The 144,179-nt window shown below is 38.9% G+C and overlaps 2 protein-coding genes and 1 long non-coding RNA gene across 5 annotated transcripts; 2 read left to right on the top strand and 1 right to left on the bottom strand.

The window, feature by feature from the left end:
• Positions 1–23,651: 23,651 nt before the first annotated feature.
• ETFBKMT (electron transfer flavoprotein subunit beta lysine methyltransferase) lies at positions 23,652–30,216 on the top strand. Of its 3 annotated transcripts, none has more exons than XM_047067052.1 (6): positions 23,652–23,721; positions 23,993–24,151; positions 24,762–24,912; positions 25,234–25,676; positions 27,979–28,109; positions 28,915–30,216. In XM_047067052.1, exons 4-6 carry the CDS (start codon positions 25,351–25,353, stop codon positions 29,256–29,258), a joined length of 801 nt encoding a protein of 266 aa, XP_046923008.1. In that variant the 5' UTR covers positions 23,652–23,721; positions 23,993–24,151; positions 24,762–24,912; positions 25,234–25,350; the 3' UTR covers positions 29,259–30,216. The 3 variants fall into 3 exon arrangements, with proteins under 3 accessions (XP_046923008.1, XP_046923007.1, XP_046923009.1); XM_047067051.1 differs by lacking the exon at positions 23,652–23,721 and adding an exon at positions 23,758–23,869; XM_047067053.1 differs by lacking the exon at positions 23,652–23,721 and adding an exon at positions 23,758–23,851.
• Positions 30,217–32,517: 2,301 nt separating this feature from the next.
• AMN1 (antagonist of mitotic exit network 1 homolog) lies at positions 32,518–85,861 on the bottom strand. Its single transcript, XM_047066025.1, has 7 exons — positions 85,706–85,861; positions 62,850–62,982; positions 59,186–59,330; positions 56,801–57,018; positions 56,423–56,479; positions 49,134–49,245; positions 32,518–34,478 (listed from the first exon to the last, which is right to left on the bottom strand). The coding sequence occupies exons 1-7, from the start codon at positions 85,741–85,743 to the stop codon at positions 34,405–34,407; spliced, it is 777 nt and encodes a 258-aa protein (XP_046921981.1). The 5' UTR covers positions 85,744–85,861; the 3' UTR covers positions 32,518–34,404.
• Positions 85,862–85,868: 7 nt separating this feature from the next.
• LOC124501656 (uncharacterized) lies at positions 85,869–97,798 on the top strand. Its single transcript, XR_006959793.1, has 4 exons — positions 85,869–85,955; positions 87,995–88,078; positions 89,549–89,699; positions 97,549–97,798. It is a non-coding gene; the product is annotated as an uncharacterized LOC124501656 (long non-coding RNA).
• The last annotated feature ends 46,381 nt before the right edge of the window (positions 97,799–144,179 follow it).

The raw sequence follows: 144,179 nt of genomic DNA on the forward strand, positions 1-144,179 counted from the left end.
GACACAAAACAAATGAGCAAAAGGGGAAAAAAATGAAACAAACCAAAAACTAGACTTTAACTTTAGAGCCAACAGAGGGTTACTGGAGGGGAGATGGGTAGGGTGGATGAGAGAAATAGGGGTTGGGGATTGGGAGAATACTTGTTTTGATGGGCTCTGAGGAATATATGGAATTGTTGAATCACTATATTGTACACCTGAAACTAATGTAACACTGTTCACTATACTGGAATTTAAAAAAAATAATAAAGTGCTGCTAGCTTGAAGCTACAAATGCAGCCAATCTAAGCCTGTATGTGTTATCAAAAACTTGGTGACTTTCTGAATGAAACTGCAAGATTTATTTAACTGTCACAATTTGTCGGTCGGGTAAAATTAAATTTGGGAATAGTTCATCACAACCACTTTCTTGCCGCATTCCTGACACCCAACTGGGTTCTTCAGATACTGTTCCAATTCATCAAGAGTGAAAGAGTAGATTTGTCTTTGAATCCTTTTAGCAGCCACATCCCGGTTTCATCTATGTGGTGAGAATAATCCTGGCCCTGTTCCTTCAGAAAATTGTGAAGATGATATTAGAGGACATTTAATTGAAGGCACTTTATCAACTGGGAAGAACTCCAAGCCACTATCTCTGACTTGTGCCCCCATGAATTCCTCTCGGGCTGTGAAGATGGATGAATTAGCTCTGTGCTTCAATTATTATGAAATAATGAATGAAAGTGATCAGAGATGATTAGTGCTTTCTACGGAACATTCAAACATCACAGACTCTACCTCTGTAACCTCTTGTTATGAATATCTGGCTGAAATACTGTAATGGTAGAATGCTATGCTTCTCTGCTACTCAGTGCATTCCCTTCTAAGGAGAGCAGAGCAGTAAAGTAAAAGCTGCATTAGGTGCCTGCCACACAGTAGGCATTCAAATACCTATTCAAAGAATAAAAAGGAAACATTAGTCCCAGTCCAGCTCTGTTACACGTTGAGACATTTATTTAAACTTATCACACTTCCCGTATGCGTGTTTTTCTCATCTTGAGAGAGAATAACGTCCCCCCTCTTTTCAGCTTCTCGGAGATGTCATGAGACTAAGATCATATATTAGGTATTTTATCTCAATGTATAGATTTAAGACACTAAAAAAATTTTTTTTAACATTTATTCATTTTTGAGAGACAGAGTGTGAGTGGAGGAGGGGCAGAGACAGAGGGAGACACAGAATCCGAAGCAGGCTCCGGGCCCCAAGCTGTCAGCACAGACCTTGACGCGGGGCTCAAACTCACTGACCACGAGAGCGTAACCTGAGATGAAGTCGGCTTAACCTACTGAGCCACCCAGGTGCTCCGGATTTAAGACATTTTTAATTTTTATTTATTTATTTTTAAAGATTGTAATTTTAAGTAATCCCTACACCCAATGTGGAGCTCAAACTCACAACCCCAAGATCAAGAGTCTCATGCTCTACTGACTGAGCCAGCCAAGGGCCCCTAAGATATTTTTATATATGTATTTTCCATTAAGGGCCACACAAGTAAGGTGAATTGTCAACATGAGTGTGTCGATGGGAGCTGGCAGTCCTCAGGTCTGGGAGGTAGGTGGGGGGGAACCAAGGCTCCTTATGTAGGGCAGGGTGAAGTGTGTATGAAGCGTGAGAAGGAACAAGTAGAGAACCTGACTTGGAAGAGCATTCGGAGCTGGAAGACTCAGAAAGTGAATAGGAACTACTTAATAAATACCGGGAAGAGGATGAGAGGCAAAGAACTCTTCAAAAGATCAGCCTCAGTGCAGGAGCCTGGCAGTCAACGGGAGTGAACTGGCAACCGGGTTACCATTGCTAGTCCTGGTGCAGGTGTTAGCTGCACTTGCCCCGATTTACTGTGTCTGAGTCAGAATTCCTTTCCAGCTTTGCTTCGGAAGGTTTTGCTGACACATGGAGCCAACGGTTGACGTCAGCACTTAAAGGTGGTCTCCATGTAACCACTCAGTGTTGCTTGTAGCTCTTGCCATGTTATTGTGCATATTCATGGCCCTATCTGCTGCTAACAGGAAGTCATCCTTGCATATAAAGTAAATATTAACATGTTTATGTGCATGGTATACCTTACGCAAATCCTATGAGTGGTGTCACAGAAATAACACATTTAGGAAGCAAAATAAATGTTTAAGTTGACAATTTCCACATGTGATTTGGGTAGTGCTATTAGATTTTATTTTTCGGTAATTTCTACACCAAATGTGGGGCACGGACTCACAACCCTGAGATGAAGAGTCACATGCTTTACCGACTGAGCCAGCCAGGTGCCCTGGGTACTGCTATTACAGGTCTTGATGTCACATTATGCAAATACTAATGTTCGCTCATCGTTCTTCAGTGTTTGACTCTTTGCTATAGGCTGCAATTCTTCGTAATATCACTAAACTTATTGTCTATTAATTATTAAATTTTGTCAGATATCCATAACAATGCATAAAGAATAGGAAGAATGTTGGCAGTACTTTACGAAGAACTTAAGGTTTCTGGAATTCCTGGGAACTCTGATTTCTCATGCCTGAATCCCAAAGACAGTATCTGTCAGGAATTTGGAGACATAACTCTAATTTAACGTTCTTAGCTATGTGTAGGAGGGTTAAGGCTTTACAACTGCAGAGAAGCAAGAACTTACCAGTGATTTCTAGGTTCTAACTATAACATGGCCTGAAGCCTAAAGGTAAGAATGGTGGGGGGAGGGTTCTTCTGTCTATGGAGAGTGGTTTATAATTAAAATGTTCCTCCAGGTTAAGTATGTAGGTTAACATGTCTTTGATAATGTCACAAGAACATGAAAGTTTTATTTAACTTCTCTCTGTTAATTAGAAATTTTACAGAATCCAAGGGGGTGCCTGGTTGGCTCAGTCAGAATAGTGAGAGACTCTTGATCTTGGGGAGGTGAGTTTGAGCTCCACATTGGGTACAGAGATTACTTAAAAATACAATCTGGGGCGCCTGGGTGGCGCAGTCAGTTAAGCGTCCGACTTCAGCCAGGTCACGATCTCGCGATCCGTGAGTTCGAGCCCCGCGTCAGGCTCTGGGCTGATGGCTCAGAGCCTGGAGCCTGTTTCCGATTCTGTGTCTCCCTCTCTCTCTGCCCCTCCCCCGTTCATGCTCTGTCTCTCTCTGTCCCAAAAATAAATAAACGTTGAAAAGAAAAATACAATCTGTAAAAAGATAAAAATTAAAAATGTCTTAAATCTTAAATCTTAAAAAAAAAAAAAAAGAAGGAATTAAAAAACAGTCACTAGAAATTTTGCAGAATCCGGAAGGTGGAATTGACACAGAAAGATGAAATCGATGTTTATAGGAAGTTCCTTTGTTAAAAAATAATGATTAACAATTGTGGCAAAGGCAGTTCCATGTGTTCATGGAACCATTTCATCGTCCTTTTGAGCTCTGAGGAAGACTACATTTCCCAGCACCACTTGCATAAAACACTTCTCAATCTTTCAGGCTGGCTTTCTTTCCTTGTGCATGGCTGGAAGTGAAGGCTCCAGGATGGCAGAGGCACATGATAGAGAAGCATCAATCCCTTAATTTGCTGCTTAGAGAACAGCTGCCTGGTGAACCCTCTGACCCAGAGGGTCACCCAGAACACCAACATGCGTGAGCAATAAACCTTTATGGTGTTAAGATCCTGAAAGTTCAGGGATATACAGTGTGGTAAGTGACTATAAAATAAGACACATTCATATTGTAGTATATATGGGATATTACAGGTAAATGTATTCCCCATACTTGTAAATAATGTACCTACTGGGAAATCAACCAACAAAACTCACATTTAGTAGATTAGGCTGCCATCTGTTAAAGTAACTTCAGCAACCCAACTTTAATAACCCAAGAGCTCTTTCCATTAAACTGTGTGCCTCCGTCATTATTCCTATGCCCTAGTTGTTCATTATGAGTTAATAAATTGCAACTTATTGTTTTTTGTGTAACAATCTCTTGAGAATGTGGTAGTATAAGACTCAACCATCATGCCCTGTCTAAGTTGATTTTTAGACTGTGTGTCAAGGAGGGCCAGACCCTGGAATGTGAGGTCCCCACCATTTCTGCTTTTGAGCACGTCCTACGTTAGCAGCCAGCGAGGCTTACCAGCTACAATTTCTCATGCAGCCCAGTTGTCTTTTAAGTGATTTAAAGGAACTTAGGCCTTAAAAAAGCAGATCATCAGCAAGAGGAAACAGCTGAAAGGCAAAAGCAAACTACTGAACAGCATTAATGCAAGAAAAGGGGTCCCCATACCTATTGTGCAGTAACAGTACGTATCTTCATGAGGAGCAGAGCCATGGAAACGGAGTGGGGCTGGATGGCTGCCATTTTCTTGACTGGGGGTTTGGTTTGGTCTAGAATCTAACTCCCTTCTTGACATAAATAGTACTTATGCACCTAATTTATCTAATTTAAAGACATAAAAATCTAAGGTCAGATTCTTACTTAGATTTGGTGTTTCAGAGTTCATAGAGATGAGATTATCTACTCTGGCAGATAAAAGCTACAGGGCCATGTCAGAACTGGAATATTTCTACAGGCTCTGGAGAGAACGGAGAAATGAAGTCAGTTACCCCCAAGACTACATTTAAAAACATGTATACAAGGTATCTTAGTGACACAGCAAAAACCTAATTTCATCCCAAATCTTTGGCAGTCTCTAGGTTACAAATGCTAATTTGTAAAAATCTCAGCTGAATGAATGCATGAAAAGCAAGTTGGTTTTTTTCCTTCTTTAACTGCCCTGGAAACAGCCCTTCCCCACTCATAGCTCCCAGTGCCAGGCAGTTCTGAGCTGATGGAGCCCCCTGGTGGCCAGCACAGGGAATCACCAGGCAGAGCGCGCCTCCTCGCTTTGTGCTTGCAATCTCCTTACTCTTGTGCCTATACGCAGCATTTCTTAAAATTAAGAGTAAAAAAGTTGGATTTACGTAATCTGTATCAATTTATATGTTATGGGAGTTTTGATTTCCCGAGAGCCAAATGGTAGTCGAATTCTCACTTTTATTTCACAATCTTCAAATATATATTTCTACTAGTTGGCACATGTTCTTTAATTTTTTTTCTTTTCCTTCACAGGTAGATCAGTGGATATTTGACTGAGATTTAGGATTTGTTCCTTTGAGAGTCCTCTCTATCTCAATTGTGTTCTACTTATGTGGTCTACATATTTTCTTTATTTTTAAGTGTTCTCACATTTTTAATGTTTTCTTCACACTTTTAAAATTCAAACGAGGGAAAACAAAATAGGGTATGAAATCACATGGCAAACAATGCCAAACAAAGATGGCGACTGTACTGTTGACCAGCAGAAACCTCTGCAGAAGGGCTTAACTCCATCATTTGCTGTGTCCCAATATTTACCATGTAAAAGTGCAGGTTTGAAACATGCCGTGGTTGAAATTATGAAAGACAAGAGCTGCTGATATATATGTTTTCTTCTGGGGAACTCTAGCCCATCTTCCTTCCTTCCTTCCTTCCTTCCTTCCTTCCTTTCTAATGTTTATTTATTTTTGAGGGAGAGAGGGAGCACAAATGGGGGAGGGGCAGAGAGGGGGACAAAGGATCTGAAGCCTGCTCTGCACTGACAGCAGTGAGCCTAACACAAGGCTCAAACTCAGGAACTGTGAGATCATGACCTGAGCCAAAGCCAGAAGGTCAACCCACTGAGCCACCCAGGTTCCTGCCTGCCCTATTTCTTAATTCCATTACAGATAGTTTTTTTTTCTCCCATGTGTATACACATAGGTATAAGGGAAATATAACTTCTTTTAGTCCTCTTCTGTCCTTTTAAATTCCACGTACAGGTGCAAAACCACTTCTAATAGTGGTGAAAAACAAAAGCCATAGAACTAGTGAATAAAATAAGACTTTCTAAAAAATTAGAGTGTCAACCTCTAAAACCTTTCAAGGACTTAGATATTTCTTTCCCTCATGTTACAAATTTCCACACTTTTCATCCTTTTAAAATTCTACCCTGTTTTTCTTCAAGTGCCAACTTACAAGATAAATAAAAAGCGACAGTTTATATTTTTAATCATTGTTCCATTTACTTTCTGCTATTACAATAGAATGGTCTTAAATTTGTTTTTAAGCTACAACCATGCAAGTCTTAAGTGATAGCGTGGGGTTAATGAGCCTTTTGTTCAGGGCCTGGGAATTAAGCATCATCTATTACAATGTTTCTGTGTAAAGATATACTCCGACTCCTGAAATAACAAACAGACAAGGACTTCTTGTGCTGAGTTCATAAAAATTCTAGCTCATTTGACTCATGCAGGGATAGAATACTCATTGGTAGTTTAAATAATAATAATAATAATAATAATAATAATAATTATAAACATTTACTGAATGTTTTCTATGGTCAAGCCCTGCTTTCAAAAGTTTGTACGCATTGACTCATTCAATCTGCACCTCAATCCTACAACACAGGTACCTACCTCTCACTGTCTCATTTTACGGACAAGGACATTGGAACAGAGAGAGGCCAAGTCACTTCATCATAAGCTCACAGAGCTATTAGGTGGTGGACTAGTTTGACTTTAGAGCTGCTGTGCTCTGCTTTTTTACAGAACTTATTTTGGAACATAGGCATATTTCAAAATCTCAGTTTACTTCTGAGATTCATATTAAAGCTCCTTGAAGGCAAGGACCAAGTCTCATCCATTTTGCTTCTCCTACAGTGTCTACCCCTAGCAGATTCTCAGTAGAGTTTTGACAACTGAGCTAGCTGGGGCATCTCTCTAATGGTCATTATTAGCCATCATAAACAAGGTTTCTATGTTTGCCATATGCCCCTGAGGGACATGCCCTACTCAGTGCCCTACATGTTGATTTAATAATCAAAGGGGCACGGGCACTGTCCCCAACCCTCAGCTTCCGAGGATCACTGCAGGCTGAGGGTTGGGGACAGTCTGTGAAATGCTGCCTCAGAAGCAGACATGGCTCACTAGGCAGAATAGTAGAGTCTGGTTGATGAGGGAGCATAGGGCAAGGGAGGACAAAGCACAAGCTAACAACACCCGGCCCCCTCCCCCACCCCAGGTGGGTTGTGTGTGACATTCCTCAGTCACACCTGGCTGCCCAAGAACAAAAAAAAGGAACGAAAACAAATGGTTAACTGATAGAGATCACAATCGTGCAAGACAGGAGTCTCTATCAGTTTACACATATCTTAGTAAATTATAAGAAGGCAATCTTATCAATAACCTAGTCTCCAGAAACCTATAGACTTAGTTTCTTGGACTAAGGATGTTGGAGCCCCAACATCACCCTCCCCTCCCTAGTGATGTGGGAAACAAAGAGAGAAGGAGATGGCAGATAAAATTAAATTTCCTTATAACCTGCAGCCCATTGATAGCTATTTGAGGCAAATATGGGGTGTAGAGTTTTTTTCCAGGAACCCCCTACTGTCATAATGTTAATGCCTTACTAGAGGGAAAACAACCTTAGCTTGACAATAGCTAGGCCTCAGGTATCTTAGGAGTCTTCTTTAACATATGAAAGTCCTTCTGGAAGCCTCCCTTTTGACTTTACCTCCCCCAGCTCCATGGTATATAACCAGTCACTCTTTACAACCCCAGTGCAGCTCTTTCTGCCCACAGGTCCTGTCCTCCTGCTTTAATAAAATCACTTTTTTTGCACCAAAGTTGTCTCAAGAATTCTTCCTTGGCCATTGGCTCCGCACCCCCACCATGCCAAAGCTCCATCATAGTGACTCTACTGATCTTCAGATGTTGCAGAAAAAAAACTGAGCATTAGTGTGGGTGACATGAAAGTTTCTTTTCTGTTCTAACAGCCTGAGATTCTAGAACTGATCATTGTGTTCCTCTTCTGAACAGACTGCTGCACAGATTAAATGAAATACTTGATGTAAAGGACGTGAAATGAAGTAACATGGGTGATGCCAGGTCACGACTCCGTCACCACCATTAACACTGGCTATTGACTTGTACATCTGAGTCTGTCTTTTAGAGACAGGGAAAGTTGGTAAGGACACCTGGCTATGTTTCCGTCTTTTTATAATGCGTAATTAAAATACAGAGTAGTTTGAGCTTGGTGATGAGAAAGCTTTTCCTTCACCTTCCCAACGTTCCTTATTTTGTGTACTTTATTTTCCGAGGCCATTAACAGGTTGACAAGGTACAAAGCTGCCATCTTCATTTTATTACTCCTCTGATCACACACCTACCGGGATTCCCAGTTAAAATTTCTGATGGAATCCAAGCTTCTAAGCCCAGCCATTGAGACCCTCCACCAGTTGGCCCCCACTTTCTCCTAATTTCATCTCCTAGTCCCTGGTGCAGGGATGCTCCCTTCTAGCTGGCCTGAGCTCTTTATTCTCTCCAGAAAACAAACATGTAAATTCTTGCCCTTCACTCGGTGCTTAAAACATCTTTCTTCTTTCTTGTTACCAAGTCTAGATCCTAGAAGGCTGAGGGGATAAAGCCTGGTGCACAGCTACACAGGCACAGCCAAAACCAGACTGGCTGGGTCTGTCATCCTAGCTCCCCTGCGAATTAGTTATGAGACCTCGAGTGAGCGTGGTACTTAATTTCCCTGTAACTCCATTCCATTACCTGTAAAGCAGAAGTCAAATAAGTCTAGACTTATTTTGAAGCTTAAAGGAGACAATTCGAGTAAAGTACTTAGACCAATTATCCACTGGTTAGTGTGACCAAAGCATGTCCGCTCAGCTGTTATCCATGTTGCCTTCTCTGACCTGAGCCTTTTCACAATGACGACTCTTTTTTCTAAATTCATACATTGTCTCTGCTGCTTCTTTGCACATTCATTAATTCCACAAATATTTGTGGGGTGCCTATTATGTGCCACACAATGTCCTCAGTGTTGTAAACAAAGCGAAGTCCGTGTCTTCGTGGAGCTTATATTCTAGTGAGGGGACATAAGCCGTGGACAATGAAATATGCAAGACATAGAGTTTGTCAGATGGTAATAAATACAATGGGAAAAATTAGGGGAGGAGTTGGGTATGCTGGGGTGGGCATGGCGGTGTTATCGAGGGTGTTCAAGGACACTCCATGAAAAGGTAAGCCGAGCCCTGATGGAAGCAAGGGAGAGTCTCAGCTGTCTGGGGTGGGGAGCGAAAGGCAGCGGAAATGCTGGCTTAGCTCATGTGAGGAGCAGCCAGGGTGAAGGGAGACTAAAGAAGCCCAGGGTGACTAAATCCTCAACAGGGTAAGGGCAAGGGGGTTGGGGGTGACATCAGGGACAGCCCTTAAAACCCATTGTAAGGACTTTGGCTTTTTTCTGAGAAGAAAAGTGATTCCTACAGACATGTCTTTTTGTCCTGGGTACTATCTCCATCAGTCAAGCCCTGTAACTTTAGCTTTTCTGTCTATGCTGTTCTTCACTTCTCCTCAATTTGAAACAAATTAAAGTGCAGTTACCAATTTCAGAATGTTGTCCTCTGGTTTGTATTCCTCATCCAGCAGTCACACTATTTTGCCCTTCGATTTGCACAGCAAGGGCCTTGAAAACTTATGGTAAAATGCTGCCTGGGTCTGGCATCAGCAGGATGGCTTCTCCCACACAGCTCTGCTGAAACTGCCCTGGTCAAGGTCATCATTAGACACTTTAAAACATTTCTCTTTCTTGGCCTCTCTGTAGCATTTGCAACTATTAATTCTCTTTCTCCTTAGTTTCTAGGACAGGACTCTTTCTGATTTTCTTCTCACCTTTCTCTCCTTCCTTTTCCATCCTGTGCCACTTACCACGCGTTTCCTCAGTGACGTCATTTTACCAATGAGGCCTCCTTTGACACTCCATATAAAACATTATTGACCTCGACCTATTTTTCCCTAATCCCTTTATTCTGTTTTTTTTTCCTTTAGAAATTATCAATAGCTATTATATGCCTTTACTTATTTTATCTGTGTACTCCATGAAAAAAGAAGACTCAATTAGGACAAAGATTTTGTTCTCAAAATAGGTGCCAAGATTGACCACAGGTAACTGAAACCATGGAAAATGAAATCCTGGATAAGGGGGGGACTGTTGTTACTCAAAAAAATATATACTATTACAAATGATAAGGGAATTAAAATATCTACTTTACACAAAGGAAGGCAGTAATGGAAGAATGAAAGAACAAAAGAGACATGAGACAAAAAAAAAGTAGCAAAATGGTAGAGGTCCTTCCTTATCAGTATATATGCAATATAAATTGATGAAAACTCCAATTAAAAGGCAGAGATGGATAGAATGGATTAAAAAAAAAAACAAAAAAAAACCAAACCATGATCTAAGTACATGCTGTCTACAAGAATCTCACTTTAGATTCAAAGACATAAGTCAATTGAAAGTAAACAACAGAAAATTGTCATGAAAAGAGTAAACAGAAGAGAGCTGGAGTGGCTAAAACAGTATTAGACAAAACAGACAATGAAGACAAAAATAGTTATGAGCAACAAAGAAGGATATTATATAATCACAAAAGGGCCAATCCATCAAGAATGTATTATAATTATAAACTTATACACACTTAACAATGAAGCCACAAAATACATAAAGCAAAAACTGACAGCACTGAAAGGAGATATAGAAAATTTAATAAATGGAGACTTTAATACCCCACTTTTGATAATAAAACAACTGGATGGAAGATCAACAAGAAAACAGAAGACAAACTACAGTACAAACCAACTACATCTAACAGGTAGTGATAGAACACTACGTCCAATGACAGCAGAATATACATTCCTATCAAATACACATGGAACATTCTCCAGGATAGACAATATGCTAAGGGAAAAAATAAGTCTTGATAGGTTTAAAAGTATTAAAATCATACAAATTAGGTTCTGTAATCAGAGACTCTTTCTAATGTTTACTGATTTTTGAGAGAGAGAGACAGAGACAGAATCTGAAGCAGGCTCCAGGCTCTGAGCTGTCAGCACAGAGCATGACACAGGGCTCAAACTCATGAGCCAAACTCACGAACCTTGAGATCATGACCTAAGCCAAAGTCAGGCGTTGAACCGTCTGAGCCACCCAAGTGCCCCAGTATGTTCTCTAATCAAATCCAAAAGATAAACCACAAGAATCCCTTCATAAACCTTCATCCCAGAGACTTGGGCATATTGAAAAGCATATCAATGTAAGACTGTTCTCTAACAGCACCAGGAGGAACTTTATCAGAAACAGAAAACATCATGTAGGAGATGGGTTTTCCAAGAGCCTCAGACTACACAGCAAGTGGCTAGACATGAACAAATTCTACCCAAGATCTTGAAAACAGGGCCTAGGCAAACCGGGAGTCATTGACTGTCACATCCTTCTTAGTCTCTTTCCCTTCCATTTCTTGGCTTTCTTTTCTCTCTGTTAGTTTAGAGCTTTTATTGCTAAAATTAAATACTTAAGGTTTCCTTCCCTAATATATGGTACTTTGGGTAAATATGGAAGATAAAGAAAGTGTTACACAAAACTGTTAATATCAAATTTCATTTCCCTACAGACTTAGGATGGGAATGAGATTTAGTTTCCCTCCTAACCCCAGGTGGGGTAGTTCAGAATTAACAGAATACCATTGACTGGATGGCTTAAACAACAAACATGTTTCTCACAGTTTTGGAGACTGGAAGTCTAAGAGCAGGGAGCCTCATGGTTGGGTTCTTGGTGAAGTCCCTCTTCCTGTTTTACACATGACCACCGTCTTGCTTTATCTTCACATGGTGGTAAATGGAAAGAGAAGCAAGCTGTCTCCTATCTCTTCTTATAAGGGCACTAATTCCATCATGAGGCCTCCACCCTGATGACATAATTACCTCCCAAGGGCACCATCTCCAAATACCATCACGTGGGGAATTAGGGTTTCACTATATGAATTTTGGGGGGATATAAACATGCAAACCATGCAGTCAGTACTAATGTGACTTAGAGGCACTGTTCAAGACCTTCAGATAAGTCTCATGCTAATATTTGTCTCCACAGTCATTCTCTATTTTCTCCTTTGGGCAACCACTCACTGGACAAATGATTTTTTTTTTTTTTAATTTTTTTTTCAACGTTTATTTATTTTTGGGACAGAGAGAGGCAGAGCATGAACGGGGGAGGGGCAGAGAGAGAGAGGGAGACACAGAATCGGAAACAGGCTCCAGGCTCTGAGCCATCAGCCCAGAGCCCGACGCGGGGCTCGAACTCACGGACCGCGAGATCGTGACCTGGCTGAAGTCGGACGCTTAACCGACTGCGCCACCCAGGCGCCCCACTGGACAAATGATTAGAATTTCACCACAAAGGTAAAAGTCATGGGGAGCCTTGATGCTCATTCTTACCAGAGTCTGAGATAGCAGTCTTTAGGAGTAGTGTAGACCTTGTGAACTAAGCAAACTTAGATGTGGTCAGACCAAGATACGAAACTTGGTGTCCCTGTTGACCAAGATGAGAGCTTTCGAGACACTGAGACTGTACATTTTCCCTTGAGGACCTGGCAGGTGTCTGTTCTGCAGCTCTTCTGCCTTCTTGTACAGGACTTTAGCCCCTTTTGATCCTCTCCATCACTCCAGGTAAAATCCAGATTGCTCAAGGTATGGCTGCTAAGTCTCTAGAACAATTCCTCTCCATTCCCAAAACAATCTGAGCGTTGACAGACCCCTCTTGCTCAAGTCCTATAAAGCATTCTACTCTTTTCTTCTAAATTGACTGCTCCTCTTGAGATTTCTCATGCCAGGCCTTCTCTAATAAAAGCTCATGCTTTTATTAGATGTTTGGGTTATTTTTTTTCCTACATAAACAATAATTAAACGTTCTAAACTGCCCTCTGGGAATGCTTGGGCTCCTTTTAGACTCAGCACTGCAAAGTCTGATTAAGGTAAAGATAAAGAAACAGAGCAGCTTATCAACACCTGTAGGAGATAATTCAGAAGTTAACAATGACAATGAAAGAATGGAGAAATCTGAGAACTAGAACACAGAATGGTTTTATTAAAAAAAATTTTTTTTTAACGTTTATATTTTTGAGTCAGAGAGCAAGTGGAGGGAGGCAGAGAGAGAGAGGGAGACACAGAATCCGAAGCAGGCTCTAGGCTCTGATCTGTCAGGACAGAGCCTGATGAGAGCTTGAACCCACGAGCTGTGAGATCATGACCTGAGCGGAAGGCAATCACTTAACCGACTAAGCCACCCAGGCGCCCCCAGAATTGAATGGTTTTAAAATCATGTTTGAGGCCCACTGTCTGCCAAACTTCTGGCCTCCTGATCATTTGTGTCTCTTATAAAATAGATTTCTGAATTCTACCCCAAACCTGCTAAGTCAGCATCTCTGGGCCAGAGTCTGGGGACTGGAATTTAATAAAGAGTCTCAGTTGGGTCTTATCATGAGGGAGTTTGAAATACATTGTTTTAGAATTGTGTTTGTAAATAGAATTGGCTTTGGGAGCTTTAAAAGTTACAGCTCCCAGATTCCATTCTGAGGATTTTGCACCTAAATGTATAGTGAGGAGAAGAGTGCGTGTGTAATTTAAATTTCGTTTTAGGTGATACCCACTGATGGTGCTGTCTTCCCTGGGAACTTGTTAGAAATGCAGACTTTCAGGTGCCTCCGTGGTGAGCCAGCATCTGACCTTTAACAAGATTCCTAGGCGGTTGATATGCATATCGAGATTTGAGAAGCACTGCCCTGGGGTACTTGGAGGGGCAGGTATTTCATTCCCAACTTTATGTGGGACAGCACAGGCCTCCGTCCAGAGAGGAGGCACCAAGCTACGTGTGAGAAGGAGCCCAGCATACCTTTTGGGTTCTGGGTAATATTTGTTTTGAAAACAGGTTTTGCTGATGAGGACATTGGAAATAGGCAAAGGGAAGTGCTGCTGTGGAAGAAATGGGGTTGTGTGTGAGCGAGGCTTGGGGTTCAGAGTGTAGGAGTTACAATATGGTGAGAAGGAATCCTGGGGGCTGTGTCGAAAGTGTATTTGCAAACTGTTTCTCCTTATGTTATGTTAATGTGAGGCTGCTGGGAGGGGTTCATGGCTGAAGAGACTCAGGTTAGCCCTGGGGACCCCACTGCTCTCAGGAAGACCACTTTATCTTCTTAAGATCTGAATTTGAACTTCTGCTGAGCAATGAGGACTTTGGCAAGGGACAAATTCCTTTCAGCTTTATGATTGAGAAATTGGGAAGAAGAGACCTTGTTTTCCCGTACTGAACATTAAAAACAGTTCACGTTTGGGGTGCCTGGGTGGCGCAGTCGGTTAGGCGTCCGATTTCAGCCAGGTCACGATCTCGAGGTCCGTGAGTTCGAGCCCCGCGTCAGGCTCTGGGCTGATGGCTCGGAGCCTGGAGCCTGTTTCCGATTCTGTGTCTCCCTCTCTCTCTGCCCCTCCCCCGTTCATGCTCTGCCTCTCTCTGTCCCAAAAATAAATAAACGTTGAAAAAAAAAATTAAAAAAACAGTTCACGTTTAATGTTTCGTTTGTAATACTATTATTTAAAACAAAAAAGACTGGTCTCAGAATTCAACTCAGGGTGCCTGGGTGGCTCAGTCGGTTAAGCATCCTACTTTGACTCAGGTCATGATCTCATGGTTTGTGAGTTCGAGCCCCGTGTCAGGCTGTGGGTTGACAGCTCAGAGCCTGGAGCCTGCTTCGCATTCTGTGTCTCCATCTCCCTTTGCCACCCCTGTCTCCCCAAAATAAATAAACATAAAGAAAAAAAAAAAAGAATTCAACTCTCTTGTTGGCTGTCCTAAAGCTTTTCTGTTGGATTTCATATCAGTCTGGGGTCCAGGTTTCAAGGAGAAGGAAGACAATTCACAGGGAAAAGGGAAGATCAAATGTTTGGCAAATAAATGTTGCCATGCTACGCAGAGAAGTCTTTCCGATGTAAAAATTCTCTCTGGTAATAGCTCTCTTTCTGGTACAGGCCCCCTATCTAAATTCTTTTAGGCAGTTAAGCGGGGAGGTTAAAAGCTCTTTTTTGAGTCTGTTGGGCCTCAGTTGTCTTCAGCTGGAAATAATCTACGTGCCAAAGAGGCACCTTTTGAGGCGGCTTGCCCTGAACCCTATCACTTACCCTATAGTCTAGCAACTCCACTCCTAGGTATTTACCTGAGAAATGAAAACACATGTCCACAAGAAGAGTCCTACAGGAATATTCAGAGCAGCTGCTTTATCGGTAATGATCTCAAACTGGAAACAACACAAATGTCAATAAACAGAGAAAGTGATAAAGTATGTTCATACAATGGAATGCTACTGAATGACAAAAGGAACGGAGTGCCAATATCAGTGACAACATGGCAAATCTCAAAAGCATTATGCTGAGCAAAAGAAGCCAGATGCAAAAGCCTACACACGGCGTAATTCCATTTATGTGAAACTTTAGAACAAGTAATAGTTACCTATGGTGATAGATATCAAAACAGTGGCTGCCTAGAAGTGGGTGGGTGGATGGATGGGATTGGATGAGAAGGGGCCGGAGGAACTTTCTAGGGCAATGGGAATGTTTTATATTTGACAGGCGTGGGTTACATGCATGCATATATTTATTAAAACTCTCATCAGGGGTGCCTGGCTGGCTCAGTGGGTGAGCATGTGAGTCTTGATCTCGGGGTTGTAAGTTCAAGCTCCACGTCAGTTGTGAAGATTACTTAAAAATAAAATCTTAAAAAAAAAGATCTCTCATCAGACTGTTCGCTTAAGATTTGTGCATTTCAGAGAATGTGAATTAGGCCTCAACCAGAGGGGGAGAAAAGGGAAACAAATCCCTGTCCTCATGGCAAGTCCCTGTCCTCAGTTCAATAAGCAAAATAAGGGATGAATACCTATCGAGAAAAGCAAAACGGGGAAAGGAAGGATTACTGTTTTATTTTATGATTTATGTATTTATTTATTTAGGAAGGATTGCAATTTTAAGTAGACTGGTAAGACCTTATGGAGATGGTAGCATTTGAGCAGACTTAAAAGAGAGGAGGGGTTGGGGCGCCTGGGTGGCGCAGTCGGTTAAGCGTCCGACTGCAGCCAGGTCACGATCTCGCGGAGCCTGTTTCCGATTCTGTGTCTCCCTCTCTCTCTGCCCCTCCCCCGTTCATGCTCTGTCTCTCTCTGTCCCAAAAATAAAAAAAAAAAAAAAAAAAAAAAGAGAGGAGGGGTAAAAATCTCCAACAAAATACTAGAGAACTGAATTGGACAGCATAGTAAAAGGATCAGATCATACACCATGACTAGGCATGATTTACCCCTGCAATACAAGGATGATTCAACATACAAAAACATTTTTTTTTAATCTAAAATCTGTTTATTGGAATAGTTTCCATGCATGATGATTCGGGGTGATTTTGGTACTAAAGGAGCATCCTTCTGTAAGCTTTGCTGTTCCTCCTGTGGGTTGGTACAGGACAGTGGAGCAGCCCACACACAAAACCACTGTCCATGATGTAGGAGCTGGGGCTCTGCGCCAGGCGCTCCTTCTTGTGCTTACTCTTCTCTTCCGGGAACGGGTGCGGGAGGTCCTTCGTGAGGAGCATGTTCTCCTGGGCAGGTAGTCATTGCTGGAAAGCTTCAACATACAAAAATTGATCGATGTCATACACCACATTAACAGAATGAGGGGGGAAAACCACTCAATCATCTTAATTGATACAGAAAAAGCATTTGACAACTGAGGGGTTAGTTGTGCTCGTGGTCCGAGGGAAGACCATTCCACGTGGTCCGAGGGAAGACCATTTGTGGTATAGCAAGTGTAAGGACTTTCCTGAAGCAGGAAACAGCAAATATATTTGAAAACAGCAAGATGATGGGTCTGGCATGTTTGAAAAGGCGTTGAAGGGGGCAGATGATAGGAGTGGAAGTCAGAGAAGGGGCCAGGCTTGTGTGATGGGAAGGCACGGTGGGTGCAGTGCTACTGGAGGGCATACAGGGGGGCATTCACATGACCTGACTTCCTTTTCAAAGGATCCCTCTGGCTTTTTCTGTTGGGAACAGACCACAAGGAGCAGGGTGGAAATGGAGAGGTTAGGAGGGCTAGTGCAATAATCCAGATGGTAGGTGATGGTGACTTGTACCAGAGAGAAGCAGTGCCGGTGGTGAGAAGTGGTAAGATTCTGGGCATATATTTTTTAATGTTTATTTATGCAAAAAGTTTTTAATGTGTATTTATTTTTCAGAGAGACACAGAGTTGTGAGTGGGGAGGGGCAGAGGGACAGGGAGGCACAGAATCTGAAGCAGGCTCCAGGCTCTGAGCTGTCAGCACAGAGACCGTCACAGAATTCGAACTCACGAACTCACAAGATCATGACCTGAGCCAAAGTTGGAGGTTTAACCGCTGAGGCACCCAGGTGTCCCTGATTCTGGGTATATTTTTGAAGGTAGAGTCTATAGGATTTGGTGGTGGATTAGTTGTGGGGAGTGTGTGTGTGTGTGTGTGTGTGAGAGAGAGAGAGAGAGAGGGAGGGAGGTGATACTGAGAGGGAGAGAGGGAGACGGATGAAGAGGGAGAGGGAGAGAAGGAGAAAGCAGGAGAGAAGAGAGCAGTGAGAGAGAAAGCAGGCAGAGAATGTGTCATGGGTGACACCAAATCTTTCTTAAACTTTAGGATTTAGCTATCATCGGTGATAAGTGTTTCCGCCGTATTTTACAACTGAACCAGTGTATGGTAACATTGTGAGTGAGAATCTGCTCTTTACACAGAATTAAGCCTATGTCACAGTTGCAGGGTTTGTTGGTTTTTGTTTTTCTTTGACCATTTAGCTGACACACCTGGCTGATGTTAAGCTTGCTTATCACTAGATGGCACCGTAGCTTTAGTTGGCAGAAGATTGCATGTTTCAGTAACAGCTCAATCCCTTTCATTGAAAACTGGTCTTAAAGGGCCAGCTGTCAGGATTTTTAGGCGTGACTAAGTGACCTGGGTTTGTAAGTTTGCCTCCTGAAGGAGCAGCAACCTCAGATGAGGAACTGAAAAGAAAAAACCTACACATTCACACCGACATGGTCCTACACATGGTTGCAAGGATAGTTTGGTGGAGAGAACCTAGAAGGAAGCTTAAGCTCTAGAAACCCCTCAACTTCACACTTCAAACGTCTGGGGAGAAGCACATTCTGGGATGGCAGAGGCAAATCACACTTCCTTGCATGCAATTTTTTTTGCAAGTAAGCTTTACACCCAACATGGGGCTTGAACTCAAGACCCTGATATCAAGAGTCACATGCCCTACAGACTGAGCCAGCCAGGCACCCCTCCTTGGGTGCAATTTATGTTCTTTGCATCTTGAGGCTATTTTTAGAACAAAACTGACATGTCAATATTTTATTAGAAATATATTTACAAACTTATTTGTAATTTGTATTTATAAACACTTAAAAATTATGTTATGTTGAGGCACCTGGGTGGCTCAGTAGGTTAAGAGTCCAACTCTTGGTTTCAGCTCAGGTCATGATCTCACAGTTTCGTGAGTTTGAGCCCTGCATCAGGCTCTATACTGGCAGTGCAGAGCTTGCTTGGGATTCTCTCTCTCTCTCTCTCTCTCTCTCTCTCTCTCTCTCTCCCTCTCCCCCACTCACAGTATCTCTCAAATAAATAAATAAACTTAAAAATTTTTAAAAATTATGTTATATTTATAAACAATATTCTCCCAATGTGGCAAAAGAAGTTATGTTTTTCTCATCATTCCATATAATTCCATTAGCTTTATTGTTCTCCCGGCACTGAGGAAAAACAAAGATAGAAAGCCCCTATTTTTGGTGTACCTGAATTGTGTAAGAACAGAAAACAATGCAACAATTTCGATTTAAAATAAGCCACAAGGCTCAATCAGTTAAGCATCCACCTCCTGGTTTTGGCTCAGGTCATGATCTCACAGTTCATGAGATGGAGCTCCACGTTGGGCTCTGTACTGCCTGTGCGGAGCCCTACTTGGGAGTCTCTCTCTCCCTCTCTTTCTGCCCCCCCCACCAAAATAAATAAATAAACTTTAAAACTATTTAAAAAATAAAATGAGACGATTTGAATAGAAGATGAATGAATGGCAAATAAGCATATGAAAAGATGCTCAAACAACATAGATGAATCTCAAAATAATCATGTTGAGTGAAAATAAAGATGAAAAAGAGTACATACTGTATGATTGCTTTCATATAAAAATCTAGAAAATACAAATTAATCTGTGGTGACAGAAAGCAGATCAGTGGCTTCATGGGAATGGAGGAGGGGATGTGGGCAGGGACAGGGTGGCGGGGGGAGAGAACACGGGGACACCGAATATGTTCACTATCTTGATTTTGGTGATGGTTTCATGAGTGTATACATACATCAAAACATCAAATCGTACACTTGAAATATGTAAAGTTTATTGCATGTTAATTATACCTCAATAAAACTGTTAAAATTTAAAAATGAGACACCGATGTGTAATGTTTATTAATTTACTCATTTATTTGCTTTCTCTTTCATGTAGCAGAATTTATTGAATCTCTTAACTGTGCCAAAAGAAAGAAGAGGAAAAAGATGGTCTGCCTCTCAGTCTAGTAGAGGAGCCAGGCAGTGACAGTGCTGCATGATATTCCTGTCGGATAGACCCGTAAGAAGCTAAGAAAATGTCGAGATTAGTGTGTATGTGTGTTGGGGAAGGCGTTTCAGAGGGCCTCGACCCTGAGCTGAGTTCTGAAGGATGAGGAGGTGGTTAGAGACAGTGAGGATGGGTTGTCTATGTGGGGGCGGCCCTGGCTTGTTGTCTTCATCAAGGCTTAGGGTGAGAAGACGAGGCCCAGAGGCAGGGGAGCAAACTGTAGGAGAGAGAAGGAGAGTTTTGAAACCAGGCAGGCTAGAGAGATAGGGAATGATCCCTAAGACCCTGGGAAGCTGTGAGCAGGAACTGGACTCTGATAGGGAAGGTCTGGGGAATCAGGGAGGATTTTAAGCAAGGGAGAACATGATCAAATAGCATGGTTTAAAGAGCATGGACAGGTCAAGTTGAGAAAGAAACACCAACATTTTTGCCCTTAGGTTTTTCCATCATTATGGTTACACAAGTATATTTAACTAGCCTCCAAGCCCTGCTAGGAACTTTTCCTGAATCTGTTCAGATGTGTCCAATTCTTTCCATCCTTGGCACAACTACCTTAGTTCTGTCCTCATTATTGCTTGCTTGGATTACCACTACATCCTCCGATAGGGGTCTCCTTGTCCTCTGTCCTGTCTCTGTGCTCTACCTGCAGGTTAAAACATTGTTCTGAAACTCAATCTGATCCTCTCAGTCTTAACTGAAAACCTGATCTTCAGCCTCCAGTCTTGTGCCTTACCAACACTATCTCCACATTTCCAACGATAATCAGTTTCAGTGTACTTATCAAGCATTTACAATATGCCAAGAACTGTGCTAAGCACTTTACTTTTTTTCATTAAATCCTTCCAATTAATTATTATTATCATCATCACTATTTTACAGCTGAGAAAACTGATTCTTAGTGTAGGGGAGGGAAAGCTTTCCTCTACCTCTTATGGGATCTTCATATTTAACTGAGAGAAGATAAATGAATGGAAAAAAAATAGAACGTAAACATGCAACACATACAGAACTCACTCATGAGTAACTCAAAGGGGGTGGTTAGAATTTGGCACTCCTACATCTAACTCAGTAGGTGATGGGCAAGAGTAGAGAGGGCACTTACAGGAATGACTTTTTGGAAACATCAGTGGTTCTTTAGGAGAATAGGTAGGAGGTAATTTTGAGACAATGTCTGTTTGGGTGTGGTATTGATTTCTCAAGTGTAAGAGGATTAGTTGCTCCCAGGAAGGGGTTTATGACAGTTGAGTTCTTTTGGGATGTTCTGCTTTGGGCAGATAAGGGGTTTCAGGAAGTCAAATCCCTTCAGCTCAAAAGAATTCTTATGCTGAAGTAGCATATTTTGGGGTGGCATATCCTGGTCCCCCTCATTAGGGAGGTTTTTAATGTACCTGAGGTCATTTAGCTAATAAGTATAATTGACTAAAAAAACCCTTGAAGACAAATTTCAGTACAGAACAAGATTTTTTACTTGCACTTGCAAGAGAGTCTGCTTATTAGAGAGCTGGCTCTCGGAAGAAAAAGAAAAATGTAGGCAGATATTTAGAGGTAAAAATCATAAAGTCAAATGATAGCTCAATTGTTATTAGACACTTGACAAGTCTGCTTGGTAGCATTTGGGTCAATTTTAATAAAAACAAGACAGTTCTTTCTTTTAACTAAGAAATAATAATACATCAACACCAAGCAACAACAGAAAGAAAAATCCATGTCTGTTTTTCATGACTTATCTGGTCTATCTTATCTTATAGGAATGTAAGGCCTTTTCTGGACTATAGAATATACAATAGCCCAGGAAAAAACATTTAAGTTGTACCATAGAGAAAGAGAGGAAGGCAGGATTGGAGAGAAACTAGTTCTAAGAATAGAAAGTTGATCAATTTTAAAATTATTAAGGTGGGCTGGGGCAGCTGGGTGGCTAAGTGGGTTAAGCTACCGGCTCTTGATTTCAGCTCAGGTCATGATCTCAGGATTCATGAGTTGGGAGCCCCACATCAGGCTCTCTGCTGTCAGCACGGAGCCAGCTTTGGATCCTCTGTCTCCCTGTCACTTCTCCTCCCCCACTCGTATGCGCTAGCTCTCTCAAGAATAAATAAACGTTTAAAAAAATATTAAGGTGGGGAAAGGACATTGAGCAGTCCCTTTACCTAGTTCCAAGTGTTGGTTAAAGTAGCTTCACATTACTAAATGCATCTTCAGTGATGAGCACTTAGATTTTCTTTAAAGTTTATTGATTTATTTTTGAGAGAGACAGGGACAACATGAGTTGGGGAGGGGCAGAGAGACAGGGAGAGAGAGAATCCCAAGCAGTTTCCTCGGCACTGTCAGTGCAGAGCCCTACGCAGAGCTCAAACTCTTGAAACCGGGAGATGGTGACCTGAGCTGAAACCAAGAATCTGATGCTAAACTGACTGAGCCACCCACGCGCCCCTTGAGCACTTAGATTTTTACTACAAATCCTCTTTTGTAGCAACATTAGGCTTGCTTCTTCTCCCTGGTGTCTTGGGCAACAATTGGGTTGTTCATGCTATTCACTGGGATAGAACACAGAAGCTAGTTAAAAATAATTCTTTGACAAATTGATCTTGAACATGTATTAAGGTTTATTGCTAGTGAGGGAATGGGAGAGCATGTGGAAATAAGAAGTTATAGTTGAGAAAACAAAGGTTTACATCAACAGCTAATTTTTTAAAAAGTAGCTAGTTAATAAATAGAGTTTTATTCACAGTCATTAGTTTTATAGAGGAAATCTAGGGCAGAATGACTCAGAAATGCTAGGTGTGTAGCCTACCAATTTAAAATAAGTATAGCTATTCATGCAAGAAGGAAATGATAAGGATGCATCTGGGCTTGTTAACTGGAGTAACAGTTTCATTCCCTTCTAGTAGTTCCTAGAAGTTCCAGTTTACAGGGAAAATGGGAAACCCCATAAACTGAGGGCAGAAATGGAAAACAGAAGCAACGAGCTCTAATTTTGAAAGGTGGCTGCCAGATACTGCAAACTAAGACGCAGAAACATGGTTTGTCTGTTTTTTCATTTGGGGTCAATTTTCCTCTCCTTTGGCACAGCAGAGCAGGTTTTAATTGTTGTCAGGAGGGATGGTGAGTTGATTTTGGACTATATTTAGTTGAAGGTTGGAAGATGGACATATGGGTCCAGAACTCGAGTGATATAGGTTGCAAACAGATTTACATTGTACATTTATGAAAATTATTGTAAAAGGGAAGACATACATCATGATTTAAGCTCAGTTGAAGGTAAGCGTCATAAAAGGCTTATACTGTGACTATTTTGCTCACCATTCTATGCAGGGTGCCTAGAAGTGTGTGAAGGGGCTCAGAAGGAATTGCCCCAAGGTATGCCACTTTGGCCTGCAGATTATTTCTGAGCTGAAAACAATCAAGGTACAAAAAAGACTCAGGAAGAAACTGACCTCCCCTAACTGCCTAAAAGAATTTAAAAAGAGGACCTGCTCCAGAAGAGAGCTATCACCATAGATGACTATAGTATAAGATGAATTAGATGTGATTAGGGAGGAATTTAGCAGTCTTAAAATTCCTCTCTATGTCCCATTGTTTCCTATGGGGCAGCAAACATTTCTTTACCAAACATTTACTCCTTTTCATCTTCTGTGAATTGCTTTCCTTCCCTTTGAAGTCCCAAACTCCCTTCTCCTCAGTTCAGGATGACATATATCCTCATTTTATCTTCCTGCCTTTTCATTTCTCCTGTACCTGGCATTCCCCATAGGTACAAAATTCAATTTGGTCTTCTTCTATTAATGTATTTAATGTCAATTTAAGACTAAGATCAGCTGGAAGAAGCTTTGAAGGGTAGAGGAAAGGAAGAGAAACCTGTTTCCTCTCCAACACGTGCCTGGCACAAAGCAGATGCTCCAGTTTGACTGGATTTTGTAGAAATCAGAGTTTGGCGGTCCCCGGTTCCCAGAGGGAGGTGGAGCGCCACCTCCTCCGGAAGCCCTGTCCCTTTAAGAAAGGTAGGAAAAGGGAGAGAGAGGCTGCTGGGAAGGAGGGCGGGGCCCTCTGCCACCCAGAGCCGCGCGTCAACCTCCACGCGGGGGCTCGCAAGCGCCAGGCGCGCTTCTAAAAAACGCAGGAAAAGACGCACTGGGGCCGGGGGCTTAGCTTCCCTGGGCCCTGTTAGCCCAGCCTGGTAAGAAGAGGACTGTGTCTGCCCCTTTAAGGCTGACTCCTGTTCTCCTTGGAGGGAAATAACGTGGTCACACACACATTTGGGACTTACCCTTTTGAACTTCCCCTTCTTTCCTTAACAGTGCATACAGGTACCAAGTGTCCTCTACGTAAGTCTCGTGTTCATAACAGATGCTTCATTGGTGCTGGAGTGGGAGGGGGAAACGTCGGTCTAGAAGACATGGTGTCCCAAACCAAAACCAGTTTCACGTTTGTTCTGCTGTATTTTTAAGCTTAGGCTTGTGCGATTCAAGGGCTGACCCGATACTTCTAATAGAAGGAGTCCAGTGAGAAGGCAGGCTGTTAGAGACCCTGGGATCCCGAGGGCACGATCCGGAGATGATTAACACCCGCTGGAAGTCTGTACCGAGTTCACACAAGTGGCCTGACAGGTATTTTAGCCTGCCCTGTGTTTTGATATTTTAACTGATCGCTTGCATTTACAAGTGGGAGTTTATGTGTAAATATCTGGGTTATTATCTTGGGAAGATCTAGCAGTGTGTTCTTCCCTGACCAGTTTGCTGGCCTCTTTGGACTATTGAGAAACCATCTCCAGTTCGCTACAGTCTTTCTGTTACAACCATTGGCATCACTCATCACGAGTCTGGACCCTAGTAAGGGTTTGAGTTTGGGGCCCCTCCTCTAAATATTGGAGTGGATGGATATATGACTATTTAAAACATTTATGTAGAACAGATCAGAGGTCCCAAGTAACTGGGTGTATAGTTCGTGTTTAAACTGCTGTTCCTTACTCTCGCTTATTCTCATTCAAGGTGTTTTTCTGTTGGAACAAGCGTTTTTGGCCCAGGCTTGGGAAAGATGAGTCATCAGAGATATTTACAGAAAGATATTTGGGAGTTGATATTCTTTTGTGACAATTAAATCCACAAAGTTTTCTTTTAAGGAAAACATCTGAATCTTGATTACATTGATGTTTTATGCTACAACAATTTTTATTGAAATAGAGTGTACTCAGTATGATTTATATGTCTTTGTCCACAGGCAGTTATAGCTTGTTAACCTCCACAACTCTTGGCAAGGCTTCATAAAAGCAAGACCAGTGTTTGCCCTGGTAATAACTCTGCCTCACCCACTAGAATCTAAGCTTCCTGAAGCCGCAGACTTTTATTTTGTTCAGGGTGCGTGCTTAAAGGTAAGTGATTTATTCAATGTGTGAAAGCACTTTAAAGGTAAACCTTACTTTATGTAACAGGCATGTTCCCAAGGATTTCTCTCAGATTCAAGTGCGTGTATATTTGTTGTTCTAAATTATTAAAAGGCTTTTGTTGTGAAAAGCCTTCCTTTTTGAAAGGTTGTAGTTTCCTAAATTGATGCGCCAACACTTCCATCTGAAATGGACTTGCACTTGTGAATCATCTGCTACAGAGCTTACACTGTAATATTTTCTCACTGTGTAATGGGATTTGGACGTGTCAGTGAGCCTTGGAATTTTCAGCTTTATTTCTGTTTTTAGAGACGCACAGATTTCCAGTTGAGATCAGTGTGGCAGCCAGACCCTTCCTTCCTCATGAGGAGCGGCAGCTCTTGTCAACAGCATCACTGACAGAACCTGTGTTTTGGAAAAGGACTGATGGCTTTGAGCCTGGGTGGGAGAACATTTGCACCATTTCCTGTGAACCACTCTGGTGTCTTTCTGAAAGCTGTGAGAAGCAATGGTCTTCCCTTGTTTCCCTGGAGCCACAGCCCCTGGAGAAGAACTGGAAACGTTTTGGATCCTGAGATGAAAGCTTTCCTGGAAGAGAACACTGAAGTCACCAACAGAGGCAGCCTCACTCCTGAGATCCGGTTGCGGCTTTTGACGCCAAGATGCAAGTTCTGGTGGCAAAGAGCTGACCTGTGGCCCTACAGCGATCCTTACTGGGCAATCTACTGGCCAGGAGGCCAAGCCCTGTCTAGGTACTGCCCTAATTGAAATGGGAACCTTTAAGGACCATTCAGATCCTTTCTGTTTTCTACAGATCCTTTTTTCTGCATTCTCCTTCTCACAAAAAACCAGAGTAAATCCCTAAATTCTTGTTTGTTTAATTTGGAACAGTTTACTTCAGGCTTATCAAGGTAATTCCCCATAGACAGTTCTCTCTCCAAGAGAAACCCTAGGGTCAGCTGTGAAGACCATCGCCAGCTATAAATGATCTGGAAATTTCACACTATTCTCAGGTTCATGGTTCATAATATATGGCCAGTGCAGAGTTCCTAGATGGAAACTAAAGCCCCAGTCCTTCAGCTTTCCTAGTTTAATTTCATAAATATTGCTCCTCGAGCCTCACACTCCCTCCATCATTGCATCTTAATCTCTCAAAGAACAAGAGATATGAGTGGGCCCCACAAAGGTTCCCTCTTCTGTAGTGGCTTATTGACATCTCAAGTGAACTCTGGACTTGAATCAGCATTTTTTTTTTTTTTAAAGTAAGCCATATGCCCATTGTGGGGCTTAAACTCATGTCCCCAAGACCAAGGGTTGCACCTCTACTGACTGAGCCAGACAGGCGCCTCTGAATCTGCATTTTTTAAGGTCTCCTAATTCCCCAGACTGCAAAAGTGTTCTTTTTTTTTTTTTTTAAAGTGTATTTATTTATTTTTAGAGAGAGAGAGCACATTCGAGCAGAAGAGGGGCAGAGAAAGAGGGAGAGAAAAAATCCCAAGCAGGCTCTGTGCTGTCAGCTCAAGTCCTGGGGCTCCATCCCACGAACCTCAAGATCATGAATGAACCTCAATATCATGACCGGAACCAAAATCTAGAGTTGGAGGCTTAACCGACTGAGCCACCCAGGCACCCACAAAGGTGTTCTTTAGAACATTTTCTCACACATTCACACTATGCTTTTTATTAAAACACAGCTGCTGAAACAAAGGCAAGACCTTGCAGCATTTCAATCTGGTCTTTGCTCTTGGATTGGTAAATGATTAAACCTGTTTATGCCTTGAGGTTCTAGAGCTCTGAAATGAAAAGGATAAGGACTTCTCATTCATAGGTATCATATGGCCTAACAGAACTAATGTTGCTTATAGTTTTAAATGTAAATTAAATAAATGTAAATATAGGGCTCTTCAGAGAATGAAGATTGGAAAGCTTTCTAGGTGTTAATAAACAATTCTGATTTTCTGGTTGTTGTTGGCAAATTTTCACGCTTTCTTCACTTACATCCTACCTTAAAAATGTTGACATTTTAAATGACGTCTATTAAAGTGATTGTTTATCAACTTCAAATACAAATTCCTTAACAGACTGAATCAGAGGCTGCACATCGGTGCACCCACAGATGTGTTTTGTTTGGCCTTGTAAGCTTAAAACAAAAAATTAGTTGCTAACATTTTACAACTTGGAAAACTTCATGTAAAAATCTACTCTGACTTGAAAAACAGGACTATGTGATAACATGGGATTTTGTGTGGCAACAGTGCGCTGAAGATGGGGTAGCAGCTCTCCCTTTAGCCTGGCCATGGACACCCCTACTTTGCCATAGTCCCTGCTGTTCTTCACTTTCCACTAGTAAGGTCGAGTGTCAGTTGATAATTATTATTTCAGGGTTTCTCATCCATCTTCATTGTTTGATAACTATTTATCCCTGGTCCAAATTCTTTAGTTGAACTGGACTGTGTGCCTTATCAGAGAGGTCATTATAATGTTAGCAGTAGGTAAAACCATTCTAGGATGAACAATCAAGAGGAGACTGTGAATTTCGGATCTCACTTACTGAGTCCTGATTGTAGCAGTATTTTGTCTGCTTATATTCTTGGTGCTTAACAGTTTCTGGATCCTAGTAAAGTGCTCAGTACTTTAAAACGACACATTTTTGGTGGGTGCTTGGCTGGCTCAGTTGGTAGAGCATGTGACTTTTCATCTTAGGGTCATGAGTTCAAGCCCCATGTTGGTGTAGAGCTTAAAAAAAAAAAAGGCTTTTTCTTTTATTTAAAAAAATTTTTTTTTTTTTAACGTTTATTTATTTTTGAGACAGAGACAGAGCATGAACAGGGGAGGAGCAGAGAGGGAGACACAGAATCTGAAACAGGCTCCAGGCTTTGAGCTGTCAGCACAGAGCCCAACGCGGGGCTGGAACTCCTGGACTGTGAGATCATGACCTGATCTGAAGTCGGACGCTTAACTGACCAAGCCACCCAGGCGCCCCGCCATTTCTTTTATACTTCTTACTGACCTTCTCCCATCTCAGATAGTGTTTTTTTCTTTCTTTCTATTTAGGTATCTTTTGGATAATCCTGATGTTGTCAGAGGAAGGTCTGTATTGGATCTTGGGAGTGGATGTGGAGCTACAGCTATTGCTGCTAAGATGGGCGGGGCATCGAGGATCTTGGCCAACGACATAGACCCTAGTAAGGATTTCATATTTAAAAATATTTAAAACTCAACTTTATTTTCTTTCAGGATAAGTATCTATAGATGCCTCAACGTGATAGCTTATTTCCATGCGTATTTTGTAATCTGATATCGTGAACTTATGTTCAGTGGGATATTGATATTATCTGTGAGGATCCTGTGAGGCCTGAATTAAGTACATTTTTCTTAACAGGATTTATATTTATGTCTGTCAGATATCCCAAGGCGATACCACTTGGGAGCCTGGGAGCACTCACTGTTAATTTCTGGGCTGCGAATTTCCTGAAATATGTAGGTTGTGTGTATTTGACCCCAAACCGAAGTGAGGAGAGGCCTTGGGTTCTTAAGGGAGATTTTAGTCCATTAAAACCCAAGTTGAGACAGGTAAGTTTTAATTTCATCTGAGTTTCTTTTAGTTTTCAGTTTTACCGAGGATTTAGCTCTTGAAGATCCTGTTTTATACAGGGGTCTCAGTTCTAACTTGCCACATTGCTCAAGCCCAAGGTTTGTTTCCCTGTCTTCTAGACTAACAAACCAAACCTCTTGGTTTCTAGGTCAGCAAATGTTCCTTAAAACCTTCACAGTTTTAGGTGTTTTGTGTTGTTTTGTTTTGTTTTCAGGATATCCATTCATATATCTGAAGCAGTAAATGGTTTCTATTGGTGTAAACTGCTTTACCTAAAAAACAACTTACAACAAAAGGGAAAAAATGTTGTTAGGAGATTTTCTGAATCACTTAAATGAACCAATAGCGAATCAAAACTGCCCAGCATATACCAATGCATTTTGTTCTTTTTAAAGTTGCAGGAATGGCTATCACACTGAATTGTGAATTGAACCAACTGAATCCTTTTCCAATTTTAACCAAAAACATTTTGGATTTGGAACAAGATAAGTGGGACCTTGTTGTGCTTGGAGACATGTTTTATGATGAAGACCTTGCAGACAGTCTTCATCAATGGCTGAAGAATTGCTTTTGGACTCACAGAACTCGAGTACTGATTGGTGACCCTGGGCGACCCCAGTTCAGTGGACATAGCATTCAACATCAGCTGCACAAAGTGGTAGAATATTCACTTCCAGAGCCTACTAGGAAGGAAAACAATGGATTGACAACAAGCACAGTATGGGATTTTCGGCCTTGAGTTGTCCAGGTGCTTCTAAGATGAATATAGCTATGTTTGGGTTTACTCCTAAGAGACCTGCCAGTTTAGAGCATGCCGTTCCTGTTAAATGGCAAATCTTGTTTCCAAAATGTGAAGGCTTAAAGTTTTGTCAGCCGTTGTCACGTAGTTCTGCATTATGCCAAATATACAAATCTCTACCTGCAATTTTCTAGTTTTACTGCTGTAGGGATAGAACTATAAAAGACAGTACCAAAATGGTAGCAACATGTAATTTAAGTAGTGGAGAGAAATGAGAAAGTGTAGCAAAGTCTGTTTGTGTAGTTGAGGACAACTATATGATATATCTTTGAATTAAACACAATACAAAATATATAAGAATGCTGTATTTCCAAAAAATTACCTGTAAAGATCAAAGATGCAGTTAGCATGGTACAGAGTACATGGGCTTTGGAGTCAGGCAACTCTGTCACTTTCTAGTTGGGATTTTCAGGTAGTTAAGCTCTCTGAGCTCTAATTTCCTCATCTATAAAATTGTAACAAAACTTAGTAAACCTCACCTCAAAGGCTATTATATTAAATGAAAGCATAAAGTACATAATATATAATAGGACCTCAATGGACAGTCATGCATAAAAATAAAGATTCTAGAATTTCCTACATACTCTGTACTGTGACACCTTATGATGCCTCTTTATGTCTCGCTAAGGTTAGCTAGAAATTGGTTATGCTACCACTACATGTCCCAGGTTGTCAGGATCTGATAAATCAGAAAAAACCCTATGACATAAATGAGAATGTAAAGAATATGTACAGTATACCACTATTTATATAGAAAAGATACACATATGTACTTACATATATGTTCACATATAAAATACGTATTTGCTTGCAACATACATAGACTATCCCTGAAAAGATAAATAAGTAACTGGTAACAGTGATTGCGTTCGGGGTAGGGTACCAGATAGCTGGTAGACTGGGGTGGGAGGGAGACCTAGATTTTACCTTTGGGTCTTATAATTTTGTACTAATTATATGTACTACATTTTCTTTCTTTTCCTTTTTTTTTTTTTTTTTTTACTTTTTTTAATGTTTAGTTTTGAGACAGTGAGCACGAGTGGGCAAAGGGCAGAGAGAGGGGGACAAAATCTGAAGCGGGCTCCACCCTGATAGCAGCAAGGCAACGCGGGGCTTGAACTCATGAACTATGAGATCATGACCTGAGCTGATATCAGACGCTCAACCTACTGAGCCTCCCAGGTGCCCCTATGTACTATATTTTCTATTCTCTAATTTAAAACTAAACACCAGCATCATATATGTTACAAGTGAAGTAGAAGATGCAGCTTTTCTAATGTGCTCTCACGTTCTTATACACTGCTTAGGAATTGTTTATAACATACGCATTATATGTAAGCTTTCTAATAATACATGCATGCCACTGGGATTAGGGTACCAAGGAGATGTGATCAGTTATAGTCATACAGCAGAAATGTGCAGAAAGCAGTAAAGGACAAGTTGTTGCTTAAATAGGAAAATAGGATAATTAGATGGGAATTTTGGAGCTGGGGCTGCAGAGGAACTTGGGATTCTTGAACTTGGAAGTCAGAATTTATTCCAGCCTACTGAAACAACTCTTGTGCATCTAATTCCTGCTGGTTTACTGGGTCTCAAACATTATCAACTGTAAATTTTTATTCAGCCTTGGTTAAAATTAATAGAAATTATAGGCTACAATGGCATTGGATGATATTTGAGAGGAAAGAGTTTTGTTGACATATCCTTTGAAGATTCAGAGTATTCTGCTGGTTATTGCCCTTCTTAGCAAGATAAGAAAGAGAAAATTGGAGAAAATTACACTCTGGAGCACTGTGGAAATTAACCTGAGACAAAGAGAAGATTTAAGCTTAAATATCTACGAACCCTGCTTCTATTATCCTCTCTTGATGATTTATTTGGAGGGCACAAGAAGGTCGTTGAGGTATCCAAATGTTACTTATATTAAAATCTCCCATGTATATAATGGTGAGCCGTGAATGACTTCATAGTTTAACAAACAGGTTTGTATTAAGACTATTCACATTTAGTGGTGCCTGGCTGGCTCAATTAGTGGAGCATGGGACTCTTGATCTCACCCCACGTTGAGTGTAGACATTACTTAAAAAAATCCTTTTTTTTTTTTTTAAAAAAAGGACCATTCAGGGAGCACCTGGGTGGCTCAGTCAGTTAAATGTCCAACTTCGGCTCAGGTCATGATTTCACGGTTCATGGGTTCAAGCCCCGCATCGGGCTCTGTGCTGACAGCTCAGAGCCTGGAACCTGCTTCAGATTCTGTGTCTCCCTCTTTCTGCCCCTCCCCTGCTTGTGTGTGCTCTCTCTCAAAAATAAACATTTATTTTTAAATTTTTAAAATGTTTTTTAATGTTTATTTTTGAGAGAAAGAGAGAGAGAGAGAGAGAGACTGAGCATGAGCAGGGGAGGGACAGAGACAGAGGGAGACACAGAATCTGAAGCAGGCTCCAGCCTCTGAGCTGTCAGTGCAGAGCCAGATGCGGGGCTCAAACCCACGAGCTGTGAGGTCATGACCTGAGCTGAAGTTGGACACCTAACCAACTGAGCCACCCAGGTGCCCCAAAAATAAATAAACATTAAAAAAAATAATAAAAAAGGACCATTCAATTTTAAAGTGGTTATTGATATAGTTGGATTAATATCTTCCATATTTGTAACTGTTTCCTATTTGTTGCCCGAGTTCCTGGTTTCCTTTTGGTGTTCTACTCTTGTCCTGCCTTCTCTGCTTTAAAGTTTTTTTTGTTTAATGTTTATTTTTGAGAGAGAGATGGAGCGAGAGACAGAGTGTGAGCAGGGGAGGGCAGAGAGAGGGAAACACAGACTCTGAAGCAGGTTTCAGGCTTTGCACTGTCAGCACAGAGCCTGATGCAGGGCTCGAACTCATGTACTGTGAGATCATGACCTGAGCCAAAGCCGGGCGCTTAACTGACTGAGCCACCCAGGTGCTCCCTGCCTTCTCTGCTTTAAAAAAAAAATTTTTTTTTTAATGTTTATTTTTGAGAGAGAGAGAGAGAGAGAGAGAGCGAGCAGGGGAGGGGCAGAAAGAGAGGGAGACAAAGAATCCGAAGCAGGCTCCAGGCTCTGAGCTGTGAGCACAGAGCGTGAAGTGGGGCTCAAACTCACAAACTGCAAGATAATGACCTGAACTGAAGTCAGACGCTTAACTGACTGAGCCACCCAGGTGCCCTGTGCCTTCTCTGCTTTTAATTGAGCATTTTCTATGATTCTCTCTCTTCCCTTAGGATATCAATTATACATACTAAAAAAAATTTTTTTAGTGGTATACATTTATAACTAGGCCGTGTCCACTTATAGTACAAGCAGTATTGTAGCACTGAATGACTTTCAGTTTGTTCAGCTTTTATCTTTCGAGGACAGGAGTGATGACTTCCAATCTCTTTATAACATCAGACCGGAAACTGGAAGTACGGAGATTATTTTTATTTATTTATTTTTGTCCTTTATTTTTTTCTGTGTCCATCAATTCAACAAATATTGGGTGCTTGTTATGTACCAGATACTGTTCTAGGTACTGGGAATACAGCAACGGGAAAAAAATTTTTTCTGTCTTCGTGAAGCTTATATTCTAGGGTGGGGAGACAGATAGTAAACAAAAAATAGACAAGATGTCAGATGGTGATAGATGGTAAGGAGAAAAATAGAGATCAAGGTGACAGGTGAGGATGATAGAGATAGATAGGCATGGGGTCCTGAAATTTTAAATAGAAATAGCTAATACAACCAGCAATATAAAAAGTCAAGAATACTAAACTGCAAAGTGCTTTAGGAAGATAATCCTTTACAGACCCTAAAAAGCTGATCTTTAGATCTTAAAACTTGTTTCCCCAAGAGAGGAAAAAGCTACTTTGTTTGATATTTACTATTAAATTTTATTGAATTTGTCTTTAGGGGTAGCTGGCTGGCTCAGTTCGTAGAGGAGGTGAGTCTTAATTTTAGGGTTATGAGTTCAAGCCCCACATTGGTGGAACCTACTTAAAAGAAAATTCACAGGTAAAACAGGCTTTACCCATTTTACACATGTACATATGTACCACCTTTGAGGGGCAATATATATATCCATACTATAAACATACCATATTTATAAAGTAATTAATAGTAAGGTCAAGAAATAGAGTTGACTGTGTAAACCCTCCTTCTAAACATGTAGAAGACTTTTGCCTATGCTATACTTCCCTTCTTTTGCACTACATCAGAGTTAAAATAGAAAATCTTTAAGAAAGTCCCACTGAGACAGGCTCATGGCACAGGGAATATTCTGAATTTGGGGGTAGTTTAAACACTGTATATTTCACTGTATACGTATGATAATAAAAGAGCAATACGTTTGAAAACTAAGACCTGTGCTATTTGTTTCACAATGTGAATTAGAAACAGCCTCTATAATGATATTTTGTAGCTACTCATTCTTACAAATTCCTGAATGCAGTTTTTAAGGAAGAAATTTCATAGATGCATAGCACGTATTTGGAAAAAGTAGCCATAAAAAGTAAGTGGCTGGGCAAGGGCCTCAGTAACATTCATATGCTGAATGGCTGAGGTGTATGATGTCATGGGTTTATGGCATTAAACTATTATATTTCTTTCTTTTATTGAAATATTGAATTCTGGGAAGATTTAAAGGCCTGATGTCCAGCTTTCCTTTTAGCCAATGAGCACTTAAATACTTCAGGAAGGTAGGGGCCAGAAAATAGTTAGGAAGGTAATTATGCCTTTAGAGATACTTAGAATTCTAATGGTTATTCATATTGGTAAAATTTCTCTTATAATGGCTCAAATATGTAAGTAGGAGAAGGAAATCTCCAGGGAAAACTGGTAATTTAAAACTTTGTTATTTAAGAAACAAACAATACTCCCCCCACCCCCACCCCGAATACATCAGAGGGCATGCTAGGCTTACCATGTCAAAAACAATGACTCCTCAAACAAACATAGAATAATACCACTATTAAAATGTTTAAGAGTCTGGTTAACTTCAAAGCAAAAACCACATTATTGGAAAGCCAATCTCAAAAACCATTGTTTCCTGGGAATGTAGTATGAAGATCATTGCTTTGATAAGCTTCAATAAGCATCAATAAACAGTCCAAGTCACTTGCTTTAGTTTGTTTGGGCCTACTAATTGCTCCAGGACTTCTCGTGAATGATCTACAAAAGAAAACAATGACAATATATTAACTCACAATAATCAGAAATATTTAATATGTCCTCAATATAAACTAGGGGTGATAATAACTATTATATCTCATAGGGGTATTTAAAAGATTAAAGGGTATGATATACAAAGAATAGCATACAACTAAAAACATTTAATTAATGGTAACCTTCATTTATTAGCTGCAGTGCACATGTCATAGTAATACTTTTTAAAAATGGGTATTCATTATTTTCTCTGTAATTTCATCTTAATTTCACCAACCAGAGAGTAATGGTATAATTTCACCATTAGTCTGTGTATGAACTTTCCCAGGGTCCTGGTGGGAAACACATACTAAAGTGGTGTGCTTGAACAGGGTTTAACGAAACAACTATTTACAAAGGAGTGAGCAGGATTAAAGAAAACCTATAGGTGTGGTAAAGCACCTTGGAAAGCTGCAATATAAATGGTTAGGGGAAGGAGCAGTTACTAGGACAATTTGACCGGTCGGTAAACATTTCCACATCATACAATATTATTATAAAGCATGATTTTTAATCGATAATTATTATATGAATTCATTATGATTTAACCAATCTATATTATTGGATATTTAATGTTCTCAGTTATTCATATTGTATAGCAGCAGTTTTAATATGGTTTACATTTCTTTTGCAAAATTGATTTTATAAGATCTTTAAAAAATATGAATTAAAGCAAAAATACTGATAAAATGTTATTGCTTTAAAAATTATTCACAAGTTTACCAAACTTGTTCCATAGATACAGCCTATGTTGTATATACAACAGATCTCCAAACTAGTCTTGGAAAGTTTCTAGGTTAGTGGTTGTTAGTTACAGATTTCACAAACCAATAGAAAAAAATTGGGCCCAATATATGGTCCCTAAATTTGATTTTAAACAATACAAAAATAAGCCAAAATGCCAAGATTTAGTGCAAGCAAGAGAACCAGAGTGTATGAAATGAGAATTATAGTTCAAAAAACAAAGGTTTATATCAGCAGCTATTTTTTTTTTAAAGCAGCTTGTAAGTGAACAAATGTAGTTATTTTGTCATAAATATCAGGGGTGGGGGTCCTAGGTGGCTCAGTCAGTTAAGCGACCAACTTCAGCTCAGGTCCTGATCTCACATTCCTGAGTTCGAGCCCTGCGTCGGGCTCTGTGCTGACAGCTCAGAGTCTGCTTCAGATTCTATGTCTCCCTGTCTGTCTGCTCCTCCCCCACTTGTGCTCTCTCTTTCCCTCTCTCTCTCTCAAAAATAAATAAACATTTAAAAAATGTATCGGGGCGCCTGGGTGGCTGGCTCAGGTATGTCCAACTCTTCTTGATTTCGGCTCAGGTCATGATCTCAGGGTGGTGGGATCAAGCCCCATGTCAGGCTCCATGCTCAGAGTGAGATTCTTCCTCTCTCTCTTCCTCTGCCTCTTCCCCTTGCTCTCTCTAATGTAAATTTAGAAAAAAAATTTTTCAACGTTTATTTATTTATTTTTAATTTTTATTATATTTTTTTAGAGAGAGAGCGTGCGTGAGTGTGAGAGGGGCACAGAGAGAGGGAGACACAGAATCTGAAGCAGTCTCCAGGCTCTGAGCTATCAGCATAGAGCCCGATGTGGGGCTTGAACCCATGAACTGTGAGATCATGACCTGAGCCGAAGTCCGACACTTAACCAACTGAGCCAGCCAGGTGCCCCAACGTTTATTTATTTTTTGAGAGAGAGAGCGAGAAAGGCAGAATGTGAGTGAGGGAGGGGCAGAGACACAGAATCTGAAGCAGACTCCAGGCTCCAAGCTGTCAGCACAGAGCCTGATGCAGGGCTCAAACCCACAAACCGTGAGATTATGACCTCAGCTGAAGTCAGATGCCCAAACAACTGAGCCACCCAGGCACCCCTCTCTAATGTAAATTTTAAAAATATCATTTATTATAGAGGAAATCTAGATTAAAGGCAGGTTTTAAATAGTTTGAAAGCAAAAAGATGGACAAGGCTGTATCATGAAAACAGTAACTATTAACAAAGCTGGAGTGGTTTTACTAAGAGCCGAAATGGGGAATACTTCCTAACTCATTCTGTAAGACCATTATTACCCTGATGCCCTGATGCCAAATAAAGATATCACATACACACAAAGCTACAGACCCGTATCTCTAGTAAATATGTACTCAAAAATCCTCAACAATACACTAGCAAATCAAATCTAACAACATATAAAAAAGCTCATATGCCATGATCAACTGGGATCTATCCCAGAATGAAAGGTTGGCTTAACATCTGAAAATGAATTAATGTAATACACTGTATTACTTTCTTATTACTAATGTAATAAATTACTACAACCTTACTGGCTTAAAGCAACACAAATTTATTATTATATAGTCAGAATCCAAATTAAGTCTCATTGAGCTAAAATGGATCAGCATTCCTTTTTGGAGGCTCAAGGGAGAGGATTTACCTTTGACTTTTCCAGCTTCTAGAGGCCACCACATTCCTTGCATTCCTCCATATTCAAATGGAACAACATGGGACAGAGTCCTCATGCTGCCATCTCTATGATTCTCCTTCTGCCTCCCTCTTCCACTTACAAAGATTTATGATTACACTGAGCCCACCTAGATAATCCAGGATAATCTCTATTTTAAGGTCAACTGATTAGCAACTTTAGTTCCATTTGCAATCTTATGTAACATAGCATACTCAGGTCCTGTGCATTAAAATGTGGACATCTTTGGGTGGGGGCATCATTCTGCCTATAACATATACATCAATAGACTAAAGGACAAAAACCACATCATTTCAATAGATGCAGAAAAAGCATTTTACAACACTGATGGTAAAAACATTCAACAAACTAGGAATAGAAGGGAACTTCCTCAACCTGATAAAGAACATCTAGGAAAAAGCTAATACTTAATGATGAGAGACTAATGTTTCCCCACTAAGATGAGAAACAAGATAAGGATGTCTGCTCTTTCCACTTCTATTCAGCATTGCAGTGGAGGTTCTAGCCAAGGAAATTAGGGAAGAAAAAGAAATAAAAGGCATCCATGTTGGTAAGAAAGTAAAACTATCATTACCTGTACATTATATAATACTGTATACAGAATGTCCTAAGGAATACACTAAAAAATTAGAACTAGTAAATGAGTTCAACAAGTCTCCACATACAAGATCAATATACAAAAATCAAATGATTTATATATACTAGCAAGGAACAATCCAAAAATGAAATTAAGAATTCCATTTATGTTACCAATAAAAAAGAATAAAATACTTAGAGATAAATTTAACAAAAGAAGTGAAAAAGTCTGAAAACTATAAAACATTGTTGAGAGAAATTCAAGATTTAAATAAATGGAAAGACATCTGTGTTCACAGATCAGAAGATAATATTAACATGGCAATACTCCCTAAACTGATTGCAGATTCAATGCAATCTCTCCCAGAATCACGGTTGCCTTTTTTTTTTTTTTTTTTAGAAATTGACAAGGGATGCCTGGCTGGCTCAGTAGGTAGGGCATGTGACTCTTGATCTCAGGGTTGTAAGTTTGAGCTCCACGATGGATGTAGAGATTACTTAAAAATAATAAAATCTTTAAAAAAAATTGAGAAGATGATCCTAAAGATGAGGGAGCATGGGGCACACTGAGGGCAAGGTATAGGCTAACAGCACACTCTGCACCACCCCCCCCCACCGGTGGAATACGTGTGATATTCCATGGACACTCCTGGCTATCGAAGAACAAAAGGAAAGGGATTTAAGTGCTTGCCATGGTGATGTGGGAAACTAAGGCAAATGAAAAATTAAACTCTCTTACTGCCTACAGCCCACTGTCAAGTCCTTGAAACCAGCAGAGTGACCTCCCACTACGAGCTCAGCTGCCTCTAAGATGACACTTTGCTGGGGGCAAAAGAGAATCTTAGCCGAACATTATCCCAACCTCAAGGATCCTGTAAGTCTACTTCCTTTATCTCAACTGCCCCAACATATATGCTGTCAATCATACTTCAAGATTATGGCCTCCTCATATACATCTGAAGGTTCTCATGACTGAGGCTTTACTAAACGGTAATAAATGGTGTTTTCCTAACAACAGTTAGCCACCCCCCCGCCAGGTCCTGGAAACCTTGCTTCCAAAATTTCTTAGAGACTTACACTGTCCCTGACCCTCTCCCAACCTGAGGGTATATAATGAGTTACCGGTCACAACCCCAGTGCAGCTCTTTCTGCCCATGGATCCTGTCCCTGTGCTTTAATAAAATCACCTTTTTGCACAAAGACGTCTTCAAGAATTCTTTCTTGGCCGTCAGCTCCAAACCCCAAAACTTCATCACTAATATGTATATGGGAATTCAAGGGACCCAGAACAGCCAGTACAATTTTGAAAAGAAGAACAAAATTGGAAACTATACTTCCCAATTTCATTTTAGTTGTTTTTAGGATTATTTTGGCATTTTTACTAGTTAGGAATATGTTATCAAACATTATACATACATGTTTGTTTTCTAACTCTATTTGAGTCATTCTTCTATAGAAATTTATTACTGCACATAAATAAGAGGACACTTTTCCCTCCAATAGTAACCATACAATATATTTTTATGTAATTTAAAGATTTTGAGGCTAGATGGCAGTATTATATTACTCAAAGCCCCCCCAGGCACCTTTTTCCTGAGAAAATAGAGTATTTAGGACTGTGAGTTTGAACAGGAGGAGTATTTGGTGCCTATGAGTTTATTATGCTATATGGAGAAACTGTGGATTCTCTAAGTATTTAGTGATCCCTTGCCAGAACACTGTAGAAACTGTAGGGGAGGAAAAACAATTTCCCCTCTATCCTCTAAGTTCTTGGCTGAGACACTCTTGTAAAAAAAAAAAAAAAAAAAGGCAATTAACCAGAAAAAAAAAACAGTTTATCAATATGTTTACTTACTTCATGTATGCATGAGAGATACCCAGGGAAAATAAGTAAACTCCCTGAGACAGCCCTAGCCACCACGTCAAATCCCATCTTCAGCTAAAGACAAAAGAAAGATGTTGGGGTGGAGTGGGCAGGCCAATTATAGGAAGTTACTAGAAAAAGCACAGTAAGGAGTAAAAGGTAAGATTTGCTATACACATTTAGGTTGGTGTCTCCTCCATTGGTAAGATTCTCTTGGATTTAGAGTTACCCTTTTCCTTCCCGGTGTAGAGGGGGAGATCCTTACAGATGGAGATTTCCTTTATAAATGCAAGTTTCTCTTACAAGAGGATAACTTCTCCATTTTCAGAGCTCTCTGGTTGTCTGCTGTTTCTCAGACACAATCAGCTCAAAAAAAAAAAAAAAATCCTTATCCTAAAGAAGCATATTTTGGGGTGGCATGTTCTGCCACCCTTTAAAACACAAACTCTCAACATTGAAAAAGACTCAAAACGTCATCAAACCAATCCCACTGCTGTTGCTTGATGTCACTCTCCTATTTCCCTCCCTTTTCTAGTAACAGTTAAGCCTCTTGACACTGTCGGCTCAGGAAATTGCTCTGTTGGGGAAAGAATTAGAGACTGAATCAGGTGACCTAGGTTTTCACTCCCAGTTCTACTATCAAATGTTTCCACTTAAATTCATCCTCTGTTCCCTTATCCTTAAAACAAGGGTGTTGTATAGATGAAGTCTAAGGAAGCTTCTACCATCTCTCAAAATCTATGACTAACATAGTTGGAGGCCACTTTTTGAAAGAGATGCATGGCAGGGGCTTTTAAAGCACCAAGAAAAAGAAGAAACTGTGGGAAATATAAATTAATGAATGTTTTCAAATGATCAAGGAAGATGTAATTTAGATATTTTTGTAGAATACACAGTGAAAAAGGTGAGGCTGGCAGATTTTTACAAACAATAGTTCTAATGCTTCAAGGTTGTAACGCTTCATTTGTGTCTGGCAGCAAGAAGTTCTGTCATGCGTGGGGCGGGGCGGGTGGGGATCGCCCCGGGTGGCTCAGTCAGTTAAGCCCTTAAGCATCAGACTTCAGCTCAGGCGAACTCAGGCTCAGGTGATCTCAGGGAGTTCAAGCCCCCTGTCAGGCTCTGTGCTGACAGCCTGGAGCTTGCTTTGGATTCTGTGTCTCCCTCTCTCTGCCCCTCCCCTGCACACACACACACACACTCTCTCTCTCTTTCAAAATAAATAATAAAAACATTTTAAAAACATTAAAAAAAAAGTTCTATCATGTGGGATTGGTAATGGATGAATAAATAAGGAGAAGGAAACAATAATATAGGGTTTAGAAAAAGTAAAATACAAAATAAAAGAGTTGTCCTTTAAGCAAGGAATCAACTTTAATTAAAGGAAACTCTGAAGCAAAACACTTGGGTCTTAAAATATATATTTTTTAAGTTTATTTATTTATTTTTAGGGAGATTGAGAGAGAGAGAGGGCAAGCGAGTATGAGCTGGGGAGGGGCCGAAAGACAGGGAGACAGAGAATCCCAAGCAGGCTCCGTGCTGTCAGCAGAGTCTGATGAGAGGCTGGAACTCATGAATTAGGAGATAATGACCTGAGCTGAAACCAAGAGTTGGTTGCTTAACCGACTGAGCCACACAGGTGCCCCTTAAAATACTTTTGTTTTGGGCTCTATGTGGTAAATCGTGACATATTTATGATCCAGGAATTGAAGTAAAGAACTTCCTTGTATAGTAATCAGGATGAAACATATTCTCACATGTGACTAAAATTTGGGTCAGTTCAATAAAAAGTGGCAGATTTCCTGTTGGATTTTCCTGTCTTTCAGTGTAATACATAAATTAATCTAGTGCTGTCTCATTGCTTTATTGCCCTTCTAAAATCTAAACCTTCATGCCTGCAAATACTGTGAAACTGAAATGCATGTCTATTGTAGATTAGTAAAGGTGTATGAGTTGAACTTACTGATAATCATTGCAGACATAATTGAATTAAAAATAGTTTAATAAGTTGTAAAATTATTTTCCTGCCTCCATAACATGTATAAAAAATATATTATGTGAAAGAACAAAATTCAACCGAGTAAATTATTGGCTTTATTAATCGGTTCATTAATCAGGCTGCATCCCATCTAGCAAGTAGAGGGGAGTTCTAAGGAGTTGTACAAAATGGAAGATTTTTATAGGAAGGAGAGTAAGGCAAGAACTTATTAGCAAAAGAAAAGAAAGGATTGGTTCAGGCAAGTTCACCTTCTCATAGGAGGAAACGCAAGGAAGGGGTCTTATTAGGTGGATTATCTCATCTTTCTTTGGGGGATGAAGAGGGCCCATATGACAGATTACCTCAGTGGTGCTGACCAGAAAACTCACATTGATTGGCTTAAAATTTCACTCTTGGAGAAGTTGAAACTTCAGTTAAGTCTTAGTTTGCTGTACTGGGGCAAGTGACTCTACATTTGGCCTGTGGCTTTCTAACAATCATAATTTATGATATTTTAAATAACAGCATAGTTTTTTTTCTTTTCTCTTCTGCAGTAATAAAATCAGCGTATTTCTAAGTTTCAAGACCCAATTTATAATGTGGAGTTCTGTTTATAGTCTGACCGTAAGGTTAAGAAAATTTAAATATACTAAGAATTATAGTAGAGAAGATAAACCTATTAATTGAGGGAATTTGATGAGAAACTACAGCAGACACTGCCAATTTTGGGGTCTGCTTACTTTGAGGTTAACATTATAATTGAACATACATGTGCATATATGTTTTAATGGAAAATAAATCATATTATCTTATATATTCATATATAAGCAACCACATAGATATACGAGCATGAAAAAAAATGTTATATAATGTGTCACATGAAAGACAAAAAAACTTTCATTTACCAGGCCAAGAAATTCTTTGGAGAAAAAAATAAATAAAAATTAAATATAAAGTGAATATATTACCTCAGTTTATTCTCATTCAATGACAGCAGCAAAAATATACAATGGTTGTAGTGCTGACAGGAAAGGGGGAAGAGTAGAGATGATCTGGGTAGCTGAAAAACTTCAGCTTCTTCTCTTTATAAACCTTTAGTAATAAAACCATGGTATATGAACTCTTTTGCATTATTATCAGATCTCCCAATTTTATGTCTGACAATTATATGCAAGGGAAAACTGAGGTGCACAAAAGTGTTCTGTGCTAAAAAATCTTGGGAAATGCCTGCATAAAGAAAGTTAAATAAGATTCTTAGCTATAGTGTTTCTCAGAGTCTTTGATAAATTAAAATTCATTATAGTGGTATATTGCATTTCTCAAACTTTTTGGACATATAAACACTTTTAGTTCTATGCTATTGTTGGAGAAGAAAAATTTCCCTCTACCCTTCAAGATTTTTCTGGCTGATCTATGAATTAAATTGACATGAGATAGATTAACAGGAGAAAATAAAACTTAATTTCCATGTATGGAGGTCTCATAGATATGGGACCTAACAAGTGACCAAGACAGGCAGCTTTTATACTTTTTTGACAGAGAAACAAATTTGTGGGGAACTGACAGGAAAAAGAAAACTTATGTTTGGGAGCTTGAATTAATAAGGAATTCTAAACAGAATTTGGGCTGGGGTAGTAAATAAGTAAAAAAACAAGGTTTGTTTACATAGGCTTCTTAGGTCCTGAATTCCGCATCTCTGATGATAAGGATGTCTTTCTATCTCCTGGTACAGGGAGGGTAACTTTCACATGGGAGATTTGTTTCCTGCTTTCTAGAGACAAAAGACGGTCAGAGTGTTCTTGCACGGGCTGTTTCTTAAGTAACTTTACTTTTTATTTTTATTTTTTAAAACTTTTATTTATTTTTGAGAGAGAGAGAGAGAAAGAGAGAGCTCAAGGGGTAGAGGGGCAGAGAGACAGGGAATCAGAGGATGTGAAGTGGGCTCTGTGCTGATAGCAGACAGCCGGATGCAGCCGGATGCAGGGCTCAAAGTCATGAACTGTGAGACCATGACCTGAGCTGAAGTTGAATACTTAACTGACTGAGCCATCCAGGTGCCCCTCTTAAGTAACTTTAATTCAAAATAAATACGCTCCAGGGCATATTTTTGGGTGGCCTGCCCTGAGCCCAACAATTATACCTATGGTATTTTCTAGAACACCATACCATACCAGGTCACTGTAGTAAGTTTAAGGGATTTCAGGGTAGAGCAAGGAAAAAGATATGACCACACGGTGGCAGTAGGACACAACGAGCTTTATTTGGGCAGTGCTTTGACAGATTTGTTCGCAGAAGTCCCTCACAACATAAGACCTTCCAAAGACAACAGTGTGTGTGTGTGTGTGTGTGTGTGTGTGTGTGTGGTTGTGGGGGCACTACTGAGAAGGGAAGGAGGGTAAGGCAACTCTCAGAGGACAGGAGAGGAGGTTTAGGTCTAATGATGTTGCTCAGCATCAAGATAAGGAGTCTGGGTCAGAGAGTTCCAAAAGGCAAGGGGGTCTTTCACACCCCTAGGTTTCATCTTATCTATGGTGGTAGATGTTGAATGAAGTTTTTCAGGGTATGCAAAGCAGGCAAGCTCTGGAGGGCTAAAAATCTTCTTCTTCTTTTAAAAATTTATTTTATTTTATTTATTAATTTTTTAATTGTTTTAAAATTTAAGTTTATTTATTTATTTTGAGAAAGATTAGATAGCACAAGCAGGGGGAGGGGAAGAGAGAAGGAGAGACAGAATCCCAAGCAGGCTTTACGCCATCAGCACAGAATCTGATGTGGGGCTTAAACTCACGAACTGTGAAATCATGACCTGAGCTGAGATCAAGAGTCGGCCACTTGGGGTGCCTGTGTGGCTCAGTCAGTTAAGCATCCAACTTTGGCTCAGGTCACGATCTCACAATTCCTGAGTTTGAGTCCTGCGTTGGGCTCTGTGCTGACAGCTTAGAGCCTGGAGGCTGCTTCAGATTCTGTGTCTCCCTCTCTCTCTGCCCCTCCCTTGCTCACATTCTGTCTCTCTCTCAAAAATAAATAAATGTTAAAACAATTAAAAAAAAAAGAGTCAGATGCTTAACTGACTGCACCACCCATGTACCCCCTTTATTTTTTTTATTTTAGAGAGAGTGTGTGAGTTGGGGAGAAGGACAGAGGGAGAGAAAGAATTCCAAGCAGTCTCCTCATTCAGCGTGTAGCCCAATGAGGGGCTTGATCCTATGACCCTGGGATCATGACCTGAACTGAAATCAAGAGTCAGACACCAAGATCTGCTTTCTTAGCCTGTATTTAAAACCATTGGATAAACAAAGATTCAGTGCTGGTGGGCTTTTGAACTAACAGTCCCAATTTGATGTGAAGAAGTAAACAACATAGAAGTCATCTTTGGTTCATTTACATAACAGTAACATAGTTGGTAAATGCTGGCCTAGATAATCTTCCAGGTCAAACTATAGTTATTTTATCCCAAGTATTTTGAACTTCTGTCATTTTAATGTCTACTTTCACTTCCAGTAGTCACATGAAAATATAAGAAGTGATTTGAAAGGGATATTTGTTCCTGCTCCAAATGCTGAAGTTAACTGATAACTGTTTTTTTTTACTGTAAAGCAATGGTTCTCAAAGTGTGGTCTGCAGATCCTCCAGTCAGACCTTTTTAGGGTTGTGAGCTAAACTAGTCATTTTATTCATGGCGCACCATTTTTATTTGAAAGAATGACTGTTAGCCTAAGGTTATTCAGACTTGGGCGCTTCTCAGACAATTTCTTGAAAAAGAGCGAAATGAACCTGTCACTTCAAAGAAAACAAGTGACAGAATTTGTTGGCAATGAAAAATTTTAGCATCCAAGTGAATTTTGGAAAATTTGTAGCTGCCACTATGATCTTGACAACCACCCAATGGTGATATTAACAAATGTGACTTTTTTTTGTCTGATGAAATGTGTCAACATTGGAAGATCTGTATTACTAACAGAACCAATATTGTCTACACTGCCAATGCATGACATTACAAAATCATGTATGGGTAAAAGATCAAAGATCTAATCAAATGCAAGACAGACCAATGGATTGTAATGTAAGTATATAAAAATTTCATTAATATGTTTTCATTTCCTACACTGCAATTAACCTTTAAGAAACTACCAGTTACTGAGTTTTGTGGTAATATCAAAGAAGAGCATCCACAGGGTAACCAGAAAGATAATGAGGGTAAAATGAGCAACAGTTGATTTTATGACATGTTGTCTAGCCAAGTTATCCTGAGACAAATATAACAGAACATTAAAATAGAACTATTTCAGCTAATGTTCCAGGACTATAGTTACCAGCTACTCTCTGATTCTAGTGAGATTCCAGACCACGTATACATGACTTGAAAATGCTTGGCTAAAATCTGATTTTGGAATCCATGGCACTACATCCATTCAAAGATACGAAAGTGTTAAAGTTAGAAGGGATGGAGAGTTGGAAATTGAAGAAAGGATTTCTTTGAAGACAGCTGTGACTGGAGTTCTAGAAAGAAGCCTGGAGGTGCTTGCTTTTCCCTTCAAGCCTAGTGAGAGGAAATTCTAAGGAGATCAGTCGGTGAGTCTGATATGTCCCTTGGAGCTTGGGGGACACAGGACACCAATATCAGACCCATATCTGAGAAAAATAAAGGACAAAAAGCTATGGTGAGAGTCTATACAGCTAAAGAGAAGACTGGGTTGGGAAGTACCCACACTCTCATTGCTGAAAGTATGTGTTTCCTGTGGACAGAGGTGGGCTGCCATGGGTTTGCCTTATATTCTGCTCATGAAAGCAACTGAGATAAGTTAGGAAACCTGAAACAGAGAAAGACTGAAGATATATGCTGGATTCCTGGGGATAGAGAAAGAAAACAGTAGCTACTAGCCAGAAGAGGCACCATGGCTTAAATCAAGAGAACTGCAGATAGGAGATATATGCAGTGATGGGGGTGGGTAGTAGGAAGTGGGCCCTGAAGAACCTCAAAAGTGCCCCACTGTTGACAGAGTACAGATCAGCTCTCCAAAGGCCTGGAGTGCTGATATTCAGTCACAGTAGCACTGATAAGTAAGCCTTTTCTTTCCCTTCCCTCTGTTCCTGCTTATCCCAGGCCCACCCTGTACTAACATTGGTGGGATCAGAAACTGCAGTGGGCAAGCTGGGGGTAGGAAGAAAACTGAGGGCTGGTAAAAGAGAGGAACTAACAATGTCTGCTTATCCACTGCAGGCCAAATCTGAGCTGACCAGGGGAGCAAAAGCTTTCACTTGAACTTGTTTAGAGTACTGCATGGATTGAAGACGTTTTAGTTACCGAAATGAGAGGTTTCAGTGATAAGAAATGACAAGGCATTTTAACTCTCTGAGAATGATAAGAAAAGCCAATGGCACCTGGGATTTCATCTGGCAGTAGGGAATATCTGCTCTTTAGAGCAGATTTGTAATAAAGTAGTGTGAGGAAAACAGAGTGACTATGAGTACCCCTTGCTTATTCAATCTATTGATCAAATGCACACATAGCTCAGGGGGTAGATATACACACTTAGATTGTTATTCTGGAAAGATTATCAAAGATTGATGTTATTACATTCCATATTCTGTGGTCTTCTCTACCTTAAAATAAGAGCCTACTTGTTAGAATACATTTTTTTTGCCTTATTTGATAACCAGAGAACCTCTGTTTGCCTTCTCACAACCCCCAGGATAATGTACGCAGGTACCAATACCCTGCACTCAGTCCCATGAGTTTTTCTTGCTCTAAGTGATTTTTTAAAAAATATTATTACTAATTTTAATAGATATAACCATCCACATGATACAAAATTCAAAAGGTACAAAGGGTATATAGTATAGGCTTTTTCTTGCTCTTGTCCCTCCACAACTTTCCCTGGAGGTAAGCACTGTTAACACTTCCTTTCTTTCTTTTTTTTAATTTGAGAGAGAGAGAGAGAGAGAGAGTGCAAGTGTGAGCAGGGAAGTGGGGCAGAGGTAGAGAGAATCCCAAGCAGGCTCCATCCTGTCAGCACAGAGCCTGATGTGGGACTCGATCCCACAACCCTGGGATCATGACCTGAGCTGAAACCGAGTCAGATGCTCAACCAATTCAGTCATCCAGGTGCCCGTTAACAGTTCCTGATGTCCTTTTTGGCCTTAGTTTTTTGAGAAATGTCTTGGCCAAAAATAAGATTTAGTCTTCATTATAGATGTCACTGATACCACATACAACCTGTTGTCGGCTAGGTTTACATTCACAGTCCAAACATAAGAACAGAAGTTGCTAAAAGGACTTCTAGGATCATAACTCAACCCAGAGAATAACTGTTTAGACTGTAACTAGAGAAATGACATGGAAGGACTGGGCATCAATGCTGACTTACAAGTGAAGTCCAGGTTATATTGTAGTATGTGGGCCATTGCAGAGGTGATGCAAAATGGCTGAGGTGCTAAGGTTTCAAGACATGGTCATGTATATTATCATGGCTCTTTTTTTTTTCACAATAACAAAATATTTTATTCATTATTTTATATAAATTGTGATACCAAAATGACATTTTGCCATTTAAAAATGTATGTTCTTATATATTACTATTATTGCAATTATATTTTATAAACAATAAAATATTCTTAAAGGTAAAATCTTTATATTTTACTATCTTTAGTAAAATTTTTTCTTAAAAAATCTTTTTTCTATTTGAATAGAGTTGACACACAATGTGACATTAGTTTCAGGTGTACAACATAGTGATTCAACATCTCTGCATGTTATACTATCCTCACCACAAATGTGGCTACCATCTGTCACCACACAACAATATCATTGGTTATATTCCCTATGCTGTACCTTTTATTTCCAGTATCATGGCTCTTATACAGGCCAAATGGGCTGTGACTACTTTGTTCTCCTTCAGTGATGTATCACATTAGCCTAAGAATCCAAATTGTTCTGAATACGTTATGCTCTGCTCTGCTCACCACAAGTGCAGCCACCATCTGTCATCATACAACATCATTGGCTATATTCCCTATGCTGTACCTTTTATTTCCAGTGTCATGGCTTCCAGCCACAGGCCAAATGGCCTGTGACTACTTTGTTCTCCTTCAGCGAAGTATCTATCACATTAGCCTGAGTCCAAATTGCTCTGAATCTCATTGGCTATAGTTTGATGAGATTATAGTCAACAGGTCATTTAGCATATTTAATAGACGTAATATTACAAGCTTGAATTTTTTGTGTCTACATAAAACATCATGTTTAATGTCAACACTAGTACCACCATCATCCTCATCATAGTTAACATTTTTTTAATTTTTAAAAATGTTTATTTATTTTAGAAAGAGAGTGTGAGCAGAGGGACAGATAGAGAGGGGGATAGAGAATCTAAAGCATGGTCAGCACAAAGCCCAATGTGGGGCTCGATCCCACACACTGCGAGATCATGACCTGAGCTGAAGTCAGATGCTCAACTGACTGAGCCACCCAGGCGCCCCCATAGTTAACATTTATTGAACACTTAGCATTACCAGCATCACCAACAGCGTGACTAACATTTACTGAGCCTTTACTATGTGCTAGCCACCATATAAAGTGCTGTCAGATAATTTTCACGATCAAGTTACTACTATCATGTCCATTTACAGATGAGGAAAGTGAATAATGGAATGAGTTGAGTAATTTATTCAAGGTCACAGTTATTAAAAGATGAAGCCAGGATTTGAACCCAAGCAGTCTATCATACTAACCTGTTATTAGGGGGCATCCATGGAAGAGTAATATACGTATCTGAGGACAGCAAGTGAGGACAGCTTCTACAGCTTCATCAGTCAGATTCACACAATGTCCCATATGAATCTCCTATTTAAAAATAAAGAAAGGACAGTTAAAAGAAAAAACAAATTTATGATGACAGTATGAAAAACCGTGGGAAATACTCTGATACAAAAAGAACCAGGGGCGCCTGGCTGGCTCAGTTGGAGGAGCATGCACATCTTGATCTCTTGGTCATGAGTTTGAGCCCCATGTTGGGTGTAGAGATCACTCAAATAAATAAAACTTAAACAGCAAACAAACAAAAAGAACGAAATATCTACTTGCAAGAAAAATCCTATAGAAAGGACTAATGTAAGTATGTAGTAATTTGGAAAGTATAGATGACTTAAAAGTGCCCAACCATTTTATAAATCAATATGGCAAATCTGTTAAGGCTGAAGACAAGTATACCCCAGAACCCAGCAGTACCAACTGCAAGTGTCCATTATACATAGAGTTACTCTTGTATATGTGCCCAAGGAAATAACTTATAAATGTGCTCATCTTAATATTATTTGTAATAGTAAAGAAGTGAGTAATGAATAAACAAATGGTGGTTTATTAATGGAACAGAAAAAAGAGTTAAAATGAAAAATATCTCCTTGTATTAATAGGCATAAATCTCAAACAGAATGTTAGTTCAGAAACTTGGGAAACCTGTATGGTTGTGTTTTTTAAAGCCAAATGTGTACTTTCTATATCTAGCAATTCCATTCCTAGGTGTTTACCCAAGAAAAATGAAAATGTATGTCTACACAAAGATTTGTATGCAAATCTTCATAGCAGTACTCATAACAGTCCAAAATTAGAACCCAAATATCCCTCAAATGGTGAATATCCGAACAAACTGTGTCATATCCACACTATGGAATACTACTCAGCAAAATGAATAAATAAAAGGAATGAAATATTAATACATGCAACAACATGGATGAATCTCAAAAACATTATGCTAAGTGAAAGAAGTAAAATAAAAAGGTAAAAAACAAAGAACAGTATTTCATGACTCCATTTATATAAAATTCTAGAAAAGGCAAAACTATAATGACAAAGTAAATCACTGGTTGCCTGGGGATGGAGGCATGGCAGGGAACGATTGCAAAGGGATGGGAGAAAACTTTTTTAGGATGATGGAATGTTTTATATATAATTGTGGTGGTTACAAGGCTGTATAACAATTACCAAAATTCATCAAACTTCATTACACTTAACATGGGTAAATTTTATTGTATGCAAATTATACTTTAATAAAGCTTGGAAAATTAAACAATTTTGAATAAAAAAGCAAATTGTAATAGAACACATATATTATGAAGCTATCATTTGAAAATTTATAACATAAGACAATACTCTATCTTGTTTATAGATCTATATCTATATGTTTCTATCCATATATAGATAAAGTATGCAAACACACAAGGATAAATACACAGGCATCTTTAGAATAGTGGTTACTTCTGCAGGAAGAAAGGGAGAATGAATGTCATGGGAACTTTACAGGTAACATATAATTTTTAACAAGGAACTGAAGTAAGTGCAGAACATGTTAAAATTCAAGGAGTGTCTGGGTGGCTCAGTCGGTTAAGCATCCAGCTCTTGATTTTAGCCCAGGTCATGATCTCATGGTTCATGGGATCGATCCCCACGTTGGGCTCTGTGCTGACAGCATGAAGCCTGCTTGGGATTCTCCTTTCCCTCTCTCTCTGCCCCTCCCCTGCTCATGCTCTCTCTTTCAAAATAAATAAATAAATTAAAAAAAAAGAAAATGTTAAAATTCAAGTGTTTGGTCCACAGGTTTATGTTATATTACTTTCTATACTTTTTCATATGTTTGAAATATTATATACCCCTTGTTTGATGTTTTAATTTGGAATCCTTCTGCATTGGTGGTGGGAATATAAAATAGTACAGCCACTATGAAAATAGTATGACAGTTCCTTAAAAAAATTAAACATAGCATTACCATATAATCCAGCTATTTCATTTCTAGGTAAATGCCCAAAGAATTGAAAGCAAAGACTCAAACATATTTTTGTATACCTATGCTCATAGCAGCAGTATTCACAATAGTGAAAAGGTAGAAACGAATATTGATAGGTGAATGGATAAACGAAATGTTTATGTACTTATATATACACACCCATAAGCATACATATATAAACATATCATATATAAGCATGCACATGTTTCTGCATATATATATGAATATACCATATATCTACAATGAAATATTATTCAGTCTTAAAAGGAACGAAATTCTGATATGTGCAACAACAGAGGTAAACCTTCCAAACATTGTGCTAAATGAAATAAGTCAGACACAAAAGGACACATATTGTATGATCCACTTATATATGAGTTATCTGGAATAGGCAATTCATCGAGACAGAAAGTAGAATAGAGATAGTTAGAGGCTGGGGGTAAGGGGTAATAGGGAATTACTATTTTAATGGGTAACGAGTTTCAGTGTAGGATGAGGAAAAACATCTGGGAATGGATAGTGGTGTTGGCAGCACAATAATGTGAATGTGCTTAATTCCACTGAATTGTACACTAAAAATGGTTAAAGTGGTAAAGTCTGCCTTGTGTATATTTGACCACAGCAAAAAATATTTTAAGAATTTTGGAAGTAAGGGGGCACCTTGGTGGCTCAGTCGGATGACTGCCTGACTCTGGATTTCCGCTCAGGTCATGATCTCACAGTTTGTGAGTTTGAGCCCCGCATTGGGCTCTGCGCTGACAGTGCAGAGCCTGCTTGGGATTCTCTCTCTCCCTCTGTCTCTCTCTGCCCCTCCCTCACTCATGCTGGCTCTCTTTCTAAACAAACAAACAAACAAACAAACAAACTTAAAAAAAAGAATTTTGGAAGTAAGGTTATATAATGGTTGACACATTTATTTATGGCATTAATATTTTTTCCTTCCAAAAAGTTGATATTAAGTTGGTGTGCATACTATAATCAATCATATCGTGTAAGTAAAGGAAACCTGCGTATACCGAAAACTCATAAAATTGAGGAAAAAAGCATTTTCTGTTATAAACTGGCAAAGGTAGCCTATGATATAAATTGGCAAAGGATACGGACAAAGAAATACAATTTGAGAACAGATGGAAGGAATAGCGCTCCACCCAGGTACCATTTAAAATATATTAAGGCATTTAAGAAAAAAAAAAGATTCAATGTTGCAAACTGGGGTCTTGGCAAAATTGTGAATTCACAACATAACCTTCATAGGAAACAATCTTACAATATGAATTTAGGAGCATTATAATATCCATACCTATTGACCCACTGATTCCATTTTTTGGAGTTTGTTACAGCAATGGAAGAAAAAATTTGTAAGCCCCAACATATGACTATTTCTAACAGTTAAAAACTGGAAATAATCTGGATTACCAATAACAGAAAAAATGATTAAAGTAAGGAATGATACATTGTATGAACAGATTTTGTTCTCTGCTACACCAATGCCTAGAACATAGCAAGTGCTTAATAAATAATTGTTGAATAAATGAAATTTTACAGGAAAAAAACTTTTAACCATGAAGACTGTAGAAACTTACAAAATGACTGTAATATAAAGTTAATATGATAACATTTATTGAGGTACTATCATGTGCCTGGAACTGCAGTAATACATAGGGATAAAATGATGATAAAATGATGAACAAAATGGTCTCTGCCCACTGGGAACTTAAATCAACAGAAATTTCAAAAACAATCATGACATTCAATAAATGTTGTCACATAAGTTTGTATAACTGTTTCTCAGTCTTTAGGAAAGGTTGTTAGACTTCTTTCTTTCTTTCTTTCTTTCTTTCTTTCTTTCTTTCTTTCTTTCTTTCGTAAGCTCTATTCCCAATGTGGGGCTTGAACTCATAACACTAAGATCAAGAGTTGCATACTCTACTGACTGAGCCAGCCAGGTACCTGAAGTCCTTAGAGTTTTAATCAAATTTCTTGTCTTTCTTTCTTTTTTAAAGCTTATTTATTTATTTTAAGAGAGCGAGAGAGAGTGAGCATGAGCAGGAGAGAGGCAGAGAGAGAGGGAGAAAGAGAATCCCAAGAAGGCGCCATGCTATCAGCCCACAGCCCAATGCTGGGCTCAATCCCACAAACCATGAGATCATGACCTGAGCTGAAATCAAGGGCAGGATGGATGCCCAACTGACTGAGCAACCCAGGCATCCCCAAATTTATTTTCAAGTTATAAACAATTCAGTAACATTGATAATATAATTTCCAGGAAGAGAACATATAAAAAGCAAGAGATTAAAACAGAGCATGTGATAAAAGGTAGGAATACATATTGCCCACAAGAGAAAAATCAGTAAAAAAGATGAAAAAGTTTGTGTTTCAATGAGCCAGAAATTGTGGTCACAAAAATACTAGATGCTATCAGACAAAAGTCAAAGTATATTTACTTTAAGGAAGGACTTAAGTTCTTCTTTAAAAATTTAAAAAAAAAATTTTTTTTAATGTTTATTTTTGAGAGAGAGAGAGAGAGAGAGAGAGAGAGAGAGAGAGAGAGAGAAAGCGTGAGCAGGGGAGGAACAGAGAGAGAGGGAGACACAGAATCCGAAGCAGGCTCCAGGCTCTGAGCTGTCAGCACAGAGCCCGACTCAGAGCTCAAACTCATGAACTGCAAGATCATGACCTGAGCCAAAGTTGGATGCTTAACCGACTAAGCCACCCAGGTGCCCCTTCTTTAAAAAAATTTTTTTAATGTTTATTCATTCTTAAGAGATAGAGACAGAGTGTGAGTCGGGGTGAGGCAGAGAGAGAGGGAGACCCAGAATCTGAAGTGGGTTCGAGGCTCTGAGCTGTCAGCACAGAGCCCACTGTGAGGCTTGAACCGTGAGATTATGACCTGAGCTGAAGTCAGAGGCTTAACTGACTGAGCCACCCAGGTGACCCAACTTCTAATAAAGTTTAGAAATATTTCCATTGAAATATTTTGGCACTTAAAGAAATAAGATTTGTAAGTTTGAAAATATAAAAAATTGAATATGGCAGTATAATTGCCAACACTTATTGGTTCCTGAATCTCTTCCTAAGTCTGCTTAGGTTGGTGCTCCTAGTTTTGTAACACTGAAGTAAATATGCCGGTATGTTTCCTATCACTGCATAACATCTAATTTCCTGGTAGTTTTATTTGGGAATGGTAAACTGTGTTAACTGTTTGGGAACTTTATCAAAAATGATGATGGGGGCTCCTGGGTAGCTCAGTTGGAGTGTTGACTCTTGATTGTGGCTCAGGTCATGATCCCAGAGTCATGGGATCAAGCCCTGCATCAGGCTCTGTGCTGAGTGTAGAGCCTGACTGAGATTCTCTCTCTCTCCCTCTCTCTCTCCCTCCCCGCCCCCCTCTATTCCCTCCCCTGCTCATGCTGTCTCTCTCTCAACTTAAAAAAAATTATGATGAGTATAGGATAATGTTGTTGTAAGAATTAGATAACCTAATGAATATAAGGCAACAGTATGTAATTATATAGTAAGTGCTCAACAAATGTTAGTATTTCAAACAGTAAACGTTATGGCAGAGTTTATTACCCCTACAGTTAGGATGCAATTTGGAATATTGGAACTTGGTATAAGAAATACGGTAATTTGTTAATCAAAGGATTTGTAAAAATATATATGCTATATGTATGTATATATACACATACACATGCAAACACACATACATACAAGCAGCATGCAGATATAAAAACAAAAAAATTATCTCAGGGCAATAACTCAAGGAGAAATATTTGGGCAAAAACATGGCACTGCTATTCTATTATGATAGTTAGTATTAACATTTATAATTCATTTACAGCCTGTTTACTTCCAAAAAACATTTGATGTGGCTTATTAATATAAAGCACATCTATATTAAATAAGACTTAAAAAACCCCAATATAAACTGGGAAAGGCGGAAATCAAAATCCTGGGATAAAAGGCTTCTTAATATATTTAGAAACAGGTTATAGGTGCCACATCAGTCACTGAATGGAAGGGCTGCACACTAACTTAGGATCTTTTTAAATAGCTGTACAATGCAGCTGTTGGGGAGGAAACTTTTTTCTCTATTCTATTATGTTCTATCTTTGGGAGCTTGTGAATTAAACTGACAAAGACAGACTAGCAAGAGAAAAGACAAAGTTTATTCACACACTAACTCACAAAGAAAGTGGCTCAAAGAAATGGCTATGATTTTGAGTTTATATATCATCTTAACAGGAGAAAGGGAGGGGGAGATAGGACACTTAGAGAAAAACAGATGACTTTTAGGGAAAACAAAATGGGCCTTTAGAGAGTAAAGGAGGTATGACAGTCTTGTGACAATGTTTGTTTATGTAATTTCTCATTTGATTCCTCCAGTGATGGAAGCAATCTTCCTGGTATTGGGTAGTCTCCCTTGAAAGGGGTTCGAGGCAGTTGAGTGCTTTTGGAAGTCTCTGTTTTTAGGCAGATGGGGTGTGTGTGTGTGTGTGTGTGTGTGTGTGTGTGTGTGTGTGTGTTTCAGACAAAGCCTCTTTTTGCATTTGTAGATTTTTTTAAAGTTTATTTACTTTGAGAGAAAGTGAGAGAGCAAGCTGGGGAGGGTTAGAGAGAGAGAGAGAGAGAGAGAGAGAGAGAGAGAATCACAAGCAGGCTCCACACCGCGAGCACAGAGCCTGATGTTAGGCTGGAACTCACTAACCATGAGATCACAACCTGAACCGAAATCTAGAGCCGGATGCTTAACTGACTAAGCCACCCAGGCACCTGCATCTGTTGATTTTTAAACATCTTTAGCTCAAAATAAGTTTTATGTGACTGGCATATTCTGAATCCCTTCATGTATATTAAGAAAATAGAATAGTAAGGGACTAAGTAGTCCTGGCAATGAAGATTCTAAAGAATGTAATTTTTACACTGATAAACTTTCATAATCTTTACCCATAATAAGATTATCCTTAAATGTATTAGAAACTAAAACTTATGGAAAATGAGACCTTTTGTTAGAAGCAGAATGGGTTTTTATTTGAAGCATGCTTTATCTAACTTTACTGTTTTTCTTCACTCTGGAAATAAAGAGGTGGAGGCAAAAACCCAAAGCAAACCCAATCAAAATAATGCCATGGAAACACCTAATTTATAAGGCATTGGTTGTTTGCTACATTCAAAAAATAATTTCTGATGATAATATAAAGAATTTAGTCAGCACCAACTTCATAGATATTTAAAAATTACCTCTAATTTCTTGGCACAAGGTCCATTAACAAGCGCAACCACCCCATCATCTGACACCTAAGCAAAGAGAAAAAGCAACACAGCACACAAATGGGAAAGATGGAACTAAAATTTTCTAAATATTATTAATCATTTATGTATAGTTTTATCACCTCCCATTTAGCAAACATGTGTTTTAGCCACACTTATCTTTTTCACCCTTACTTAAAATAATTGAGGGAAATGTGCCAAATTATATTGCAATTATATAAACAGTGAAGCATGAGGTAGTCAACAAATTCAACAACAACCAAAAGAATTAATTATGCTTTTCTGATGAGTCAAGTTCACTGGGCAAACACATACAGTCTCTATATAGTATGTCTGTATTTCATTTACCTGCGTAGCTGAGAAATCAACACACTGCAAAAATGGGCAGTTTTCTCCTAATGCATGTAAGGACACATCAGTAATACCTAAACAGCCACCTAAATCAATTATCTTTAGTAGCCGGCAGTTACGTGCAAGAGCAAGGACTCCTTCATCAGTGAGATTGCAGCATCTTTTCAAAGAAGCTTCATGCAGGTATGAACAGGAGGAAGCCACTGCTTTTATTCCTGAGGGGAAACATAATTATGTATCAATGAGCTACATATGCATATATATGAGAAATGTGACTGATTTTCATTTTAGCAGTCACCAGTATTGATGTATCCAACTGTATGTTAGCCTTTTGCAAAGCAGTCCGTCTGTGAGGATATACTTATTTTCCAGTGATGCTGCCATTATTAAAACTCTTTTGGAAAGTTTCAGGAATTCTCTACATAGTCTGTAGTATATCATTCAGAATATCTGTAATGAATGGCAAGGCTTTATTGTTGACAAGTAGATTTGCCTTTAGGAAACAGCCAAAAGTTATTCAGAACCAAATTAGGCAACTGAATAGTAGATAAGTCTTTTTGTTAAAACAAAAGTTTTAAAGTAATAAAGTTAATTTTCTTGTGGACTCTGAAGGAAAATCAAAAGTTAAATTGCCCCAATGTCTTAGGTAATAGTTTTCATTGTTATCTTTAGGAATCATACATATGTTTCTGCACTCTCTCTTCCCCCTTTGACTCTTAAATCCAATTAAACTGATATAAATGCACATTGGAGACTGGTACATGATAATGAGCCATATAAATAAGAGAGTACTTTGGGAATCCTGGGCCCTTTAATCATGCACACACATTACAACAGTGTTAAAAGATAGCTTTATGAGCAAAATACACAAAAGGGAAGATGGTAAATTCATATGTAGGTCATTTTTACTGTTCTCTGTATCTTAAGAACTTAGATTTTTTATTTTTTTACCCCCCAAAAGAACTTTTATTTTATTTATCAGTGTCCAGCATGAAAGTTCTTTTTAGTGAGTTACTATTTGTGTAAACATTTAAAAAACTTAAGCTTCTTTGTAATATTATAGGTAGCCTAACTTGCTAACCAAGATGACTGCAAAATATAGCCAACTACTCACAAAACTTTCTAGAAACCTAGCTAGACAAATTAGTCCCTCTTTTTTTTTTTTAACTTAATTTATTTTTAAAATTTACATCCAAGTTAGTTAGCATATAGTGCAACAATGATTTCAGGAATAGATTCCTTAATGCCCCTTCCCCCTACCACATCTTCTTTATCCATTCATCCATCGATAGTCTCTCTTTCTTATATTGAAGGGAAAGGTTAAAATTCTATATTGATAGAAAAAAAGGGCAAAAACTCTGTAATTCATGCAATAGTGACACTGAAAAATGCAGTCTGACTGGCTATTAAAAACTATGCATTGTAGGGGATGAAAGGTACAGCGTAGGGAATATAGTTGATGGTATTGTAATGGTCTTGCATGGTGACAGAGGGAAGCAACACTTGTGGTGAGCTTTGCATAATGTACAGGCTTGTCTAATCACTAAGTTTGTACCACTGAAACTATTGTAACATTGTATGTCAATCCTACTCCAATAAAAAATTTTTTTAATCAAAAGACATAAAAACAAAAAATAAACTATGCATTGTACAGACTGATAGCAGAGTACTTAGCTTACTCTGATGATGATTTAACTTTCTGTTGTAATTTTGCATCAAGAAAGCCTTAAAGTATGAACTGGTCGTTTCTTATTCTATTATACCAGGAAAAATATTTAAAATACAGACATCCAAACAAACATCCATGTTTATTTTAAATATGTTTAAATTGCAAGTAGTGACTTAGTGTATTCTTAACTTACAGCAAAGGTTATAAGCAGGAACTTCAATTTGGATTCTTTAGCTTGGTTTGAATATTAAACATTTTTTTTAATGTTTATTTATTTTTGAGAGAGAGAGAGAGAGAGAGAGAGAGTGTGTGTGTGTGTGTGTGTGTGTGTATATATATATATAATATATATATATATATATATATATATATATATATATATACACTTGAGTTGGGGAGGGGCAGAGAGCAAGGGAGACACAGAATCTGAAGCAAGGTCCAGGCCCCGAGCTGCCAGCACAGAGCCCAACATGGGGCTCAAATCCATGAGCCGTGAGATCATGACCTGAGCTGAAGTCAGACATATAACTGACTGAGCCACCCAGGCACCCCTTAGTTTGAATATTTTTATTGATAAATACAGTTTCTGTTTCTTTGATATCTTCATACTCACTTTTGACATATTTACTACCCCTCCTTCCCGTTCTTTGTTCCAAAATTATACTAGATGAGAAATAGTAGTCTACCAATGTATTCAGTGTTAACAAACATACCTTTTGAAGTTATGGAAATTCTGTTTTCTTTTGAGGAACTTAAATTTAATTTCTTCAGCTTTCTGCAGTTGCACAGGTGCAGGAGAGCAGTATCTGAAATATCACAGCTCCGTAGATCTAGAGTTTGGACTTCAGGATGTAAAATCTATAAAAAATACATGATTTAAAAATTAATTTTTCCTATGAATATAAATGTTTATTCCATATTCAGTGTTTTGGTGGTCCCATCAGATAAATGGTGGATGGAAAATGTAGCAGAGAATACAAAGACATATCTGTGTGGAGACACATATGTAAGGCAGGAAAAATACAAGCCCACTTCTAACTGGAGGTGCAGCTTCTAGCATCCCCAAAATCTTTGCTGGCACCTGAGAAGCAGGATCGAGGTGGCGGCACGTGCTTATCTTTTTTCAGTAGATCTTGACTATTATTAGAGATCCTGGCTACATGCCTCTGCTCAGCAGGTATGAGTCTTTAATCACTTAGACACTGAATGGTTATAGGATATGAATATTACTTATCTACAACATTTACCTCCTTCATTCTTATTGGGAGCTAGTACAAGCAGACCCAGTATTTCTGAATGTTTACTTGAAAGCAACAAATATAGCAAATCAATTTCAAAGGGTTTTGAACTCTCTTCTTGGGCGTTCTTTTTACTTTATTTTTTCCAAAGTAGAACTAACTTTACTTTTCTGAATGTAAAAGTAATGTATTATTACTGAAAAGATTTAGACAATATAGACAAATTATAAAAATAAGAAGAGTACTAAGTACATTATATACATGATGCCATTTAGTATTCTCTCTTTCTCAAACACATAAACACTCCTGAGAGATTCGTCATTACCATATTATAAAGGAGGGAACTGAGGCATCCAGAGCTTAAATAGTAACACAAAGTACACAGCAAAAAAGAAGCAGAGCTAAGATTGAAAACCAGGTCTTTCCAATTCCAAACGCTATGATTTTATCCATTCTAACTAAAATTACCCATCATACCAGTGCCCAGAGAAAAGCATTTCAGTTTTGGTGGTTTTTGACTTAAAAAAAAAAAAAAAAAAAACAACTTTGAAGAAAAATGGGATCAGATTATATATAAGATGAGCACTTTTTACAAAAACAACTTATTGTGGTTGCATATGATTCCATTTTATGAATGCACCATAATGTATTAAATGCATCCTACACTGACAAACACTTCAGTTGAACATTTAGGCTGAGTTAGGAGGCAATATAGTATAGTAATTAAGAACATGTCCTCTGGAGGCAGACTGCCTGAGTTTGAATCCTTTGAGTGTGATCCAATTCTGGCTTGTGTGTGTGTGTGTGTGTGTGTGTGTGAGTGTGTGTATGCGCCTCAATACCCTCTTTATTAAAATTGGTAGAATATTTTGTGACAAATAAAGGTGTCTCGCTTATGTGTTATATGTAACTGTCAACTATTATGATAAATGGTATTATGATGAGCATACCTGTGTACTTTCCTGATTATTATTTCTTGGGATTCATGTCAGAAGTAAACAGTAAATGCAGATGCTAAATAACCCTATTGTGGTAATCATTTTGCAATATGTAAATGTATCAAATCATCACATTATGTTGTAGGCTGTAAACCTACACAATGTTACATGTCAATCATATCTCAACAAAACTGGAAAAAATACTAGGACTAAAATTTTTGAGTCCACAGTAAGTACATTTTTAGGACTTTTGATAGTTAATGCCACACTGTCCTCCTAAAAGGTTTTTATAAATTTACACTCCCACCAACAGGAGACAAAGTGACTGTTGCCCACACTATTGTCAACACTGGGTATTATTATTTTTTAAGTCTCTGGCAATGCCAAACTGAAAGACAAACTGTGACTTTTATTACTAATGAGGTTAAATATACTTTTATACACTGATAGTGATTTATATTTTTTCCTTTGAGTATTTCCTGATTCTTCTGTTTTAGTATTTGTTTTGATTTTTCTTGTTGGTTTGTTATCAAGATAACAAACCTATAGAATTACATGTGTATTGCAAATATTTTTCCTAGTTTGTTACTTGACTTTGTTTCTTTTTTTTTTCTTCTTGCAGTAAGAAATTTCATATTATTATGTAATCAAATCCATCAATAGTTTTCTTCTTGGTTTCTAACTTTGGTGTCATGTTTAGAAAGGCCTCCTCTATCTAACTATAAAAAGATTTAGGAAATATTTCAAAAAGAGCCATCCAATGATGCATTCAACTTTGCAACAGATGTTAGATCTGGCTTTTTGAATAATTTCATAAGCAGGACTCCATTTTATAGGACAGGGATTTGAGAGAGAGCACTAAAGAAAGCATACTTTTGTTTTTCCTCTATCTCACTCACCCCTTAGCCCTTTCCTATTCAGGTAAAATGAAGTTTAAATGAATATTAAGGATGGTCATAAAATGAACATTTAAGCCACTCCAATATAAGCTAAAGGGTTAGAACAAAATGGGGATAGTGGGGAAATGAGGAAAAGCATCAATTTTCTGTAGTTTCATAATGTTTCTTCTGTGAGCCATACACAAACTATATATATCCACAGAACCACTGGCAGTAAGAACCTGGGGATATTATTCTACCTCCATTGAGTCAAGCAGACTGCAACACTAAAATGTCTACGTTCCAGTGCAAGCTAACATGAAGAAATCAAAGCATTACAGGTACCTCAGGCTGTTAAAAGAAACACTAATGGCACATGTAAGCGCAATTACAAAGAGAGGTCACAGGGACAGTCATGTGCTGGAGTGCTATCACCACAGTTTGTTCCCTTTTGATTCCGGGCTTTGGGCAGAATGTGTACTAAAGTCAGCAGTTGGTAGTTAGAACCAGAGTTTCTATAGTAGACTAGTCTAGTCTAGAGTCTCCGAAGACAGTGATGATGGCTGCAAACCCATTTTATAGTTAAGGGCACTGACGCTCAATGTTAGAGAGTGGCAAAGCTAGGATTTCAAATCGGGTTGGAGGCCTTTACTATACTTATTGCCTTATAGAATAGCCAATTTTAGCTTAGCTGTAAGGAGGGAGAGTGAGCATTAGTTAGCAGGAGGGAGGTATCCAGAAGAATGAGTTTAGAAGAGTGGCTTTTAACTGCTGATTGTTAGCCATGAGTGGATAAAACCAACGTAGTGGACTCTGATCAACATTTTTGTAAATTGAAATAAGACATAATAGAACAAAATAGAAAATATTCAAGTGTACTGCACACAGTATGTTACATGTAAATGTGGTTTGTGTACCAGAGGCATAATAGAACATATATTTCTTACTGTGGTTTTTTTTTTTTTTTGCCATTTGTGTATTCACCCTGCATTTTAATTTTTTCCAGCCTTATTGAGCTATAATAGTTCAAAAAGCTTAAAACTTTTAAAAAATGTAGAGATCAAGGGTGCTGGTATGATGAAGACAAGGGAAGCAGATGAAAGAACGGTGGGAGAAGATTTTTAAGTAACTATTACACATAAACATTTGGTTATATGCAGAGAAAAAAAGAACCCCAATGTTTTATTATATTTTGAAATTATTACTAAACCTAAAAAAAAACCATTATTACTAACCTACTATATGCCATTGCTCTAAAAATCTGAAACCATATCTAAATAGTAAAATATAATATGCTTGCTTTACAAATATACATACTCTTACCTCACTTATATTTGAATCTGTTATCTGCCCCTGGGTACTCATTATTTTAATCAGTCTGTCTTTTATGTTTGGAGGCAAAGGCTTAATGTCTGTGATATATCTGGAAATATTCTTCATGAAGCACCAAAGGCATCTGAAATACAAAACAATATAGTAAATTACATGGTACCTATACTGATTCCTAATATTTGATGTTGTTTGTTAGCACTTAGTCCTTTCATAAATAGGGTGTACATTTAATATAAATATTTGCAACATAAGCTTGGTAAGATTTAAAAGCCTAGTGTGTACTCAGTTGTGGACCAGAGGCTCTTCCCTCACATTTTTTTTCCTCAGCATACCTCATTTACTAAAATGCATTCTAAATGTCAAAAAAAGTTTTTCCTAAGTCCTAAGTTTTTCTCTAATTCCTAAGACATACTACTAACATTTCTGTTACATATTCCTAAATAAACAGTGAGCTAGGGCCTGTTAATTGACAAGTTTTATCTATTCATGCAGCAAACTTTTCATGATTTTTCTTAAAAATTATTTGTGTAATGAAATCATGAAAGAACTATGACCATGAAGACTGCACAAATAGTACAAATCATGGAGATGACAACCAGGGTTGTATATGCCTAGAGTAGGGTTATCAGAGCAGGCAATAACCAAGACCCATATGACCAACATATCTCATATGTGGACTGAAATTCCAACTATCTGAGAACCTCGTACTTTAAACAAACAAATAAATATAAACCTTACTTAAATTTCTGACTACAAATATCCCCACATAAATATAATTTTACATTCATGAATTTCCCTCTCTGATCCTTTCCCCTTCCTTCCTCCCACTAATATCTAGTGTATGTTCTTTCTTATTTTTTTCTATGCTTTTACACACACACATACACACACACAAACATACACACATACACATTTAAAGGGTTGTGGGGGGTGGGTGATCATTGTTTCCTAAAATGGCATCACTGTGTACTCTTTTCTATACCCTCTTTAACTCAATAATATCTTACAAAATTCTTCAAAGCATCAAGTATAGTTCTAATGCTCCTTTCATGGCTATATAACATTTCACAGTGTGGATGATTTATTTAGTCATTCTTCTATATATGATATTCCACTGCTTCTAGGACATGTTAACATATGCTGTCAGATTGTTTTCTAGAAAGTCTATAACACTTCATATTTATTATATCTACCCTATTTCTCTACATTCCTCAGGCAATAGGTTTATTTTACTTAATTTTTCATTTCCATTATCTCCATTTCGCAATCACATCCTCCATCATCCAGGAATCTAATGTCTAGTATGTACCCTTTTGATGTATGTGTCCTTTTAGCATGCTTGTATTTCTAATTTATATATGTGGTATTTGTCATAGATTTATCTAGTTTTTCACTCACCACTGCTTTAAAAGTCTACCTACTCTTGAATGTTGGAAAATCTTATGTGTGAAAAGTGGTACATTATTACTTTAATTTGCATTTCTCTATTTACTATAAATTTGACATCTTTTCATGAACCTATTGGCTATCTGGATAGCCTATTTCTCTAAATTGTCTATTCATATCCTTTGCCTATTTTACTATTTTTTGACTTAAATTTGTAAGAGTTGTTTTTGTGGCCAAATATATGACTGAATTTGTATTTGCTCTGTAAACATTTAGAGAATGTATGTTCTCTAAGAGATGTAATGTTCTCTCCATTATGCATGTTTGTCTAACTATATCTCTCCATGTATGTATATGTGTATGCACACAAATATATTATGTGGACATATATGATTGTTTATGGATAGTATCAATTCTTCTATGTTCTTTTTTTTATGTTTATTTTTATTTTTAAGACAGAGAGAAAGAGAGCATGAGTGGGGGAGGAGCAGAGAGAGAGGTAGACACAAAATCTGAAGCAGGCTGCAGGCTCTGAGCTGTCAGCACGGAGCCCGATGTGAGGCTCAAACCCGCAAACCATGAGATCATGACCTGAGCCGAGCATGACGCCTAACCAACTGAGCCACCCAGCCGCCCCGACTCATCTATGTTCTTATTTTTTCTACTAAATTTGTAGAATTCTTAGTTTACAATACAATGCTTGTATTTTGAAATCAAGTTACTTTCATTTCTTTTTTTTGGGGGGGGTATTTTATTTTATTTATTTATTTTGTAATTTACATCCAAGTTAGTTAGCATATAGTACAATAACTATTTCAGGAGTAGAATCCAGTGATTAATCCCCTATGAAGTTACTTTCATTTCTACTAGTTTTTGCTTTTTGTACATTACTGTTTTATAATGAAAAAATTTAAATACATAAAAATAAAATAGAATGATATAAAATCCTTGCATCATAAATCTAGAATTTTAAAATTTATTATTTATCATATTGTGTCAAATATCTTTAAGACATAAAACATTTCAGATAAAATTAAAGCCTCCTTTGTACACCTACATAGGTTTACTCTCTTTATTGCCCTTGGTAGAGGCAACCACAACCATGAAGTTTTTTTTTTTTTAAACAGCTTTTAAAACAGTTTCTGTCCATGATTTTATTATATTTTTACTACTAAAGTATATGTGTGTAAATAACAGAGTATTGTTTTCTATAATTGTAAAATGTAGTATATTAAATTTCCTACCATGGCTGAATGTGTCAATTGTCTTTGTATGTGACGACATTCCTTTTAATAAGACTTTGGTGTTAGTTGCAAATTCATGATCATTATTTCTTCTTGTAGAATATTCCTTTCCTCAGTAAGTAATTTCTCTATCCACATTAATGTTTTTCACATTAGATTGTATTCAGTCTGGTTTTAACGTTGTTCTACCATTTTTCTTTGGCTTCTTTGGCTAACATGTTTACAAGATTCATCTGCATTGTTGCAGGTAGCTATAGTTGATGTAAAAAAATTGTTTCTTAAAGTTTATTCATTTTTGAGACACAGAAAGAGACAGAGCATGAGCGGGGAAGGGGCAGAGAGAGGGAGACACAGAATCTCAAACAGGCTCCAGGCTCTGAGCTGTCAGCACAGAGCCCGACGTGGGGCTCGAACTCATGGACTGTGAGATCATGACCCGAGCTGAAGTTGGACGCTCAACTGACTGAGCCACCCAGGTGTCCCAAGTTGATTTTAATTTTGAGTTTGTTCAAGTCCATTTTCAATACTGTATAATATTCCATTGTTTGAACAATTTGTCTTTTCTATTGTCAGCGAACATTTGGGTGGTTTATAATTTACTATTATTAATCATATTCATATGTATGCTCTTGGACAGGTCTTTTGGTGCACGTGTGCCTGTTTTAATCAAGTACATGTCTACAAGTGGAATTGCTGGCTCATAGGGTATGCATATGTTTAGCTTCATGCTAAACAGTCTTCGGAAGTGATTGTACTGATTCCTATCTTCAATTAGTGAAAGTTCCTGGAATCCATACCTTGTCAGCATGGCATTATCAGTCTTTTTAATTGTAGCCAATTTATGAAAAATGGCAGCAATGCAATGTGACTTTAAATTGCAACCCCTTATTGGGGCGCCTGGGTGGCTCAGTTGGTTGAACATCCAACTTTGGTTTAAGTCATGATCTCGCAGTCTGAGTTCGAGCCCTGCGTTGGGCTCTGTGCTGACAGCTCAGAGCCTGGGGTTTGCTTTGGATTCTGTGTCTCCCTCTCTCTCTGCCCCTCCCCTGCTCATGCTCTCTCTCTCTCTCTGTCAAAAATAAGTAAAAAAAACATTAAAAAAAATTGCAACCCCTTATTATGAATTAATTTGAGCATGTTTTCATTTCTTTATTGTTCATTTGAATAGTCTCTTGTGGAGTATCTGTTCAAGTAGCCTGCCCAGTTTTCTTTTGGGTCTACATTTTACTTACTGACATGTAGGAGTTCCTCTTCTATTCTGGACATGAGCTTTCTGTTGGTTATATATGTGGCAATTATATTCTCCCATTCTGTGGACTGCCTTTTCACTCTCTTTCCCAAGTCTTATGTTGAAGTATAGTCTAATGTTTTCTTTATGGCAAGTTTCTTTTGCATTCTGTTTATGAACTCTTTCACTGTCCTAAGTTCATGAAGCTAATCTATGCTTTCTTCTAGGAAAAATTAACTAAATGTGTTGTTTTATCTTTCACTTAAAAAATTTTTTTTTAATTAAATAATCTCTGTGCCCAATGTGGGGCTTGAACTCACAACCCTGAGATCATGCTCTGCTGAATGAGCCAGCCAGGCACCCCGGCTTTTCACTTTTTGACTTAAAAACTACCTGGAATTGAATTTTGCAGTTGTCAAGAACTATGCAGAGTCTGAGAATTTCCCCCACTTACAAGCCTGCAAGTTAGCCTACTACCATTTCATGAATGCTAGCAGAAGATAGATTCCTGAGTCAAAGAAAAAGGACTTTATTACACATGACAAGAGCAGTAGTCAGAGCTTCACATTTATGCTGGCTCTTCATGCCCTCTAAGTCCTACCGTGTAATATAGGTAGGGCCCAGATGAATGCTTGAGAAAAACAACGAGCTTGGGTGATTCACAACTTTTATGGTAAACTGAAGCAAGTTTGCTTTTTTTTTTTTTTTGGAAGGAGACAGTATTTGCTGCAAAAACACATTTGAGAAATGCCCTAGGTAAAGAGTAGTCAAAGCCTTACATTCTTGGCATAACCAGTAGGTTCATGGCAGATTGCCTCTCCCAACATCCACCCAACATGTTCTTGGCTGAACTCAAATATTTATGTAAGTACACCACTCAGTCAGCTACTCTAATTTGACCAACAAAGGGAGAAACCAAATCTGTTCAATTTGTCTCTTAAAGCATTTAATTAAGGCTACTATCAATAGTATTCTAAATAGTAAGATAAGGCCAATCTGCAGTAATGACCTCAACAGTGCCCCCCCAGAGTCCCAGACTCAGCTAACTGTGAATAAGTATGGAGGGGGGGAGGAGGACTAGTCAGTCTCATTTACACAGACAGGACGTAGTCCAATATATCAGCTATTATGAAACATGAAAAGGAATTTAGATTGTTATTCAATCTGAGGATTCCTTAATGCCCTTTACCCATTTAGCCCATCCCCCCTCCCACGACCCCTCCAGCAACCCTCTGTTGTCTATATTTAAGAGTCTCTTATGTTTTGTCCCCCTCCCTGTTTTTTATTTTTTTATTTTTGCTTCCCTTCCCTTACGTCCATCTGTTTTGTATCTTAAAGTCCTCATATGAGTGAAGTCATATGACATTTGTCTTTCTCAGACTGACTAATTTCGCTTACCATGATACCCTCTAGTTCCATCCACGTAGTTGCAAATGACAAGATTTCATTCTTTTTGATTGCTGAGTAATACTCCATGGTGTGTGTGTGTGTGTGTGTATGTGTATGTATATATATATATATATATATATACACACCACATCTTCTTTACCCATTCTCCATCGATGGACATTTGGGCTCTTTCCATATTTTGGCTATTGTCGATAGAGCTGCCATAAACATTGGGGCACATGTGCCCCTTCAAAACAGCACACCTGTATCCTAGCAGTGAATAATATCCTAGCAGATAAATGCCTAGCAGTGAAATTGCTGGGTTGTAGGGTAGTTCTATTTTTAAGTTTTTGAGGAACCTCCATACTGTTTTCCAGAGTGGCTGCACCAGTTTGCCTTCCTACCAGCAATGCAAAAGAGATCCTCTTTCTTTGCATCCTCACCAATATCTGTTGTTGCCTGAGTTGTTAATGTTAGCCATTCTGACAGGTGTAAGGTGGTATCTCATTGTGGTTTTGATTTGTATTTCCCTGATGATGAGTGAGGTTGAGCATGTTTTCATGTGTCGGTTGGCCATCTGGATGTCTTCTTTGGAGAAGTGTCTATTCATGTCTTTTGCCCATTTCTTCACTGGATTATTTGTTTTTTGGGTGTTGAGTTTGATAAGTTCTTTATAGATTTTGGATACTAACCCTTTATCTGATATGTCATTTGCAAATATCTTCTCCCATTCCGTTGGTTGCCTTTTAGTTTGTTGTTTTTGCTTATTGTTTCCTTTGCTGTCAGTTTTTTATTTTGATGAGGTCCCAATAGTTCATTTTTGCTTTTGTTTCCCTTGCTTCTGGAGACATGTTGAGTAAGAAGTTGGTCAAGATCAAAGAGGTTTTTGCCTGCTTTCTCCTTGAGGATTTTGATGGCTTTCTGTCTTACATTTAGGTCTTTCATCCATTTTGAGTTTATTTTTGTGTATGGTGTGAGAAAGTAGTCCAGGTTCATTCTTCTGCATGTCACTGTCCGGTTTTCCCAGCACCACTTGAAGAGACTGTCTTATTCCATTGGATATTCTTTCCTGCTTTGTCAAAGATTAGTTGGCCATACGTTTGTGGGTCCATTTCTGGGTTCTCTATTCTGTTCCATTGACCTGAGTGTCTATTTTTGTGCCAATACCATACTGCCTTGATGATTACAGCTTTGTAATACAGTGTGAAGTCTGGGATTGTGATGCCTCCAGCTTTGGTTTTCTTTTTCAAGATTGCTTTGGCTATTTGGGGTCTTTTCTGGTTCCATACAAACTTTAGGATTGTTTGTTCTACCTCTGTGAAGAATGCTGGTGTTATTTTGATAGGGATTGCTTGTTTTTTTTTTTTTAAGATTTTATTTTTAAGTAATCTCTACACCATCGTGGGTAGAGAATTTACAGTCTCGAGACTGAGAGTCCTGTGCCTTACTGAATGAGCTAGGCATCCCCACATTTTGTTTATTGATTCATTGGTGATAGACATTTTGTTGTTTCCACTTTTCGGCTGTTGTGAATACTGCTACTATGAATATATGTGTATAAGTACTTGTTTGAGTACCTAGTTTCAGTACTATTAGGTATATACCTAGGAGTGGAAGCTGGGTAATATGGTAATTCTATGTTTAACTTCTTGAGGAACTGCCAAGTAGTTTTCTCCTTTACTTCTTAATATGACTTCCCTTAGTTCTTTGAACACATTTATAATACTTTCTCTGAAGCTCTTGCTAAGTCCAACACCTGGGTCCTCTCAAAGGCAGTTTCTTTTGCCTATTTTTTTTCTCTGTGTATGGGTCACAGTTTCTGTTTCTTTGTCTTGCAATTTTTTTTTTTAAACAGCATAGTCTAGATACTATAATACAGTAACTCTGGATATTGATGCCACAGATTTGTGATTATTTACTTGTTTGTTTAGTGACATGACTGGACTAAGGCTATTTTCCTGACTGTATGCAACCTCTGATTTGCTCCTTAGTGGGCACGGCTTGGACATAAGCATTGTTACCCTGGGATGTGAGCAGTTGTAGTAGGGTCTCTTTGACTATCTCTTTCTCTGATTATTTTAAGTCTGTATTAGTATCACACTCGCTGTCAGCCTTCACTCATTACAGATCGATTGCTCTAATGTTTTCAACAATGCGTGGGGTATAAATTGCTCCATAATGTCATCCAATTCATTTTGGACTCCTTTGTAGGATTAGTTTCAGAGGTCAGTGTTTAAGGCTTGTTCTGACCCCAGGCAAGCTCTTGTTATATGTTCCTTTCCCCGGTTCTCTCTGGTAAACTTCCTGGCCTATGGTTTAGCTTGCATCTTATATGAAGCTCTCAGGCTCTTTGTAATTACTTTTATTTAAACTCCCCCCACCCTCTGTTTCAAATAAAGTCATTTTCTTGACAGCTTTGGAGTTCTGTGTTTTGCAGTCTGTCTTTCTTCCTGGGAAAAATCTTTAAGCCAGAATTTCAGACCTGGGAACAAGGATGATGATATGCTTTCCTCTGAGTGAAACCCATACTTTAGGAGCAGGGTGCTGGGAAGTAGCTTCTGGTCTTCCTGGCTTGTCTCGTTTAGGATGGAACCTCCACCCACAAATGAGCTGCCCAATAAGTGGGGGCTAGGTGGAGGTAGCAATCCCCCAATCACTGACCATACTCACCCATAATTTAGCCTGGGCACAAGTATCTGGGGTGGAGTGTGATGATAAATGCTGGCATCCTGTCCTTCCCAGGAAAACACTGAGGCCTCTGAGTAGGAGCTGGGAGGAGAGGTAACCCCATCACCTTGGCCATACCCACCTGGAGTGGAGTTATAGTTCCAATGCCAGACTCTTGTTCTTACTGAGTTTTAAAAGATTATCTTGAATGAATGTTTCTTCATTTGCTGTATACCCTTAGGAAGCTGTCTGGAGACTTGAGGCAGTTGTTTTTATAATTTTCAACTTTTATGCTTATTTTACTGGGGGACATATTCTTGGAGCTTCTCATGCTGCCTTTTGTAAGTCTTCCAAATATCATCAATGTTCACATCCATTTAACAAATACCTGTATGCCATTAATAAGAAATATGGTGACTCCTTTTCTTTTAAATATGTACTTGGGTTCTTTTAAAATAAACTGTTCACTTTAAGTTGCTTACTTTTCAGTAAAAGTTCTTTCTATCTCCATTAACTCTACAACAATTCTTGGAAAGAAATGGTGTGTGTGTGTGCAAGAGAGAGAGAGAGAGAGAGAGACATTCATGTATTCTTAAAAATACATAAATTTGCTAAATTGTGTTAAAAATTGAGGTGAGAGATAGTTTTCCTACTTGTGGCTGGTGTTCACAGTTCAATCTTTCATACTTCCATAGGTATGCCATGAATGTAAGGTTCCCAACCGCTCTTTATTTGGAGCATTTCTCAAGGGGGTTGTGTTTGCAGCAAACTAAACTGAGAGATGAGGTATCATCTCCCTCCAACCCAAAGGAAAGCTTGCTTACTGCTTGTTATAAAATTGTATCACACAATTGTTTTTGTGTGATACAAAAAACACTCAGTGTTTTTCTTCCTGTAATACACCCACTGTGCAGGTATCCATCTGAGACCTCTGTGTCATCCTCATGGGATTTGGGGGAGAAGGGTAACTGAGGCAAACTGCTTGTGCTGCTTGCTGTGCTGTAACACAGTCCTTTGTCTCTAGCCCAGAAATGGTAGGTCTTCTGCCAGTATCCATGAAACAGTAATAGTCTAATCAAGTAAAATCAAATCCTAGATCTAACAATATTGTGATGAGAATTGGATACTGATGGAAACATAGTTTTATGGAAGAGGAAGAAGAAAGGTTCTGTGGGCCTGGTCTGGAGATATGAGGAGACTCCTTGCGATCTGGTAGCAAATGTTCTCCCCATTTACAGCAATCTGTGCTGTCACCCAAAATAATATTTTTAAAAAATTGTTGCTTTCTCCACCTCCAGCCAAAGCAATTTTATGATCCACCTGAGGCAAGCAGCAGCTGTAGCTGTCAATTTGATCTGCTGCTGGGTTTCTTATCTCTGTCCATGTGCAGTAACAGAAAAATGTCTGTGGATATGGGTGGCCCTGAACTTCTGTGTATTATAAGGAAGGATGCAGTTACTCAGTGACACTGCCCAGATGGCAGAAGCAAAACAATGTCATAGTGATCCAAATCGAGTTTAACAATAAATCCAGACTAGAGTGACCTGTGTCTCTTTGGTTTATATGGTTGTATGTAGAGAAGAATAGGCCATGGAATATCTCTCAGTTGGGTTGAGGGTTTCTTTTTGGCCCATCTACTATCCCCGTAATTACTGACCATATCACTAAAGATTAACAGGTAAGCTTCAATTTCCTTGTGCAGGTCATAATGGATACTATCCTGGGCTTATACTACCTCTTGTCTAAGACCTACCGGTTTCCCTTGAGATTTATTCACAGCTGAGTCTGGGCTCCTGGGAACACAGCTGAGGTCAATATTGCAGGTTGACCTCACCCTGCTTCTTGAAGCTCTATTAATAGCCTCAGTTAAATGTTGTATTTTACAAACTCATTACATTTGGTCCTAGCCTCTGCTGATCAAATTAATCAGTGTGGCTGAAAAAGTATCATACTCATCTGATAATTTGTCAGAAGCCAAGATGGTAGGACCAAAAAGTGGAATGTTAGGAAAGGCAGTTCTTTATGGGTTTTTCATCATCTTACCAGTCTTGCTGGGAATGACAAGAATACACAGCCCTGATATGCTTTATCCGGGCCATCCACAGAGTTGTGTTTATAATAAGCAGCCCTGTGCCATAAAGTAATGTCTCCTTCCAGGACAAAGAGGTTGCTTACTGCTTACTATACATTGGCAGAGTCCCTAAATTCAGTGTTCCTTTTCTGTAATGCAACTCGTTGCTTGAGTAGACATTCATTTGGGCTGTGTTTCTCTCCTGGAATGCAACCCATTGTTTGTGTTGGCATCCATCTGAGCCCTTTGTGTTGCATCTGTGCATCTTGGAGGTCAAGAGGAAGTGACATAAACATGTGAATGCTCATGTTGCTTGCTGTGCAATGAATAATAAAGTCCTTTGTGCCTTTGACCCAGGAGACTTTGTTCTTCTACCAGTATCCATGAAACAAGACCAGGCTAAAAATGTATTTGTTTATATATAAGACAGGTAAAATCAAATTCTACACTGACAGTCACTCCCCTTATATTTTCCTTTATGCAGATTTCAGCTATATTTTAAATGTTTACTTTTTTCCATGGTGCCATCTTTTTTGCTCCCCCATGTCTCTTCCTCAGTCTTTGTCATCTTGGGCTTTAGGGTCCTCTTCTCTGAGCTTAGCTGTGCAGCCTGTGCCACATATTCCCCACAGTAAACGGTTTCCTCTTTCTGCTCCAGTTCCCTCCAGCACCAACATAAGGGAGTTGGGACAGAAACAATTTAGTATTTTGAAAAATGCTGCTATGAGAATTACTAAATGGCTCACAAAAACTATCTAAAAGTCTGTTGGTCAAAGAAAGTTTATTAAATTTACTGCAGCAAGGGTTTAACAGGGTTTGGGTAATGTCTCAATAGGGGAAAGCTATGTAAGAGTACATTTGGTTTCTCCCTCCAAGATGGGGAATGGGTTAGGATGAGACAAAATTTGTAACATAATAGTATAAGACTGATGGACATGACACAGGTTCTCAAAGTAAGCCCCGATGAAACAATCTATCCTGATAAACATGTTTGCTCTAACAATCAAAATGTTTGCCCTAATAACCAAACATGTGTTTAGATAAACTGGTTGCAAAAATTTCCTGGAGCAAAAAGTTATATTGACGTTAAGCGATCTCAGTTCTCAGTCCCAACAGTCGACATAGGTGGTGGTCTAAGTTCTCAATACAAAATGAAAACTGGCCAGCTAGAACTTAACAAAATCTTTAAAAGTTATAGACAAAAAGGGGGGGTGGTGGATAGATCTCTCATTCAATATGAATTGCTCTACATTTTATACTTAAACTTATTAATATAACCATCAGTTATATGGTGAAGTAATGTAACAAAGAAATGATTTTTGGCAAAATGGTCTACTGATATGAGTGTTGCACAAAATTTGGTCCTTAGCTTCCTTTTCTTCTCCCCATATTCTCTCTCATAAATTTAATATGGCTTCATCTACCATTTATTAGAAATTTAGTCCTAATATTTCAGTCTGCTTGTTTGATATTTCTACTGGATATTTGGATTCATTTTTCTCATAAGACACCTACTTCTCCACAGTTATCTAATGATATCATGATTCTCCTGGTCAAGAAAGCTGAAAACTTTAGAGTAATTTTTGCTTTTTCTTTTTTCTTGGTCCTTCTATTCAAAATTATTCACCACTTCCCAGATCCAAAGGATTCTCTAAGGCAGTGCTGTTCAAAATGCTAGTCAGTGACATTAGGAGCTCATGCAAGGATGTAACCAAGCAGTTTCCTTCATGGAGAAGTCCCATCCTCTGGACAAACAGTGCACTTAGTAAAAGGGTTGATTGCTATTCTGGATCAAGCTCCTCGTTACAATCCAGAAATAGCTTACTGCTGACCAAGTGCCAGCCTGAACATACCTTGTCCCAAAAGGATTTGCAAATATGATTCTCAAGGCATATATGGACCCTTACATGGGGGACAACACCCTAGTATGACAGTGAAGGTCATGTGGTCAGCTTTTTACTTTACTTCCAAGTTTTAGATGATTTTTCTTTTTTTTTTTTTGTATTTAGAGAGAAAGAGAGCAAGTGGGGGAGGGGCAGAGAGAGGTGGGGACAGAGGATCTGAGGCTGGCTCTGTGCTGACAGCTGAGAGCCTGATGCATGGCGTGAACTCACAAACTGTGAAATCATGACCTGAGGCGAAGTCAGACACTCAACCAACTGAGCCACCCAGGTGCCCCTAGATAGTTTTTCTTACCATGTTTTATTCTGTTTCCTCTTTGCTCACTAAGCACTACATTTTAAAGCTCCATCCATTTGAATATATATTCATCTACTCTTCACTTTCCTAACAGCTGCATAATACTTGAAGGCACCTCTCCCAGCAATGGACATCCCAATTCTCCACAATGGAATTCTGCAATGAACATCTTCATACATGTCTCCTAGTTTGGGCACTCCTTACCTCTTTCCAAGATTTTGCAACATTTTCCTAATTGTCTCTTTATTCCAACTTCTCCCTAATGCCAATCTCTCTCTACACCCAGTACAGTTCCAAAACCTTTTATAGACCCCTACTGCTACGAAATTAAACAGTCTAATATCATTTTGATCCCCAAAGTTCCACTTCTAATTATCAGCTTTATGTCTTACTGCTCTGCTATTCACATTGTATTCTCTAGCCAAATTGAAATGCTACTGTCTGGTCTTCTCACATATTTCTAACTCCTGCTTGTCAAGCCTTTGCCCTTATTATTCCACTCCTTCTTAAACATTTTTCCTCCCATTTGCAAACGTCAGATGCTACCAACCTTCAAATACAACCCTCTTTACAAAGCCTTCTCCTAGTCTTGTATATTCTTCTCATCAGAAATTTCAAAATTCTTTGTTAATCTCTCTTTTGTGCTATTATTCTACCAATATTATAGTTATTTATATACTTGCCTTATGCTTGCCCCATAAAACTGTACCTCTTTTATGCTAGATATTTGTCATAATCATCAGCATAGTGTTTCATATGCTAAATACATGCTTAACTGAATATTGAGCAACTCCTAAAAATAAGGAACTGTGGCTGTGAAGCGATAAAAGACTTGATTCTGGCCACAGAAGTTCAGAGGATCATTTATATGGATGCCTCAGGGAATCTTCAATACAAAGGCAGGAATTAAAAGACAGGAAGATAGCTAGGCTTTCATCTGTCTTGGTAACTTGCACTCTTAACTATTTCTCTGTCTTTACTGACAGAAAGAAAATCTTATTTGGATCAGGTATAAAGTTAAAGCCAAGAATGAAAGCAAATACTTTTCTCAGGACTCTACACAAGCCTGAGTTATACAAAGGAGAGTCAACAGATTTCTCTTTTACAAAAAGTGACTGTGAGGGGTGCTTGTGTGGCTTAGCTGGTTAAGCGTCCAACTTCAGCTGAAATCATGATCTCATGGTTCATGAGTTTGGGTCCTGTGTTGGACTCTGTGCTGACAGCTCAGAGCCTGGAGCCTACTTTGGATTCTGTGTCTCCTTCTCTGTCTGCCCCTCCCCCTCTCGTGCTCTGTCTCTCTCAAAAATAAATAAACATGTAAAAAAACATTTAAAACAAGTGACTGTGGATTGAGGGACAGAAGTTTATGAGATGTAATGTAAATATCAATTCAAAAGCATTGATTTCAAAAGCATTCAGCAGATAAAGATAATTGTTCTCCTCAGCCTTAATTTTTACATGGCAATTTTTTAATGTAATATTAACAGACTGAAAACTCCCAGAGAGAAATAATTGCTATTGTAACTACAACTTCCAGCATATATTTCAGTGAAATAATTAATAACAATAAATAACACTTAGTAGTATTTACTACTTGCTAGGGTTAAAATAACATGCAGACCACGCTTAAAAATTCTTCAAGCAGACAAAACCAGTCAGGTCATATAAGTGAAATTTAATCCAGCTTATATCATGAATGTAAGAGAAACTTAACCTAGGTTATTTCTTGTAAATGTCTCTGATAATCATAAATAAACCACCTTTCTAAAATGGTATAAAGAATCACTTTTAACCAATCCCCTTCTATATGTAAACTCTCATTTTTAAAAATTTTAATTCCAGTATACATAACATACAGTGTAATATTAGCTTCAAGTGTATAAAATAATGATTCAATAATTCTATGCATTGCTCAGTGCTCATCATGTTAAGTGCACTCTTTAATCTCCATTACCTATTTCACTCATCTCTACACCCACCTCCCCTCTGGTAATCATCAGTTCTCTATAGTTAAGAGTCTGATTCTTGGTTTGTCTCTCCTTCTCTCTCTCTCTCTTATTTTGCTTGTTTTGTTTATTAAATTACACATGAGTGAAATGATATGGTATTTGTCTTTCTCTGACTTCTTTCACTTAGTATTACATTTTCTAGCTTCACTCATGTTGTTGCAAATGGCAAGATTTCATTCATTTTTATGGCTGAATAATATTCCAGTGTGTGTGTGTGTGTGTGTGTGTGTGTGTGTGTGTGTGTGTATCACATCTTCTTTGTCTATTCACCTCTCAATAGACACTTGGGTTGCTTCTATAATTTGGCTATTGTAAATAGTACTGCAATAAACATAGGGGTGTATATATCTTTTTGAATTAGCATTTTCATATTCTTCGGGGAAATACCCAGTAGTGAAATTATTGGATCATCCAGCAATCCTATTTTTAATTTTTTGAAAAACCTCCATACTGTGTAAACTCCCCTTGTAATAACCAATCATTGTAAAGATTAAACAACTTCCTCATTCTCACTTTATGAGCCATCCTATGACCACATCTCGAGATTCTAACCATTTTTGGTTTTAAGTCTCCCTGTTCACTAACAGTTTGTTTCTCACTCAGTAAAACATTCATATCAACTAAAAATCTCTGAATTTTCTTTTGAAAGTTTTTGGTGTCAAAAGTGGGATCCAAAGATGACTCCTGATGAGCTCCAAGACCAGTGCTGATTAGGTGCCAGCATCCATGGAGCCCAATGCACACTGCTTTCTTAACAACCATGGGATTCCAGGGCAAATCTTCCTCAGATCTCAACTCCGCTCCCTTTCTGTTGACTCCTCTGATTTTACTGAGCAACACTTGCTGAAACTTTTCAGTAAGTGATGATATTCTGTTCAAAAGAGGGGGGAATGTGTGATTCCCTCTACTTTGGAATAACTGTTGAAAAACAGGAGCCCTGATAATTAAGTTGTCTTAGGGAATCTAAGGCAAAGATGGGTTCCATCTGGTCCAAAGCTCAGATCAGGATCTTATACCTTTTTAGAAAAATGGGTAAACTTTACGAAGAATAATTGGAACTGCAGTGACCATTTTGGGAAAATCTTTAATTTAGATAAAATAGCCCACGTTAGGGGCATCTTTAAAAAAAGAGGATCCCAAATTTCTTAAAGGCAATAAATGCATTCCTTGGTTGGTATGTCAAAGCTTCTAAAAGACAAAATGATTCCAAAAATAGCTTCTCTAGAAAATTCTTACAGCAAATGAAAAATGTGTGGTAAAAGCGTAAGTCATTGCAGCACATAACCTTATCCCATCAGCCAGAAACACAATTTGGGTCCAACTATTCTTTTGAGTTTTGTATTGCTGTACCTGACATACAGCTAAAATTTTTAAATGAAAGCTACAAGATCTGTTTACAACTGTCTGTATACTAATGTATATGTATGTATATATGTATGTATGTTATGTATATGTGATTTCAAAAAGAGCTCTATTTAATTAGCTTAAAGAAAAATAAGTCCTTATATAAGTTTAAGGATTCTTAAAACTCTCAGAAACATAAACTAACCGAAATGCTTTTCAAGTTCATATGATCTGGAGAATCTTGAATTATAAAAGCTTCAGAAATAGTTTAGGGGTGCCTGGGTGGCTCTGTTGGTTAGGTGTCTGACTCTTGGTTTCAGCTCAGGTCATGATCTCACAGTTTGTAGGATCAAGCCCCACATTGGGTCTGCACTGATAGCGTAGAGCCTCCTTGGAATTCTCTCCTCCCTACTCTCTCTGCCCCTCCCCCCTCTCTTTTTCTCAAAATAAATAAAGTTAAAAAAAAAGAAATAATTTAAATGTGTTGGTTTAATAAAAATAGGCATGTCTTCACAGTAGTCAACATTAAACACAATGCAAATATACAATCTTTTCTACCTGAGTTTACTAGTCAGATACGCTGGTGCTATCTCTGTTATAAAGTTTGTAAGCAAGGGGTGCCTGGGTGGCTCAGTTGGTTAAGGGTTTGACTCTTGATTTTGGCTCAGGTCAAGATTTCATGGTTTGTGGGTTCAAGCCTCACGTTGGGCTCTGGGCTGAGAGTGAGGAGCCTGCTTGGGATTGTCTCTCTTTCCCTCTCTCTCTGTCCCTTCCCTGCTCTCTCTCTCTCTCAAAATAAATAAACAAACTTTAAAATAGTTTTAAATTTGTAAGCAAGAAAAACTTAAGATGCTAGTTAAGTGTTTAATGTTTAATACAAATATGATTATTAAAAACAAATTAAGTAGATTCAATTAGATGATGGGTATTTGTTAAATACGTAGATCATTCAATAACAAGCTAATATACTGAAATATTAATTGCTAAACATATGTTTAAGTTTATTTACTTTTGGCTGCTTAATTTTTACGAGACAAAAGATATTTGGATCTATTTTAATGTGGCCTTTTGCTGCATTAAAAAAATGTACTATGAAGAAGCACATGTCTCTAAAAAGTATATTTTTTTATAATTAAATTTTTATAAATTTGCTAATCTACTACAGGATGCTGATATATGCCAGGCAGTTCACAACTTCCTGTCCTAGTTTTCACTGGAAAATAAAGATTAATAATGGTTAAAACTTATAATCCAGGGGCGCCTGGGTGGCGCAGTCGGTTAAGCGTCTGACTTCAGCCAGGTCATGATCTCGCGGTCCGTGAGTTCTAGCCCCGCGTGGGGCTCTGGGCTGATGGCTCGGAGCCTGGAGCCTGTTTCGGATTCTGTGTCTCCCTCTCTCTCTGCCCCTCCCCCGTTCATGCTGTCTCTCTCTGTCCCCAAAATAAATAAAACGTTGAAAAAAAAAATAAAAAAAAAAACAAAAAAAAAAACAAAAAAAAAACTTATAATCCATATATAAAAATAAGCCTCCTAAAAACAAGAGTGAAAGAAAACAACTTTGTATACAAAGTATGAGAGGAGAATGGGATGTGTTTTTTGTAAGAGTAAGCAAAGAATATAGGATGTGTTTTTATTAGGAAAAAAAGTAATTTTATCTTAAAGTAAAATGAGAAAGAAAAAAGGAATAAAACAAAAATCTAAATGAATACAGAAAGTTGCAAAAAGCTTGTGAAGAAATTTCATGTTGCATGGTCAAAGTTAGCTAAAATTCAATGGATTTATTTACAAAGATTTCCAAAACTGAGCTGAATAATATACTGACTGACACAAAACCACAGTTTAATTTTCTCTGTTAAAAGAACAAATTTTCTTAGGTTGTTAGTCTGCTCCTAATAAGGGATTATGAAAGGTTTTTCTTTACCTTTGTGTATTTTGTCTAGGAAACAAAGATTCTGTGTCTTATTAAAGTAATTTCCTGTGTTTCATTTTGTCTTTATCAGGTTTTTGATTGCTTAGGAAAACAGTCTTTTCAATATTAAAAGAGCTAAGGTACTCTTTTAAAACTATGTACTTTCTATATTTGCTTTTGAAATCTTTTGTCACTTTGGTTGAATAGATAACTAAGTATTATTTCACAATGACTTGTGATCCTATTTAATTAAGTGTTTTAAACCTTTTGGCATTTTTTACAAACTTTGCAAAATCAAATTCTAAATTAAGTCTTTTTGACTTTGAGCTAACTTTCAGGGTTCCTAAAGATCTTGAAGTTTTTTTCTCTTCTTATAAAAAGGGAGACATTAAACTATAGGCTTTTTAAATGTGAAATTGCATGGAAAACATTATCAAGTAAAGTGGATGCTTAACCTTCTTAGGTTGTATTTGTATGGATACATGTTATTAATATAAGTGTTCCAGAAATTGCATGAAATTCCTAGGAATCTGATATGCCCTGATATAATGTTATCAGTCATAGTTCTAATCATTTTTAAATGTTGTATACCACAAAAATAGCCAAACTTAGCAGTCAATCATATCATTTTTTTTTTGTAGTGAGCTGTAACAAAGGCTATTTTTATCTTTTGTCATTTACAAACAGCTATTATTATACACTGAATCATCTATGAAAGCATTTATAACCAACTGCAGGCCAAAATGCTTTGTCTTCAAGGAAATTCATGGAAAAGACCCTGACAAATACTCTAGAATACAAGTTTCTGATAATTTTAAGATCATACCACTTAACTGGGTAAGAATTTCTAGCATGCTAATGGAGAAACTGATTGATTCATAAAACTGCTAACCCAAGAGCAAGAAAAAAATAATTGATTACATGGGACTAAACCAACTAATAGAGATGATTATCATTTTTATGACATTGTTTGAAGCATTGCTGGTTCTTTAATGTTTTGCTTTCCAAATTTAAAGAACCCCCTTTCTGTTTTCTTTTAAACTACTATATAACTGGGGAGCCTGGGTGGCTCAGGTGGTTGAGCATCTGATTCCTGATTTTGGCTCAGGTCATGATCCCAGGGTCTTGGGAGGGAGCCCTGTGTCAGGCTCTTTGCTGAGCACGGAACCTGACTAAGATTCTCTCTCTCTCTTTTCCTCTACCTCTCTCTAAAATAAAATAAATAAAATAAAATAAAATAAAATAAAATAAAATAAAATAAAATAAAGTAAAACCTATATAACATAACAATGTGGTAAACTTTTGAGAACAAAAATTAAACATTTATCTTGTTCTCTCTACCTGATCCCTTCAGAGTTAAGACAAAAGAACTCTTACTGAGTATTGAGTATTCTTATTTTCATGGCAGTGTAGGTATTAGCACAAATTCAATCAGAATTTGCTCTCTTTGTAACAGAACACAATTGGACAACCCATTAGCTTGACTTCTTGGCCTAAAGGGGTGTTTAAAGATCTAATCTGAGATTTCTTATTACCAGACAGTTTTTAAGAAACTAACATTGGATTTTTGGAGCAAACAAAGACCCTTGGATTACCAAAGCTTGGACTTGAATATCATTTTTGAAAATGTGCATAAAGCAACTATTCTGCTGCACTTATATAAATAATGAGCTGAATTTAATGGGACCAGATTCATTTTACAAATAAATTGGTCTTATTATGATTATCTTTGGTAAAAACAAAGTGGTTATAGAGAGAAAAATTATGTTTCAATAGAAAACTATAGTGTACCTGTTATTATATTCTAGTCCTGTTCATTATCTTTGAGGCTTTGTTATCTTTCTGTAAACTGGACTGGATCCTGAATTCTTCTAGTTTCCTCCAACATCTGGCTACAACTTTCCAACCTAACTTTTCCAATTTTCTCTTACCCTTCTGACTTGGAATAAAAACTAAAACTACCCTTTTCCTCAAGTCCTACAACCTAAAGTCAGACAACTTGATATAAACTTCAGAGAAATCACCACAACAGATCATGTACAGACAACCTTCGTGCCTACTTCTATTTCAGGCCACTCATGAGAGTTCACCAAAATACTCAATGATGTCATCAAAATCATTCAAACTGTAAACCAGGAAAATCCAACAGATAGAAATTGCCTCCTCACTCCATTATCTAAAGATGTTTTGAAAAAAATGAAAATAAAACAAAATAAAATAAAGATGTTTTGAGCTCAAATCTAGAAATTTTCTTGACTGGTTGCTCTCCAGATTCAGAAACTGAGTTTGTAATTTGCTCCAAGTGTTAATTTGTATCTTTCTTTAGTTTCAATAGAAATGCCTAATTGCTCACACCATACAGAGGCGTAACTTAGATGGAAGCGCACCTATAACACTCCTGAAATAAGACATCCTCATGTTTATCTTCGGTGATCATAACATGATTCAATAGGGCAAGGCACTAATGCAATATTAAGAAATGTACTTTCCACCAGATTTAAAAATGTGATCCATTCCAAAAGAAAACATTCCTAGAGACTTAGTTTATTGGAAAGGATACTCACAAAAGACTACAGTTAAACCTCTTCAGGAGAGATCTTATCTTCTGCAAAATCCCTACCATTACAGCAAGAATCTGTAAACTCTTGCACAGCCTTAGACACCCTAACCACTTAACAAGGAGATGCATATGCTGTAACTGGTTAAAAAAAAAAAAGGTTCCATGGATTTAAAAAAAAAAAAAATTTAAAGTAGGCTTCGTGCCTACTGTGGAGCCCAACACAGGACTCCAACTCACAACCCCAAGATCAAGACGTGACTTGAGATCAAGAGTCGGACACTTAACTGATTGAGCTATCCAGGTGCCCCGTTTCCACGTTAATAAATTAGGAATTATTACCCCTAATTTAAAAGATCTTAAAGATCCGATGTCAATCTTTCATCAGATAGGTGATGCTTCTTCCACTGATTTACTTAGTTGGTTAAACCTTGGCTCCTGGGAATCTCTCCCAGAATTTTTGAATTTCCATCTCATAGTCATCATATTAACATCCCTAGCTGTAGCAGCGCTTACAACACTGACTCCATCTTTGGCCCTCCATCTTGTTTCTGCTCTTGCAATGACCTCCCTCGGAGCTGTATGTTCCAAGCCCCTTGGAGGTTAAAGTATGCCCTGACTGGAATGCAGAAAGGCTTGCTCTGATCTTCTCTAAAGTGGTGCACAGAAGGTACCACTTTAGATAACTAGTAGAGATGACTGATGCACAAAAGGCACCACTTTAGATAACCAGGAGAGATGACCTCTAATAGATGGCGCCACTTTAGATAACTACACTTTGCCCTATAATGCCCTTTGCTCTATAAAAGCTGTAAGTTAAGGTTTGGACTGGTGGAGAATAGCTGCATAGCACCTGGATTGTAATGGGACCGAGGTCCACACAGAGTCAAGACACTCAGGCTTTTCTTTCCAGGAAGCAACTTTATTCATTGTGCCGGCATGGGCTCAATGGGTTTGTACCTGAGAAACTGAGCACCGAGCACAGCGGGGGGTAGCCTTTTATGCAATTTCTACTTCTTTGTCTCCCATAAATGGTGACATATAGACATACAGTCTGATTGGGCGGTCTATGTTACAAAGTCGTGAGGAATGTCACGTACACACACATAGCCAGGTTGCCTTCCCTTGAGGTTTTCACCACATTCCTTAGGGAGGGGCTCTACCACAGGATCATCTATCCACTGGCTCCCCTTTGTCAGTACGTCACCCTGAATAAAAGTCTGTGTAAACAGTAATGGAGAGGCTGGCTTCATTTTTCTGCTTCCAAGTGCCTACTCAGTCTGGAGGATACTTTACTGTCCCTCCCCCACCTTTTAACACTAGTGTACTGTATCCTCTCAAGAGTTTTAAATGCCTTTCGGCAGCCACTCACACACCAAATGATAGCCATCAGGATTACACAACTCAAAGAACTCAGTGGTCCCACTGCCCATGTCTTCAATGACTATGCAACTGTTGGTAATGGCAACTACATGACCATACAGCCCAATGACTACATCAATGGGTATACAGTATATTGGGCATACATCAATGGGTATACAGTAACAGTATATCGGCTCACACTTTCAGCTTTCTGAGGGAATGACCCCAAGGGGATAATTTTTAAAATAAAATAAAATAAAATGGAGACCATGCTTGAAAATCCCCTAAGCAGACCCAACCAGTTAGGTCACACAAGTGAAGCTAAATCTGGTTTATTTCACGAACAAAGTGAAATTTAGCAGGTTATTTCTTGTAAATCCCTCTGATAATCATAAACAAAGTTTATTTAAAAAAATTTTTTTTAAACATTTATTTTTGAGAAACAGAGTGAGACAAAGTGTGAGCGGGGGGGGGGGGGGGGGGGCAGAGAGAGAAGGAGACCCAGAATCTGAAGCAGGCTCCAGGCTCTGAGCAAGCGGTCAGCACAGATCAAGATGCAGGGCTGGAACCCACCAACTGTGAGATCACGACCTGAGCCGAAGTCGGGAGGCTCAACCGATTGAGCCACCCAGGCGCCCCAATCATAAACAAAGTTTAAATCATCTTCCTAAAATAGTGTAAGACGACCACTTTTAACCAATCCCTTGAGGTTTTTTAAATTGTAGTAACCAACCATTGTAATAACCAATCACTGCAAAGGATAAACAATATAGTCATTCTCAGTGTATAAGTCATTCTGCAACGACATGCCTCTGAGATTCTTGTTTCTCCCTCACTAAAATATTTTTATCAAGTAAACTTTGAAATTTCTTTCGACACTAGGCATCCTTCAAAGGACTTTACATCCGTTAAATTTATTCCTTACTACAATTCTATGAGATACGTACTGTTGTTACACTAATTCGATAAATCAAGAACTCAGGCACAGAGGTTAAGTTACTCTCCGTGGTCACGCAGCTGGTGAACGGCAGACTGGGAGCTGAACCCAGCAATCGCGGTCACGCAATCACGGAGCCGTGCTGCCTCAAAAAATCAATATCTATCCCAGTTACAGGAACTGGGGGAACTCTGCTGAAGGCTTTTGAGAGCCACATGTAGTGTTTTTGTTGTTATTGTTCTACCAAGGCTTTCAGCTCTCCTCAGAAACAGGTCACTGCCAGCAACTACCAGAGCATCGAGGGTCAAGGCTGACAGAGTTCGGACCACCACCCATCTGGCGGGGCCCGGGGCGGAGGACAGAGGGGCAAGCCTCCCCAGCAGCACACTTGGCACAACTGTCATCTACGAGGAGACGACAAGTCAGGAACCCAGCAACAGAAACACCAGCGAGCCCTCTTCAGAGGTCCAGAGGTGGAAAGCGGGCGGGGAGGGAGAGCGAGCACAGGGCGGGGCGAAGGGGAGGCGGGGACCGGGTGAACTCACAGATCCAGGAGCTGACTGACCCGCCGCGAGCTAGGCATCGCGGCCGACCAGGGAAGCCTCTTCCGTGGTCCCGGGGCCGCCCAAACGCAGCCAGAGACCGTCCGTCAACTCCTGCCACCCGCGCGACGCGTAGGCCCTCGTGACGTCACACGGCTTCTTCCGGTGACCAGGACGCAGCCACCCTCGGGACTACAGAGGGAAAGAAGAGAAGTGGCTGGAGGTGATAAAATGTAGAGTAGCCCTAAACTCGGTGAGGCACGACGGGAGTTGTAGTTCTTCCACCTCGCGGGCTCCGTTTCCGGGCGGTTTCCCAGTAGTTTTAGTCGTGCGTGCAGCCTGGCCTAGTACGCCTCCGGCGGCGCTTTGCTTGGAGGTTGTTGTTGTTCCCGTAAGGATGTGTTTGATGCTGGTCCATGCATTTGGCGACACACCCTGGAGACTCTCTTGGATACGGACACCATTAACGTCAAACGGAGAGTTTTAGAGCAACCAAGAGTGACCACTGTTTACCGAGCACTTTTTCTGAAGCACGCACTGCGCTACGTGCTCTCAATAATTAGCCACATTCATTTAATCCTATGAAGTCAGAATTATTTAGTCTTATTTTACAGATGACACTACAGGCCAACAAAACTCAGTAAGAATTCCATTATGGTGGTTGGGGGGGGGCGCTTATGTTCAAATCAGAAGGAATTCCAGAGGGACACCCTTCATTTATCAAGCACTGAAGGAGAGTAGAGATCGTGTTGGTGCTGAGGATTCAGTGGTGAACATATGCACCAGACAAGTAGAAGGACAATCAGAATAACTGTTAAACGCTGATATGAAGTTGGTTCTATGTGAGCACCCATGGAAGAGTAGGGAGAACAGGCAGGTAGGAGGGAAAATGGTGGTCTGTTAGGGACTGCAGACAGTTCAGGGTGGCAGCTACGAAGGGGAGTGGTGAAAAATGAGTAGAGCAGGGGTTGGCAAATTTTAAGGGCCAGACAGTAAAGATTTTACGGTTTTGTGGGCCATACTGCCTTGGTCACAGCTACTCAACTTGTAGCTGAAAAGAAGCCATAGACAGTATGAATGGGTACAGTTGTGTTCCAGTAAAGTTTTTTTTATGGATGCTGAAGTTTGAATTTCATGTAGTTTTCACTGTCATGAAATATTATTAATATTTTGAATTTTCATATATATACATATATGTATGTATATATAAAAGTTTTGTTTATTTTGAGACAGAGATAGCATGAGTTGGGGAGAGGCAGAGAGAGAGGGGGAGAGAGATAATGCCAAACCGGCTCCTCGCTGCCAGGGCGGAGCCGGTCACAGGGCTTGAAACTCAAGAAACTGAGATCATTACCTGAGCCAGAACTGAGGGTCAGACGCTTAACCAACTGAGCCACTCAGCCGCCACATCATATTTTGATTTTTCCAACCATTAAAAAATGTAAAGGCTTTACATTGGAAACAAAAACGGGCAGTGAGCTGGATTTGGCTGGCTGGTAGTATGTCCTCTCCTGATCCGAAAGCTAAACTGGGGCCTGATGATCTGTGTTATATTAAACAATTTAGGCTTTGGGTGGAGTCATAGATAAGTTTTAAGCAAGGACAGGGCATGCATAGGTAAAATGAGTTTTAGAAAGAACTCTAGCTGTTAAGCATTAAAAACTGTAGAGGTCACAGGTGGAGACCAGATAGGAGTCTTTTGATGACAGCTTAAGTTAAAGTAGTAACAGTGGAATGGATGGACAGATTTGAGAGGTAATAGAAGTAGAACTGATAGGATACAGAGATTGGTGGGGATGAGGGAAAGTGAAGACTCAAGGCTAATTTCTAGGCTTTGGGATTGGAGAATTATGTGGCGTATGGTGGTGCTATTTATTGAGCTGAGAGGATTACAGGAGCTTTTTGAAGAGAGGAGGGTATTTAAATGTTGGACATGTGGATTTTGAAGTATCTATGGAAAATGTAGGCATGGAGCTTTAGATCTGCAAATTGTGCTGGTTTGCTTATAAAGACGAGATTGAGGGGTGCCTGGGTGGCTCTGTTGGTTAAGCCTCTGACTTCGGCTCAGATCATGATCTCATGGTTCCGTGGATTCGGGCCCTGTGTTGGGCTCAGTGCTGACAGCTCAGCCTGGAGCCTGCTTCGGACTCTGTGTCTCCCTCTCTCTCTCTGCCCCTCCCCCACTCACGCTCTGTCTCTGTCAAAAATAAATAAACGTTGAAAAAAATTAAAAGCATAATAAAGATGAGATTGAATAGCAATGACAATACATCCATTTACTTATTAATACAGTAATTTTTTTGGAAGAATTCTCTGCTGTTCTGGGAGCCAATTACACCTTGGAAGACCATAAGAGAGCTTGACAGAGCAGATAAGGTAGGACTTCATGGTCTTTTCTGTCTGTTGAGTGCTGCACATCTGTCCATCTAGGTCTTCCCACTGATTACTTGATTCTTCAAGCCCAGGAAAATATAGGCCACGTCCCATCATTATGAGATGTTCAGCCCTGGGTGCCTGAATTGTTCTCAGTGGTCAAAGGAAGTCATCACAGCTGTTTTTTTGTTTTTTTCTTTTAAGAAAATAATTATATAATGAGATAGGATGACAAAGTTCTAGTTGTTTCTAGCCAGTTATTTTAAAGGTCAAAGATGTGTAAGCCCTCGTGATATGAAAATTATTAGAACTATTTTGATTATGATTTCCTGCAGCTTTTAGGACCTGTGGTGTCTACAAACCAGCCTCTCCGGTATTTAGCATACTGTATCAAGAATTATTTTGAGTCTCCACTGAATAAGATAGATCTGATATACATTGTGATTGCCTTGACAGTTTTATTTCATCCCTTCCTCTTTTCTTTTCTTTTCTCTTTTCTTCTTCTTCTTCTTCTTCTTCTTCTTCTTCTTCTTCTTCTTTTTTTTTTTATGGCAGCCATGTGGTTTGGAGAACTGACCCCATCTTCAGAGGTGGGTCTAGATTAGGCTAATCAGTGATTGCTGCAGTAATTGATTCAGGGATAAGCAGACCTTAATCAAGAAATCACCATATTCCCTCAGCCACAGAGTTGGGTTCAAAAATAGGCCCAGGGGCATGTGACCTATTTGGGACCAATAAGAAGCAGGAAAAGTTTTGCTGCAGATTTTTGAGAAAGAAGTTTTCTCAAATTTATGATAATGCTTCATGAATCAACATTCTCAGCATTGTCACGTTGAATGAAGTTATGTAGAGGAAGACATTAAGAGAATCAAGGGAGAGCAGCTAGGGTCCTGATTGAACCGTGCCTGAACACCACCCTTCCTCTCTATTATGAAATGACAAAAATAAAACAATTTAGCATCGAGTTTGATGTTCTTTACTCGAGGGAAAAACATCCATAGATTGAGGGAATCAGTGCCCCACAAGCAGTGGAGCACTCTTCCCATGGGATGTTTGGGCAGGAATGAGTTTATAGTGTTTGAAGCAGCAACAAGGAAACAGGGAATGATTGGCTAGGGGGTCAGGGATTTTCTTATAAGGCTAGTATGTTAATCAGGGAATAAAGAAAGAATATTTGGCTTAAGCTGATTGGCTAGAGTTGCCTATCTGAGAACAAATAAATCATTGCAGATTCTTAGCAGTTGGGGATTGGCTGACTGGATATACCAAACTCTGGTGAAGCAGAGCATTTACAGAAACATGAAAGTTAGAATCCAAGTTTTGTTTTGCTGATGTGGCAACCTGGGCAGGGGTGGCTTTATTTTGTGCTGTCACACAATTCAGTTAATTCCCTTTGTTGTTGATAAAATTAGTGGAGTTGAATTTTCTGTTTCTTGCTGCCAAAACATCCTAACAATTATGTATCCATAACAGGAGTCACCAGCATATAAATGGAAATTGAAGGTATGGGAAGTGATGAGCTCACCCATCAGATGTATATAGAGTGAGAACAACAAGTCCTTGGAGAGGCAGCTGAGAACAGCAATTGACTGGCAATTGACACTGAGAAGGAACAGCCAAAAAGGTAGGGGAAAAAAACAGTGGGGTGCTACAGAAGATAAACATGAGCAAAATTGTCACATGCTGAAGAGATGTCAAGTGGAATAACACTTGAAGGTAGTTTAGCCACAGGAAGGTCATTGAGGGTCCTTGAGGTGATGGTAAAGGATGTAGTCTGATGTAATGGGAGGAATGAAGGGGAAGAGAAGAAATAAACACACAAGTAGCCCAGCTCTCACTTACAATACATACTTGTTCAAATGAATTGCTGCTTCTATTAAGACTCATGCTGAGAAGAAAAGGAGATTGTATAAAGGTAGAGCTCTTTGAATTTTTTTTTTAATGTTTATTTTTGAGACAGAGGGAGACAGAGTGTGAGTGGGGGAAGGGCGGAGAGAGAGGGAGACACAGAATCTGAAACAGGCTCCAGGCTCTGAGCTGTCAGCACAGAGCCTGATGCAGGGCTCGAACCCACGAACCATGAGATCATGACCTGAGCCGAAGTTGGACGCTTAACCAACTGAGCCACCCAGGTGCCCCATAGATCTCTTTTTCAAAGAAGGTAAAATGGGATATTTCAGGATGATTTATGGACCTTCTAGGTGTCAAACATGGTAAATACTTACATGATCTCATGTAGTCAATCATCAACCAAGTCTGAAATATCATGCTATCTTATAGATGAAGGTGAGCCTTACCTAAATAAATAGCCGTGTCAGACTCCAAAGACCATGCTCTTCCTACTTTATTTGGGTGCTCAGGAGAGGTTTATTTTATTTTTGAGAGACAGAGAGAGAAAGCTGGGGAGGGGCAGAGAGAGAGGGAGCCAGAGGATCTAAAGCAGGCTCTTCATTGAGAGTGGAGAGCCCAATGCGGGGCTCAAACTTATAAACCATGAGATCATGACCTGAGCCTGAGTCGGACGCTTAACCAACTGAACCACCCAGGAACCCCAGGAGAGAGGTTTATGATGCATCCAATACCATCAATATAACTTGCAAAACTCCTTTTCAAAAGGTTATTAGGAATTTCAAGATGGTGATAGCAGAGCATTAAACCAAGTCTGGGCCTTGTACGACTGCATCATTAGTTTGCCCATGAAGCTGGCCTTGGTATATCCAGTACTTACCCAGAAAATCAGTTCCAACTACTGTCTATCCAGTAACTCTTTGTCAGAATAAAATTCAGAAAGAAATGTGAACACAGGGAAACTTTTTTAAAAAGTTGAAGTACAGTTGACATATTAGTTTCAGGTGTACAACATGGTGAGTTGACAGTTATGTACATTACGCAATGCTCATCATAAGTTGTCATTATACAAAGTTATTATATTATTGACTGTATTCTCGATGCAGTACTTTTCATCCCTGTAACTTACTTTATTTTATCTTTTATAACTTCAGGTTTCTACCTCTTTATCCCCTTTACCTATTTTGCCTTTTATTTGCTAATAAATAAGCGAACCAGGCCTTCAGAAGTAGTGGCTCATCTCATAGAATAGGAGGAATTTATAGCTCTGATGATATGGCGGATATTTATAGCTCAGATATGGCAGTTGACAGTTCAGATTGGATAAGAACAAGATGTTCCTGTCTTTTTGAAAGGAAAACAGGATGTTCTTATTTTTGTGGCTTATCTCAAGAGGCAAAGATTTCAGGATTTCCTGTTAGTAAATGCTTTTGGGAGGTTCCTGTTATTCATGGTTTATCTTGGAATGCAAGGTTGTTAGGAATAAGTCTTTTCTGGTGCATGGTAAGTGATTTGTGGACAGTGCTAGGCTAAGGGCAGGATGTCATTTTCCCATTCTCCCCTCTTTGCTTGCTGTGCCCACTTTGCTATAGTTTCCTCTAGCTCGAAACCTCTTCCATTTCCTACCCTAGCTACCATATAAAGAAAACTTTATATGTTTCTCTGGGCAGGTTACATGTTTCTCTGGGCAGGTTATATAAGAATAATAAGCAACATTACTTTCCTTAAATTATGCTATTTATTCCTAGTGTGTTTGTGTATGTAAAGAAAAATATATAATAAATGTATACAGATAAAATGATTAAGTATACCTTATGCTATGTATGTATGTGTATATTATGTACACACACAGTTGACCCTTGAACAACATGGATTCGAACTATGCAAGTCTACTTATATGTGGATTTTTTCCAGTACTGCAAATGTATTTTCTTTATGTTTTTCTTCACTTATAATATTTTCTTCTCTCTAGCTTATTATAAGAATACAGTATATAATACATACAACATATAAAATATGTGTTAATTAACTTTATGTTTTGGTAAGCCTTCCTTCTGGTCAACAGTAGACTATTAGTAATTGAGTTTTGGGGGAGTCAAAAGTTATATGTGAATTTTCGACTGCATAGTGGGTAGGGGCATGTAACCCCCACATTATTCAAGGGTCAACTGTATATGTATGTTTTTGTGTGTGTGCATGTGTGTGCATGTATGTAGTAAATCTTGGGTCATTTATAAGAACGTATAGGCATACAAGTAGATAGAAATAAATTGTTGTTCAAATCATCTTTACATGTCATATCAAAATATAAGAACAGGCTATGAGTTAGGGTCTTCACTCTTAAACCATATTATATTTATTTTTTTAATTAAAATTTTTTTTTGGGGCGCCTGGGTGGCTCAGTTGGTTAAGCGTCCGACTTTAGCTCAGGTCACGATCTCGCAGTCCGTGAGTTCAAGCCCCGTGTCGGGCCCTGGGCTGATGGCTCAGAGCCTGGAGCCTGCTTCCAATTCTGTGTCTCCCTCTCTCTCTGCCTCTCCCCCATTCATGCTCTGTCTCTCTCTGTCTCAAAAATAAATAAACGTTAAAAAAAAATAATAATAAATTTTTTTTTAATGTTTATCCATCCTTGAGAGAGAGACACACACAGTGTGAGCAGGTGAGGGGCAGAGAGAGAGGGAGACATAAAATCCAAAGCAGGCTCCAGGCTTTGAGCTGTTAGCACAGAGTTTAATGTGGGGCTCGAACCCACGAATGGTGAGATCGTGACCTGAGCTGAAGTCAGATGCTCAACTGACTGAACCACCTGGGTGCCCCATATTGCTTATATATAGATTCAAAATAGCAATTGCTCTTCTAAAGTTAATTTTCAGCTCAGTATAACCTATACTTCATCATCCACTGTTAACTCCAAATCTTCAGTTGGGTGTTAGTGTCCAGACCAGGTGCAAGATGGAACCACTTATGCTAAGCCCACATCAGCAAACTGGAATTTAACTAAGTTTCTATGCTTGGCTCTCCCAGAAAAAGTGGGCCTAGGCCAACCAATCAGTGCTTGCCTGTCCTCACAAGTTATCTAACCTGGCTCCAAGACTCTCCTTTGCTCCATATAAGGGAAGTAATCCTGCTTTAACCAATCAGCAAATGCCTAGTACAACTTCCTTGTTCCTTCTCACTTTGGTCTGTAAATATTTCTTGCCTTGTACAGCTCTTTAGAGCTCCTTTCTATCTGCTAGACTGGATGTTGCCCCATGTATGAGTTGCAGAATAAAAGCCTACTAGATCATTAAATTATGGAAAAAACTCTGTTAACAGTATCAGTGATAATTGTGAATACTTGCTGGGTGGCTAGAATAGTGCCTTGCACACAGTGAGTATTTTACAGGGTCAAACTCATTTCACCCTCAAAGAAATCCTCATTGGCAGGTATTTTTACTGTTATCATACCGATTTTCCAGTTGAGGAAACTGAGGCCCAAAGAGATTAAGAAACATGCCCAAGTCCATGTGGCTAGTCAGTGGTAGAGCTGGGATTTGAAGCCAAACAATTAGGCTGCAGAGCTGGGTTCTTAAACAATACTATATTGTTGCCTCTACCTCTTTAAAATAAAAACTCTTGATAGTTCTTCATAATTATAAAATATAGTTATCAGAGATTTAGAACTAAAAGGTATCTTAGCTATAACTCATTCCATCTCTTAATTTTGTAGTTTCAGGAAAGTTGACTGATTTCTCAAGATTTCTGAGCAAAGATGGAACTAGAATATGTTTGCTAATTCCTTGCCCAGTACATTTTCTATTTCTCAGCTCTTTAGGTTGTAACTCTAAAGGGGGCTGAAAACAAACAGAATAAAGAGAAGCCAGATGAGTGACTACTTTATTATCATATCAGGTTATTTCCAGGTAGGAATGTCCTTAATTGGTGCCAATGTGAAAATATTTAATTTCTTTTTGTATCTCATACTGTGTCTTACTCTAAATTGGAAACAACAGTGCCCACGCTCATGAATTCTTGTGCATTGTTAAAAATTTTCCATTGACTGAGCCCTTGATTTAATTTGTATATAGGCTATAGACCGAGGTCTTTCAAATTCTCAGGAGTTTGAGGCATAAAATGTATGACTCAGGATTCTTGCAGGAAACAGCTGCAGAAGTTCAAACAGGATAGGCAAGGAGATATTAATAAAGAGGCTGTTTATAAAGATGTGGGCAGAATTTAGGGAAAGCAGGGATAAGGGTGGTTCAATACCTAGACTAGCAATAGCAGGAAGCCCTTACCTCTCCTAGTCCTGAAAGCCAGGAAGGGAACAGTTACCAAAACCAGAGAGAGTGGCCATAGGTGAGGCCATCTAGAAGCAGCTATGGCTTTTGGGCCAGTAAAGGGATGTAGTCAGCCTATGGCAACACAGCTGGCAGGGATCCTGGAAGAGTAAATGCTCTAACCCCATTCTTCATCCCCCTTTAGATCTCCTGGTGCTTCTGTGTGTAGTTTCAACACACCCAGAAATTAGAGGTGCAGTCTACAAAAGTCAGCCTCTTAGAGCCCAAAGTAGAGAAGGATAGAGTGGAAAATAACGGATTCATAAGCCACTGATTTTTATATAAAATAAATAAATATCACAAACATTTTGAAAATTAATAAGTAATAGCTTAGTCTGAGCCGAAGTAATAATTGTTGTAGTTTTGTAACAGTGAGAGGGATGGCAATCGTGGTCTTTAATCATGATGCTGAGAACCAGTGCAACAGCAGCTTAAGTGTTGCCTTTTCCTAGTTAGCTTCATTATTTTTATAAAACTATACAATTCGTAACCCACATTTATTAGTCATTTGCAATAGAATCTAGTGCCTGTTATTTCTGTCAGATAGACTTTAAAAGCCCATTAATTACATTTATTCAAATAACTGTTTAATACCTATTATTTGCCAGGCAGTTTATCAGTAAACAAATGTCTCTCTTGGAGTTTACACATTAGTGTGAGAGCTACAAAACAGGCACACAAACAAAGCAATATATGGAGATAAGGGCTATAAAGAACTATAAAGATAGAATTGGGGAGAGATGGGGGAGAAGGGGGAGAGACAGAATGAGAGGGATTAGTTTTACTCTGGTGGTCAAGGACGGCATCTTTAAGGCTGTAACATTTTTGCTGAGATTTGTTAAAAGACAAACTGAGGGGTATTAAAAATTTTATTTGAGCAAAGATGGATTGGAATTGGGCAGTGCCAAACCAAAAGTAGTTATGAGTGCTGAGCCAACAATTCAGAAGAAAGACTTGTATAGAGAAAGTGCAGAAGCAAAGAAAGGAAATTATTTGATTGGCTATATATTAAAGTCTAGTTGGCTTTTTGTGATTGGTTATCCTTAGTGTTTTGATATTGGAACCTTGAGGCATTTACAGGCTTAGATTTTGGCTTGCATACATAGGCCACCATGGCATTAGAGCCACCTCAGTCTAATGGCCTCCTTGTTTAATTAGTTTAACAGACTTGAAGGATGAAAGGAGCTAACCATGAGGGGATCTGGGGACAGAAGGAAAAGAAAGGCTCTGAAGCAAAAAGGTGCTTGGTAAAGTTCGAAGGATTGAAGGAGCCAGGTGGAAGGTGCCCCAGGGAAAGAGAAGAACTGTGGTGATAGTGAGCATGAACATCCATAGGACCTTCATGCCTGGGACTTCTGGGATTTCAATTCTGGGTTGGGGTCATGGTGTTGATGAGAGCATTTAGAATCTGAGACTGTTAAATCTCAGAGCCATGAAGCCTGCATGGGAAGAGCTTGGGCTGTAACCTCAGAGTTGGAACGCTTATTTTTTCCACGGTGAATGTAATGTGATTTGTAACAATGGTGAAGTTTTGGGGTGATGGGCGGTTCATGAGGTCTGGAGCCGATGGCCCAGAAATAGTTCTTGAAGACATCTTAGGGGGCAAAAAAGGTGATTATTAAAGCATGGGGACAGGACCCATGGGCAGGAAGAGCTGCACTGGGGTTGTGGGGAGTGACCATTTTATGGAGTTAGGGGAGATGAAGTTAAGAGGGGAGATAAAGTCAAGAGGGAGTTTCCAAAGAGACTTTCATATACTAAAGACTTACTGGAGGCCTAGCTATTATCAAGGTAAGGTTCCCCGCCCCCCCTCTTCTCTCTCAAGTCATTAACATTAAGACGGTAGGGAGTTCCTGGATGTTAGGCTGTGATGAGGTTGCCTTTTTCTGGTAAACTGGTGGAGACTCTTATCAGTTTAACCATTTGTTTTTGTTTTTGTTTTTGTTTTTGTTTTTTTTGTTTTTGTTTTTGTTTTCTTGTCCTTTCCTGTTTTGGTGTGGCTGGGAGTGTCCAAGGAATATCATATATTTCCTACCTCGGGAGGGGGTGTGGGCTAACTTGTACTTTGCCCTCAGTTTGCCGCAAACTTCCTCATCAATAGGACACATATATTTGGTCTTCATCTTGTTTCTGGCAGAGCTCCTAAAACCCTTGGAATTTTTTTTTTTACATTTATTTATTTAGAGAAAGAGAATGTGCGTGCATGTGGGAGGGGCAGAGAAAGAGGGAGAGAGAGAATCCCAAGCAGTCTCTGAAGAGCCTGATTTGGGGCTGAAACTCAGGAACTGTGAGATCACGATCTGAGCAGAAATCAAGAGTCCTGTGCTTAACCTGGGAAGCCACCCAGATGCCCTAACCCTTGGAATTTCTTAAGAGCAATGGGAGTAGCCTTTGTTATAATATTTGGTCTTTTGTCCTTTGTTCCTGAAATAGCTCCAGATCCTTAAAGGTGAAAGGAGTGTCTTGTTACTCATAACAAGCCCCTTTCAACCACACCTGAGTTTATGTTAATGTGGTAACTTTTGAAAAGGCTCTAAGGATGGGGGCTCTAAGGAGGGGAAGGCTCTAAGGAGGGGAAGCTACTGGATTAGAAGGTTGGAATTTTTAGTCCCACCCCCCATCTCTGGGGAGGGGAGAAGGGCTGGAGGTCACCAGTGGCCAATGATTAAGTCTATCATGCCTGTGTATGAAGCCTCCATAAAAACTCAAAAGAACAGGTTTGGAGAGCTTCCTGGGTTGGCAAACACATGGAGATTTGGGGAGGGTGTTGCACCCAGAGAGAACATGGAAGCTCCGTGCTCCTTCTCCCAAAACCTGCCCTATGCATTTCTTACATATGGCTGTTCCTGAGTTACATTTCTTAACAATAAATTGGTAATCTAATAAGTAAAATGTTTTCCTGACTTCTGTGAGCTGCTTTAGCAAAGTAATTAAACTGGAGAAGGGGTTCGTGGAATTTCCAATTTATAGCCAGTAGGTCAGAAACACAGGTGACAACCTGGACTTGTGACTGGCATCATATGTGAGTGTGGGAGGGGATTTGTGAGCCTTTAACTTGTGAGATCCCTTGCTATCCCCAGGTAGATAGTGTCAGATCTGAGTGAAATTGTAGGACACCCAGCTGGTGCTGCAGAATTGCTTGATGTGAAGAAAACTCACACATCTGCTGTCAGAAGTAAAGTAGTGTGCAGATGGTCCCCAACTTACAGTGTTTAACTGATGATTTTTTGACTTTATGGTGGTATGAGAGCAATATGCATTCAGTATAAACTGTACTTCAAATTTTGAATTTTGTTCTTTTCCCAGGCTAGCGATATGTGGCAGGATCCTCTTTTGTGATGTGGGTAGTGGCAATGAGCCACGGCTTCTAGCCAGCCATGATTGCAAAGGTAAACAACCAATACACTTATAACCATTCTGTTTTTCACTTTCAGTACAGTATTCAATAAATTACATAGATATTCAACACTTCATTATAGAACAGGCTTTGTGTTAGATGATTTGCCCAATGTAAGTGATCTGACCATGTTTAAGGTAGGTTAGGCTAGGGGGCGCCTGGGTGGCTCAGTCAGTTGAGCGTTTGACTCTTGATTTCAGCTCAGGTCATGATCTCAAAGTTCATAGGATTGAGCCCCGTATTAGGCTCTGTGCTGTCAGCCTAATCCCTGCATGGGATTCTCTCTCTCTCTCTCTCCCTCTCCCTCTCCCTCTCCCTCTCCCTCTCCCTCTCCCTCTCCCTCTCTCCCCCTCCCCTGCATTCTCTCTCTCACACAAAATAAATAAACATTAAAATAATAATAAGTAGGCTAAGCTAAGCTATGATGCTCAGTAGTTTAGGTGTATTAAATTCATTTTTGACATGGTATTTTCAGCACATGTAGCTTTATCAAGGTGTAACCCCATCATAAGTTAAGGAAGATACATAGTAGCAGAATATTGAGACTAGAGGAGAAAGAAACACACGGAAGTGAGTTTTCCTTAAATTGAGTCACTTAACTCCTTGGTAATTCAGTTTCTTCACTTGTAAAATGAGGATAGTAATATAGTATCTTATCCAAAATCCATGAGGACAGATATATCTGAGAATTTCTAAATTTTAAGATTTTAGAATGCTGTCATGGTACATATACCAGATATTATGAGACACCCTCACGGGGCTCTAGGGCAAATCAAACATTAATATTTCTGCATTGAAAGGTATTATGGTGGACAGACTCTTAAAGTGACCCCACACTCTCCACTTCCTGGTGTTTACTCCCTTATATGATCCTGTCTCTTCAAGTGTGGGTAGGACCTATGACTTGCTTCTAACTGAAAGAATATGGCAAAGATAATAAGATGTATATGATTGCAAGTGCATGATTATGTGATTACATTACATAGGATTGTAGTATCCGTCTTGCTGGAGTGTCAGTCTCCGTCTTTTTTTCTCCCTACCACTCATCCTTGCTGGCTTTGAGGAAGCAAATGGCCATGGTAGGGGATGCCACACAGCAATGAATATGACTTCTAAGCTGAGGGCAGCCTCCGACTTACAGGCAGCAAACAAAACAAAACACACACACACACACACACACACACACACCCACACACACCAAACTGAAGCCCTCAGTCCTACCACCTCAGGGAACTGAATTCTGCCAATAACATGAGTAAACTTGGAAGTGGATCCTTCCCTGTTTGAACCCAGTAGAGACTGCAGCCCCAGCTGACCTTGATAGAAGCCTTGTGAGATCTTCAGCAGAGAACCCAGCTTGGACTCCTGACCAATGGAAACTTAGAGATAGTAGGGGTGCCTGGGTGGTTTAGTCGGTTAAGTGTCTAACTTGGGCTCAGGTCGTGATCTCACGGTTGGTGAGTTTAAGCCCCGTGTGGGCCTCTATGCTGACAGCTCAGAGCCTGGAGCCTGCTTTAGATTCTGGTACTCCCTCTCTCTCTGACTCTCCCCCACTCACACTCTGTCTTCCTCCATCTCTCAAAAATAAATAAACATTAAAAAAAAAATTAGGGGCGCCTGGGTCGCTCAGTTGGTTAAGCGTCTGACTTCAGCTCAGGTCATGATCTCACAGTTTATGAGTTCGAGCCCTGCATCAGGCTCTGTGCTGACAGCTCGCAGCCTCGAGCCTGCTTCGGATTCTGTGTCTCTTCTCTCTTTGCCCCTCCCCAACTTGTGCTCTCTCTCTCTCTGTCTCTCAAAAAACAAATAAATGTAAAAAAAAAAAAAACAACTTTTTTTAATAAAATAAAAAAAATTTAAAACTTAGAGATAGTAAATGTGTTGGTCTAAGTCACTAAATTTGTAGTAATATTGTTCCATAGCAATAGAAAACTAATAAAGTTATGGATATTCATACTTTTTTCCTGATTTTTAATTTTTTAAATAAAAAACATTATAAGTAATCTAAATAGCCTCACATCTGTTCAGGACAAATTTTGCTATCAGGAGAGTTTGGGCAGCAAATATAGGAAAAGTCTGTTGGTTTTCAGGGTCTTTTGGGCTTCCAAATTAAGATAAGAGATCTTAGACTTGTACCATATAACCTTATAGGGTTGCTGGGCAATGGAAAAAAATACTGTGTTAAGGGTTTTGGAACAATAAGAAGTACTCCATAAACTATGATTGACTATTATTATGATTAGAATCAGAGCTTCTGGGACAGGTCAGCCTCTCTGCTGTTATTCCTTGTAAGTTGCTTCTCAAGTTTCCCCATTTCTAACAGGAGGGCTTCTTAGTGGAGACCAGAAAGAGAGTTGGGGGAATAACTTCTGTTTATTGAACCCCTGTTCTGGGGAGGTTTGGGCTGGGTGTTCAGCGAGCTCTAATGTGAATTGCTTGTGAGTGAAAAGACATAGGGTCTGCTTGTGGCCTTACTGCTGAAGAGGTGCACAACCCTAGGGAAATGGCTTCTTGCTGAGTCTCAATTTCTTTTTTTTTTTAATTTTATTATTTTTAAGTTTTTTATTTTGAGAGTGAGAGAGTGTGCAGGTGCATGAGTGCATGAGTTGGGGAGGGGAAGAGAGAGGTAGAGAGAGAACCCCAAGTAGGCTCCACTGTCAGCACAGAGCTTGATACAGACTCAATCTCAGGAACTTGGAGACCTGAACTGAGATCAAGAGTTGGACACCTAACCAACTGAGCCACCCAGGCACCCCTGAGTCTCAATTTCTTGATCTCTCAGATGGGGCTAGCTGATCCCTCCCACCTAAATATGTGAGAGGAGAGGTATGACAAGTGTACTTTAGACTGAAGGATTATTTTTGTTTTTAATGTCATTTGGAAAGGGGAAGAACATATGTAAGTTGTGCCTGACCTTTTCTTATATACACAAAGGAAATGCTCCCAACCCCAATACAAAACCTCACCTTCATCCCTGTGCAGAGCACAGAGGAGTGGCTCCTTGTTTTTTGCCTAGTCTTCTGTGCAATGTGAATGGGGACTACAGGTCTCTACCTGCTCAGATCACCATACCTACCTTTGCATCCCCTATATTTAAGTTTGTTTATTTATTTATTTAGAGAGAGAGAGCACATGCGAGTGAGGGAAGGGCAGAGAGAGAGGGAGAGGGAGAATCCCAAGCAGGCTCCACACTGTTAGTGCAGAGCTTGATCTCATGAACGGTGAGACCGTGGTCTGAGCCGAAATCAAGAATCGGATGCTTAACTGGCTGAGCCACCCAGCACCCCTGCATCCCCTATTTCTTATGCAGTTATGACCTGTACAGGATCTCTCTCTACTTCCTCCACTAGACTATGGGTTCATGAGGGCAGTCCAGTGCCCTGCATGCACCTCAGTAAACATGGAATCAATGAAAACAGGAAAAGGAGTAAGGAGATTACCAGGTGGACAGGAGGGTAAAACACTTTCAACCCGGACACTCACTGTTGATAGTCCCAGGTATGGTCAGAATAGTCAAATTTGGATATATTTTGAGGGTTTAACCAATAGACTTGCTGAAGTATTGGAAATGAGGGAAAGAGAGAAATCAAGGCATTGTTCATTCATTCATTTTCAACTGATAATTATTGGCTATTGACTAGATACTAGGTACTATTTAAGATGCTTTAGGTGCAGAGCAAACAAGATGTTAAAGAGCTCATGTTCTGATTGATGGAGGCAAGCAATAAACAAGCAAGATATTGCAAAGAATGTTAAGTGCTAAGAAGAAGACAAAAGAGGACAATGTAACAGGTTATTAGGTAGGATATATTTGGCTGAAAACCCAATTCAGAATGGCGTGAACGTTAAGAGTTTTATGTCATGGGAAAACTCAGAGTAGGATTGTTCCACAGTTGGTTATTTGGTGGCTCGATGACATCATGGCTCCAGCTCAGCATCTCTGTGACTCGCAGGTTTTCTTCTCACGCTTGTAAGATGATTCTACAGGTCTAAGCAATACCTCCTCGCACTAAGGTGTAGGCAGGGAAAATCTGTTTTTTCTCACATCTCTCTTTTAAGGGCATAGAAATCTTTGCCTAGAAGAACCCCCCAGCTCTATCCTTACTAAACCATCCTTGCCAAGGGGAACGAGACATCATCTTTGATGTAGATCAGTCATGATTTATCCCTTGGGGTTGGACATGGGCCTGACCACGCTTGTAGCATGTAGGTATTGGATACATGAACAAAATGATGATTCTGTTAAAGAGAGAGGGAATGACCATAAGCAACAAACACTGTCATCCAAAGAGGCAGGGAATAATTAGAAAGGGTAATGTGACCTCCCTAGAGATGGTAATGCTTGTTTGAGTCTTGTCAAGAAGTAGTTGTTAGTCTTAGGAAATCTGGGGACTAGCACTGAGTATAGGGTTTCTTTTTGGGGTGATAAAAATGTTCTGAAATTGATTGTGGTGATTTTTGTACAATTCTGTGAATATACTAAAATGTGTTAAATTATATACCTCAAGTGGGTGAATTATATGGCCTATGAATGATATCTCAAAGATGTTATTTTCTAAAAGAACAATAAATGCAATGCCTTGAGACTAGACAAACTTGGTATGAATCACAAAAATTGTTTGATTCACTGGGCCAGATTCAGTGGAGAATTCTCATAGCAAACTTTAGTTATAATTCATTCATTAACAAAGGGTATGAAACTCAATTTCAGAACTTTTATTTTATTATTATTATGTTTTTTGGTGCAAAAAGGTGATTTTATTAAAGCGTGGGGACAGGACCCATGGGCTGGAAGAGCTGCATCAGAACTTTTAATAAAAGGTAGAGAAATACCCTGTATTTTCAGATGTGATATTCCCTGTTGGTGTTTTTTGTTGTTTTTTTTTTCCCCAAGAATGCAGTTTTCCTAGGCTTCAAACCACTCAGCATGGATGGCCTCCAACAGACCTGCAGCCAGTAGTAGTTGGGATCTTGTCTCATCCAAAGGGCTTCTTCTGTGGCTTATAGAGGGAGATGTTACATTCTCCTTACATGTAACATCTGGTCTACTAATTCAGATGATCATTTTCCATTGGATACAAGCTTCAATGATAGATATTACCCAGCTTAGTTTCTGTCTTTCTCTTTTGTGGCTGAGATTATTTTTGCTGTTCAGGGATTAGTTTTTGTTTGTTTGTTTTTGTTTTTGTTTTTTTTGGTCCTAACACAATTATAAGAAAACATGTTTAAAAAATCACTTTAACATTATTGAAATATAGGGACGCCTGGGTGGCTCAGTTGGTTGAGTGTCCAACTTCGGCTTGGGTCATGATCTCATGGTTCGTGAGTTCGAGCCCCGCATTGGACTCTGTGCTGACAGCTTAGAGTCTGGAGCCTGCTTCTGATTCTGTGTCTTCTCTCTCTCTGCCCCTCCCCAACTCCTGCTCTGTTTCTCTCAACAATAAATAAACATTAAAAAAAAAAGTTTTAAGTGGGAATGCAAGCTGGTACAGCCACTCTGGAGAACAGTATGGAGGTTCCTCAAAAAGTTAAAAATAGAACTACCCTACAACCCAGCAATTGCACTACTAAGCATTTATCCAAGGGGTACAGGTGTGTTGTTTCGAAGGGACACATGCACCCCAATGTTTATAGCAGCACTATCGACAATAGCCAAAGTATGGAAAGAGCCCAAATGTCCACTGATGGATGAATGGATAAAGAAGATGTGGTATATATATATATGTACACAATGGAGTATTACTTGGCAATCGAAAAGAATGAAGTCTTGCCATTTGCAACTATGTGGATGGAACTGGAGGGTATTATGCTAAGTGAAATGAGTCCGTCAGAGAAAGACAAAAATCGTTTGACTTCACTCATATGAGGACTTTAAGAGACAAAACAGATGAACATAAAAGGGAAGGGAAACAAAAATAATATAAAAACAGGGAGGCGGACAAAACAGAAGAGACTCATAAATATGGAGAACAAACTGAGGGTTACGGGAGGGGTTGTGGGAGGGGGGATGGGCTAAATGGGTAAGGGGCACTAAGGAATCTACTCCTGAAATCATTGTTGCACTATATGCTAACTAATTTGGATGTAAATTAAAAAAAATAAAAGAAGTTAAAAAAAATTTTTTTTGAAAACACTGTGCTCACCATTGATAGGAGTACAGTGCCTTGTACAGATGAGGAAGCTGATACAAGTGTTATGTAACTGTTCTTTGTGTTTAATAAATGGCAGCATGAGAATCTGAAAAAAATTTTTTTTAAATTATTGAAATATAGTTGACATACAATGTTGTATTAGTTTCAGGTGTAAAACGCACTGATTCAACAATTCTATACAAAAAGAAAGCATTTTTATCAGAGCCAGTGCTTTGCACCTTGCAGCTGGGCCTTTTCTAACACTCTGCAGAGGTGCAAATGAGCATTTACTAAGAACTGGCATTTGTCCAAAGCTGTGCAAGAGAGGGAGCTCAAGTCTATCTCCTAAACATAACTGAGGAACAAAAAGAAGGCCAGTGTTGCTGGAGTTCAGGGACAGAGAGATAGGCGGGACTGGATCATTTAGGGCTTTGACAGCTAACTGCAGTTGGGAGCCACTGGAAGTCTTGAAACAAGGACATGACAAGACCTGGAAGGCATTTTAAACAGATCAATTTAGAGCCATAAATTTGGGTAAAATACCTGCAACACGAGTAACTGAAGAAGACTAGTATCTAGAGTATAAAAAGTACTCCCACAAGATAAATATGATAAAAGCCAAAAAATGCAATTGGAAAATCAGCAAAATACCTGAGTCACCAGTTTCCCCAAAAAGGAAATCCAGATGGTCAATAAACATGTAAAAAATGTTCAGTCTCATTAATCAACCAGGAAAATATGCTAAAACCACACACACACACAAATACCCATATAAGCCAACAGATTGTTAAAAGTAGAAAAAAAGAATCTGATATTATCAAAGAGCTTTGACAGTAGTAATGCAGACATTATGTAGGGAGACAGTGGAGAGCACCAGGGACTCAGGATAGAGTGTTCATAATTAAAAGCCAGACAGAGGAAGGGGTGGGTCCTCAAAAGGAGATGGAGAAGGAGCAGCCAGTGAGAAGCGAGGGGAACAGAAGAGTGTGGCTTTAGGAAGTCTTAGAGAGGAAGGTGTTTCAAAGAGATACTGCTCAGAGATCAATTATGATTTAGATGGAGAACAAATCATTAGATTTGGCAAGGTGAAGATGGGTGGCAGGTTTGATAAGGGATATTTTGTGGAGGAAGCAGGCAAAAGCCTGATTGACTTTACCTAGCCACACTGGGGAGTTGAATGCTCAGGGGCCACCATTTAGTTCGTTCACTTTCTTCTTTTTTACGGTTTGTCTCAAAAAATATCAAGAGACATATTGTTGACCACCAATTCTTTATAAAGCAGTGCACGTATGCCTTCTTACATGTAGCTAGCTGGTATCAGAACTAAATCCATCATACCCTTTCCAGTCCGAGTTACAAAATAGTGATAATCTAAAAAAAAAAAAAAAGAGTTCTCCTGAAGCACTGGATTTTAATAATAAGCAGAACAAAAAGTCCTCTAGTACTTCTCCTTATACCACATATATGCCTAGAACTGACTCATTTTCTAGACAGTTGTGATTAGTGGCATCATACAACTCTAAATAGAATATTTGCTAGCATGAACACAGAGCAGTAATTCCTCTTTCACATTAAATGCCATTGACATTATATGATGCCAAATGCACTGACATGGAATTTTGCCAGCAGCTTGTTTTGCTTTCTCTGAGCATATTTTCAAGAACTTTCTAGCTGGCTTTTACAAACCTTTTGACAACAGTGAGAACCACCTGGTTTAGTAAATAAGGAATGCAGCTCTGAATGAAATATTGGTAGTTTTGGTCTGTTTCTGACTTCAGCAAAAATAATTATTAAATTCTGTACTAAATTGTTTTGTTGTAGTAGTAAAAAATTTAATTGGTTTACCGGAGGTCACAATGTTATGCTAGAAATTGAAATGAAGGCATCATTAACTTCATGCCAAAACCTGACAAAGTTTCTTAGAAGGTAGATAGCACAGTGTCAAAAAAAATAACTGCATTGCTGATTTTCATATATTCACCCTTACACTTCTATCCATATATTTTTTTACTTGTTTCTGTGAAATTACCACATTGGTCTCCTTCTAAAAATGGGCATCCTGTTCATTTTTTATATTTATGCCATTATGAACTTTAATATTTACATTGCTATTTTCATCATTAAAGTTTTGCTTTAGTGCTTCCCGAGTTCTTGATAACATTTATTTAAACATTGGAGATATAAGACCGCACAGTAGTAACCACACAAAACTTAAAGTGTGAAAATATTTTAAATCGAAATGAACTGCACCTGATAACTGAATATTAGTGGAGACAAATTGCCAAACACAGTTCTTATAGTTCATGTGGTATGCCAAAAATGGTATAATCACAAAGAATGTAGCAGGACTTATTATTATTTGAAGACAGTAGTATAAAGTTAGTATTTTTCCTTTTGGGGGGTAAATCACTCAAAAGTAAAGAACAGAATAAGAAAAACTATGAGGCAAATCCTTAAATTACAAAATAAGTGGATGGGAGTGAGAGTATGGGAGGTTGTTAAGAGTGCAGATTTTAGAAAGATCTTATTAGATTTAGGGTTTCAGATTGGATTGGGGTCAGGGTTAGGATTAAATAGCAAAATATACTACTTAAAAGTTAAGGACATAGCTTAAATCTCTTGTATAGAGCCTAAATCTTTCATTTCAAAGGTAGGAATGCAATTCACAGGTTGGTTGTAGGAGCTTCCCTGGATCCACATGGCTTCAAGAATCAGAGAAAGTGCAGCAACATATGTATCACATAGACAAGTTGTACCTTCAGAAAACAGTCTTTGTCTGTGACACTTGGGGAGAAGAGACTGCACTGTGAATATCCCTATATGGCCTATCTCCATTTGCTGGGGAAAAGTTAAGGTCAAGCAAAATACTGGGTCATAAGCAAAATTCTTGTTGGTTTGGAAAACAGTAGATAGCCAGAGTAACAGGAAGCTGCCTGAATGCGCAGGAAGCCAGGAAGAACCCTGTAGGCCTGAGGAAGTGTTCCTATAGCAACACAATTGTTGTGCGTACCAACCCTTGGAATGGCAGCTATGTGGACAAGCTGAACCTGGGACACTCTTAAGCCAAAACCCAAGGAAGACTGAAGTGGTCTTGGCTGCTGACAGAAATAGAAACAACCATTATCTGGAGGAGAGCTCTCCAAGTTCGGTTCAGAGGACTCCCACAGATTATGACTAAGCACTGAACTCAGAAACAAGATTACCAAATACACAAGAAGGCAATAACCATGAGTAAGAGTCAGCAGAAACAAACTATCAATTTAGATTCCCCAAAGATTTCAAGTATTGGAATTATATATATATATATATATATATATATATATATATATATATAACATATGTATAAATAAAACATGTATAAATATGTATAAATAAAATATATGTATTTATATATTTTTGAGGGGCACCTGGGTGGCTCAGTCCTTTAAGCATCTGACTTCAGCTCAGGTCATGATCTCACGGTCATGAGTTTGAGCCCTGCATCGGCTCTCTGCTGTCAGCACAGAGCCTGCTTCAGATCCTCTGTCCCCCTCTCTCTGCCCTTCCTCTGTTCTTGTGTGCACGTGCTCTCTCAAAAATAAAACATTTTTAAAAAAGCAGCTGTGTGAACTGTTTAAATAAAGCGTGTAATTTAAAAAGTGATCATTCAATTAAAAACATCCAGGAATGAACAAACATTTTGGGAACAATTCAAAAGAAACCAGAAATAAAAAATACAATTGTTGGCAGCAAAAACAAATAAGCAAACAAATAATAAACTGTGAAGAGATTAACTAGATAACTCAAGTGGGAGTTTATGAACCAGAAGATCTGTCTGAAGATCTGATCCAGAATGTAGTAAAGAGAAACAAGGAAATGGAAAATGTGAATAAAAAAAAAAAGGTTAGAAGATACAGAAGATGGAATGATAAGATCTAACACTTAGAGTTCCACATAGAAAGAATGAGAAAGGAGGAGAAGCAATATATAGAGATAATGGCTGTGAATTTTTTTCTAGAACTGATGAAAAACCATAAATCCACAGATCTTAAAAGCAAAGGGAAAAAATTAAAAATCTAATTCAAGAAAAAAATCACAGAAATAAAAAGATACTTGAGTCTGAAAATATAAAAGGGCAAATACTATTTTACAAAAATAGTCCCACATGGTCAATACCAACATATGTCCTCATAAAATTCTTAGATTTCAAAAATTAGCATTCTTTGAAAGTGAAAGAAAATAAATCACTTATAATGAGGAAAACAGGCTGACTTCACATTTTTCCACAATATTCATTCCTAGAAGACATTGTAGACAGAGCAATACAGATAAAATCCTCAAGGAAAGAGATGTGACCCAGGAATTATATATCCAGTCAAACTGTTGCTGAAATATAAAGGTAAACAGTTCTGAAAACACAAGATCCTAGGGATAATGTTTCCGTTGACTCATTTGAAGATTCTGCCAGTGAACAATTTTTTATCAAACAATAGATAACTAGAAGGCATAAGGTAGGTAACATTAAGGATTGCTGATAAATAGGATTAAAGCTAAAAAACAAATATGGGTATTATATTTACTAAACAAAGATAAACATTAAGAAAGATAATTAACTAAAATTGGGAAGTTATGGAGAAGAAAGGGAGGTGGAATGATGAGGCAAACTACTAATTAATTGTTGCTTAAAATTGGGCATTTATAATCCTGTCTAAAGAAGATTAGACATTGACAAAAATACCAAGTCATAATTATCAGAAGAATTGCATGTCATAGGGGCACTTGTACCCCAATGTTTGTAGCAGCACTCTCAACAATAGCCAAATTATGGAAAGAGCCTAAATGTCCATCAACTGATGAATGGATAAAAAAATTGTGATTTATATACACAATGGAGTACTATGTGGCAATGAGAAAGAATAAAATATATGGCCCTTTGTAGCAACATGGATGGAACTGGAGAGTGTTATGCTAAGTGAAATAAGCCATACAGAGAAAGACAGATACCATATGGTTTCACTCTTATGTGGATCCTGAGAAACTTAACAGAAACCCATGGGGGAGGGGAAGGAAAAAAAAAAAAAAGTGGAAGGGAGCCAAAGCATAATAGACTCTTAAAAACTGAGAACAAACTGAGGGTTGTTGGGGGGTGGGAGGGAGGGGAGGGTGGGTGATGGGTATTGAGGAGGGCACTTTTGGGATGAGCACTGGGTGTTGTATGGAAACCAATTTGACAATAAACTTCATATATCAAAAAAAAAAAAAAAAAGAAGAATTGCATGTATAACCAAGCAAAATACCACACAGGAAATAATTTTTTAATCTTAAAAGCATGAATGATATCACAGTATAACAACTAAACAGTCATGGCATTCTTATGACTAAATAATTGTAATAATTATAATTATAATGTAAATAATTGTAATAATTATAAATGAGTTAAACTCATCCAGTAAAAGGGAAGAGTCAGATTGTATACAAAATAAAAGTAATTCTACACTGTAAAGAAAGAGGAACTTAAAACTGAAAGAAAAAAAGCATTAAATAAGACACTTCATATGCAAAAGGGTGCAATTCACAGAGATAAGAATTAGGGATACCTAGGGGCGCCTGGGTGGCTCAGTCAGTTGGGTGTCCGACTTCAGCTCAGGTCATGATCTCACGGTTCGTGAGTTCGAGCCTCACGTCAGGCTGTGTTGACAGCTCAGGGCCTGGAGCCTGTTTTGGATTCTGTGTCTCCCTCTCTCTCTCTGCTCCTCTCCTGCTCATGTTCTGTCTCTCTCTCAAAAATAAATAAAGATTAAAAAAAATTAAAAAAAAAAGAGTTAGGGATATCTATGTACATATGACATAGCATCAATATAAGCATAGTCCTTAAAGCAAAAGTTAAGGTCTACACAGAGAAGTAGACAGAAGCACATTAATGGCAGGATACTTCAATTCATCCCCCAAGTCCATGACAGATTAAATATACAAAGAAACAAATAAGGATATCATGGACTTAAATAACATAATATAGTAGAGTTATTAATCAATTTTGTGATTCTGAAAACAGAGAATATATCTCATATTTTCCCAATTAAACAGGAAACCTTAATAAATTCCAAAAACAAAGAAAAACCAAACAGTACAGACAACTTTCTCTAGAAGCAATACAAGAAAACTAGAAGGCAATAGCATAACAAGGAAACAAAAGCCCCACTTGGAAAATAAAATATCTTGGGTTAAACAGCTCTTGGGCCCAAGGGAAAAATGGAATTGCAGACTATTTGGATAAAACAGTAATAAAAACATTACATATCAGAATTTATGTGTTACTGCTAAAAGAGTGTTCAGAGGAAAATATTTTAAATATTTTTATAGTATATCACAATTTGGTTAGAATAGCTAGGGATTGTACTAGGGGATTTCAAAAACCTACTACATACATAAATATCCTATTTAATAAGCAAAAATCACTGGCAACAAAATTATAATCCAAAACTCAATGGAATTCTAGAAATCAAAGTGTCTTTCAAACTCTTACGATGTCAAAACAAAAATATGAGTCTGGATATTAGCAAGGCAAGTATTTATTAAGGGGGACTATTGCAATAGGGAGATACTCAAAACCTAAGCGAGAAACCTCTCTGAGAAGGCGTGGGCAAGCAAAATTTTTATATGCACAGACCAGGGGACAGGTGACTGTGGAAAGAGGAAGGGGGACACTAAAATTGCAAGGAGGGTGGGTCTTGAACTTAATGAACTGTGTCAAATATTGCAAAAGCAGAAAGATCAAGGTAGGAAATTTTAGTTGGTGGTTAGGCACATGGGGTGGAGTTTGCATCTGAGATGGAGCAAACAATTACAGTGCAGAAAGTTTGCATAAAGGTCAGGGTCTAACTGTCTTTTAGCAAACTAACATTACGTCAAGCATTAAGTTTGACCAGTTTTGTCACTGGCTATCAGTGGCTGTTTAAATGATTTTGTTTTTTAAGTGGATATAAATTGCATATGTATCAGGTCATGTTGATACAAACATATCCTAGACTATAGCTCTATAAATGTTCCAAAGTAGGTCTTATTCACAGGTCATTAAATTACAAAGCAGCTAGAATATTTCACCGTATTAACTAATAAGAAAGAATGAAGCATCCAAATGAAATTAAAGATCAGCAAAATAAATGTTAAGAAAACAGAGAAGATTAAAAAGATAAAAGTAGAAACTACTTAATTATAAAATGAAAATGGTAGAATTAAATAACCCAAGAGCTGGTTGCTTGAAAAAAGAAAAAAAAAACTTTAAAGTATGTTAATTAAGAAAAAAAGCACAAATATACATGATGCAATAATTTGGAAATTCTAGGTAAAATGGGTTTGTTTTAAGAAACTATAATATACCCAGGGTGCCTGAGTGGCTCAATCAATTAAGCATCTGACTCTTGGTTTTGGCTCAGGTTATCATCTCATGGTTCATGAGATTGAGTCCACATTGGGCTCTGTGCTGACAGAATGGAGCCTACTTGGGGTCCTCTCTCTCTCTCTCTCTCTCTCTCTCTCTCTCTCTGCCCCTCCCCATGCTCTCACTCACTTGCTCTCAAAATAAATAAATAAACCTTAAAAAAAAGAAAGTAGCTGTAATATGCCAAACTGATCTGAAAAGAAACTGAAAGTCTAAACAAATTAATTACTTAAAAGAAAGTATAAAGAGCTATCCCACACACAAAAAAACACTTTTTATAGGCTGTTACACTGCAACCTTAAAGGATAGATAATTCCAAAATTATTTAAGGTATTCCAGCACACAGAGAAAGAAGAAACGTTCCAAGTTCTTTATATGAAACAAGAATAATTTAGATACTAAATCTGATAAAGACTATAAGGAAAGGAAATGCCCATTAATTTCACTTATTGATGAAATAATACTAAATAAAATATTAGGGCATGGAATCATGCAATATCTTAAAAGAACAGTATGACAGAATGGGTTTATTTCAGGAATACAAAGGTGATTAAATATTAGGACATACATTTTATGAATAGATACAAAGAATATCAACTACAGACTTTGAAACAGGATTTGATCAAAACTTAAAATCTACTTTTGAATCAAAATGTTTAGAAAAGAATAAGAATAGAATATACTACCTTAACATAAATCTGTTTTAATGCCCAAGACAGCTTCTGTTTGATAGAAAAATATTAGAAGTGCTCCCATTAACAAAAAGTTTAAAAAATAATGACTACTATTTTCACCAACGTTTTCCTAGCTATTGCAATTATCTTTATAATTTGGGGAAAAATTAGAAGTTAAAAAATATTGGAAATAAGTATGCTGCTCCCATTCAACATTGTACTAGAGGTTTCAGCCAAGGCAATTAGGCAAGAAAATAAAATAAAAGGCATCTAGATTAAAAAAGAAGTAAAACTATTTCTATCTGCAGATGACATAGTTTTATATATATAGAAAGTCCTAGAGAATCTACAAATCCATGGGGGCTAATAAATGAGTATAGCAATGTTTCAGAGATACAGCATCAATATACAAAAATAATTGTATTTTTATGCATTAGTAATAACAATCCAAAATTGAAGAAAATACTTCCATTTACAATAGTATTAAAAAGAACAAGAAAGTTAATATAAATTTAACAAAAGAAGTGAATGGCTCATAGTTAAAAAATAAAACATCATTGAAAGAAATTAAAGAAGACTGGAAATGGAACAAACACTCATGTTTATAGATTGGAATACCTAATGTTAAGATGACACTACTCCCCCACATTAACCTACAATACAATGCCTGTCAAAATTCCAATCGCCTTTTTGCAGAAATGGAGAAGCTGGTCCTCAAGTTCAAGGGGCAAGGGGCCTTATAGAGCTAAAACATCTTGAAAAAGAAGCACAATATTCCAGTTATAAAAATAAGTAAGATAGGGGCGCCTGGGTGGCTCAGTTGGTTAAGTATCTGACTTCAGCTGAAGTCATGATCTTGTGGCTCATGAGTTCAAGCTCCACATTGGGCTCTGTGCTGACAGCTCAGAGCCTGCAGCCTGCTTCAGATTCTGTGTCTCCCTCTCTCTCTCCCCCTTCCCCGCTCATACTCTGTCTGTCTGTCTGTCTGTCTCAAAAATAAACATTAAAAAAATAAATAAATAAGATATAGGGATATAATGAACAGCGTAGGGAATATAGTCAATAACACTGTTACAATTTTATATGATGACCGACTTATTATGGTGACTATTTTGTATATAAATATCAAATCATGTTATACACCTGAAACTAATACAACATTGTATGTCAATTATTTTTTCAATAAAAAAGACTTTCAGATGTATAACAAAAGAAAAATTTCAAAGTTCAAACACACAATTCTCCATTTGAAAACTTACTTTAAAGCTCCAGTATTCAAGGCTATGTGGTACTAGCATAAGGATACACATAGAGATGAATGGAATGAACTGAGAGTCCAGAAAAAAACCCATACACTTATGGTAAAATGATTTTCAATAAGAGTGTCAAGACAATTCAATGGGGGGAAAGAATAGTCTTTAATGAATAGTTCTGTGACAATTGGAATCTACAAACAAATGAATTTAGAACTTAAGTACCACCCACTATACACAAAAATTAACTGAAACCGGATTAATACCTAGATATAAGGGCTAAAGCTATCAGAAAACATAGATATAGATCTTTGTGACCTTGCATTAGTCAATGGTTTCTTAGATATGGCACCAAAAGCATAAGCAACAAAAGAAAAAAAATAGATAAATTGGACTTCATTAAAATTAGAAATTTTTGTGCTTCCAGAACATTACCTAGAAAGTGAAAAGACAACCAAAGAATGGGATAAAGTGTTTTCAAGTCACATTTAAAAAAAAATTCTGCAGAGGGAGTCTGGGAAGATGGCGGCGTAGGAGGACGCTGGGCTCACCGCGCGTCCTGCTGATCACTTAGATTCCACCTACACCTGCCTAAATAACCCAGAAAACCGCCAGAGGATTAGCAGAACAGAGTCACCGGACCCAAGTGCAGACGAGAGGCCCACGGAAGAGGGTAGGAAGGGCGGCGAGGCGGTGCGCGCTCCACGGACTGGCGGAGGGAGCCGGGGCGGAGGGGCGGCTCGCCGGCCAAGCAGAGCCCCCGAGTCCGGCTTGCAAAAGCGGAGGGGCCTGACGGACTGTGTTCCGACAGCAAGCGCGACTTAGCGTCTGGGAGGTCATAAGTTAACAGCTCTGCTTGGAAAGCGGGAAGGCTGGAGGACAAAGGGAGGGTGAGCTGCGGAGCCCCCGGACGACAGAGCTCAGTTTAGCGGGGAACAAAGGCGCTCGCCAGCGCCATCTCCCCCGCCCATCCCCCAGCCAAAATCCCAAAGGGAACCGGTTCCTGCCAGGGAACTTGCTCGCTCCGCGCGAACACCCAACTCTGTGCTTCTGCGGAGCCAAACCTCCGGCAGCGATCTGACTCCCTCCGGCTGCCACAGGGCCCCTCCTGAAATGGATCACCTAAGGAGAAGCGAGCTAAGCCTGCCCCCCCTGCCGCCGTGCACCTTGCCTTCCCACCCCAGCTAATACGCCAGATCCCCAGCATCACAAGCCTGGCAGTGTGCAAGTAGCCCAGACGGGCCACGCCACCCCACAGTGAATCCCGCCCCTAGGAGAGGGGAAGAGAAGGCACACACCAGTCTGACTGTGGCCCCAGCGGTGGGCTGGGGGCAGACATCAGGTCGGACTGCGGCCCCGCCCACCAACTCCAGTTATACACCACAGCACAGGGGAAGTGCCCTGCAGGCCCTCACCACACCAGGGACTATCCAAAATGACCAAGCGGAAGAATTCCCCTCAGAAGAATCTCCAGGAAATAACAACAGCTAATGAGCTGATCAAAAAGGATTTAAATAATATAACAGAAAGTGAATTTAGAATAATAGTCATAAAATTAATCGCTGGGCTGGAAAACAGCATACAGGACAGCAGAGAATCTCTTGCTACAGACATCAGGGGACTAAGGAACAGTCACGAGGAGCTGAAAAACGCTTTAAAGGAAATGGAAAACAAAATGCAAACCACCACGGCTCGGATGGAAGAGGCAGAGGAGAGAATAGGTGAACTAGAAGATAAAGTTATGGAAAAAGAGGAAGCTGAGAAAAAGAGAGATAAAAAAATCCAGGAGTATGAGGGGAAAATTAGAGAACTAAGTGATACACTAAAAAGAAATAATATACGCATAATTGGTATCCCAGAGGAGGAAGAGAGAGGGAAAGGTGCTGAAGGGGTACTTGAAGAAATAATAGCTGAGAACTTCCCTGAACTGGGGAAGGAAAAAGGCATTGAAATCCAAGAGGCACAGAGAACTCCCTTCAGACGTAACTTGAATCGATCTTCTGCACGACATATCATAGTGAAACTGGCAAAATACAAGGATAAAGAGAAAATTCTGAAAGCAGCAAGGGGTAAACGTGCCCTCACATATAAAGGGAGACCTATAAGACTCGTGACTGATCTCTCTTTTGAAACTTGGCAGGCCAGAAAGAATTGGCACGAGATTTTCAGGGTGCTAGACAGCAAAAATATGCAGCCAAGAATCCTTTATCCAGCAAGTCTGTCATTTAGAATAGAAGGAGAGATAAAGGTCTTCCCAAACAAACAAATACTGAAGGAATTTGTCACCACTAAACCAGCCCTACAAGAGATCCTAAGGGGGACCCTGTGAGACAAAGTACCAGAGACATCACTACAAGCATAAAACATACAGACATCACAATGACTCTAAACCCGTATCTTTCTATAATAACACTGAATGTAAATGGATTAAATGCGCCAACCAAAAGACATAGGGTATCAGAATGGATAAAAAAACAAGACCCATCTATTTGCTGTCTACAAGAGACTCATTTTAGACCTGAGGACACCTTTAGATTCAGAGTGAGGGGATGGAGAACTATTTATCATGCTACTGGAAGCCAGAAGAAAGCTGGAGTAGCCATACTTATATCAGACAAACTAGACTTTAAATTAAAGGCTGTAACAAGAGATGAAGAAGGACATTATATAATAGTTACAGGGTCTATCCATCAGGAAGAGCTAACAATTATAAATGTCTATGCGCCGAATACCAGAGCCCCCAAATATATAAAACAATTACTCATAAACAGAAGCAACCTTATTGATAAGAATGTGGTAATTGCTGGGGACTTTAACACCCCACTTACAGAAATGGATAGATCATCTAGACACACGGTCAATAAAGAAACAAGGGCCCTGAATGAGACACTGGATCAGATGGACTTGACAGATCTATTTAGAACTCTGCATCCCAAAGCAACAGAATATACTTTCTTCTCGAGTGCACATGGAACATTCTCCAAGATAGATCATATACTGGGTCACAAAACAGCCCTTCATAAGTTTACAAGAATTGAAATTATACCATGCATACTTTCAGACCACAATGCTATGAAGCTTGAAATCAACCACAGGAAAAAGTCTGGAAAACCTCCAAAAGCATGGAGGTTAAAGAACACCCTACTAACGAATGAGTGGGTCAACCAGGCAATTAGAGAAGAAATCAAAAAATATATGGAAACAAACGAAAATGAAAATACAACAATCCAAACGCTTTGGGATGCGGCGAAGGCAGTCCTGAGAGGAAAATACATTGCAATCCAGGCCTATCTCAAGAAACAAGAAAAATCCCAAATACAAAATCTAACAGCACACCTAAAGGAAATAGAAGCAGAACAGCAAAGGCAGCCTAAACCCAGCAGAAGAAGAGAAATAATAAAGATCAGAGCAGAAATAAACAATATAGAATCTAAAAAAACTGTAGAGCAGATCAACGAAACCAAGAGTTGGTTTTTTGAAAAAATAAACAAAATTGACAAACCTCTAGCCAGGCTTCTCAAAAAGAAAAGGGAGATGACCCAAATAGATAAAATCATGAATGAAAATGGAATGATTACAACCAATCCCTCAGAGATACAAACAATTATCAGGGAATACTATGAAAAATTATATGCCAACAAATTGGACAACCTGGAAGAAATGGACAAATTCCTGAACACCCACACTCTTCCAAAACTCAATCAGGAGGAAAGAGAAAGCTTGAACAGACCCATAACCAGCGAAGAAATTGAATCGGTTATCAAAAATCTCCCAACAAATAAGAGTCCAGGACCAGATGGCTTCCCAGGGGAGTTCTACCAGACGTTTAAAGCAGAGATAATACCTATCCTTCTCAAGCTATTCCAAGAAATAGAAAGGGAAGGAAAACTTCCAGACTCATTCTATGAAGCCAGTATTACTTTGATTCCTAAACCAGACAGAGACCCAGTAAAAAAAGAGAACTACAGGCCAATGTCCCTGATGAATATGGATGCCAAAATTCTCAATAAGATACTAGCAAATCGAATTCAACAGCATATAAAAAGAATTATTCACCATGATCAAGTGGGATTCATTCCTGGGATGCAGGGCTGGTTCAACATTCGCAAATCAATCAACGTGATACATCACATTAACAAAAAAAAAGAGAAGAACCATATGATCCTGTCAATCGATGCAGAAAAGGCCTTTGACAAAATCCAGCACCCTTTCTTAATAAAAACCCTTGAGAAAGTCGGGATAGAAGGAACATACTTAAAGATCATAAAAGCCATTTATGAAAAGCCCACAGCTAACATCATCCTCAATGGGGAAAAACTGAGAGCTTTTTCCCTGAGATCAGGAACACGACAGGGATGCCCACTCTCACCGTTGTTGTTTAACATAGTGCTGGAAGTTCTAGCATCAGCAATCAGACAACAAAAGGAAATCAAAGGCATCAAAATTGGCAAAGATGAAGTCAAGCTTTCGCTTTTTGCAGATGACATGATATTATACATGGAAAATCCGATAGACTCCACCAAAAGTCTGCTAGAACTGATACATGAATTCAGCAAAGTTGCAGGATACAAAATCAATGTACAGAAATCAGTTGCATTCTTATACACTAACAATGAAGCAACAGAAAGACAAATAAAGAAACTGATCCCATTCACAATTGCACCAAGAAGCATAAAATACCTAGGAATAAATCTAACCAAAGATGTAAAGGATCTGTATGCTGAAAACTATAGAAAGCTTATGAAGGTAATTGAAGAAGATTTAAAGAAATGGAAAGACATTCCCTGCTCATGGATTGGAAAAATAAATATTGTCAAAATGTCAATACTACCCAAAGCTATCTACACATTCAATGCAATCCCAATCAAAATTGCACCAGCATTCTTCTCGAAACTAGAACAAGCAATCCTAAAATTCATATGGAACCACAAAAGGCCCCGAATAGCCAAAGGAATTTTGAAGAAGAAGACCAAAGCAGGAGGCATCACAATCCCAGACTTCAGCCTCTACTACAAAGCTGTCATCATCAAGACAGCATGGTATTGGCACAAAAACAGACACACAGACCAATGGAATAGAATAGAAACCCCAGAACTAGACCCACAAACGTATGGCCAACTCATCTTTGACAAAGCAGGAAAGAACATCCAATGGAAAAAAGACAGCCTCTTTAACAAATGGTGCTGGGAGAACTGGACAGCAACATGCAGAAGGTTGAAACTAGACCACTTTCTCACACCATTTACAAAAATAAACTCAAAATGGATAAAGGACCTAAATGTGAGACAGGAAACCATCAGAACCTTAGAGGAGAAAGCAGGAAAAGACCTCTCTGACCTCAGCCGTAGCAATCTCTTACTCGACACATCCCCAAAGGCAAGGGAATTAAAAGCAAAAGTGAATTACTGGGACCTTATGAAGATAAAAAGCTTCTGCACAGCAAAGGAAACAACCAACAAAACTAAAAGGCAACCAACGGAATGGGAAAAGATATTTGCAAATGACATATCGGACAAAGGGCTAGTATCTAAAATGTATAAAGAGCTCACCAAACTCCACACCCGAAAAACAAATAACCCAGTGAAGAAATGGGCAGAAAACATGAATAGACACTTCTCTAAAGAAGACATCCAGATGGCCAACAGGCACATGAAAAGATGTTCAGCGTCGCTCCTTATCAGGGAAATACAAATCAAAACCACACTCAGGTATCACCTCACGCCAGTCAGAGTGGCCAAAATGAACAAATCAGGAGACTATAGATGCTGGAGAGGATGTGGAGAAACGGGAACCCTCTTGCACTGTTGGTGGGAATGCAAATTGGTGCAGCCGCTCTGGAAAGCAGTGTGGAGGTTCCTCAGAAAATTAAAAATAGACCTACCCTATGACCCAGCAATAGCACTGCTAGGAATCTACCCAAGGGATACAGGAGTACTGATGCATAGGGGCACTTGTACCCCAATGTTCATAGCAGCACTCTCAACAATAGCCAAATTATGGAAAGAGCCTAAATGTCCATCAACTGATGAATGGATAAAGAAATTGTGGTTTATATACACAATGGAATACTACGTGGCAATGAGAAAAAATGAAATATGGCCTTTTGTAGCAACGTGGATGGAACTGGAGAGTGTGATGCTAAGTGAAATAAGCCATACAGAGAAAGACAGATACCATATGGTTTCACTCTTATGTGGATCCTGAGAAACTTAACAGGAACCCATGGGGGAGGGGAAGGAAAAAAAAAAAAAAAAAGGACGTTAGAGTGGGAGAGAGCCAAAGCATAAGAGACTGTTAAAAACTGAGAACAAACTGAGGGTTGATGGGGGGTGGGAGGGAGGGGCGGGTGGGTGATGGGTATTGAGGAGGGCACCTTTTGGGATGAGCACTGGGTGTTGTATGGAAACCAATTTGTCAATAAACTTCATATAAAAAAAAAATAAAGATAACAAAATTCATAATGAAATTAAAAAAAAAATAAAAATAAAAAAAATAAAAAAAATTCTGCAGGGGAAGAGTTACCATAAAGTAAGTCAAAAGGTAATGGCTACTTGAGGAAATTCATTTTATATTTGTATCACAAAGGGATAATTTTCCTAATATAAAAGAGCACCTACAATAACTAAAGGAAAAAACAACCCAATAAAAAATGGACAAATCATATGACCAGATAATTCACAGAAAAGGTAATACAAATGATTCAAACATAAAAAAAAGGTAAACTTCTTTCACAATAGAATGCTAGTTAATGTCCTGCTAAGTGATCATTTTTGAACTGTTTGATTAGCAGAGAAAATAATTTGATAATAATGTATTGTGTGGCTGAGCCTATGGGGAACTAGGCACTCTAATTTCCATGAGAGGATGAATTGCCCCCATGAAGAGAGATTTTGGCAGTAACTTTAAAAGTTACAAATTCACATACCTTTTGACCCAACAGTTCTGTCTCTAGGAATTTGTCCTACAGATAGATTCAAATGTGTATGAACTAACATTTGTACAAAGTTATGTATTAAGATCTTAGTAGTTTAAAAAAGAAAACTTTATGTCCATTCAAGAATTCTCTGAGCTGTATAAGAGAATGAGACTACTCTGTGTACTGAAATGGAAGGCTGCCATAGACATACTGTTGCATGTATGTAACAAGTAAGGTGCAGAAGACTATAGCCTAAACCACTTGTCTAAAATGATCAGTGGTGTGTGTATGTGTGAGTGTGTTTTCTTATATGCTGTAAAATATCTCTGGGGGCTCCTGAGTGGCTCAGTCGATTAGGCATCTGACTTTGGCTCAGGTCATGGTCTCGCGGTCTGTGAGTTTGAGCCCCGCGTCGGGCTCTGTGCTGACAGCTCAGAGCCTGGAGCCTGTTTCAGATTCTGTGTCTCCCTCTCTCTTTCTGACCCTCCCCCGTTCATGCTCTGTCTCTCTCTGTCTCAAAAATAAATAAACATTAAAAAAAAAATGTTTTTTTTAAATAAAGTATCTCTGGAAGGATACATAACAAACTGACCAATATTGGCTAGGGGATGTGGTTGTGGTGAGACTTTTTACTGTTTATCCTTTGACCTTTTTCAATTTTATGTTTTAACTAATCTCTACACCCAAGGTGGGTCTCCCTGAGCCAGCCAGGTGCCCCAACTGTTTTCAGTTTTGAATCATGAAAATCATAATCTATTTTTAAGATAATGAACTAAGAATATAAGAGGATTTCTGTAAAAATAAGTAATGAATCTTTAAAAAAATTTTTTTTATGTTCATTTTTGAGAGTGTGATAGAGCATGAATGGGGGAGGGGGAGAGGTGGGGGTGGGGAGGGATATAGAATCGGAAGCAGGCAGGCTCCAGGCTCTAAGCTGTTAGCACAGAGCCTGACTTGGGGCTAGAACCCACGAACTATGAGATCATGACCTGAGCCAAACTCAGACGCTTAACTGACTGAACCACCCAGGTGCCCCCAAGAAGTAATTAATCTTAACCTCACATTTATGAACTATGTGTGAACAAAATTACCTCTTTGCTTTTTCCCCCTGAAATGGCCAACTTTTTTTGAATATTTGATAAACCACCACTAGTTGACTACTCTTTGAGCAATTCTGTCCTAGAACATTAAACATTAAGATCCCAAAGAGTCCACCACAGATGGACTCAGGATCTGTCTATATTGCCTTAGGACTAAGTATTATATTCTTATACCAGAAATTAAATGGGATCTTATTTAGAGAAATTTAGTTCTTAATTCAATTCAATAAATATTTGTTGAAAACCCACTATGTAATGTAACTTGTTATGGAGAGATGAATGTATCATGGCTACCATTCTTAAGAAGCCCACAACCATGCTAAAATACCAAACTATACTTAGCCATATAAAATACGTTCCAAATATCCTAGCAACACCATGGCAACTGGTTAAAATAGCCTTCTTATAACACCTCTGTGCCTAAGTTTACATCTGAGAAGATATACATAAAATTGTTATTAGCAATTACCTCTGTTGGGTGGGGTTAGTAGGAAGCAGATCAGGACTTGTAAGTTTTTAAATATTAAGAAAATGAAGATGGTGGGATCATGAGTGATTTCATTTAGTTTTAGGATTTTTGTTTTTCAAATGTAAACATAGGAACAAATCAAGAGTTTTAAAAAAAACAAATAGGGGCGCCTGGGTGGCTTGGTCGGTTAAGCGTCCGACTTCGGCTCAGGTCATGATCTCACGGTCCGTGAGTTCAAGCCCCGCGTCGGGCTCTGTGCTGACAGCTCAGAGCCTGGAGCCTGTTTCAGATTCTGTGTCTCCCTCTCTCTCTGACCCTCCCCTGTTCATGCTCTGTCTCTCTCTGTCTCAAAAATAAATAAACGTTAAAAAAAAAAATTAAAAAAAAAAAAAAAAGAAGGGGTGCCTCGGTGGTTCAGTCAGTTTAAAGTCCAACTCTTGATGTTGGCTCAGGTTATGATCTCGCAGTTTGTGGGTTCAAGTCCCACATTGGGCTCTCTGCAAAGCCCACTTTGGATCCTCTGTCTTCCTCTCTCTCTGCCCCTTCCCCATTCGTGTGCTTGCTTTCTCTCTCCCTCTCTCAAAAATAAATAAATATTAAAAAAACACATAAAACTATTTCTTCCCATAATGAAAACAAATTCTTATATACTGCTTTTCCAACAACCTTCACTTAACAGTATCAAAACTTGGCACTTTGTGTTTTCCTTGACCCTTGATAAATTAAGAATAAGTTTGTCTTAAGAAGAATGTATAATATTTCAAAGGATGAGATCATCAACCAAAATGTGAAACCTAGACACTGAATTTATTGTTTACTTAAGTAAGGGAAGGCTATGCTGATCAGACACAGTCTCACTGAGCAAAGCAAATACGGGTTTTATGGGAAATTTTGTTTGGGGAGGTATTGGTTACTGAGGAAGGAGTAGCTGAAAATCAGCCTTAGAGACATGGGTTATAGAAGCATGTTTCCTGTTCCTGAGGTGTGTTTACTGAAGTTGTCACTTATCAGTTAAATAGTTTTTAAAACCAGCTTTGGTGTTTGTTACCATGGCTATAAAAATATCCATCTTTTCCTAGGTTCCTGGGGATATTTTTTTATTCTTAAAAAATAAGTTATGTCTCTTTTTGCCTGCCCTGGATTTAAAAACTAGAGGTTATCTTACACTAAAAGGAAACAATTTCCTTAGTCTAACCATAATTTGTTATTAAAAGGTCTTAATATAGTGTATTCATTTCCTATTGCCAGTGTAACAGATTACTGCATATTTAGTGGTTTGAACAACAAGAATTTACTGTTTTATAGTTCGGTAGGTTAGAAATCTGACACAGGCCTCACTAGGCTAAAACTAAGGTGTCGGAAAGGCTGCATTCCTTCTGGTCTCAGGGAAAGATGCTGTTTCGTTTTCCAGCTTCTAGGGGTTGCCTACATTCCTTGCCTCACCGCCCCCTTCCTCCTCCTCCAAAGCCAGCAACATAGCATTCCTTTGACTCTGCTTCCGTTGTCACATATTTCTCTGATCCTTCCTTCTACCTCTCTCTTTCCCTTATAGGGACTTTTATGATCACATTGGGTCCAACTGGACAATCCAGGACATTCTCCCCAAATCTGGTTGAAGGGAGGTCCAAGACTGGTATGGTAGCTCAACACCACCACCAACTGACCCTTCTGTCTTGCTGTATACCATAGTTGGCAATGACCGGTCAGACTCCAGAATCATGCATATGTTCCAGGCAAGAAGCATGAAATGGAAGAGGTGGTACCAGAAATAGTATTCAGCTTACATTTCATTTGCCAGAACTGAGTTATAGGACCACCTCTAATGGCAAGGACATCTGAGAAGGTAAGTTAGCTTTCTTACATCTCTAAAAAGGGAAGGAAAATGGAGATCCGTGTTGGAACAAGGGATAGATGCACTAACCTACCAGAATGACTGCAAGAACTAGATGAACTTAACAAAGAACTTTGTCCGGTTACTGAAGAGCAGGGACCAGGTGCTAGAATTTTAGTGGACGACTTGCTACATGTGTTATGTAATACCTGGTGACAGGTTAGGTGTGGCTTCTACTCTCCTCCACTCCTCAGGGCTGAGTCACAAGAGTTGAGGGCAAACCTGATGCAGACAGTTTCACCTTAGGACAGCCACCCCATCTGTTCCCTCCCCGTGTTACCTGTGTGTAATCCCCTGCTTGTTACATAGTCTCTTCAGGAGCAAATGCCAAGTCACATGCCTCCCAGTGCAGCTGCAACCCATCAGTGAGATTTCACAATGAATGCTTCTGTAAACCAGGTGCAATCTGACCTGCTAACATTCCATGTTTATCTTACTTTGCTACATTCTGGAGAGCTGAGTGGCAAGAAGGCAAATCTAAGGTCATATCCCCAGGGTCCCTTGGTCTGATGTAGGAGTTCAGACCAGCTGAAACCCCTTTTCTTGCAGGAACCAAGTACCTAAAAAAAAATCATCCCTTTCTTCCTCTCCAATTCAGAATCAGTTGAAAGAGATACAGAATCAGACAAATGAAGGTCAAACTATCAGCTTCATAAAGCTGACTGGAAGACACGGCCAAGTGGGCACTCTCACACTTTTCCCAGAGTTATCCAGTAGTCACTGGCACAGTGGAACAACACAGTCTTCCCAGTGGAATAAAGTCCCCGGAGAGGAAAGCTGACACGCTGTCTGCAAAACACTGGACTAGAGAGGGTGGGGGAAGGGCTGAGCTGTTTATTCTCCCCAGCTTCCCTAGGGAGGAGTAAATGAGGGGTGGAGAGAAGCTCAGTAATTCTCAGTTTTCCAGGAAGTTTGAGGTCACCAGGGAACAAATGAGCAGCCAGGTTAGAAAACCGTTTTGGTCTAGTTCAAATTACTGCGTATGGAAACACAAGGGGTGGAGAGAACTCTTCTTCCCTATAGCTAGGAAAGCTCATTTTGTGTTTGTGTGTGCGTTGTTTTTCTTCTTTTTTCCTAATGTTTATTTCTGAGAGAGAGAGAGGGAGAGAGAGAGAGAGAGAGCGAGCTAGAATGAGTGGGGGAGGGGCAGAGAAGAGGGACAGAGGATCTGAGATCTGAAGCTGGTTCCTCGCTGACAGCAGAGAGCCAGATTTAGGGCTCAAACTCATGAACTGTGAGATCATGACCTGAGCTAAGATGCTCAACTGACTGAGCCACCCAGGTGCCCCTGTTGTTTTTCTTTTTAATTAAACTTTTTTTTTTGAGATAATGGTAGATTCACATACAGTTGTAAGAAATAATGCAGAGAGATCCCATCCAGCTTTCTCTGGTGGTAACATTTTGCAAAACCATAGTACAATGTCACAACCAACATATTGACATTGATACAGTCAAGGTACAGATTATTTCCATCAACACAAGGACCCTTCATCTTGCCCTTTTATAACCATGCTCATTTCTTGTCCCCCACACTCCAGAAAGGGTTGGTTTAATGTGCCCTACTGTTTTCATAAATGGTAGATTTCCTCTGATGTATTTTCCTTCCTTTTAATACACAGCAAATAAAGACACTTGCTTTCAATTTCTTTGTATCAGTAGGACTATCTTTAGGCACCAAAAACGTTTTGCCTCTAGGCTTGTGTTAACACTCTTTTTGTTTGAGAGTCATATTACCTAGTCATATTACCTACAGTCATAAAACATTTCTATGGGGAAAGGTGTGGGTAGGAAAATAAGTTCATTCATAAAATATCCTTCAGACATTCTTCACTAAGTTTGTAAATACCATGATCAATATAGATTTCATTTTTCCTTTGTTAAATCTCTGGAGCAGATTTTATTTTTAAGATGGTTGTGAAAATGAACTGTCTCCCTCCTGCTTAAGTCTTCAATAGCTAAATAGTGTTCTTTGATTGTATCAGAAACTAAAACACAATTAGAATTTTATTTTTTCTTTGTGGACCCATCATGACATACCTCAGTTTCTCAGGACATGTCTCTCACTGGGTTTACTTCATAGAATTTCTGGAATCATCTCAGAAGACTCCCAGAAATACCCTCACCTCACCTGTTTCACCACCCTGTCCCTCCAGTTCTCCTGGTTTTGAAGTCCCCTTCTGGCCTTACGTTTCTTTTTTTTTTTTTTTTAAGTTTATTTATTTATTTTGAGAGAGAGAGAGAGCATGTGAGCAGGGGAGGGGCAGAGAGAAAGGGAGAGAGAGGGAGAGAAAATTCCAAGCAGGCTCCGTGCTGCCGGCAGAGAGTCCGATGTGTGGCTCGAACCCACGAATGGTGAGATCATGACCTGAGCCAAAATCAAAAGTCAGATGCTTAACTGACTGAGCCTCCGAGGCACCCCTGGCCTCACTTTCATCCCTAGCTTGGAGGCCCTACCACCCATCATCATTTGCAGGCTTCCTGACCCTCTCACATTCTTACTCTCCTGTTCCACCTGTACTGTAACCCCCAAACAATTGTCTTCTTCATTCCCATTAGGAGGCAACTTGGCAAAGAACATACCATATTAGGTTTTACATGTGACAAATATAGATTCAGATCTTAATTCTGAAGCTTTTATTCTTTTATCTACAGCAGACATTTATTAATTTTTGCTCACCATCATCCAACCCCTTTTCTTTTGGCAACAGCATCACAATTCTTTAGTGCATTACCTGTCCAACCCTCTAGGCTTGGAGGCAGCTCCCCTAAGCACATGAGCCTTGCTAGAACAAACAGTTTCTCTCTCTCTGGAACTGGACTCTGGAATGGAGTGATCCAAAGCATTAAGTGATTCACATAGGCAGCTATTTGTTTCTACTACCAAGATCTGTGAAAACATTTTGTCCTTTACATACTGGTTCATTAGCCTCCCCTTTGTTTTGATAGCTTGCACATATCCTTTCAATGAAATTGCTTTTTATCTTCTATTAGCCAGAGTAATTTTCTGTTGTTTGCAACCATGAGACCCTAATGTGCTAGCGGTAGAAGCTTATATTAGTGCCTTAAATTCTGTATAATCAAGACAAATTACATATACATACATGGATGTCACGAGCATTAAATGTGAAAATAAACCTAATGGTTCTGGCATGTAAGAGCCACAATAAATCCATGACCTCTAAATTCAGGTGAAACTCCAACAGAGCTTGGCAATCTTTATTTGTTCTGGGCCATCTGCTTCTCCAAAATTCCCTCAGCAGATTTTACAAACATTTATAATTTTCTTCAAGCTGCCCATTTAGCCTCCCACTCAATCTCAACAGCCTGTCTTAAGCATAACAGGAGAATGTCAAGGAGACAGAGGTACTAGGTTTGCAGAACCTTGGAAGGTTTTATTGATCTTGTGATTCATGCCAGTGTTGTGATGTCTCAAACCTAGCTCATGAGAATAAACTTTTGAAAAACCATATATGATCAAAGCCATCCCAGATTGACGATGTTGATGACAACAATGGTAAGAGTCTCCTTTCCATTACCTACATCCTATAATAAGTAATACTTGGAGTGCTTCAGTGGTTCCTTTGGCATATAGGTACCACTGTGCAATATGCAGACTTAGACTGGGCAGATGGATGGAGTGGGGTTGCTCTGCTGTTGAAATTCTTTCTCTTAATTTGATGATGGTGGACTTGAAGGTTATATCTGCTAGTTTACCTTCTAACATAGGCTTCTGGTATGTGTGGAAGTCAGTACTATTCAGTCTTTGAACAGCTGTTAGGATCAGAATGCTCCTGGTTTATTCCAGTACTAGAGACACTATTGGAAACTTTTTGTGCCTTTTTCCCAAACATCAGAATATCAAGATTACATGTGGCTCTAAATAATTAATGTAGTAAAGGATGCAAATTATGTCTTTTTTAATTGACGTATAATTAACATACAGTGGTGTATTAGTTTCAGGTGTACAATATAATGATTCATCAGTTCTGTACATTTCTCAGTGCTCAAGATAAGTATACTCTTAATCCCCTTATTAATATTTCATATTTTATATTTCACCTGTGAATTATGTCTTGGTTACAAGAGTCTATAAAGCATTCTCAAAATAACAAAAATACAGGCATATCAGTGTAAAACAACATCAGCCATAAATTTATGCAATCTCAATAAGTAAAAAATAGTGCTATAAGAGAAAGGAATCCCGACTGACTTCCAAAGGTAGTTTCAGAGTATCTAGAGCCAAACCTTGTATTTTCTTATTAATTTCTAGATAAAGAAGCTTTTTGTATATACTTTTCTCTTTCTTTCCCTTCCCCCTCACTTTTCCTTACTCTTCCCTTCCTTCCTTTCTTCTTCTCTGCCTTTTCACCGTAAATAATCTAGAACTAGCATTAAGTTTGTTAGACATGGCATTTTCTCAGTACATATGTTGTAAATATTCTATTTATTTGTTTGTTTATTTATTTATTTATTTTCCCACTTGAGAGAGAGTATGCATGCACAAGCAGGGGAGAAGGGCGGGGGGCGGGGAGAGAAAGAGAGAGAAAGAGAGAGAGAGAGAGAGAATAGAATCTCAAGCAGGCTTCACTCTGAGCACGGAGCCAAACATGGGGCTTGATCCCATGGCACTGGGATTATGACCTGAGCTGAAATTGAGCCAACCAGGCACCCCATCACATTTTTTCTATTTAAAATTTTGTTTTATTTTACAATTCTCTCCCCCCACAACTACTAAAGTTTTTCAATGTTTTCATATTTTTCCCTGGATGAAACATAATTTTTCTTCTTCTTTTTATTTTTTTAAATGTTTATTTATTTTTGAGAGAGAGAAAGAACATGAGCGGGGAGGGTCAGAGAGAGAGGAAGACAGAGAATCCCAAACAAGCTCCATCCACGCTGTCAGTGCAGAGCCTGATGTGGGGCTTGAACTCAAGAACTGTGAGATCATGACCTGAGCCAAACTCAAGAGTTGGATGCTTAATGGACTGAGCCACCCAGGCACCCTGAAACATGAGTTTTTCTTGTGATCCCTGATCAGTTTTATACCTTAGAACCACAGTAGCACTTGCTGGCTGGTTTCTGGCAGTCTCTTGACTAGATGGGCTTAAAGTACAGAGATGGTTACATTAGCCTTAGAATGAGGCTCTGGAGGCTCCAAGATACAAAGAAATTCTGGGTGCTCAGTCTCAATGCCAGTGACTTCACTGGCAAAAATAAGGTTTGTGGCTTGAATAAAAGGAAACACCTAAGCATCTGACGTCTAGTTTTGCCCGTGAGAGGAGCACATATCAACGTGGAAATGTTCAATGTTTCTGACCCTTGTGGGCATATGAACAGCAGGCTGCTGCCTGGGACCATGTGTCTGGGCATCATGACGTTATTGAACATGATGAACTCTTGCTCACAGCACATTTATATGGTGGAAATGTGAAGATGTGAGGACGGCACGAGTAGCTGCAGTAACAACAGCTGCGGGTTGTGGACCCAGTGTCTGTGCTAACAACACACGGTGGGATGTGACTCAGAGTGTGGTCTCGTGACAATAGTTTGGGAGCAGTTTAGGTCTGAAACCCTGAGCATTCCAGGGAGAAGCTGGTCTTCGCTGGACAATTTGTCCAGGAGGACAGAATGTGGCAAGGTCCTGGGAGCCTTGGCACAGCCACCGTGAAGTATCTGAAGGTGGTGCTGGCGAATGGGAGTTGATTATGACGCTGCATGCAGCTCTTGATTTTACCAATCTCTGCATGAACTGATTTTGACAGTGAGCTGCTGACTCTTCTTTATGTTGAACTAAAATGGTGAATAATGGCTTGGTGGATAAATTGGTGGCTTCTCCTAAGAAGACAGGGAAACCCTTTGCTGGGATCACACTCCATCATGCCTTTGCACTAAAGGTTGTGCCAAATGGATAAAACTCTGTTTGGAGATAAGGTTTCCTTTAGACTACTTTTTTTGGGGATGCCTGGGTGACTCAGTTGGGTGAGTGTCTGACTTCAGCTCAGGTCATGATCTCACAGTTTGTGAGTTCGAGTCCCACATCGGGCTTGCTGCTGTCAGCAGGGAGCCTGCTTTGAATCTTCTGTCCCTTTCTCTCTGTGCCCCTCTACCACTTGTGTTCCATCTCTCTCTCTCTCTCTCTCTCAAAAAAAAAAATATATATATATATGTATATATAATACTTTCTTTTTTTATTAAGGTTTCTCCTCCCAATTACAAGTTCTCAGAAGTAACTGATCTCCTCAAACTGAGTCAACACATCTATGTATTGAGAAACCTGTGGGGCTTTCATAGTCTTAAGCAAGGAGTTGGTTATAATGGTGTGAAGTTCAAGAAAGAGAAGGAATCTGGAGATTTAGATTTGGCAGTTAGCTGCATACAGATGGTAGCAAAAGCCACTGGAATAGAAAAAAGGGAGAGTGTTTAAAATAATAAGAAAAAGAGGTGAGGGTTGAATTGCAGAGAATACCAATACTTACAGAGAGGTAAAGGAAAAAGGTCAGCAATGGAAGTAAGAAATAGTCATGAAATTAGAACAAAAGCCAGGGAGGAATGGTGTCACAGCAGCCAAGGGAAAAGAAATTCATGGAAAACAAATGACGCAGAGATTAAGTAAGGACTGAAAATGTGTTGGAATTTACATTTTTAAATGTTTATTTATTTTTGAGCAGAGAGAGAGGGAGACAGAGAATCTGAAACAGGCTCCAGGCTCTGAGCTGTCAGCACGGAGCCCGATGCAGGGCTTGAACACACGAGCAGTGAATTCACAGCCTGAGCCGAAGTCAGATACTTAACCAACTGAGCCACCCAGGCGCCCCAAATGTATTAGAATTTTAAATGAAGAACTCCTAGCAATGTTCCAGTGACCTGGGATTACAGTTCCATTGGACAGGTTGGGGTGCAGGTCAGATTTCTGTGGACCAGGTGAAGAAGTGTAAGCGTGTGTGGATTTCTCTTTCAGGAATTCAGCCATGGAGACTGACTGGTAACTAGAGTTGAACTAGGAAGAACAGTTTAGGAAGGACTTTGTTTTTTCTTTTTTCCCAAGAAGGTATACAAGTGAAGTTTCAGAGGATAGTGTCAGAGTGTCTAGAACCAAGATAGAAGAAGAGCTAGTAAGGACAAAGTAGTTTAAGTTGAAAGAGCACAAGGGTGATGGGAGCCAGAGAAGAGAATAAAGGATACAAGAGAAGGGAGGTAGCCAGGCTCCAGGATGTCCCCCTATGAGCCCTGCATCCCCGTATTCACACCCTTGTGTCACCTCCTCCCATATAGTATCAGGGATGGTCTTTGTGACCGATTGGATACAACAAAAATGGTGCTATGTCACTTCTGAGATGAGGTTATAAAAGACACTGTAGTTTCATCTTGGTGCCTTCTCTCTCCCTCGTCATTTGCTCTGGGGGAGGCCAGCTGCCATTGCATAAGCAATCCTATGGAGAGGGCACACATGGTGACGAGCTGAGGCTTCTTGCTGACAACCAAGTGACAGGCTTGGGAGGGGATCCTCCAGCTCCGTTAAGTCTTCATATGACCGCGGCGCTGGCTGACAGTTTGGCTGTAACCTCATGAGATATTCTGAGGCAGCAACATTCAGCTAAGCTGTTCCCAGATTCCTCACCATTTGAAATGGTGTGAGATAATAAGTGTTTATTGTTTTAAGCTGCTAAGTCTCCGTAATTTGTTATGCAGTGTAGGGGAGGAAAAAGTTTTCTTCAACCCTGTTAAGGTCCCTGGCTGGGTCTGAAAATTAAACCGGCAAAGACAGATTAACAAGAGAAAAGCATACAAATTTAATACAAGTGTTATGTGACACAGGAGCCTTCATAAGGAAATGAAGACCCAAAGAAACAGACCTCAGTATTTTGATGCTAGGTTTGCTGGAGAGTGGATTGTTGTGGAGGAATACGATAGATGAAGGGAGTATGAGGTAACTGTAGTAGCATACTTAGCAAGGCCTGTTTGCTCGGATTCTTCTTAGTGTCCTTTTGTCTTTGGAGATAAAGATGCTCCTTTCCACCACATTTAGGGAAGGCGCCGCTCACATGAGGGCTTTATGACCCGTTTCAAGGCAGAAGGGTAGGAAGAAGGTCAGAGTGATCTTGCTTCTGCTTGTTTTCTCAAACTCCTTCAGCTTAAAACACTCAGTACTCATATTTTGGGATAGCGTGTTCTGAACCCCATCTGCATAAGTAGATAAATAATACAGGAGGGATTGGCTTTGGGCAGGAGGATGTTCTTTGCTTTCTCTGAGACGTTATCAAGTCTGGTCATTTTTACAAGTTCTTATTCTTTAAGCTTATCTTTTATTGCTTACACTTGGTATCTTAAAATATTTCACATTCTAACTTACAACTAGACTTTAACTATTTTTATTACTCAAAAAAACCACATTAGAATCTCCTACTTTTTTGTAACATCCCATTGGAATTTGTCTATACTACCTCTTAGCTAGTATCCATTTAATGATTCATTTGAAAAATGTTTAAACTTTAGAGAATGTTATAATGTTATAAACTTTAGAGAAAGCAGTGGTTACTTTTAAAATAGTAGAGTGACAGATGAGCTATTTGCTAGTATATCCAAATTATCCAACAATAAGGCTTTACTGAACAAAGCGGTATGGGTGTTAGCATAAAAGCATGAACAAATACCCTAATAGTATACTTGCGAAGTTAATAATTCAGGCAGAAAAAAATGATACATACAGAGAACCCATGCATGCCTGAAGAACAATCTGAGAACAAATCAAATCAAAGTTGTGTTCAAAGCAAAAATCATGTTTGCATGACGAACAGTAGAGTATCAGTGAAGACAAATGATACCCTTGATCACAGAACAATGAGAAATTCTTCCAGCAAGTGAGCGTAACTGCCAAATGGGATCATATAAAAGAAGTATGAAGGTAAAACTAATTTTGAGGATATAACCAGGTGGAACTGAAGCTGATTCTTGAAGTTCTGCTTCAGGTCATCCAAGAGAGTTGTGCCCCGCTTTTAACCATTAATGATAAGTATAAGATTCATGCAGGAGCACCTGTGTGGCTCAGTTGGTTAAGCATCAGACTTCGGCTCAGGTCATGATCTCACAGTTCGTGAGTTCGAGCCCCATGTCGGGCTCTGTGTTGACAGCTGGGAGCCTAGAGCCTGCTTTAGATTCTGTGTGTCCCTCTCTCTCTGCCCCTCCCCTACTCATGCTCAGTCTCTCTCTCTCTCTCAAAAATAAACATTAAAGGGGCGCGTGGGTGTCTCAGTCAGTTAAGTGGTTAAGCATCTGATTTCGGCTCAAGGCATGATCTCACAGTTTGTGGGTTCCAGCCCCACATCAGGCTCTGTGTTAACAGCTCAGTCTGGAGCCTGCTTCAGATTCTGTGTCTCCCTCTCTCTTTTCCCCTCCCCCACTCTCACTCAAAAATAAACATTAAAAAAATAAAATAAACATTAAAAAAACTTTTAAGTAAAAGATTCATACATAAACAATTATTCTGCTGGTGAATGTGACTTATTGCATTAATAAACTTGTGAATTTTCAGTCATTTCCATTATTTGTCTCAGACCATTACTCTTGTATTCATTTTAGGAAGGATTTATATGCAAACCATTGTACAAATTTTAAAATGCCAAATATGCCTCAAAGAAATGAAAGACGGTGGGTTTTTTTCCTTAACAAAAGAGGTGTTTTTTGTTTTTGTTTTTCATTTTTTATTGCTATCTATTCTCCTTTGTTGTATTTTGGGTTTCCCTAGCTTGGAGCAGGATGGACCACAGTGAGAGTCTGGAGTTTGGCCGGGTCATGGGACCAGGCAAAGGTGACAAGATTAATCGGCCCTTCTGTCAGTACAGAGAAGGGTTTAACAAGGTGGACAAGGCATAGTTTTCATGGTTTCCCATTAATACTCTATAGGAAAAATTACAGTACTTGGATATGGAAGATCTTGATTTGAATTCTGATTTTACTATTTAGTAGCTATGTGATACTGAGCAAGATATTTACCTCTCTGAGTCTCAGTGTCTCTCCCACAAAGTAGAGCTAAAAAAAACCCCTGCCATTATTACCTTCTATTTTTTTCTTAAAAGTCAAATGAGCCCTGTATGAAATATTTGTGAAGCTATTTTTTAAATCTATAAACATTATTATTTTTATTGTTGATACTACTATCATTTCTTCTTACCTTGAATTTTTGTGTTCTTGGCAAAAGCTTGAATGGTCTTTAAGTCTTGAGTGCACTAGAGAAAGGCTAACAGCTAATGCTAAAAAAAAAAAAGGAAACAAAATCATGTCTTTTAAACAAAATTATTAACACATTTGAAATTAATTTTTGAGTCAAAAAATAATGTCTAAAACAAGTCTTTATCACTGGAAAATATTAAATATTTATTTCTTTTATTAAAACTTTTTAAAAATGTTTTATTTATTTGTGAGAGAGGAACAGAGTGCGAGTGGGGCAGTGGCAAAGAGGGAGACACAGAATCCAAAGCAGGCTCCAGGCTCCAAGCTTTCAGCACAGAGCCTGATGCAGGGCTTGAACTCACAAACCGTGAGATCATGACCTGAGCTGAATCAGGTGCTTAACTGACTGAGCCACCCAGGCACCCCACATATTTATTTCTTTGAGATTGCAAGGATTGTATTTAGCACCCTAGAACAAGATCTGTTTTCCCAACACTAAAAAGCTAACCTATTAGCATTTGCTATTGCAAATAGTTGTCACAAAAAGAAAACAATGGAGATTTAATTTATGGATTATATAAAAGGTGAAACCCTTAGTGTATTAAAACAATTTTTTTCTAATTATAAACATAACACATCCATTGAAGAAAATTTGGAAACTGCATATAAGTATGAAGAGGAGAATTATAACTCGTAACCACATTACTTAAAGATAGTCACTGTTAACATTTTTGCATAGTTTTTCCAATTCCTTTCTCCCTCTTTTCTGCTTCTTTCCCATATATTAAAAAAATTGTTTTTTTTAGTGTTTATTTTTGAGAGAGAGAAAAAGAGAAAGAGAGACAGATCATGAGCTGGGGAGAGGCAGAGAGAGAGGGAGACACAGAATCTGAAGCAGGCTCCAGGCTCTGAACAATCAGCAGAGAATCCCAAGCAGGCTCCTTGCCTTCAGCACAGAACCAGACATGGGGCTTGATCTCATGAATTGTGAGATCATGACCTGAGCTGAAACCAAGAGTTGCTCACTCAATAGACTGAGTCACCCAGTCACCCCTAAAAATCTTTTTAAAATAATATCTGAAATTATTTCAAAGGTAAATATTTTTTTCTCCAAGTACTTTCCTAAGGACCTACGTTCAAAGCTTTGCATTACTCCAGACTCCTTTTTTTTTCTTCCTTGTGGGAAGTCATCAATTCTATCATTGAATCCTAAGAATTCTTTCCTTTCTATCCTATTACCGTAGGCCTAGGCCAGGCTCTTTTCTCCTCCATTCTAGATTATTGAAGTAAGTTTTCTTACTGGTCTCCTTCTTTCTAGTCTTTTTGCTCTATAATTCATTTTATAGACCTTTTTAATGCATCATTACATTGCTCAAAAATATTGACTGTTTCTATGTTCTATAGCAGAGGTTGCAAAGTGGATCTCCAAGGCTGGATATAGTCTGCAAATTTGTTTTATTGCTCCAGTGTTCTGAACATTGTTTAATTAGTTGGAATCCTTTAGGTGGGTCATATGCTTCACTGATTTATGTTCCTCGCCTGGCTTCTAGGTTTCCAAGTATAGCTGAGCAGATTTTGCGTTGTATAATTCCAGGGGGCACTATGTACATAGCACCCCCTACAGTTGTGCAGTGCACAACCTATATGATCACAGCCCGTCTTGAAGCCTCCAGATGTTTGAAGCTCTACACTCTAGTTTATATAATATGGCAAAGAAAACTGTTGTCTTGTCTAACCCTGTCCACAATAACGACTAATCAAGCCCATGACGTACTAAAGCCTAAAAAAAGGCTGACATTTCTAAAAGCATTTCGCTCTAAGACAAGTCTTAAAAAAACAGGAATATTCTAAAAGCCTTGAATTCTAAGATAAGCCATAAAGTTATTTTTTATTCAAAAGAAACATTTTGTTTTTCTTTTTTATCAAAATGGACCCCAAAGCTATCTAATCAGAATTACTGACTACCAAGGAACAAATGGAATTATCTCCTGACCTTGTGATTTTTTTTAATTCAAAGACTTCTATTTTCTTGAATAGGTGAGCCAGTTCTGTATTAACTTATCTCCTTTGCAAATGCAAGTTAAAACTCTAGTCAGTTCTTCAATTTGTGTCTGAGTTTTGCAAAATAAAGTTCCTTTAATCCTAATTCTAAACTCTTTACAATGTGGATCCTATATCCCCACAGTTTTCTCTTTTGCATAAATATTACACTTGAGACAAACCAATTCCCCCCTTCACATAAACTTCACAATGCTTTGTTGCATTTCTCCTTCCCCTAATCCTCTGCCCTCCTTTCCTTCTTCTCTTAACCTACATCACTTCTGTTTAAGGCCATTTCACTGCCACTGCCTTTGTGAAACATCTTTTGCCACTCTAGTTTCCATCTGTTTTTCTTGGAACTCTTTATGCCCGTATTGTCTTAACCTTATTTATTTGACGCTGTGTGAACCTGTATGTATATGAATTTTTTAAAAATTATTTTTTATCTTTTTTCCTAAAATTATTTTCTATCTTTTTTCTTATAAAAGTAAAACTTGTTCAACTTAAAATACAGAAAATATAAAGGTGCAAAATGAAATGAAACACTTGTCATAAAACAGTAAATATCAAAGGAAAAGAAACCCTAATGAATATTTGTATGATCTTGGGATGAAATGGGGATATTCTGATGCCAAAAACATAAACCTTGAATTTAGAAACAATAATTTCCTTTGTAAAAGAGTTACCTTTCTACATGAACACAGGAAAAAATGGACAGCCTTTCCAGACCTTGATTAATAGCAGCATGTGTCTTTATAAAGCTCTTTGTGCTGTTGTACAGATAGGGTAAAAATGTGTAGAATGTTGACACTTACAATAGAAACTGTTCATATCACCAGAGCTTTTGGTTCTGGACAGAATTTGGACAGTTCTGGCAAGAAAATAATGGAAAATTTGTGATTTCTGGGAATGAAACTACTAAACAGCAGATGGGAATTAATCACCATTCTTTCAGGCTTAGTGCTAAAGAGAAGCTATTGGATTAGTCATTAATACTTTTGACATCTGAGGAAATCTACCTTATTTTCAAAGAGCCAAAAAAAAAAAAAGAAAAGGAAAAAGGAAAGAAAAAAAGGAATTTCTTTCCCCCAAGGAAAATATAGTAAAACCTCTAAGTAATGAGTACCAAATAAAACACCTTCAAACTACTATGAATCACTGGTCTGTGTTCCAACCTATTGAGTGGGTGAGGTCCAACGACAGCTTGGGAAGTCCCCTGACTCCAAAATCTCTAGGCATACTCTCTACCCCTCACCTCATATGGCTTTTGAAGTTTTCATCCTTTATTATGAATAATTGATTTTTTCTCAAACTTACGGAAACTGTGAATCAAAGCTTCTGTAGTAAATTGTGTTTTATTTATTGGCCTATAATATGTAATCTAAGTAGAAAATGATGAATTTATTATGCAAATACAAGAAAGCCTTGGGAAAGTCCCTTAGCTCTCCCTTAAAGATCCAGAATGTTGTCTTTTAGAGATGGCAACTTCGTTGGGTTGAGAAGGATGGCGAATGGTACAGTGTCATAGGGATTAGTGTTGAGCTAGTTCTTTGAGAACAAGTCATTTTCCACATCAGAGGATGTATGTGGAAGAGTTTATTAAAATTATGGAAGCAGGCGCCTGGGTAGCTCAGTCGTTTTGTATCTGACTTTGGCTCAGGTCATGATCTCACAGTTAGTGAGTTAAGTCCCACATCAGGTGACCACGAGCCCCCTTTCGGGTGAACACAAGCCCTGCTTCAGGTGAACATGAGCCTGCTTCTCTCACTCTCCCTCTCTGCCCCTCGTGGGATTCTCTCTCTCTTCCTCTGCCTCTCGCTCACTTGCATCCTCTCTCTCTCTCTCTCTCTCTCTCTCTCAAAAAAAAAAAAAAAAATTGGGGCGCCTGGGTGGCGCAGTCGGTTAAGCGTCCGACTTCAGCCAGGTCACGATCTCGCGGTCCGTGAGTTCGAGCCCCGCGTGGGGCTCTGGGCTGATGGCTCAGAGCCTGGAGCCTGTTTCAGATTCTGTGTCTCCCTCTCTCTCTGCCCCTCCCCCGTTCATGCTCTGTCTCTCTCTGTCCCAAAAATAAAATAAACGTTGAAAAAAAAATTAAAAAAAAAAAATTACATAGACACTAATGCCAATCCTAGCCTCCTTTTGTTACTGACCCCCTTCCAAATGAATTGTGTCAGTCACTGTTTTGCCTGCTTTATATTTAATAACATATTTACTCTTCTCAATAACTTGGGAGGTATGTACTATATATCCTTTTGTTTTGTGGTGAGGACATTTGAGTTTGGGAGAGAGGAAAATTTATGTAAGAGTCCCTGAGGATGCAAGAGTTTTCCATGTGGCCCCTGTATGTCTACTTTGCCTGAATTGTTTCTCCCATTCTTCTTGCACAGGATCCTAGTCCCTATCTGTCTCTCCCATCTATGTTGATAAATTCAAGTTGCCCAAATAATGGCTGGTAATCTGCAGTACAATTTCCTCCTCTTTCAAGACACTTTTCTGACCAGCTATTCCCCAAACTAGCTGAATTTTGGCTGATAGTCTCCTACTCAACACCAGCTAAAATTCTATGAAATTCTTGCCCCTTCCTTCCCGAAGATAAACTGTTCTCTAGCTCCTTCAAGACACTTCTTGGGACCAATATTTTAAAATAAAGTCTTATGCTAATGGTGCTCTGACTGATTTTTTCCATATTATTTTCCCCAAAGCCACATAGTTAGGAAGTAGTAGAGCTAGGATTTAGACCCTGATCGTTTAGTAGACTGTACTGATAATTCTCCATTTTAAAAGTTACTGGTTGAATTGGTTTGCAACCTGAAATACCCTTTCTCATAGAAATATCCTTATCATAGAAGTGATCCCATGGTCTGAAGCCAGCTCTTTAGGATGTTATAACCACCCTGAGCTGCTATAAGTGGAAGAAACAAAGCAATAATGAAATAAAGGATTGGAATTAAGTGAATGAAAGAAGCAGGTTTTGACAGAGTCACCATAAAGTTTATTGTCCAAGTAGGAGACTTGGGAGAGTGAGAGTTGCTATTAATAATTACACTAGGAGAACAGGCATAAATGGGGACTATACTGGACACGCCAGCACATATCTTCAATCTAGGTGTAGGTCACAGCTGAATGACTTTGAGCAAGGCCTCTTAGCCTGCTTGAGCCCCAATTTCTTCACTGGAAGTGGGAGTGTTGACACCTAACTCAAGGGGGAAGTAGCGAGAATGAAACAAGAGTATACTGCACACTTGAATTGGCAAAGTACTGTATAAATATAACCTTTTAATAATGATAATTACTAATATTACTTACCTGCACCATCACACAGTATGTGAATACATATGTATGTATGTATAATTTTTTATTGAGGTAAAATTGACATAATATTATATTAGTTTCAGGTGTATGATTTAATGATCTGATATTTATATACATTGCAAAATGACTAGTGCACATCATCCACTGTATGTTAAATGTTGATTTGTATTGCTTTTCTCTTTGATACTCTCCCCGTCTAGATAGTCTCTTTGTAACTGTAGTAAGAGGCAGAGAAAGCAAACCAAGCAGTAAGAGGCCATAGGCATCCATTCCCTACCAGGGCACACAAACTACCTGGGGAATAAGTTGTTTCATTTCAGGAAAAACAAAACAAAACAAAACAAAAAAAACCAACTTGTTTTTATTGAAGTATAATATGAATCAATGTTGTTGATTCAAAGGTCAAATTTATAACTACAAACCCCAGTCGTGAATCCAGCTGGAGAAAGGTTCATGGATATTCAATAACCATGAAGTTCTTGAGCCCAAGTTTATTTTTATTTACAGTCTAAAATCTGTACTCAGGTATTCTTATCCTTGATCCATGGTTACATCTCCCCCAGGTCTTCCTCCAAGGTGGCACTGATTAGATCAATATGCTTAGTGATGATTTTCTTCATTTCTCATTATAATATTATCCTCAAGAGGAGGCTCATCTCTTTGGTAACCAGTGCATGCCTGGGGAGTCCTGCTTTGTGGAGCCCTTTACCTACGCCCTGGGCCAGCTTCCAATGTGTTCTTGGCTTACTTGGTAAGTAAGATCTGGTTGTCTCAAGTCTGAAGCACAGTTTGATCTTCATTCTTTTATCTCTTGTCTGAGAGCCAGCTATTCAACTTCATTCTTCTTTATTGCTGACCAGGGCAGTTTTCCCATAGAACTGAAAACCCTCCAAATACCCATATCTGTATGTCCTTGTTTTCCATTTTCCAAGGCTTTTAACCAAATATAACTGTTATTTACAATTCTATGTAAATTCTATGTGTGTTTCTTGCATTCTGTTAGGATTCATTTATTCGTACATTCAACCAATATTTATTGGGCACCTAGTATATGACAGGCATTGGTTTAGGTGTAGAGATAATACAGTGTGAAGATTAAGTTTTTGTTTGCATTCAATTGGGGAACACAAAAACAACAAATAAATAGATAATATATTAAATAGTAATAGGTGCTATGGAGAAAAATAAGAGCAAGGCGGGTTAGGCTGTCCTAGGGGTGGGTGGCAGAAATACAAAATAGTTTGTAGGGTGGTCAGGGAGAGCTTCTCCGTGAAGGTGACATCTAAATAGAGACCTGAAGGATGTAAGGGAGGAAGCCATATGGTTATGCGATGAAATAGTCTTCCAAACAGAAGGAAAAGTAAGTGCCAAGGTCCTGAGGTATAGAAGCATGCTTGCATTCAGGAAACCGAAAAGAAGCCAGTGTGGCTGGAGATGAGGGACCAATGGGAAGAATAAAAGGAGAAGTAGGGAGGCGAGGGCTGGGTGTTGCTTATAAAATCATGAGTGAGATAGAATGTCATTGAGGCCTTGAGCCAAAATGTGACATGATCTGGTGTCCATTTTCAACAGCATGAAGAACAGCTACAAAGAAATCTAGAGATTAATTAGAAAGTTATTGCAATAATCTGGGCAAGAAATGATGATGGTTTGGAACATGGTGGTAGCAGTGAAGTGCTATGGGATGGGCAGTTATGGTTATCGTACATTTTGATTTTAAAGCCGATGTAATTTGTTAAAGGATTCATGGAGGGTTTGAGAGAAAGACATCAAAGATGACTCCAAGATTTTTGCCCTAAACATGCAAGAAAAGTTTTTCTTCACTGAGCTGGGTAATGCTATAGGAAGGGTAGGATTTTTTTTGTTTTTCCCAGTTGGGGAATATTGGGTTGTTTCCAGGTTTTGGTGATTATTGATAAAGCTGCTTTAAACATTCACATACAGGTTTTTTGTGTGAACATAGATTTTCATTGCCTTCAGATAAATGTGCAAAGTGTATGTTTCACTTTAAAAGAAACTGCTAAAGACTTTTCTAAATTGGCTGTCTCACCAGCAAAATACAAGGATGCCAGTTACTTTGAGTCCTCACCAGCACTTGGTATTGTCAGGTTTTTGTGTGTGTGTAGTCATGCTAATAGGTACCTAGTATTTCATTTTCATTGTAGTTTTAATTTGCATTTCCCTAATGACTAGTGATGTTGAACATCTCTTCATAGGCTTATTTGCCATCTGTACATCCTATTTGGCGAAGTGATTGTTTAAATCTTTTAAAAAGAAGGCTATTGGGGCATTTGGGTGGCTCAGTTGGTTAAGCATCCATTTCTTGGTTTAGCTCAGGTCACGATCTCATGGTTTGTGAAATTGAGTCCGACATGCTGACAGCATGGAGCCTGCATGGAAATCTGTCTCTGTCTCTGTCTCTGTCTCTCTCTGCCCCCCCCTGCTCATGTGTGTGCATGTGCACTCTCTCAAAATAAATAAATAAAACTTTTAAAAAATAAAAAATAAAATAAAAAGAAGCCTATTTATTTTCTTATTTCTGCATTTTGAGAGTTCTTTCCATATTCTGGAGTCAAGTCCTTTGTCAGATAGATGGTTTGCAAATATTTTTGAGGAAAGGTAGGATTGAAAGAAAATCAGGAATTTGTTTTTGGAGAAGTTGAGTTTGTGATCCTTGACATTCAAGTGGGGGTGTGAAATAGGTAGAAGTTCAGAGGGGAGGCTCAGGCTAGATATATAAATTGGGGAGTTATCAGCTTGTAGATGGTTTTTAAAGCCATGTAACTAGTTAAGTCCACCTGAGCAAGAGTAGACAGAGAAGGGAAGAAGTCCAAAGAGTGAGTTCTGTGGGAAGATGTAGAGGAATTAGCAAAGGATACTGACACGTAGTAGGGAGATAGGAGGGGGATCAAGAGATAGAAGGGTGATGTGGTGCATGGGTGGCTCAGTTGGTTAAGCCGCTGACTCTTGATTTTAGCTCAGATCATGATCTCCTGGTTTGTGGGATCAAGCCCTGAGTCTGGGTCTGCCCTGATAGGTCTTCCCCCGCTTGCATGCCCTCTCTCTGTCTCTCAAAATATATCAACTTTTAAAGAAAGGCAGAGGAATATCACATAAGCCACATGAAGAAAATGGTCATAAACATACTCTAAAATGATATGCTTTTTAATTTTATCACATGATATCAGTTTCCTCATTTGCCTTCTTCACTAAATGTCAGATTTTGAGGCCTGGGAATTTATCACATACATTACTCTCTCTCTGGGGCTCTGGTTAGATCAGAGCCTGCCACATATTAGACTCTCTTGATGGGATTTCTTTTCCCTGTATTTATTTATTTATTTATTTTTAATTTTTTTCTTTTTAACGTTTATTTATTTTTGAGAGAGAGAGAACCAGTGCGGGAGGAGCAGAGAGAATGGGGGACAGAGGATCTGAAGTGGGCTCTGTGCTGACAGCAGAGAACCTGACTCAGGGCTCAAACTCATGAAATGTAAGATCAACTGAGCTCAAGCTGGACACTTAACTGACTGAGCCACCCAGGTGCCCCTACTTTTGTTTATTTTGAAAAAAGTTGTAAATTAGAGAAAAGTTACAAGAATACTATCATGAGCTCTGGAACCCCCTTTACCCAGGTCAATAATGTTTAGTAAACATTTTGCCAGATTTGATTCTTTTTCTTTCTCCCTTTGAAACTAAGTTACAGAGATCATGACGTATCATACCTAAGTAATTTAGCATCCATCCTTAAGAAAAAGGTATTGTCATACAAAACCACAGTATAATTACCAAATTCAGGAATTTTGACATCAGTACACTGTTGCTGTGAATATACAATCCATGTACAAATTTTGCCAGTTGTTTCAGTAATGCCCTCCTTCCCCTTCTCACTTTTCATTCAGCTCCTGTGTCCCTTTAGTCTCCTCTGATCTGGAACAGTTCCTCAGACTTTGTCTTCTTTGACATTGACTTTTCTTTTTTTTGACATTGATGTTTTTGAAGCACATAGACCAATCTTTTTAGAATGTTAGCCAATTAAGATTTTTTCCAATGTTTCTTCATGTTTAGATTTCTTCCATTTTAGGCAGCAAAATGCATAAGTGACATTGTATACATATTAGAAACTCAATGTTGGTTGAATCATTATTAAAGAGAGTAATTCACTAATTTCTTAAAGGGAGATTATGTCAAGTCAGAAACAAAGATGAATATTAGATGCTACCCTGCTTGCATAGAGATAGGTAGATAGGAAGGTGGGGTTGGGGGGAGGTGCTAGCAAAAACAGGTCTCTGGATGAGATATTAGAACTTTTATTTACTCACAGCAATAACGCCAGGTGGACTAACACTGTTGCATAGTCCCTCGGGCCTAAAACCCCACATAGGGAGACACTGATGAGAGCAAGGTGGCTAGACCTACATGTAGGGAGGGATGAGGGACTCTGCTCCCTTATAGAAAGAGAAATAACCTTTCTTCTTTCCCTTCCTTGAAGGAGGGAGAAAAGTCTTTGCCTCTAGTGTAAACTAATTCTCCTTAGGAACAGAGGGGAAGAATTCTTGGATTGTTACCCTTTGGAAGCTAAATTATCTAAATTGTCTCTGAGGGAAGATAAAACCAGCCTCTTTGAGATTGCAGCCAGGGTTTTCTGTTCTTTTGATGTGTGAGCACATAGGCAGATAGTTCCCCAAATCCTTCCTTAGGCATCTCTAGGGAGGAGAGAAAGTTCCCTGTTCTGGAATGTAAGGCTTTGACTCCAGGTAAGATAAGTTTTATTACCCTTTAAAGGGCAACAAACATCTTTGAAAGCAAGACTTTAAACATTCTCATCTTCATAGTAGATCAATGTCCATAGCTCAATGTCCTGCAGAAACACAGGAATATAGGGAAAATTGCTCTTCCCTAGGCTACAGTGCAAAATTTCAGAATGGGCAAAATTTGTATTTTGTGATGCATGGACATCCTTTCTGCACTCTTTCCCTCTCATTTAGTGCATCTTTCCTTTGACCTTTGGTAGTCTCATGAGGCTCTACCCTATCACTTCAGTTTGGGGTATGAGATCCATTTCAAAATACTCTATGCTACAAGATTATTTTGTCCTGTGTCTCCAAATTAAAAAGTTCCATACTTTTAGGGTAGTGGATCTTAGCTTCTTAGAAGGAGAGCAAGCTAA

This window comes from Lynx rufus, unplaced genomic scaffold, assembly GCF_022079265.1.
Source record: "Lynx rufus isolate CCGP_SWC_20201006 ecotype Redwood Valley unplaced genomic scaffold, mLynRuf1.p SCAF_7, whole genome shotgun sequence".
Classification (NCBI taxonomy): domain Eukaryota; kingdom Metazoa; phylum Chordata; class Mammalia; order Carnivora; family Felidae; genus Lynx; species Lynx rufus.

Excerpts from the sequence above, each read along its gene's own strand:
- AMN1 (XM_047066025.1), bottom strand. The coding sequence starts at position 85,743 with ATGCCTAGCTCGCGGCGGGTCAGTCAGCTCCTGGATCT. Across the intron at positions 57,019-59,185 it reads AATTTCCATAACTTCAAAAG|GAATAAAAGCAGTGGCTTCC; the intron begins GTATGTTTGTTA and ends GTTTCCCCTCAG. Across the intron at positions 56,480-56,800 it reads TTGATTTCTCAGCTACGCAG|GTGTCAGATGATGGGGTGGT; the intron begins GTAAATGAAATA and ends CTCTTTGCTTAG.
- ETFBKMT (XM_047067052.1), top strand. The coding sequence starts at position 25,351 with ATGGCTTTGAGCCTGGGTGGGAGAACATTTGCACCATTTCCTGTGAAC. Across the intron at positions 25,677-27,978 it reads GGAGGCCAAGCCCTGTCTAG|GTATCTTTTGGATAATCCTG; the intron begins GTACTGCCCTAA and ends CTTTCTATTTAG. Across the intron at positions 28,110-28,914 it reads GGCCAACGACATAGACCCTA|TTGCAGGAATGGCTATCACA; the intron begins GTAAGGATTTCA and ends TTCTTTTTAAAG.